The 126,260-nt window shown below is 39.0% G+C and overlaps 10 protein-coding genes, 1 long non-coding RNA gene and 1 pseudogene across 13 annotated transcripts; 5 read left to right on the top strand and 7 right to left on the bottom strand.

Annotated features, from left to right (window-relative positions):
- Nucleotides 1–5,051: 5,051 nt before the first annotated feature.
- Nucleotides 5,052–13,255, top strand: LOC146579156 (uncharacterized). The gene is made up of 15 exons (XM_085267930.1): nucleotides 5,052–5,063; nucleotides 5,105–5,150; nucleotides 5,364–5,468; nucleotides 5,644–5,729; nucleotides 7,632–7,739; nucleotides 7,823–7,891; nucleotides 8,059–8,157; nucleotides 8,576–8,674; nucleotides 8,766–8,858; nucleotides 9,178–9,300; nucleotides 9,685–9,798; nucleotides 11,007–11,093; nucleotides 11,983–12,099; nucleotides 12,215–12,309; nucleotides 13,008–13,255. The coding sequence occupies exons 1-14, from the start codon at nucleotides 5,052–5,054 to the stop codon at nucleotides 12,278–12,280; spliced, it is 1,224 nt and encodes a 407-aa protein (XP_085124056.1). The 3' UTR covers nucleotides 12,281–12,309; nucleotides 13,008–13,255.
- A 5,716-nt stretch (nucleotides 13,256–18,971) lies between these two features.
- Nucleotides 18,972–26,209, top strand: LOC146579155 (uncharacterized). Of its 3 annotated transcripts, XM_085261700.1 has the most exons (13): nucleotides 18,972–19,030; nucleotides 19,523–19,568; nucleotides 19,779–19,858; nucleotides 20,600–20,656; nucleotides 21,555–21,602; nucleotides 21,894–22,007; nucleotides 22,155–22,271; nucleotides 23,206–23,319; nucleotides 23,445–23,561; nucleotides 23,951–24,064; nucleotides 24,196–24,291; nucleotides 24,502–24,544; nucleotides 25,844–26,209. In XM_085261700.1, exons 2-11 carry the CDS (start codon nucleotides 19,529–19,531, stop codon nucleotides 24,232–24,234), a joined length of 840 nt encoding a protein of 279 aa, XP_085117826.1. In that variant the 5' UTR covers nucleotides 18,972–19,030; nucleotides 19,523–19,528; the 3' UTR covers nucleotides 24,235–24,291; nucleotides 24,502–24,544; nucleotides 25,844–26,209. The 3 variants fall into 3 exon arrangements, with proteins under 3 accessions (XP_085117826.1, XP_085117823.1, XP_085117820.1); XM_085261697.1 differs by lacking the exon at nucleotides 24,502–24,544; XM_085261694.1 differs by having other exon boundaries at nucleotides 24,502–26,209.
- Nucleotides 26,210–32,788: 6,579 nt separating this feature from the next.
- On the top strand, nucleotides 32,789–35,170 carry LOC146579154 (uncharacterized). Its single transcript, XR_014890414.1, has 2 exons — nucleotides 32,789–33,020; nucleotides 33,544–35,170. It is a non-coding gene; the product is annotated as an uncharacterized LOC146579154 (long non-coding RNA).
- LOC146579153 (uncharacterized) lies at nucleotides 34,822–37,411 on the bottom strand. Its single transcript, XM_085261553.1, has 2 exons — nucleotides 36,843–37,411; nucleotides 34,822–36,269 (listed from the first exon to the last, which is right to left on the bottom strand). Exons 1-2 carry the CDS (start codon nucleotides 37,275–37,277, stop codon nucleotides 35,154–35,156), a joined length of 1,551 nt encoding a protein of 516 aa, XP_085117679.1. The 5' UTR covers nucleotides 37,278–37,411; the 3' UTR covers nucleotides 34,822–35,153.
- An 18,125-nt stretch (nucleotides 37,412–55,536) lies between these two features.
- Nucleotides 55,537–66,714, bottom strand: LOC146579152 (sialoadhesin-like). The gene is made up of 10 exons (XM_085267929.1): nucleotides 66,684–66,714; nucleotides 66,006–66,269; nucleotides 64,938–65,192; nucleotides 64,479–64,589; nucleotides 64,134–64,199; nucleotides 60,539–60,592; nucleotides 58,903–58,953; nucleotides 57,167–57,430; nucleotides 56,167–56,415; nucleotides 55,537–55,646 (listed from the first exon to the last, which is right to left on the bottom strand). The coding sequence occupies exons 1-10, from the start codon at nucleotides 66,712–66,714 to the stop codon at nucleotides 55,537–55,539; spliced, it is 1,455 nt and encodes a 484-aa protein (XP_085124055.1).
- An 11,362-nt stretch (nucleotides 66,715–78,076) lies between these two features.
- On the top strand, nucleotides 78,077–83,359 carry LOC146579151 (histone H4-like). The gene is made up of 2 exons (XM_085262316.1): nucleotides 78,077–78,104; nucleotides 83,076–83,359. Exons 1-2 carry the CDS (start codon nucleotides 78,077–78,079, stop codon nucleotides 83,357–83,359), a joined length of 312 nt encoding a protein of 103 aa, XP_085118442.1.
- A 4,461-nt stretch (nucleotides 83,360–87,820) lies between these two features.
- LOC146579150 (histone H3) lies at nucleotides 87,821–88,263 on the bottom strand. Its single transcript, XM_085262275.1, has one exon. The coding sequence runs from the start codon at nucleotides 88,244–88,246 to the stop codon at nucleotides 87,836–87,838; it is 411 nt and encodes a 136-aa protein (XP_085118401.1). The 5' UTR covers nucleotides 88,247–88,263; the 3' UTR covers nucleotides 87,821–87,835.
- Nucleotides 88,264–88,570: 307 nt separating this feature from the next.
- Nucleotides 88,571–89,036, top strand: LOC146579149 (histone H2A-like). Its single transcript, XM_085262282.1, has one exon. The coding sequence runs from the start codon at nucleotides 88,571–88,573 to the stop codon at nucleotides 88,955–88,957; it is 387 nt and encodes a 128-aa protein (XP_085118408.1). The 3' UTR covers nucleotides 88,958–89,036.
- Nucleotides 89,037–90,626: 1,590 nt separating this feature from the next.
- LOC146579148 (histone H1 pseudogene) lies at nucleotides 90,627–91,534 on the bottom strand (annotated as a pseudogene).
- Nucleotides 91,535–93,443: 1,909 nt separating this feature from the next.
- On the bottom strand, nucleotides 93,444–96,086 carry LOC146579147 (histone H4-like). The gene is made up of 3 exons (XM_085262165.1): nucleotides 95,661–96,086; nucleotides 93,875–94,513; nucleotides 93,444–93,743 (listed from the first exon to the last, which is right to left on the bottom strand). Exons 1-2 carry the CDS (start codon nucleotides 95,966–95,968, stop codon nucleotides 94,303–94,305), a joined length of 519 nt encoding a protein of 172 aa, XP_085118291.1. The 5' UTR covers nucleotides 95,969–96,086; the 3' UTR covers nucleotides 93,444–93,743; nucleotides 93,875–94,302.
- A 690-nt stretch (nucleotides 96,087–96,776) lies between these two features.
- On the bottom strand, nucleotides 96,777–97,961 carry LOC146579146 (histone H2B 1/2). Its single transcript, XM_085262293.1, has one exon. The coding sequence runs from the start codon at nucleotides 97,953–97,955 to the stop codon at nucleotides 97,581–97,583; it is 375 nt and encodes a 124-aa protein (XP_085118419.1). The 5' UTR covers nucleotides 97,956–97,961; the 3' UTR covers nucleotides 96,777–97,580.
- A 6,150-nt stretch (nucleotides 97,962–104,111) lies between these two features.
- LOC146579145 (ladderlectin-like) lies at nucleotides 104,112–107,965 on the bottom strand. Its single transcript, XM_085262190.1, has 5 exons — nucleotides 107,764–107,965; nucleotides 106,370–106,479; nucleotides 104,788–104,922; nucleotides 104,492–104,603; nucleotides 104,112–104,418 (listed from the first exon to the last, which is right to left on the bottom strand). Exons 1-5 carry the CDS (start codon nucleotides 107,825–107,827, stop codon nucleotides 104,351–104,353), a joined length of 489 nt encoding a protein of 162 aa, XP_085118316.1. The 5' UTR covers nucleotides 107,828–107,965; the 3' UTR covers nucleotides 104,112–104,350.
- Nucleotides 107,966–126,260: the final 18,295 nt, after the last annotated feature.

The following is a 126,260-nucleotide window of genomic DNA, read 5'->3' as shown; positions in this document are numbered from 1 at the left end:
GTCATAATAAAACCAGGGAAAATGAAACCTGCTCCTGTTAAATATTCTTAAGTCTTTTGCTGTATAAATAGCAGTATTTTTTCAAAAGATACAGTAAATAAAGTAATGTTAGTAGTGGGTGATATCATGTAAACACTCATGATTTTGTGTGAACATTTTGTCATTTGTAAACTATAAATGACATGGATTTTACATTGTACCTGATGTGATGTTCTATAAAGTGGTTTCAATAAAAACAAAAGAGGCAAAAATTAGTTTGTTTCTTTATTCAACTTTTGAACAGCGGGACTCAGTCAGTACATATTCAGTAAATGCAAATTATTTACACAGCAGTGCACTACAGGCATAAATCTAGACCCCTAGATAAAACATCATGGCATTATAGCAGTGACAACTCCTCCACACTAGCAGGTGGGATTTTTCTTTTTTGAGGACGGCTCCTTTTACCTGTCACTACAGATGGTCTGTCTATGTTTTGATCAAGAGCCGTTTTTGGGCAGCTGAAGAGAAGTCGTCTATCTTATGGCCAACCTCTGGCTGTATCTTGGTCACATTACCCAGCAAAACCCAGTATGCAGGTTCATCTGTAACAGTCCTTGTGCCACGGATCAACACTGTTGCTTCTACATTAAACAGAAGAGCAGCGACGTGGGTGCAGGTCTCTGCGACTCCGGCCTTACAGGTGCAGCGGGCGGCTTCAACCTTCCCTGTGATGCTCACAGTGACCCATGGCTGCAATGCTGGTTCATTCAGTCTTAGAGTGCAGCACCTGAAACACACACAGACAAAGTTCATTTAAAGACAAGAACTATGAGCCAAGGCCGACACAAATGTGTTTAATCTACTTTATCATAAATGTAACAAAGTGTCAAGAAAGTTAGCACATACATGTAATTTTTCATTTCTTTATGTGTCCATCTATAGAACGCTGCATGTTATAGTCTAAATCTGCCTGTTCTGTCAGAAACCTGCCAGCAGAAAATGAACCTAAAGTATGTAATGCAAGGATGTCATCACTTTAGAGATGGAGAAAGCATAAAGTGACAATTATGAATCACTTAATATGATAAGGAGATTCTGCAGGTCATTAATCAAAGTATAAAACTAAAATAAAATGTATTTTTAGTGATACAGGATACAAATATGGAAGCAAGATGTATGATTAGAATTATTTATAATAAACATTAATAAATCATTGCAATTTCTTTAACCATAAAGAATAACTAAATCCTTCAGGACAATGTCACATCAATGCACTGAACTCACTATGTTATCCCTCTAACAGCCTCCACATGTTCTCACTGTAATTTCCCCTCATGAATGAATTTATGCTGCACTAATGTGAATGTTTGCAGGGAAATCAAACACATTTCACACGCTGTACTCGAGCTGACTTACCTTTGTTTGAATGACGACTTGTACGCGCTGATTCCACAGATAAGGTATGAAATATATCAGGCTACGTCAATAGCGGTTGGTCTTCAGGGTTTCTACTCCACGGCCGTATTTCATACGGGTCCACATTTCCAATGCACGCTATTTTCTGCAAGTACCGCCGCTTCGCCTCTGGACGCAATCGGTCTCTATACAGTCCATTCTCTTTTAAGCTGCTTTTAAGCATCTTGTAATCGTCGTTCCAACACAGTGTGTTTGATTTGATTCGTAGACCCCGAAAATGGTGCCGCGCTCCCACAATGCATTGCGGCGTGACGTCAACTCCAAAGCCCTATTGGAATGTGGATGTTTATATGTGTGTGTGTGTGTGTGTGTGTGTGTGTGTGTGTGTGTATGTGTGTAGGTGTCGAGTCAGAGTATGACCCCATAACCGACTTCCCTAAATCTGCTGGTCTGGAAGTCCAACAGTTCATCTAAGCACTTTGGAATGCACACAAAGCCTTTGCAGACTATTAAGGATCGCACATCCTATCACTACCATATGCAAACTTATAATATTAAAAGATTATACTGACTACTAAGTATCATTTTGTATTGACAATTCTGTTTTCATGGATGCCTGGGTGTTAAACTTCATCGTTACACCTGGTAAAGCAGCAACACTGATCATTTTATTAAAGATGGAAGAATTTAGAATGCTTTTAACTCTCAGTGATGCTGCAGTGTTCATTTGACTTTGGGACTGTCATGGCTCTGTGCAGGCAGGCAGGGAGAGAGGACCCAAAATCCAGGACTCACAGAGGCAAACATAACTCAAAACACTTTGCTTTATTGCTGGATAGCAACCGAACAGAAAACTAACCAAACTGAGACTATAAAAACAAACTAAACAGGCAGGCAGGGTAGCAAAGACAACACACGGTGAAAGTGAGGGGATGACGCGACAACAAGCAGTGGAAGACGCAGACACTAAATACAAGAGGTGAACAGGACTAAGAGGAAACAGGAGGACACGGCTGACGCTGATTACGCTGATGAGACAGGAAGAGCACAAACAGAACACACTGATAAAATACACTGACCTTCAAACTAAAACAGGAAATGCACAGACTGGACTCAGAGATGCGGTACAGACAGAACAGAGGAAGCACAAAACCAAACCTCTAAGAACCAAAGGGTGTAAACCCAAACACACAATCAGCATAAACTAGAACAAAGAATAATAATAACAACAACAAAATAATAATAATGAAAATAAACACAAAACACTATTTCAAATGACCCAAGGGGCCTGAAGCGGACGGAGTTTTGGACCCAGATTAGTCCGCAAGCTTCCTGACTATGGCAGCCGTAATGCTTCGACAATCCATCAAGCAGTGCGGCTTCGTAGCTTACCAAAGTCGTAAAAGATTTTTTGACAGATTTTTGAGCGCCGTGCACCACATAACATTGGTTAGAGGTCAGTGAGCACAACCAGAATTCATACATAAGGCGCACCGTCGATTTTTTAAAGAAAATTAAAGGACTTTAAGTGCCCCTTATAGCGTGGGAAATACAGTATTTTATTCATGTTTTTTTGATGCCCTGTGTTGGATTATTGACCCCATGTGTATTGGGGTATGGGTGGTTTGTTTAGTGTTGAGCACACCTTCATTGTTTCAACTGATAATTATTAACTCAAAACAACATTGAGGACATTGCTTTACCAGCTACTGTAGTTACTCTAAATACGATTTCTTGTGGTATTTTTGTATGTCACAGTCTCTGGAAAATTCTGGATCCCTGCATCATTTGTGGCTCGGCTTCAGGGATGACAGAGTTGTTCTGTGCCTGCTCGTCAGTCTTTGATCCAGATAAGTGCATGTCAAAGACCATTTGAAGGAATGAAGTCAACCTTTATTGATCCCAGAGAGCTTGAATCGTCCCAATTGTCCTCTTGCTTCATGGTTTAAAGTCAGCCAGTGGATAAAATGCAAAGGATATTTATTTATTTATTTCTCCACTAACATCATGAGGTTTAAATTTCAAAGTGCATTTCAATACTTAATGACCAAATCTCATCAAAACAAATTGTAATGCCCTATTTAACAAGTGTTATCACTGTGAGATCTTAAACCAAGATACTAAACATAAACATCAACATCTCAGTATTGTCATCATTCACATGTTGTTATACTAACGTTACCTGTGAGGTGTATTGCCACAGCCACTAACGATAATGTCCAAAAAGATTGGACTTGAGAAGACATGGGACCCATGGACACTTGTCCCATTTAATCTGTGAGTTGTAACAAGACACCACAGTCTAAAGCAGTGTTGTTCCAGTGAAACAGGAAACTGATCAGATCTTGAGATAAAGAAGTGAAGCAGCTGTTATGACAAGTAATCCACTGAATATTTGTGGTGACCTCATGCTTTCATTGTCCAAACTTAGTCATAAACCTGTTTGTGTTTGTGTTTCCCTTGATTTGTTTTCTTTTGTCTTAGATTATATCAGTAAATGTTATCAACTAAAGCTGATTTCAATAAAGGCAAAAAACTAAAAGGAGCATTTATTTGATTTCCTGAAATAGTAATACATGAACAACTGATACTAGTGAAGCAACATACAAACAGCTTTAAATTCTGTTTATAAAGACTGATTCCAGATATTTGCTTTTGGCTGCAATTACTCTGAGTTTAGTTTGAGACAATACTCAGAACTTACTTTTTATGTACACTTTATGTCCAGATTTCCTTTTCCTTCTTTAGATCACATGTCAGGGTTACACGCTCAAACGATAATGAGAGCTCAGATATGATGTCATCAATTTCCAGAGAAGCAGGAAACTGATCAAATGTTAAGATTTAAGATTTGTTGATTTGTCAGTTTGTGTCTGTCCTGGAAACATGTTTGTGTGCACAACCGAAACAAGGTTTGGACACACTCAAGAAAACATTTCATCATAGCAAGGTCAAAGGTCAAAGGTAAGGTTTGCAACAGCTGCTTAACCAGATCACATCACGCTGGCATTACAAGCATTTAATGAAGTTTCATTTTAACATGTGGACACTCGCAAGAACCGATTGTTTGCAACACACACATTCTTTTCCTCCTCAGACTTCTGAAGAAACCACGCCTCCTGTTACTGCAGGTGAGTGTTTCCTTTAACCAGTGCTCAAGGACAAATGCTGCACAGCCTCACTCACTGCAGGGAAGCAGATGCATCAGTGTAATTTATGAGGTAAATACTTTATGTTTGGTTGTTTGTATAATTTACTGTATAATAGAAACATAAAGTGTGTCTCTGTGGTTCAAACTGACAACTTGTTGCCTCAAACATGTAAAACTTTAGTTCTCAGATGCAGATTTGGTTGTGATTTAAGGTGTATTTGTTTATTTGTGAGGCAATTTACAACAAGCTATATTGTAATAGTTATTATCCCTCTATGCTGTACATTACACAGTGTGAAGGCCATCTACAGAGAAGAAAAAGTTAAAGCATAATTATGTTAAATAATTATAATCATTTACATGAACTCTAACCTTTTTTGATTCAAAATAAATAAAATTAAATAAAATTAAGTGTTGATAGATCATCACATAGTGGCATACATCACAGTTGAATTAGGATGTTGTTTTTAAACCACACGATTTTTTCTTTTTTAATTTCAACATGAATGCAGAGGTATATCTCTTTATTGTGACTATTTCCTTCTTGTTTTCCAGAACAAAATGAGCCTAAAAAGCTGGTTTGGTTTCCTGGTCAGCCCAGGTAACCTGACACAAGTATTTTCAAATCTAAAGCTCAGTACTTGTTTATATGTGTATAAAAATTCTTCAGAAAACTCTGCTTTTCTTCACTTACTAATTTTTACTGGTTGTTAGAAGATTATGAAGAAACCTTTTTGTGTTTGACATTGAAGATTATTATTATTATTATTACAGTTATTTTATTTTCATGATTTTCTTTCATTTTTCACTTCAGAGAATTTGACTCCTGCGGTGCTCAACTGCATCATTATTATTGTTGTCTTGGTGCCCATTCTTCTTGTTGTTACTGTCACATACAAGTGTAAGCAAAAGAAAAACAGTAAGTTACAAATTCCTTCTTCAGTTTGCTACAAGTTTAATGAGCTATATGAATATTTTTCCCCTTATAATGGTATTTTAAAAGATGTTGGATAATGAGAGATACAACCCAAGTTACTTAAGACTTTATAAGAATCAAACAAAACACTAATCTACCATGTTTTGTGTTTCTGCAGGAGGGAGCAAAAATGAAAATAAGACAGCTGAGAGGAATTCAAGTGAAGCTTTGAACTCAGGGGAAACAGAAAATGACAACAAGCATGTAAGTAAACAATGGACATTACTTTTATCTAATTCCGATGAAAAAAGAAGCAGAATTGCGTGTCAGAGGGAAGTCTAACCTGAACAACAAAGTTCAGTCAGAGATGAATCAGAAGCACAAAGATAAGATAGCAACTCAGGAAAAAAACAGGGGGAGGAGAGAGAAATGAACCAGCTGCACTTAAAACAAATTACAGATGGTGTAAAAATGAATGACTGTCATGTCTGTGAATAAAGGCATGATAGTGGGGCAAACTTAGATAAATGACAAATAGACTCAAGGACAGCTTTTACAACAGGGCAACGGCCCTAATCAGTGCAAACAGTTGACCTGATTGGTTACCTCCCAGGACTTCTTTTGGGGGGTAACAAAAATAACAATAATAATATTTTTGTATTTTTATAAAAAAAAAAGGTGCAATAATATTTAATGTGAAATAGTAACAGTATGCAACACTTAGTCGTCATTTTTATTAGTGGTGTGCGGATCGATACTGAAATATCGATTCTTCCGATACCAGCAATTTATGTTCTAGAATCGATTCTCATATTATAATATCGATATTTTAGTACTCTGGGGTAAATTTGTAGTTTTTCCATTAAAATGAATGCAGTGGAAAGAAACTATACCATTCGGATCGTCTAATTTGGAAGGAACTACTTCCTCTTACGCCTTTCATAGTCATATGCTGAATACGGCTGTATAAATGTGTCGCAGCCCCTGGCATGCACACTCACAACAATGGCTGAGCGCAAACAGAGTCCTGTGTGGACACGTTGTTGTGGCAACACCACTGACCTCGTCAAACACCTCGGAGTAAATCACATCACAAAATATGATAAGTTTATGTTGAGGCGAACAGAAGAGGAGGACAGGGACAGGTGCTGCTACGGCGAGACAGACGCCTCTCGCAGAGTCCTTTAGTGCTGCAGGCAGGCAACATGCTCAAATAGCGCACAACGTCAGTTTTTTTTTATTTCTATATGATTATTCTGCATTATTAAGCAATGAAAACAAGTTGTCTGATGTCCTCTAATCATTATGAAGCAATATGGTTATGTTTTTATTACAATTACATAATACAATTATATATTGTATTATGAAATGCAATGAAACATTAAGTTTAAGAGTATCGGTATCGGATCAGTATCGCTGATACCACCTTGAATTTTACTTGGTATCGGATCGGAAAGGAAATCAGTGGTATCGCACATCACTAATTTTTATTAGTTAAGTTACCGTGTTGTGTTGTGATGTGTGGTATCGTGTCATGTTGTGTTGTATCTAGTGCTGACGTTGGACAGTTTTCCAATTTCATTTTACTATTGTACTATGTATGACTGTGCAATGACAGTAAAGCGTTATCTTACCTTATCTTAGTGAGACTCCATTGTAAAGCAAACATGAGTTTTTAGAGTTGCTGCTTTGTTGACTTTTGACAGCTTGTTTCAGTCTTTATTAGCCCCACTGATGAAACAATATTTTATAGCAAGTACAACTACAGTGAACAAGTACACCACCTTCACAGAATCTGTGTGGCCAATAATTATACAATCTCTAAATTCAGCAAAGTCATTAAAATAAATAATCCATTAGATTTGAGGGACCACAGCCATATTTGATCAGTAACTCATCTTCCTCTTATTTAAAAAAAAATGATGAAATGTTCCGGCTTTAAGTGTTTTTCTATGATCTATATAGAATCTTGTCCTCCATCAGAAGGATGCATTGCAGTGTGTCCATGATATAATGCTGGCAGTTTTATTGTGTTAAGCTAAATGACTGTAAATAGTCTGAAATCTCACTTTTAGAGCATTTCCTTCACACACACACAATATTCTTTATGTCTGATGATCGCTCCAAAACGTGCTTCTTTTTCATAATGTTCTACTTTTCTCCAAGTTAAAAGAAAAAGAAGCTGCAGCCCTGAAGCTCAGTGATGAACACCAGACTGAGGAAGGAGATGAGAAGAACCTGCAGACACTGGAGAATAATTCACCAAACCATGTTGTGGGTAACATTTTTGCAAATTAAATCTTCCAAAACTTAGAACATTTATTTTAAAAGCTGTAAATTTTTTTCTCTAATCTCAGGTGGATGAGGAAGTAGCTGTGGCACAGCAGCAGCTGCAGGGTGAGGAGCAGCACAGGGGGCATGATGAGGTGAGGATGCAGACTCTGAAGAAAAGGCTGGAGAGCATGAATGAAGTGGTCTAAATGCATGAAACCAGCTCAGATGTTTCCCCAGTTGTCATCTAGTCCATGCTTAGCTGTATGCTAACCTAAATGAATGAATAATTGATCCTCTCAGCTGTGCTTCTGTTTGTTAGTTGGATAAAACTGAGGTGATGACACCTGACACACTTAAAGAAAAGCAGGAGGCCTCTTCACAGCTGGACCTCGGCCTTGCTGTCACCACGAGGAACAAAGTAAGCAACATCACCTCTTACAGCACACATGACCTTATATTACACTAACTCAGGACAACCATGTTATGGTACTTTTTAAAGAATCTTCTTTGATTAAAAATACTTTTGTTTTTTTTTTTCATTCAGAAGACACAGTTATCAGTTTTTCAGTGGCAAAAATCAGCCGATGGAAAATGAGCTGCAATGGCCATCGATGCTGATGACCACTGTACCAAACCTGTTTTTTAGAGAATTAAAAAGAACTTCTAGGATTAAAATGTAGACAGCTTTTGATCTAGATCACTTAAAATCATATTTGTTTTGCAACCTGATTACACTTTTCACCAATTCAAGAATATGTGTATTTTGTTAACAATGCTAAGAAAATGTACATTTAATATACTAATTTCTTATGTTGTTTTTTTCTCTGTGATCTCAGGTGAATGAGGAAGTAGCTACAGCACAGCAGCAGCTGCAGCGTGAGGAGCAGAGGGAGGTGGATGTTAAAGTGAAGAAAAGGCTGGAGAGCAAGAAGAAGGTGGCTTGTCTTGTATGATGTTCATTCCTTCTGTATTGAGTTGGAGAAATGCAGATTTTTTTGATTACCCTTCACTTCACTCTTCTCCTAGTTTAACGACATAGTGGCCAGGTTTGAGCAGAAGGTCCAGGGTGCACAGCAACAGAGTAGGAAGAACGCTGAGGAAGATCTTCTGGACAGAAAAGTGATTACATTTATTTTAATTTTTAATGTATCTATAGATATTTTTATATATTTTTTCAACTAATAAGGAATTAATACGGACAGCAGTTATATATTGCAACAAAATTGAAATGTTTTTACGTTCTTAAACCGTCCTACTTTTGTAACTATAAATAATTATGAGTGATGATATAAAACTTAGGCCCTGTTAGGCCCTACATATATTAAACATTTACATAACTGTGATTGCAAACCACTTACAGTGGAAAATGCTGCTTTGATAAGATTTATTTGAACACAGGTTTCATCCTGATTTGTGTCTCTTGGTTTGTCTGTCTTAGTCTCCTCTCTCCCGTGACCCTGATGATTCACTGAAAGTCATTGAAAAGATGGATGCAGAGTTGAAAGTGAAAGATAATGATATGCAGATGCTGAAGAAAGAGCTGGAAACCAATAAAAAACAGGTTATTTCCTTTAGTTTCATTCCATGAGTTCATCTCATATTTGTCTCTTTCATGTTTGATATCATATCTAGTCAGACTTTCAGCTGCTGCTATGAAGCTCAGTGCCTCTAATCAGGACAGAAGTTATCATTGGTGTTTATTTTCATTATCTTTGTTGCAGTAATTGTTCTTATTTATTATCATTTGTCCCTGCAGTTTTGTCTCATATCTCAAAAGACATCAACAGTTTTACTCTGTTACTGTAAATCTGAATGAAAGATTCATGAATGTGATTAATTGGCACAATGGGTTAAAAAATGATTTGCTACTCTGTGTCTCATTTTATATTTACAAAAATATGAGGTGTCTTAGTTTAAAAATCACATTTGTTTGACTGATTTATAGATCCATCAGCCGTCAGCTGATCATGAGGACACAAGTCAGACTATTGATGAGCTGAAACAAACCCAAAATCTGTTGGAGGAGAAGAATGCAGAGATCAGGGAGATCAGGAAAAAGGTATAGAGATTGACAGACCACGTGACTTTCGCACATTGCATGCCGGGAACTCGTGGCAAAACAATCCAAGTACCGCATCAAATGCAAGCATTTGCAGCACCTCAAAAGGTTCATTCTTCGGTTCCAATAAATTCTTGCTTTTTCTTTGCCCCCCAAAAACGTATGTACAAAACGAAGGAGAACAATGCCGGTCCGTACAAAGACAGACTTGATGAAAAGTCAAAGAAAAGATACGAGGAAAAATCAAAGGAGTGAAAGGGTCAGACCCTTACGAGTGCACAGAGTGGACAAAAGATGTCAGTGTGCTGCCCAACTTTCACCACGCTCAGATTTATAATTATATGGTTCTTGCAGTGAGTGCATACACTCATGAAGTTTAGTAACTTCAGGTCACTGCAACAAGGCCAGGTACAGTTTACCGACGGATGGGTACAGGACCTTGAAATGCACCGTGTAGAACGAAAGACCATCGTACGTACAAAGGTAAGTTTACCAGTCTCACAAATCGTCTTCATAAATACACATTCGTTAATCGTTTATTAATAGGACCTTGTTTTTGTCAATGTACCATGGTAATAACAGAAGCGAAACGCAATATTGTGTCAGGACAATTCACTATTTATGCACAATAAACAAAGGAGCATAGCGCGACAATTTCTGTTCAGCGCCAGACTTGCTTGTAACCTATATCACCAATTATGTTAAGAAAAATGACGTATTAACTACAACAGCAGACTGACCTCTGTGGAAATGCTTGGAGCAGACTAACCTGTGAGCTGGAGTGTTCTAGGACGTTATATTTTGTCTTTGAATGGCTGCAATCCAGTTGCCTCTTTGTTACTTCGGAAACATGGCTCAAACAATTTCTCTTCAACGATGTAATGCGATAAAAAAAAAAAAAGATCTCTTTACCCGTCGGCTTTCCGTGGCTGTCATGCGACCGGCTATTGCAGTTAATAATACAACAGCTTCTTGCCATTTTTTGTGTTTCTTTTTATCGCTGTATAACTGAGTTCAATTGAAAGCCTGTGTGCGCTAGTACCTCTTGCCACGAGTTCCCAGAATTCTTTGCGGTTTTACCCCTGAATGACGTCACATTTTCAATCTCTATACAGAAAACCACCTTCTTAGCCTGGTGACCCGTTTTAAGACCAGAGACTGGGGATGTCTGATCTTTTGGTTTCATTTTGATCATCCTTTTCTTCTAGTTTGAGAATGAACTCAATAAAGAGAAGCGGAGACATAAGGAAGACCTGAATTGCCTGAAGGAGGAGCTTGAGGTCCAAATCAAGAAGGTTAATTCCTTGATTTTAATGTATTTATTATTCATATGATTTTAGCTAAAACACAGATATAAAAACTACCTAAGAAATGAACTTGAATTTTTGGGGGGGTTAAATTGTGACTGATTTACAAAAGTGTTTAGTGGGGTTAGACATCAAGGCAGCCAATATTTGTCCTCATATTTCCACACATAATCTACAAGAGAAACCCACTGCTCATTAACTATAAATATACTTCCTTTTTACTTTCAGCTTTGTGTCACGTTGGTCACAGTGCATTTGACAAACTATATATTTTTGGGGCATAGTAAAGGTTGTCATTACATAGATACTGTAAGTCACTCGAACGTTTTATTCATTTCTGCGTTCAGTTTGTCAGATTTACATAAATCTTCGATTGCTAGCATTGTGACTCTGAAGTTGATTTCATTCTATAATATTGGACTTATATTTGTAGGAAGGTTTGAACTTTGAGAGTGTTTAAATGAGAGAGAGAAATGATAATGCTCGTGCTTGTCTGAGAAAAGTGTATAAAATGTGTAGTGAGGGGTTTTACAGCCTTAAAACATATAAGAATATTATATATATTATATATATACAATAATTGTAAAAAAGTAAAGCTGACTACTTTGCGGATTTTGCCTATTGAGGGATATTTTTAGAAAGTCACTCCCGTGATTAACAAGGAATTGTAAATTGTAAATTGTACTACATTTGAACACGAGGATGCTGAAGGTGCTGCTGTAGCAATAAAGTGTAGATACATTATTTATATGATGCAATACTGGTATTTCAGCATTATATGTTTTTTTTTCAAATCGTAAAAACAATAAACCAGCTAACACTTTTAATGGTAAAAAAAAAAAAAAAATCAATGTAAACTTCCTTACATTCCTGCCAGCTTAAAGACCAGGTAAGTGAAGTCCAGCAGCAGCTGAAGGATGAACAGCAGAGCAGAGAGGAAGCTGAGAAGAATGTGCAGACTCTGATGAATGAATTGGAGAATAAGAACAAAGAGGTGCGTATTCATTAAATTAAGATCAACATATGCACCATATCCGTGTGTTTTTCAAGGCTTTACTATTTGTTCAAAATCCTTTGTCACACTTTTTGGGTGTTTTTTTTTTTTTTAGCTACAAGAGTCCCAGTGTCAGTTTGAGTCTCTCAAAGAGCAAACCAGAAGTCTGACAAACTGTTGAGTGAACTGAAAGAAAGACACAAGGAGAAGGTCAGTGATTTTATAACCTACCCATCAATTCTGTATCAGTATTCACCTTTAAATGTTTTTTGTATAATCTAAAATTGTAAAATCTGAGATTTTTTTAAGATGACTAGATTCTACTTTTCTATATAAATCTCTCTCTATATATATCTATGTATCTATGTATCTATCTATCTATCTATCTATCTATCTATCTATCTATCTATCTATCTATCTATCTATCTATCTATCTATCTATCTATATATCTATATATATATATATAGTCAGATTGTAGCTGACTGTTAAAAAAAAAGAAAATGAAATCTTTCCTTTGTCTTGTTTTCTTCAGCCTATAGTATATATTTGTATTGCAAGAGCAGTGCAGAATAATAACTGAGGCATGTGGAATATTTACATTATGCGTTGTGGGCTATATTCGCAAAAGTGTTTCCAATAATTTCACTACTGCATCTCTGTGGTCCCCAAAGGTAAGCTCCTACTATTATGTCTAATAACTAGAGCTACAACAACATGAGTGTGGCCGCTAAAAAACAAAGGATAGAGTCATTAGTGGAATTAATGAGCAGAGTAAGCTCACTGTAAGATACGACTTTTCAAATTCATACCAAAAAATGAAACACCACACTGATCATTTTCTGAGGGTTGCACTACAAAGATAACTCTGGTTCTTATTGTGTGTATTTTTTCTTTGCATCATCTGCAGAAAACCAAAGAAGAAGCTGAGGAGGCCATAAGAATGTGACATTGCTGGAGAATAACATTTGGTCCCAACAAAGCCAGGCCAAGCACTGGACAATCTCTAAAGTACTGAAACAAATAATGATGTCATGGGCCAATAAAGTTCCCCTGAATTGTATTTAACCCTTTAATGCCTAGTGCATCATATTTCATGCACAGCCTACAGTTTTTTTGCCAGTTTTTGGGACTTCAACATCATCAGTGTGATTTCTTCCCCCTAAAAAAAACATAAATAAATGGTACAATACATTTTTATGTAATTAAAAACACAGATAAGCAAATATGATACAAATTAACTGTCATATATGGAAAATGAAATGTGATTTATTGAAACAATTACAAAAAAATTAGAAAATTTAAAAAAAAAAACTATTTAAAAAAAAATGTGTTAGCTTGGTGTCCTCTCTACAGGAAAGGGCAGAGAAGTTAAGGACACCAGAAACAAAATTGTAGACCTTCTCCAGGCTGGGAAGACTGAATCTGCAATAGATACGCAGCTTGGTTTGAAGAATCTGCTCGACTGTTTCTGTACAGTGTGAGGTTACTGGGGAAAGGAGCTTTGTTTCCTAATGCTTGTGTACAACAACAAAGGGGCTTAAGACATGATGGTTTTTAAAAACATGCAAAAAGAAAGACAAAATTAAAAAAATAAAAATAACATAAACAAAAGCCATGTTATTGGATGTAGTGCTGTCCTCACTTGTTTCCTGCTTTTTCTTCAGCTGCAGTGCTCTGAAATTTCCTGGTCACCTGAGTAAAACAGGTTTATGTTTCTAAATAAACAATCAAACCAACAAGTAGGCCTATGATGCTTGATCTTAAAGCCTGAGATATGACCTCTGAGATATTTCCAGGTATTTCCAAACCTAAACCTTGGCCTAAACAGTGCCAGATAACAGGTTTAACAAACTCCACTCAAAACAGATTAAATGTTTGCTTTGACTTTACTTTTAAAGCTTAGCAAACAAACAAAAAAGATACAAAAGATACACTGTCACAGATAAATATAGTTGATTACTTGTAAAACCTAAATCAGTTTTTGAACTACACCTCTGGAGTCTTTACATTATGTACATTTGTAATATAATGTTGTAGATTGTAGGTCAGTTGAAACACTGGAGCTCCTGCACTAAAGTGATCTGGTGTCCCACTTTATGTGGCATTTATAATTCCTTGTTCCCATCATCCCACAAACTGGGAGAATATCCACATTGTATTGGCTCTAGTGAATTCAGCACATGAGTCTAGATCAGGGGTCGGCAACCTTTCTGATGATGAGTGCAATCTAAAATTTCCTAAGAAGTCAATATGTCATATGATTGCATTAGCAATAAAGTTAACAACGCTATATATCAACAGTTACACACTATATAGAGCAACTTTCTAGAATTATATCTGTTTGCAGATGTTGGCAGCTATTAGCAAATAGTTATCAGCTATTTAAAAAAAAGACACTTTTTATCCATAACAAGAACTCCATAACAGCAAATGAACTACACAACAGAAAAAGCAAATGCTATTTAAGAAAATAAACTGGGCCAATGTGGCATGTTTTTTAATACAGAGATACACATGTTAATGGGATCTCCGGTCTCCCACTCAGAGACACAGGTCTCCGAGTGTCCAGCATTCAGACGACTACCTGAGGACACTCACATGAGAGAAAATCTGCTCACACAGATATGTAGAGCCAAATACTGTCAATAAGGCCTCTGCAATGTTCTGAAGACAGTTAACCTTATCAGGTAGTGATGTCCAGACGGTGAAAATGCAGCTCCATGAACACGCACAGCTATGGATTCCAACTGCATCTGTAGTTCTGCAAACTTTGACCCCGACAGAGTTGAGGTTTTCAGTTCAATCAGCTGCATTTCGATGTCCTCTGTGTCCAGCCAGTTAAAGAGAGAAAAAATCCAGCTGCTCATTAAAACTTTCTGACAGGAAAAGAAAAGAAAACTGGTCCATACACCTGAAAGTCCCGAAAACACACTGTGAATTCTGTCTACGGATGTATCCATGTACAGTGGCTTGCAAAAGTATTCGCCTCCTTCAACTTTTGCACATTTTGTCACATTACAGCCACAAACATGAATCAATTTTATTGGAATTCCACGTAAAGACCAACACAAAGTGGTGCACACGTGAGAAGTGGAACAAAAATCATACATGATTCCAAATATTTTTTACAAATAAATAACTGCAAAGTGCGGTGTGCGTAATTATTCAGCCTCCTTTGGTCTGAGTGCAGTCATTTGCCCATAGACATTGCCTGATGAGTGCTAATGACTAAATAGAGTGCACCTGTGTGTAATCTAATGTCAGCACAAATACAGCTGCTCTGTGATGGCCTGAGAGGTTGTCTAAGAGAATATTGGGAGCAACAACACCATGAAGTCCAAAGAACACACCAGACAGGTCAGGGATAAAGTTATTGAGAAATTTAAAGCAGGCTTAGGCTGCAAGAAGATTTCCCAAGCCTTGAACATCCCACGGAGCACTGTTCAAGCGATCATTCAGAAATGGAAGGAGTACGGCACAACTGTAAACCTACCAAGACAAGGCCGTCCACCTAAACTCACAGGCCGAACAAGGAGAGCACTGATCAGAAATGCAGCCAAGAGGCCCATGGTGACTCTGGACGAGCTGCAGAGATCTACAGCTCAGGTGGGGGAATCTGTCCATAGGACAACTATTAGCCGTGCACTGCACAAAGTTGGCCTTTATGGAAGAGTGGCAAGAAGAAAGCCATTGTTAACAGAAAACCATAAGAAGTCCCGTTTGCAGTTTGCCACAACCCATGTGGGGGACACAGCAAACATGTGGAAGAAGGTGCTCTGGTCAGATGAGACCAAAATTGAACTTTTTGTCCGAAATACAAAACGCTATGTGTGGTGGAAAACTAACACTGCACATCACTCTGAACACACCATCCCCACTGTCAAGTATGGTGGTGGCAGCATCATGCTCTGGGGGTGCTTCTCTTCACCAGGGACAGGGAAGCTGGTCAGAGTTGATGGGAAGATGGATGGAGCCAAATACAGGGCAATCTTGGAAGAAAACCTCTTGGAGTCTGCAAAAGACTTGAGACTGGGGCGGAGGTTCACCTTCCAGCAGGACAATGACCCTAAACATGAAGCCAGGGCAACAATGGAATGGTTTAAAACAAAACATATCCATGTGTTAGAATGGCCCAGTCAAAGTCCAGATGTAAATCCAATCGAGAATCTGTGGCAAGATCTGAAAACTGCTGTTCACAAACGCTGTCCATCTAATCTGACTGTTTTGCAAAGAAGAATGGGCAAGGATTTCAGTCGGTAGATGTGCAAAGCTGGTAGAGACAAACCCTAAAAGACTGGCAGCTGTAATTGCAGCAAAAGGTGGTTCTACAAAGTATTGACTCAGGAGGGTGAATAATTATGCACACCCCACTTTTCAGTTATTTATTTGTAAAAAATGTTTTTGTTGATGATTTTCGTTTCACTTCTCACGTGTGCACCACTTTGTGTTGGTCTTTCACGTGGAATTCCAATAAAATTGATTCATATTTGTGGCTGTAATGTGACAAAATGTGGAAAAGTTCAAGGGGGCCTCAATACTTTTGCAAGCCACGGTATTTCCACAGTGCTGATGCTGCACTGAGCTCACAGCTCCTGAAGCATTTGAAGTGTTGGAATGTGGAAATTTCAACATCGCTTGAAAAAACTGCCAGCTAGCAACGTCCCTCTCACCAGTAAGCTAAGTTATTGTTAGCGAATTACAAATTAAATCTAGTAGTTGGAGTTGTTAGCTAAGATACCGTCATTAAGAAATGGCACAACTGATGTGAGCTAATTTGCGATGTGCACCACTGGCCCGGCCATTTAATTTTTAATGCATCCTCTCAGATTAATTCACTGCGTGTCATGCACAGGGCTGGGCTGGGACAAAAAATCAGCCCGGGCATTTTGACTAGAGACCGGCCCACCAGGTATTACAGGAAAAGCCATAAAGCCTTTTATGGAAAGCCTTTGGAAAAAAAACAACAAACGCTGTTGTGACAGTGATGTACACTGTTTTGTTGGTATATGTATGATTTCTATACATTTTACATCAGACAAAAATTTTGGTTGTAAGATTCAGATAATTATTTGTTAAAAGCTAGACATTTTAAATGAGAATAACAAAGTATTTCCTTGTGCCCCCCTTTCCCTTTTAATGCCCTACCTGGCCCCCTGGCAACACTTTGCTAGATCCGCCCCTGCACAGTTACCAGCTGTCAGCTACATAAAAAAGGATCCTGGTGTTATTTGTCTCTCAGAAACAGTTCAAAACTTCCCTTCAACTCATTCATGTCACCTAAAAGGTAAACCTGTTTCTCCATCACCTGTTCAGCTCTGATGATTCAGTAAGGACATCTCCTGGTTTCATCTTCATGTTTCCCTCTCACCATATATCCAAATCGATATCATGACCAGCAGCTTTACAGCTGTGGCGCCAACAAACATCAGCTGATACTAGAAATTAATATTAAATCAATTCTAACAACAGCTGATCAAGCTTAAACGTGCTGCTGTTGTTTAGCGTGACATCTGCTGGTTTCCTCTTTCTGGTGCAAAGTGGGCGATAAACAAACAAGAGAGACGGGACTTGCGTCAGAAAAGCCGATCAGCTGATCATTGATCAGTTTCATGATTGAAGTAGCAACAGGAGAGGGAGGGGGAGAGAATGAGAGAAGAGGCAGCTGTGCAGCAAAGTCACAGAATAACTCCAGCTTTTTCCATTCTATCTGAAGTCTGGGACAAACTGTTCCTTTTCACCTAAATACGAAACGCGTAATATTTTCTCTGACGGGTCGAATCCATTTTTACGGGACTACTAACTAAGCTTATGAATAAAATAAAGTTCATTATCAGTAACATCATAGCACCCACCCAGCAGTTTAGAAACTCCGTCCTGCTAGCTAGTACGCACTACGAGTTATTGTAACTGACTGTAAAAAGTCAGCATAACGAAAATAAACTCCACCTAAACTTGGTATAGATCTGACCCAGATAGACTGCAGGTCATAACTTCTTACCTGAAGTTCAGTTCACCTGACACTCGGACCGCCTCAGGTCTCTCCTCCTCCACCAAAAAACTGAGTTATTTTTCACACCGGCCAGCACCACCTTTCATTGTTTACACCGTTACTAGAAAAAAAAGAAAACATTCATAAAAATGAAAAATCGCCATCGGCCCACTGGACAAATGGTCGGTATGCCTAATGGCCAGTCCAGCTATGGTCGGACCATAGCTGGACTGGGCATCGCGAAGGGGTCGGCAACCCTGGGCACGCGTGCTGTTGCTGACCCCTGGTCTAGAAGCATGTGGTTAACAAAGAGAGAAAACATGAAGCACAGATGAAGCAGCTGGAATAACAATAATGGGAAAATAGAACACCAGAAAGGTACAAAGGCTAACGCACAATAAAACAGTTCAGTTATCATTTATGCTTATTGAATTATTAGTATTCATCATTCAATGCCAGAGGAGCATAGTTTGTCTGTTCATTTATTTATTTATTTATTTAGTTAGTTAGTTATTATTATCAAAAACTAATTTAAATCAGTAGTAACATTTTTGCCACATATTAACTTTGTTTTGTTAGTTTTTGTTTGTCCTGGAGACATGTTTGTGTGCACAAACAAAACAAAGTATGGATACACAAGAAAACATTTCATTATAGCAAGGTCAAAGGTCAAAGGTCAAGGCCTTAAGTTTGTAATAGTTGCTCAACCAGATCATATCACTGACATTACAAGCATTTAATGAAGTTTCCTTTTAACATGCGCACACTCAGATGAACTGATTGTTTGTCTGACAGGCACACATTCTTTTCTCATCAGACTTCTGAAGAAACCACGCCTCCTGTTACTGCAGGTGAGTGTTTCCTTTAACCAGTGCTGAAGGAGTCATGCTGCACAGCCTCACTCACTGCAAAGAAGCAGATGCATTGGTGTAATTTATGAGGTAAATACTTTATGTTTGGTTGTTTGTATAATTTACTGTATAATAGAAACATAATGTGTGTCTCTGTGGTTCTAACTGACAGCTTTAAACTGTTAAACTTTTAGCCTCAAAAATGTAAAACTTTAGTTCTCATTTGCAAATTTTGTGGTGATTTAAGGTGTATTTGTTTATTTGTGAGGCAATTTACAACAAGCTTCATTGTAATAGTTATTATCTCTCTATTCTGTACATTACACAGTGTGTGTGCAATGAAGGCCATCTACAGAGAAGAAACAGTTTAAGCATAACAAATCATTACGACCTAATTAACATGAACTCTTACCCTTTGTTTTGAGTCAAAATAGATAAAATCATTTATTCTGAATATAGTTAAGTGTTGATAGATCATCAAGTTGAGATAGGATGCTGTTTTTAAACATCTACATTTTTTGAGCACAACATGAATGCAGAAGTATATCTCTTTAATGTGACGATTTCCTTCTTGTTCTACAGAACAAAATGAGCCTGAAAAGCTGGTTTGGATTCCTGGTCAGCCCAGGTAACCTGACACAACTGTATTCAAATGTAAAGCTCAGTACTTGTTTATATGTGTATAAAAATACTTCAGAAAACTCTGCTTTTCTTCACTTACTAATTTTTACTGGCAGTTAGAAGATTATGAAGAAACCTTTTTGTGTTTGACATTGAAGATTATTATTATTATCAGAGTTATTTTATTTTCAGTATTTTCTTTAATTTTTCACTTCAGAGAATTTGACTTCTCCGGTCATCTGCATCGGTGTTGTTGGTACTGTTGTCTCGGGGGCCGTTCTTCTTGTCAAATACAAGGTAAACAAAAGAAAAACAGTAAATCACAAATTCCTTTTTCACTTTTCCACAAACTAAACACTAATTGACGATTACCAATTTAGGTGTTGTTTTTTGAGAGAGCAAAAATGAAAATAAGACAGCTGACAGAAATTCAACTGAGGCTTTGAGCTGAAGAAAAACACAAAATGAAACCAAACATATAAGTAAACAATGGACATTTCTTCTGTCTACGTCAGATGAAGAAAGAAACAAAGAGAATTGCGTGTTAGAAGGAAGTCTAACCTGACCAACAAGGTTCAGTCAGAGATGAATCAGAAGCACAAAGCCAAGAGAGCAACTCAGGAAAAAAACAGGGGGAGGAGAAAGAAATTGACCTAATACACTAAAAACGAATTATAAATGGTGTAAATATGAATGACAGTCATGGCTGTGAGTAAAGGCATGATAGTAGGACAAACTTGCAGAAATAGATACCACAATAAAATTACCAACCATCACATTGAGACTCTGTTGTAAGGCAAACACAAGTTTTTGCTTTGTTGACTTTTGACAGCTTGTTTCACTCTCTCTTTAGTGCCACTGGTGCCACATTTGTGTGTACAAATCTAAACAAAAGTAAAGGTGCACTGATGAAAACATTTTAAATAGTATGTACACTAAAAGCAAACCATTAAAAAAGCATAAAAAAAATCCACTTGCATAAACTGAAACAACTTCCTCAACATGTATGTACTGAGCTCCTGATCTTTTTAAACACAGAAGACACAAGCTGAATTCAAGAGGAAGGATGAGGAGATTGAGGTGCTCAAAAATGAGGTAACTCTATATAACAAATTAAAGCATTGTTCTAGTCTGGAGGGAGTGCCCAGGGCAGATCCAGGACACAGTGGAAAGACTACATGTCTCTACCAGCTTGGGAGCTGCTTGATGTTTCCCAGAGCTGAAGCAGGGAGCTGGGAAGATGGAGTTCTTGGCTTTCTTGCTTACACTGCTGGCCCCATTCTACAAGCCTGGATGAGCAGATGAAGATGGATGGATGTGATAATATGTCACTCCTCTCTTCATTTTTGACCCGAGACAGATTGGCAACTCTTCCCCCATTTATATGTAGCTATTAAGCTAAGCTCTGGGATAACCAGTATGACTGATGTAACATTGATCCTCCCCACTTTTGTTAGCTGGAGAGACTTCAGTGGCTGAGAAATGACACACTTAAGGGGTAGGGGTCACAACGGAAGTTCACCAAGATTACCTCTGCTATCAAAAGGATGGAGAAAGTAAATCTCAAATACATACACAAACCTTCTTGTACAATGTCACCACTGTTCCATTAAGTTTGTGTCAGATCACAACAGAAGTCATCTCAAGGGACTTATATGATTGGGAAGCAAAACCACTTATGGAATGAAGCCTTTGTTAAAAGCAGAGTGAGGATACACAGCAATGTTTACTGTCTCTTCAGTTGAAAGGCAAAGTAAACAAATCTCTACATAAATTAATAAACATTTTATACATTTCTAGAACCAAATCATGTAATCTGAAGGTGCGTTGTAGGGAAAGGTCAAGATTTTTAGGTGACCCTGGTATTAGAGACACAGCAGAAATACATTTAAACTTAATACAACAACATGGTTATTCATTTATTTTTCAGTTGGAGGAAAATGTAGACTTAGATAGGGTCCAATCACTCTTTTCTAAGAATGAATCGTTGCAGAAAGACCTGCAGACCCTGAAGACAGAGCTCGAGGACAGCCAATCAGAGGTTATTGTCTTTTATTTCCTTTACCTCTGTACATTCAGTTAGATATCAAGTTATATCTCAATGCACTGAATATTTCTATATGACCCCATCAACCTCCTTCTAAAGGAGGACTAGAATGAACAACATTTAGCTATTCTCTAGTGCTAAGATTGTTGCCAGTTGCTATAGCATCAACATGAATGCTTGTTCACCAACCAACTGGCTTTCTGAGAGCTTTCTTCACTTCAGTTAACCGTCAACTCAACTGTAAAGTGATTTGTCATTTTGAAATAATGTTTCCCTTTGACCAAGTTAAAAGACAAAGCAGATGAAGTCATGAAGCTCCGTGCTGAGAAAAATAGGAGCACAGAAAATGAAAAGGAACTGCAAACCATGAAGCTGAGGATTGAGGACAAGAATAAAGAGGTGCATGATTTTGAGGTTACTTAGAATCATTCAAAGTGAGTACTCTTACTCACAGGACACACACAGCAGATAGTGGTTAAAACATTTATTTCAAAACATTAAACAACCTGAAACCACCACAGCATAAATCTTTTTCTCCTTACTCAGCTGAATGAGGAAGTATCAACACTACAATGTCTACTTAATAAAGAGGAGCAGAAGAGGAGGGATATTGAGATGGACGTGCAATCCCTGAAAACAAAGGTGGAGACCAACGATAAAGAGGTAACTTCATTTTCATTTTTCTTTTTATTATTACATTAACCTTTTACCTTATATCTTTTATTTTATACATTCAGGTTTGAATTTTACTTCAAATACCAACATTTTTGAAGATAATATATTTTAGCTGCAGTTTCTGTCATGGTCCTGGGTCGTGTGACCCAGTGTGTTATGTTTAGCCTATTTTGATGTTTATTGTTTGTTTAGGTTCTCTAAGGTAGTCCAGCCATTTGTATATATTACCCTTGCATTAAGTCTCCCTTGCCCTTCGTGTGTTTATGTCTGTGTGTCTTGTACTGTCAAGTTCATGCTGTCAGTTATGTCATCTCCCCTGTACTAAGTTTCCCTGGGTCATGAGTCCTGTCTGCGTGGTTATGTTTAGTTCTTGTCGTGTCTAATTTCCATGTTTCCTGTTTTACTTTGTAAGTCTGTATTCATTGTCAGTGTATTCAGTTGCACCCTCCTGTCCTGTCGTTAGGTTCATGTGTGTCAGCTGTGATCCCATGTGTGGCCACTTCCCCTGATCATCCCTCATGTGTATTTAGTCTCTGTGTTTCATGTAGTCTGCGTCGCGTCGTCTGTGTTATCTCCCCTACCCCTTGTCATAGTTTCCCAGCCTTAACTAGTCCTAGTTTGTACCTTGTTTAGCCATAGCTTTCCCAGTCTATGTTCAGGTTTTCCCCTCAGTTGCTTTGCTGCCTTGTTCCTTAAGTTTTCGGCCCTAAATAAAGGCTCGCCTTCTGTTAAGTCCGGTTTTGTGTCCTCACCTCTGTTTGCTCTTGGGTCCTCCACTCACTCCACACGGTCTGCCCCGGCGGCCCGTGACAGTTTCCCTCTATTCAATGTCCTTTTTTGAAGATAATTACTGATGTTTAAAATAATTACATAAACTAAAATAATCAGGTTAAATGTGTTCATTGTTTCTCTTTCCCCTGAGTTAAAAGAAAAAGAGGCTGAACTCTCGAAGCTCCGTGCCGAGAAAAATAGAAGAGAACGAGATGAGAAGGAGCTGCAGACCATAAATAGGAAGGTTGAAGCCGAGAAGAAAGAGGTTCATATTTTGTTACTTAGACTTAATGTCTAATATTCGAATGCACAATAAAAAGTTGACATGCATTTTCTTCTGTAATTATGTTGTATGCAAATGTATCTCTACCATTTTCCCTCTCCTCCCAGCTGAATGATGAACTAGCTGAAGTTCGAAATCAGCTCAGGGAACAGCAGCAGAAGAAGAAGAATGCTGAGATAACTGTAGAGACACTGAAGAAAGGGCTGGAAACCAACAGTACAAAGGTTTTTTACTTCAGTTTTTTCAGTTTTAAGTATTATTTCATTAGCCCATTACACCATATATTCTGTTATATTGATTCTGTGTTAACTCATGCTTTATTAATCTGTTATAATTTCTCTCTGGAACCAATGATCTCTGTTCGCCACATATTTTGTTTTTAAAATTAATGTTGATATTTTTAATGTTGACATTGTCCTTTATTGTTATTATTTTCTTGATGGCCACTGCAATTTTGTCTAAAATCTGAACGCAATAACAGCTTTATTCCATCATTTTGGTTGGTAAATATTTTCCTTATCATAGTTGAACTGAACAAATAGATAACCTACGCAGTACCTAACAGAAGCTTTTCTCTTTTATTAAGAATGACTCTGTTTTCCTTTTCTTCAAGGTCAAAGAGCTAGAGGCTGAACTTTTGGAGGTCCGTGCTGAAAAAAATAGAAGAGAGCAAGATGTGAAGGAGCTGCAGACCATAAATATGAAGCTCGAAGCTCAGAAGAAAGAGGTTCATATTTTGTTCCTTAGACTTAATGTCTAATATTTCTATAAATAAATAAAAAGTTGACACGCGTTTTTTCTCATCACAGTATGTAATCATGTTGTATGCAAATGTACCATTTTACCTTCCCCTCCCAGTTAAATGAAGAAGTAGCTAAATTAAAGCGTGGGAAATAGAAGCAGATGTCCTGATGTCCTTCCTGAATGAAGGAGCTTGAGACCAAAGACATAAAGGTTTGTATCTTTCATTTAGATGCATTCACCAAGGTCTTCATTACTGATTTTTCACTGAAAGACAAATGTATTCAAATAACAAAAAATTCAAATAAGGAGTTCATCAAACTATCTTTAATGTGATTTTAGTTATTCTCTGTTTAAGTGCATGGAAATATATTGGTTTTATATTTGTACATTTTTTTAAAATTTTGTTTCTCTTTTTTTCAGCCTCTCAGTCATTTGTACACATAGTAGGTCCCACCCCACTTATGTATGTTCAATTCATAATTATTAACTACTTTTATATTTTTACATCACTTTTTATATTATACTACTTAGACATAGACAGTAGGGTTGTGGGTCAGAATGGCCTTTTAATCATGCCAGCTTGCATACTATAAAAAGTGCCTGCGTGTAGCTGTTAGGATGCCTGGGTCATTGACTCAGGGTTTTTGAGTTTATTATTTATTATTTCTAGTGTTTGGTTTCTTTGAGTTCTGTCTTATGGTTTATGTCTCTGTCTTCTCTAGTTGCTCTGTCTCCCCTGTCAGCTGTATCCCTTTGTCTAGTTCGCGTCTCTGTGTATCCTTAGTTGCTATATCCCCGTGTCCAGTCAGTGTCTGTGTCTGCCCTGGTCCCATGTCTTTGTTCCCTTTGTTGCAGTGCCTGCATGTGAGTCTGTGTCTTTTGTTCAGTCTGTGTTATGGGTTTCCTGTTTTACTTTGAAAGTCCACGTCTGATGTTAATGTGTCTGGTTTTGCTTCCCCTTGTCTCGTTAGGCCTGATTTGCCCCAGCTGTGTTTCCCTCCTGTTACCCATTCCCTGATTGCTCCCTCTGTGTATTTGAGCCCTGTGTTTCTTTGTGTCTGTGTCAGGATCTACCGTTTACCTAGCTGTGTGTTCTGTCAGGCCTCTGGTTTAAGTTTATTTTGATTTTTTTCCAGTTATGTTATATTTTGAGTTTAACATTAAAGCTGTTTTGAGTTCACGACTGTCTCTGGAATCTGCACCTTGGGTCCTATTCCTGTCTGCACACAGCCACTCATAACAGTAGCAGGAGATCTAGCTCATTTTTTTTATTTCCTTCTAATTTTTTTGTTTGTTCTATTTTGTTTTAGTTATTTGTCTGTCATAGTAAATACCATTATCATACACGTATTGAGAGTGATCTAAAAGTTATATAGTTATACTCTGAGTTTATTCATTTATTTTGAATTGATAGTGTCATGAAACCATCGTAGAATTGACCATGAGAACGATAAAATTACCTGTTTATCTCTGTATTGTTTTATTGTACAGTCCAGTATTACACTGCAGTTTTTCATCTTTGAATCTTACAGTCAAGTTAAATGTTATACATCTTGTAATCATATGCATCATAACATGGATTTATAACAAATTATGTTCTGGGTGTGAAAAGTGAAGCCAATTAAGCAAAGTTTGTTCAACTTATATTAAATATAATGACCAGCAGGGGGAGACTACTGTGCAAATAAATGTACTCAGCTGTAACTTATGTAGTCATTCATTACAGATTAACCTCTCTTCTTATATTTCCTTCTCTCTCAAGTTTGAAGATAAAATAACGGAAATCCAGCAGCAGGAAACAGATGAACAGCAGAGAGAGGAAGCTGAGCAACAAGGGGAGGTCCTAAAACAGGAGTTGGGAATGGGATTTACTTAACATGTGTATATTTGTAAAATAGATGCATTATTAATTTAGGAATTAACAACACATTTTTATTTTGAACATTCATAATAAGCAAAAGGTTTTTTTGTTAAAAAGAAGAAAAATATAGTTAAAAAGTATAGTTTATACATGAAGCTGAAAACCATTCTCCGGGGCTGTTCATCCACAAACTGGCAGCAGGGTCCCTGCACAGTTTAATTAATATAACACCGTGCATTGTTTGCACAAAAACAAACACATATGATAAATGTTAGTAACAAAATAGATAAATAAAATTTTTACAAAAGACTTTTTGTCATTGTCCTCCAGTCCTCTTGTGCTCACTCACTGTGGATGTGCATCCGTATGTACATAGTGCTACATGGCAGTATGTACAGATGTTTTTTTTTTCTCCAGACCTAGATGGACAATTTACTTTCTACTCATTCTTGGTAAGGGAGATTTATTTATGTACATTTTTTTTTGTTTTTTTGTATCTATCTACCTGTTTTGCCAAGATAAATGTTTTGTTTATTTTTGAACATGAGGTCAAAGTAGTCAGAAAATCACCTCAAATTTGAAAAAAATGAAATAAAATAAAACACAAAACTAAACCCAACAACAACCCACAATACCTCATAAACTGACGATCCTATTTTATTGGTAGCTTTCGCTTCACTCCACAGCCATGCTGAGGCCTTCTACTAAAGGTAGCATAGCCTGTTATGTATAGGTCAGACATGAGTGAGAGAGATAACTAAAGCCATACTGGCTTGGATGTCACCTCAGGTCCCTGTCAGGTGTTGGGGAACCAGGACTCAATGTTGAGAAGTGGACTACTGGACTAAGAAAGTATAGACAGGGACAAGGGATTAGAACAGGCCTAATGATCCCACTACTGGGCAAAATAAAGGCAGTGTGTAGAGAATTTTTATAACTATTGGCAGCAGGCTGTCCATAAGTGAGGGCTTGGAGACTGCCAAGCAAAGACTCTCAGAGATTTGGGAGTCTTTGCACATTTGGGAGTCTTAGCTTGAGAGTCAAGGCAGGAGAATGAACCAGCTGTACTCTGAGTTGCAGGGGAACAGGATTCCTGATCCAACCCCACCAAGGCTGGAGATGGAGGGATACTGAAAAGGGATATGAGAGAAGGACAGAACACATAACAACAATTTTTATTGGCTAGTGGATCACTGAACATCAAACTGATAGACAGTGATAAACACAGAGACCTGAACTGATTCATGCCTATTGGCTAAAGAAGCTGACTGCACTCCAAGAGCATCTGGCAGCACAAATGAACCTATTAGCCTATAAATGAACTGCTATTAGACCATGCCAGACAGTCCTGATCTCCAAGAATACCCAGAAGAGACCACTGCCATCCAACTACCAGCCAATAACCTGATTCAGTATCACATGGAAGCTTCTGTCAGCCATCATATCAGTTAAGATGAACAAGCATACTGCATGGTTCAATACACGAGTGGAGCACAGAAAGGAAGTGGCAGGGGTAAAACAACAGAGCAGTTAGCTGAGACTGCAAGACCAGACCTACAAACCCACACACATGGATCCTGGGATGTTTAGAAATGTATGGACAACATTTTAATTTTTTTATCTTGCAGATTTTCAAGTCAGAATTTCAAATGCACTGTGGTGCCAAGCACATATTGTTTGCCAAGAACAACTCGGTAAAATCTCTATAGGCTCGTTTTATTCACGTGAATCTCTTAAGTATTATTATTATTCTTTTCTACTTCTTATTTCAGTTATTACATTATGTGACATTGTCTAAGGCAGGAAAGGCTGGAGGAAGAAAGGGGCACATTTAATCAACATCATTTCAATGATGTTGAAATTATCATTGTTTGGCAAGTTTCCGTGTTAGCACGAACAATGACCTGATCCAACAGATCTGTATTGCTGTGTAATGGTACATGTAATGCAAGACTCTTCAATTCTGCTTTTTAAAGTTTTATCTGCATTTTAGTTCACACACTTTATTTGTCTTTGTGATGAATGACATCTACATCTACAAATACATTTATCTTTGTATCACACATTACTCCTTGCATACAGGTGAAGAAGGGCACTGATGCTCTTCTGCTTGAAATTTCTATGACTTGTAACATTGCATTTAGTTAATAGAACTGTTTCCTTGTACGGTGTTTAGAAGAGAGATGGATTAGATGGATTTTAGCAGTTTTACCCAGTTTTAGCTTACAGGCATGAAACATCACACTCATACAGCCAGGAGAGCTCTGAAATCAGAGTTGTGCTCCCACTCCTTTATGCACTCCAAGGAGAAAGGCAGGAAGTCACAAATTGATCATACCACATATCACAAGGCTCGCTATGTAACCTAATGGAACAATGGGCATGCTGTTTTGTGCCCTTGGCGTTATCAGCAAGTGCAAAGGGAGTTGTCGTCTCCATCAACTGAGGCTGAAATAAGTTCATCTAGCTTTAGAAACTATTTCACTGTTACAGTGCCACAACAAAGCATATGTATAAGCACTTAAACTCTTTAAATGAGAATTGTAGAAATTTTCCATTACGCTTCACTATATTATTTTTATATAAATGTTTAATTTAGTAAATTGTGTTCACCATTTTAATAAGATGTCAGTAGTAATATACCTATACTTTTTTGCCCCCCACACCCCCACTTCCCCTTCCCCCCTGCACGTACATGTGTGTGTGTGTGTACGCGTGCGTGTCCCCCTGTAGTAGCCACTTTTGCACGTGCATGCGAGTTCAGGGGTCATATGAGTTCACATGTGTTTAATAGCGTTTTATTTAATGAAACCATTATGTGTTTTAATTAAACTCTTTTTAAAGGATTGTATAGGTCTCAGAGCTCTGTTATTTAGACATAGATGATTTAATTTAACTAGTTTAGGGGTATTTTAACTAGTTAGGATCATTTTGCTTTTTCTTTAGTGCTCTGAAACACACAGAGGCTAATAGTTTATTAGTTTATTAATACATATACAATAAATGTGATTCTGATTCTGAAATAAAACCTTTGTTAAGTTCAGTCCTGCCTGCGTGTCTGCAACTCTACCAGTCACACAGAGTGCTGCCTGACAGGGACCTCAATTAACCTAAAAAGTTAAATGTCAGAGTGAGCAATAACGTTTGTGAAATTATGTCTCAACTTCAATTTTAAATGATATCCACAAAGCTCCAACTTCCTCAAAATTTCACCAGTGCTGTTGCTTAACGGTTTATATGATAATTAGTTTATCCACAAGTCACAGGCGTTGGCATGCTTTTCTTGGTTATCTCTAGTTTGCATGGTAAAATGAATAAGGGAAAAAGTGTAAGAAGAAAAACTACCAGAATATGTCATACGTTTAGTAAATCTTTGGAGAAATGTTCTGAGATGTTTCTGTCATGACATATTTTTTTCTTCACGTGTTTTCAGTTTTTGTGTAGTTGTCATATTTTTGTTTTGATATAATTTGCTCAAGATTAATTTTTAGTCCTCATAATTTGACATTGTGTGCTTAGCGCACCTGAGTTTCCTATCTTAGCTTCTAGTCATCTTTCTAGTTGTGTAATATTTGTTATCTTTTTTCAGTGCTATCTTTTATTTATTTTTTTTATTTCCTTTGTATTATCGGGTATATTCTTATCTGCTCTGGTCCCCAGTTTCTGTCTTCGCTCTTTCCTTGAAATCTGCCATGTCTCCAGTTTGTTTCTTTGTTGTAATCTTTCTCTTAGTATCATTAATTTCTTGTTTTACTTCTGTGTGTGTTCTTCCTTTATTTGGCGTCCAGTTTTAGTTCCTCCATAGGCATTTTGTTAGTTATCCCCATCTGTGTTCTCACCTCTTGCCTTCTCTCTCCTTATCCTCTGTGTATATATTGTCTCAGGCCTGGCCTTTGCCGCATTCTCCATCTTGCTGTGTATTGATTTTTTTTTCTTATTTGTTCCTTGTAGTTTCCAAGTTTCCTCATTCCTTAGTTTGTAGGTTCTACTTCGCCTAAGGTTTTGATTATGAAATTCATATACTTTAGTTCAGCAATAAAACAGTGCATTTTTCATTTTTCAACAATTTGACATGTTTTTTATTCTTCTTAGAGACTTGCAACACAGATTCTGTTCTAGGGTTCGGAAAAATACTTCAAAAACACTCATACTTTTCTAGTTGGTTCACTCTTCCGTTATGGTGTTCAATATGAATCACTGCTATTATACAGTAGCTAGCTTCTTCAGATTTAACTTTGTTGCAGTCAAGAAAGTCTATGTCATTGAGTCTGTCTCCATGATTCTGTCCCTGAGTAATTAATTTAAAAAAATGTCTGCAAAATGTGACAGTACAATCTGACCACGATATGGACCCAGCACACTCCGAGATGTACGAGCATCGGGAGGCAGCCTTCACCCAGCTGGAGGAAGAGCTCCACTGGAAGCCGTGGTGCGTCCCTGACTATGAGCACATCTTCCGTGTAATTCAGCCGGCTTTTGGACGTCCCCGGAGCTGCTGAAAACCCTCACTGTACTGTCACTGACTGGGACAGAAAATGGACAGAATAATAAGGGCTGTTTGTGAAGTGATTTTTGATTGCAGATTTGTTTCTCCCATTTTTGATTTGAAATAAATGCAGTACTGTTATCACTTACTGTGTTTGACCATCTCCAACAGCAGAATGATTTTTTTTCTCCATGAGCATAAGTGTTTAAAAACATCCAAATCAATTACAAAATGGTAAAAATTACAAATAGTTCTATGGTCACAAAAGTACCTGAAAATAAATCCATGTTCAAAACCACAACACTTTTGTGTGCATGAAACAGCGCCATGGTCTATGGAAGGATATTAGTGAAATTCAACTTAAAACCAGTCTATTTGTCCTAGAAGAAAACTGGAATGGGTTAGCAGGGGAGTCATGCGTTCAACTGATTTTTGAAACAAAGGGCAGAACTCATCCACTTTGACTGCAACAGTATATTTTCAGAATCAGAATCAGAATACTTTATTGTTCCCTAGGGGAAAATATTTTTCATTACAGTGCTCCATTATAAACAAACATTAACAAAGACAGAAAATACACTAAGTAAGAATAGCACAATATATACAGGCATGTATATAAAAGCCACTTATTAATAAATAGCTGAAAAAGAACATGTGCAAGAAGGGTGTAGCTGTTGCAGTAAACAGTGGATGCATTGTACAGGGAGATGGCCACAGGGAGGAAAGATTCTTAACAAATCCTACCATGTGAATTCATGGATTTTTTTTTCACATTCTGTCTCTCACAGTTGAAGTGTACCTCTGGTGCAAATTACTGACCTCTGTCATCATTTTAAGTGGGGGAACTTGCACAATCGGTGGCTGACTAAATACTTTTTTGCCCCACTGTAAATCTAACTTTGCTTGCATCTGAACTGCGTGAACACAGAGGTCATCCCACATATGGTCCACCCGTTAAAGGGGGACAGAAGGCCTCAGGACCAAGGAGACGTGGACATTGCAACACTAGAGTGTATGTTGTAAGTGATCTCTTTGAGAAAAGAGATCAAAGAGGGAATTGTGAGATTATTCTGTTATCATATGTTACCTTATATATATAATCAAAGTAGTTGAATTATGATACTGCTGTAGATCATATTATACCCTTTAACATAGAGTGTGTGATCAGTATGTAGTTTTAGTTTGCATTATACTTCTGACTTAAAAGAGGGTGAAAATCATTAGATCTATTAGATTGACCTGTATTACTTGACATGGTTGAATGTGTTACACTGTTTCTTGACATGCTTTACTGCTGAATCATAAAAAGAAAGGTTGTATGCAGGAGACTCTGTGTCTAAGACAGGGGAGATAGACCACATTCCATACCCCCACCTTCTGTAGAGCAGAGAAACAAGGAGCCGAGGTCATAACTTAGGTGCCGTAAGAGAGAAAGAATGTTTAGGCTTTTACGACTAGGTGGGGGCCACTAGAGGCTATAAGAAGCTGAGTAACCCGTCACCATTTTGAGACATGCTGTGACCCTCTGCAGGCATCTCTCCCGTCCGGACGTTCTTATGCTCTTAAGTGTTGAATTGTATGGAAATAAATGATTGTTGATTGAGCATTTATACACCGAGTACTGTCCTTCCTTCAGCCCAAAGATTAAAAGAATTGGGAGATTTTCAACAGTGTTCATACTAGAGTGCAAAATTAAAACCAATGGAAGATGGACAAGAAAAGTTTGAAGCCATCAGGTGCTCGGTTTAGAAAAAAAAGAAAAGAAGAGGAGGAGAAATGAGCAAAAGATGCAGGTAAGCTGATGTGTCATTGGATAATGGCAGGTCATCCTGAAACAACCAGAATCAGAATACTTTATTAATCCCTAAGGAAATTATGTGGATTACAGTTGCTCCAAGAAGAAATGGTAAAAATAGTAACAGTAACAGACAGATGTAACCCACCTAAAATTTGCCTCATGAAAATGAACTGCTGTTCCCAAAGCATGTCAGTAGGTGGCACTATGAGATTGTTTAGTGCTTGTGAACTTGAGTTGAGAACTATCCACAGGTTTCTGTAAGAGCGTACGTAGGCTGCCATGACAGACCACTACTTCCGTTGTCCGGTTTTATACTTCCGGTTACTCAAAGCGAGACCCAGCGTTCAGTCGTTGCTAACAACAAAATCAGTTACTTTGTGCGGTAATAAGTGGCTTTACCTGTTCGAAGATGAGCTCGGGTTCAACGTGTGCTGTCGTCGGCTGCCACAATAATTCAAGAAAACTGAAAAACGCATTAGAAACATTTTGCCTTGAGCATCAACAACTTAGAAAGGCCTGTCCGTGCCCACTGCCCTACGCACTGCACTCTATGCCGCGGAAGGAGGATCGGAAACTGGCGTGGCTGGCAGCTTTAAGACTCAAACACCCTCCAAAGAGAGTTTATGTTTGCTCCTTTCATTTTATCGATAAAAAGCCCACAGAGCTACACCCCGACCCGGAGCTTTATCTGGGCTATGACCGACCCCCACCGAAGAAAAGAAGAAGGCTCACTCGGACCACTTTGAGTGTGACAGCTTCCAGTAATACGAACAAAAACACAGAATCTGTACCCGGTAAGTGAAAGTGTAAATGTGGTTTGCCACCGTTTCGCATTTTAAACACGCAATTCTTTACTTTTACTAAATAATAGCCTATGGTGAATGGCGTTAGTATCAGCACTAGCTGGTTATTAGCAGCAAAGTCTAAATTTTAACGAAAGTTTATAATAATAATAATAATGCCAAAAGATTAGCTCCAAGGGCTGTAAAAGTCTTAGGTTTGTGTTTATAAAGAACATGTTTTTTCAAGTCGAGAAAACTCAAGTAAAAAAGTTAAAGGCAACCTTTGCAAAAATACCAACAGTTGTGACTTTTTTTAGAATGTAAAATAAAATCTAATCACATTAATTGAATAAAATTGTGACAAATTTTTAGGGGACTTAGGAACATTTTATGTTGACATTTATGATTTTGCATTTGTGTGAAAGAATGTAGAATGAGAAATTTCACTCAAATATAATAAGCTAAGTGACACTTTACAGTTTCTCTTATGCTAACAGTTTGACTGTACATCTGATCATATTTTTGTCTTATTCAGACTCCACAGTGTTACGTTCAGTGGAATTAGACCAGGCCAGCATCTCCACACAACCCCCTGAGCCACATCTGCACTCAGTCCACACACAGTGGGAGGATCCTTCGCAACAAGACCATCAATACTGCAACAGGTCTCGCAGAAAAGATGTGCAGGATAAGATGACTCAGTGTGATGAAGTTGCATATTTCATTCTTCAAAATGATGCAGACGCTTTGCTGTACACTGGGATAGCCTTAGAAACATTTAACACACTTGTGTCGACACTGGAAGGATATGACAACAATGAATTTACCATGCCTGTCCGAGATCAAGTCCTCATGACACTTATGAAATTAAAGAGTAACCGTGTAATAGGTGACCTAAGCCGCCAGTTTCATATATCACAAAGCATGGCCAGCAAGATCATCTCACACTGGTTAGACAAGCTGGAGGAAGTTCTCCGACCATTAATTCCATGGCTGCCAAAAGAAACTATTCAAGCAACTATGCCTGAAGCCTTCAAGAAGAACTTTCCAAATAGTACATGCATTATAGACTGCAGTGAGACCCTTTTACAGAAACCCAGAAATCTGGGCTCAAGAGGGGAATCATACAGCCATTATTATTCACACAACACAGTCAAATATTTGGTTGCTGTTGCACCATGTGGACTAATCATGTTTGTGTCTGCGGCATATGGCGGCCGATGTAGTGACAAATTTATCACAATGGACTCTGGAATATTAACATACCTAAAACCTGGTGATGAAGTCATGGCAGATAGAGGTTTTACAATTAAAGACTTACTCTTTGAGAGAAAAGTTAGATTAGTAATACCCGCTTTCACAAAAAAACGTAGACAGCTAACTGAGGAACAGGTAACATACACACGTCGGATTGCAAATGTAAGAATCCATGTTGAAAGAGCAATCAGACGCTTGAAAGTCTACAAAATACTTTCACAAATTGTTCCTATAAGCATGGCTCCTAAAGTAGACAAGATACTGAGAATATGTGCTGCTCTAGTGAACTTAAGAGAGGATCTCATTCGTGATACACAATAATTGTGTATGTTATGAACAATTGTGGACTCGGGGATATTAAGATGGTTACTCAGGACATAAAGTTGCGTAGTGTAATGTAATTATTTTAAAATTTGATGTACATATATGTAGAGAGTAAATAATTCCAGGTCTCACTTTTTTATCTTGTGTTCTAGATGAAAGGTTATGTGATACAGTGTGTGTGTGCGTATGTATGTATGTATGTATGTGTATATATAAAACAATTGCAATCAATCAATTGAACAATTATTACTTTTTTATTCAACCACAATGTGATAAATTTCTTAAATGAAAAAAAAAATGTTTTTCTCAAATCTACAATAATTAGTTGTGCATTCTTGACATTTTTTTGTGTTGGAAGATTACAGAAATACAGAACTATTCACAACATTTAATGTTGTCAGTTTGTCATTCATTTCCCACCATATGTTACAACTACGTACATTTTAGTTGTATTGAAATATTTAACAGATTTCATATTGAATGTCTCCTTTCATTCACAAGACAGAGACCAAACTCTGCAGACATGTTGGTGTCTGACTGTCCCATTTATAGTTGTAACATGTATTAAAGCTTGCCCATTATCTTCAAGTATCTCTCATTTAACTGAAACCGTCCTGCTGCATACTCCTCTACAAGTCGAGGTAAGAAATATGAGAAGTAAAACCCTCTCAAGCGTTTTACTTGTTCCTTTACAAATGCTTCATCATATTGCACTGTAAATGAAACATGCTCAGTAGGTGTCCAGATCACAAGTGTGGCAGTCTTGAGCCCTGTGCAAAACATTGTAAGTTGCACTTGCATGTAATAGCCTCTGCTGCCAGTTTTCTGCAGCTGCAGTTCTCCATCTACCAGTTTGATATCGCTGCATTTCTGGGTAAGCTGCTCCGTGAGTGAAGGATAAGTCTGCACAGGACATTTTATTTCTAGAAGCACATCTGAGTCAATGACCCCGTCAGGACTCGCAGAGAGCCATGGCTCCTGGATGCTGATAACACTACCCATGTGAAGGATGTTCATACCCTGTTCTTTCAGCTGATGACAAGCTTTAACTTCATTTTCTTTACCATAGTTTGTTTCATAATTCCCACGAAAGGAAGGGTACATGTGCTCAGATAAAAATTTGTCATTTTTTGTGGTGGCACGTACTGGAACTTTTTTAGCAGAGCTTGCTGTAAGTCTGATTTTCCTGCAGTTGTGCCACAAATCAGATGCACTTTGCTCTTTTGTTTCTTCTTGTAATTGTTCTGCTTGCTCTTCAGAAACTTGAATGTATGCCTGGTAGAATGCCCTGCATGGATTACAGCTTAGTTTGTAACTGTGTGCTTGGTGTGGCTGAAAAAATTGCTCATCAACTTTACTGTTGCGGTGAGGACCTGCAGATGGCGAGGCATTGTAACACTTTCCAATTAATGTGTTCTTGAGGAGGAAAAGTGGCTTCACTGGTGCTTTGCTAACACTGTCAATAAAGTCTTGATGTGTAAGGTGATATGGTGTGTTAGGGAGAGATTGTGTCACTGCAGTCCGGGAGTTCACATCGTACTGCTGCTCTGCCCTGTGATGTCTGAAGTTTATCTGGCTTAGACGTTTAGGTTCAAGGTTCTTTGCTGTCCCTGCATTCCACCTGCGCTGCTCGTCTGTACACGCAAGCCCTGTCTTTCCACTGATCGCAGCATTCTGCACCTGTAACAAACATTAATAGTTTTTTCTCACTGTCAATACTCAAGATTTAACATAACGAGGAAGTTTACACTAACAAAAGCAGTACACGGTTGGTATCCTGCATGTTATAGATATGACCCTGGGTCAATACACCTGAATCATATCCAAAACAGATATAAACACTGGCAAAGTCACCCATATTATCCATTTCATATTAATAGTCAGTTACTTTTTGATGCAGAAATATGCATCCACAGTCTAATTTTTTTCAAAGTAGTGTGTGTGTACAAATATACATATATATAAACAAACATGTATTATACTACTCTGTGTCACTTCTTATAACTATAGTTTTTCTTGTCTTGTAAATTTGACCTTAATGTTCAGTCTTTTATTTTTTTTATATTTTATCTTCTTGTGATTGTACAGCATACAGCCCACACAAAGTTAACGAGTGGCTTTCACATGTAAACAGTGCTCCACGTAATACTTGGCTAGATGGCAGTAGCGTGACTCCTTAATCACAGCCTTTGACCAGTCCAGTGTTTCTGTTTCAGTGATTTAAACATTGTGATATCCAGATAAGTGATATACCTTCCACAGAATAGCAGCCGCATGGCTACATGATCTCCCTAATCCGGCGATACAGGAACAGCCGACTGTCTCCACTACTCCACTTTCTCTTAGCATTGCCCATGCTAAGTGTTTCGCTTGATTAATACTCTGGCTCGGCTCTACAGCTGCTTTAAGAAAAATAAAGTCGCCTTGTTTGTTGAGCAGTACTTTATCAATTTTGTTGCTGTGCAGGTAATTATACGCCTCGGTGCTCTTGTAATTACGTAATTCCTCGCCATCAACGCCTTCGGAAAATACAAGGTAATTAATAATGTCGATGTAGCTAACATCGGGCCATAGTTTCATGTCATCTACCCACTCCGTGAGAAGTGACGGGTGAGGCACTGCAACTGAACTGTCCTCGCTGCTTTTTAAAACATCTTTACTGTGTATCCACCTTCGATGTGTTGCCATTTACTCCAGGTAAAACAAACTGCAGTGAGAGAAATCTTTATCAACAGTGAAGGTGTAACCCCGCAACTGTCAACAACAGCGCAAGCGGAAGTAAAAAACCGGCTTCCGCTATGAATCGGGGTAATGGCGCGAAATCAGAAATACTGTGGATAGAGAAGGAGAATAGCGCTAAGGCTACGTATGCTGGTCGGAGCTACTCACCGAGTTTTTCTTTAATCCTTGTTCAAGAAAAAGGTTATGTGTGAAGACACAAATTGGATTTTACTCTTCCGCTTGTTGGGAAGCGCGGACACTTTTTGTTGATGCTGATGTACCTGTTTTTGTGTTTTTTGTTCATTTCCGGTGAGTTGACTAACTGCGCTAGCATAGCAAGCTAATCGTTAGCTAATCATTAGCTTAGTATAATGTAAATTTCATGTGTTCCTTTTAAGTGCTGTATTATCTTTTTATTTCTTCACTTGTGAATGTTTTAAACCAATCGGAAATATTTCTTTGGAAGCTAGTAGGTAAGTTTTATTTATTGTAATGAGATGATAAATATGAGCAGTCTTTGGCTAAATAGTACTGCGACCACGTTTTGCACTTTCCTCGTGCATCAGTAATGTACATTCTCTCAATTCATTGGATTGATGTGACTGCTGTTCACAAAATATGAGATGTGGAAATTGTTTTAAGGTTCTTTGATTAATTTTATTATTGATTGCATTAAGTTGTTATATACAAAGAGTGAGAGACATTTGATCACTAGTATTGATTAAGTTGTTATATGATATTCATGTAAAATATGTTCACTGCCCTGTGCAGGTTGGTTTTTTTGTTGGAGTCTAAAGTTGCGAGCCAGGATTTCGGATCCCCAGCTGCCATGCAGGAAAGATTTCCAGCCTATTTAGAAGTGACTTCTTGACAGATAAGCTTATGAGATCTCAGAACAATACACTACCCGGGTAGTACTATTAACATTAACATTATACACACACACTCACACACCTGAACTGAAAAGAACTCTGAACTCTAAAACTGAATACACAGACTGACAAATATGGACAATTGGAACTGTTGTGAACTGTTGAATGACTGTTTTTGGTTTTGTTTTGAATAAATGTTGACTGTTCTTTTAGCTGTGTGTCATTCGCTCCTTAGTCGATTCCTAGAGACCATAAGCCTAAGATCCTAACTTTCTCTACATTCAGTAGTGGTAAAGTATCGTGTGTTACAAATACATTATGTTACAGAATTTAATATTAATTAGTCATTGTCAATTGTTGATTTGTCCTGTTCTCGTTGTATGACGAATTATGATGGCTGTTTGGTAGCCGTTTGTATACTATGCATACTCTCTCTCTCTTCATATGTGTGTGTGTGTTGGGGGGGGGGTGGCGGCGGCAGAAGGAGTGTTCACCCAGGGCGCCAAACAGGCTAGGACCACCACTGGCAATAAAGCAAGAGATTAATCAGTAAGAAACCTGACAGCTCAGTAGGGATGGGTACCGGTGTCCGGTGCCATGTTCTGACATAAACGGTAGTAACCAGACCGAAAAGCAGCGCACATTTCGGTGCTTTATTTCGGTGCTTTTTTTTTCCTGAGCTGTGATACACTTTAGATTCTAGCCAATCATTTTACGTTTCCCAGGATAGTAGGCGGGGCCAGGTACGTACGTTCAGTTAGAGCAGAGCTACAGATTAAAAATGCCCAAGGCGAAGTGGTCAAAAGTCTGGCTGTACTTCACAGCAAAATATGCAAACTCAGCAGCCTGCAACAAGTGCTTTAAGGTGATACTGTGATACTGTGCAAAGGAGGTAACACCTCGAATCCGATGAAACACCTGGCGACGCATAGCGGGTTTTTTTTAAAGCCGAGAAATGCGCCGTATTTGATGGCAGCAGCAGCCGTTCTTCTCTGTTGTTCGCGTGTAATTTACATTGAGTAGGCTAACCACGTTATTACATTAATGCATGTAAGGTGAACTAGCAAACATCATCATAGCTACATGCAGCTGTCTTCTTGTTTGATAGCAGATGCTCCCTTCACCCTGGCCAAAAAGGCTAAAATGACCAAAGAAAAAGAGGGAAACAGCTAAACATGAGAGGTTTTTGGATAAAGTTTGTATTTTTTCCATTGGTTAAGCACTGCTTCCAGCTAAGAGTGATACCATATATGCCCCATAGCTGCAGAAAAGGCTAACATTGTTATCTTTTTACATAAAACCAGCTGAATATGAGAGGTTTTTGGACCAATTTTGTGTTCTCCATTCTTTAAGCACCAGTTTGAGCGCCGTTTGAGCACCGGCACCGTTTCAAAAGTACCGATTTGGCACCGGTATCGGATAAAACCTAAACGATACCCATCCCTACAGCTCAGCATCAAAAACCACCAGATTTCTGTCTGACTGAATAATATTTCATGATTAATGAACAGATTAGTGTGTTGGGGTTGTTGGATATAAAGAGGGCATACCGCAGTTTGTCAGATCCATGTCACTGGTGAATGATACATGTCACTGGTCCTAATATTGAAAGACACCTGGCCTAGAGAAGAGGTCTGCAGGTATTTGGTTCACTAGACAAAGAAATGAATAAAGGTTGCTCTGTTGACTGAACTCTGCTTTGTGTCTCTCATGAGTGCCCTTTGCAACCCTAAGAAAAAATTATCCACAAATGTTTGCTCGGTCTATGTTTAATTCATTGCTTACCTGTCTTGTGAAGGTGTCCTTTGATCAGTGTGACAGCATGCAGCAACACTGACAGTTATTAGTATGTTTAGCTTTACGCACTAATTGGTAAAACAATGGTGCAACATTGTTTTAGGAATCCTGAGTCTTAGTTTGAATTTGGTAAAGAAATGTCCATGGTACTCATTCACACTGTCATATGAACAGACACATTATGTGGTTTAAAAACACGAGGACTTACACATGAGCTTTAAATGAGCAGTTCTTACCTTTAAATCTAACCTCTCCTCTTCCTCTCCTGTCCTCTTTCTTATTTACTCAGCTTTGATCAATGGTCATGAGAATTTGCATATTAATAATCAAGGAACTGACCTCCCAGCCCATTGTTCCTTCAGTGGTGCTAGTTTCAGTCATTATGCAAACGTACTGCAATGCAAATGTTTATCAGGTTGTGGAAACCTGCAGTCAGCTGAGACTGAAGAAGTCACTTGGATGAGTGACGAAACATTTCTCCCAATGAAAATGCTGCATCCAGATGAACAGAATCAACTTTTGGGGATTTACTAACTAACTAACTGGATGACTGAGCATGAATCAAGACAAAACAACATTAACCTAATGATATTAACTATACACACCACCTTTATAAAGCATCTGTCAAAAAAGAAAAAGTGAAGATGTGGGTAACCGTTCTGTCAGATTAATTATTTTATATCTGTAATTCAGCAGGTTTGTGTATGTCTTGTATGTATGTGGCATCAGCTGTTACCTGTGTTTTCCTTAGCAGTAGGGTTCTCAGATCTCTTAGTCACTAGTATAAATCAATGCTTCCAAAATAAGCATTTTTTAAAAATGTATTTACTTTTGTTGTGCTTCAATCCTAACATACATGGTGAGTGCATTTCTTATGTCAACTTTTACCTAGATCTTTTTAGCATGTTTAAAAAACTTTGGCCTACAGAACAGGCTGAACCTGTTAACACTACCAGGTGATGAGTAGATGTCAGCTGGGCTAGAGTTTCAGCTTTCATTCAGCCACATGATAAATAAGCACAGTTTCGTGAACTTGAAGACCTTTCAATCAAGTCTCTTACATGCATTTTAATTTGCTGTTCTTCTGGATTGTTTCCATCACAATTATAATGTGTCTGTGTGCTTCCATTGGTGAATATGTGCTATGATAATTTTATGAGGTGTTTTGATCTAAATTTTGTTTGTTTAAATTGTTGATTTCTGTACATTTCTGTGTACAAATCTAAACAAAAGTAAAGGTGCGCTCATAGAAACATTTTTTCACAGCAAGGTCTAACATAGTGTAGCTTTTAATGTGCAGCAGGTGAATATAAAACACTGCCATCTAGTGTACTTTCATTCTGATGTACACTAAAAGGAAACCAGCATTTAAAAAAACCAAACCAAAACGACTTCCTTGACACAGAGCACAGAGCTGTTAGCAGTGTATAAAGGAGAAGTTACAGAGTCATACTCACCTTAAGGACCACATTCAGCTTTTGACCATTGAGGTGAATATTGACTGTGTGGTTATTTGGTATTTTAGACTGCAAACATATTTCGTCTATTTATGCATCTGTTAAGTTATAATTATGCTAAAATGAAGCAAATTATTGTTCACATATCGCTTTCTTTATTTTGACACCTAAACTATTCAAAATGAACTGAAAGAGAATAATGAGGTATAGATTATTCATTTTAATGTAATTGTTCTCTCCATGTAAATATGAAGGCCATTTTTAAATGTCACATTTTTCCTTTCAGAAAAATTTCCCTTCATTTGACCTTGTGCATTTGTGACTTTGTTGTCCTTACTCTAAGTGGAAACAAAAAGAAAACCAGTTAGTAAAAAAAGTTCTAATGTGACACAGGTTTCTTAAGCAAAATTAATAAAGATTGAATGTATTTTCTTAATATTTATTGTATTTTCGAGTTGCTACAAATTCCAAGACTGCCTGGATAAATGAAGGCTTTTTGCAGAAAAAACAAAATACTAATGTACAATTACCAATATGAATATTATGTTTTTGAAAAAGAAGGAAGCTAAATAGAAAAGTATTTCAACATTTTTAACTTTCAGCTGAGAGGAAGTCAGCAAATATTTGAGTTCAGGTGAACCAGTTCTGAGCTCAGATAAAATAATTATTGTGGGTGATTTTAACATCCATGTAGATGCTAAAAATGACAGCCTCAACATGGCATTTAATCTGTTATTAGACTCAATTGGTTTCTCTCAAAATGTAAAAGAACCCACCCACCACTTTAATCACACTCTAGATCTTGTTTTAACATATGGCATAGAAACTGAACATTTAACAGTGTTTCCTGAAAACCCTCTCCTGTCTGATCATTTCCTGATAACATTTACATTTACAATAATTGATTACACAGCGGTGAAGAGTAGACTTTATCAAAGTAGATGTCTTTCTGAAAGCACTGTAACTAAGTTTAAGAATATAATCCACCCACTGTTATCATCTCCAATGCCCTGTACCAACACAGAGCAAAGCAGCTATCTGAACGCTACCCCAACAGAGGTCGATTATCTTGTTAATAATTTCACCTCCTCACTACGTACGACTCTGGATACTGTAGCTCCTGTGAAAACTAAGGCCTCAAATCAGAAGTACCTGACTCCGTGGTATAATTCTGAAACACGTACCCTAAAGCAGATGACTCGTAATCTGGAGAGGAAATGGCGTGTCACAAATCTAGAGGATCATCATTTAGCCTGGAGAAATAGTTTGCTGCTTTATAAGAAAGCCCTCCGCAAAGCCAGAACATCTTACTATTCATCACTGATTGAAGAAAATAAGAACAACCCTAGGTTTCTCTTCAGCACTGTAGCCAGGCTGACAAAAAGTCAGAGCTCTTTTGAGCCAACCATCCCTTTAACGTTAACTAGTAATGACTTCATGAACTTCTTCACAAATAAAATTTTTATCATTAGAGAAAAAATTACCAATAATCATCCCACAGATGTAATATTATCTACAGCTACTCTTAGTACCATTGATATTAAGTTAGACTCTTTTTCTCCAATTGATCTTTCTGAGTTAACTTCAATAATTACTTCCTCCAAACCATCAACGTGTCTTTTAGACCCCATTCCTACAAAACTGCTCAAAGAAGTCCTGCCATTAATTAATTCTTCGATCTTAAATATGATCAACCTATCTCTAATAATCGGCTATGTACCACAGGCCTTCAAGCTGGCTGTAGTTAAACCTTTACTCAAAAAGCCATCTCTAGACCCAGCAGTCTTAGCTAATTATAGGCCAATCTCCAACCTTCCTTTCATATCAAAAATCCTTGAAAGAGTAGTTGTCAAACAGCTAACAGATCATCTGCAGAGGAATGGTTTATTTGAAGAGTTTCAGTCAGGTTTCAGAGCTCAGCACAGCACAGAAACAGCTTTAGTGAAGGTTACAAATGATCTTCTTATGGCCTCTGACAGTGGACTCATCTCTGTGCTTGTCCTGCTAGACCTCAGTGCAGCGTTCGATACTGTTGATCATAATATCCTATTAGAGCGATTAGAACATGCTGTAGGTATTACAGGTACTGCGCTGCAGTGGTTTGTATCATATCTATCTAATAGACTCCAATTCGTGCATGTAAATGGAGAGTCCTCTTCACACACTGAGGTTAATTATGGAGTTCCACAGGGTTCAGTGCTAGGACCAATTCTGTTTACATTATACATGCTTCCCTTAGGCAGCATCATTAGAAGACATAGCATACATTTTCACTGCTATGCAGATGACACCCAGCTCTATCTGTCCATGAAGCCAGATAACACACACCAATTAGTTAAACTGCAGGAATGTCTTAAAGACATAAAGACCTGGATGGCCGCTAACTTTCTGCTTCTTAATTCAGATAAAACTGAGGTTATTGTACTCGGCCCTGAAAATCTTAGAAATATGGTATCTAATCAGATTCTTACTCTGGATGGCATTACCTTGGCCTCCAGTAACGCGGTGAGGAACCTTGGAGTCATTTTTGACCAGGACATGTCCTTCAACGCACATATTAAACAAATATGTAAGACTGCTTTCTTCCATTTGCGCAACATCTCTAAAATTAGAAATATCCTGTCTCAGAGTGACGCTGAAAAACTAGTTCATGCATTTATTACTTCCAGGCTGGACTACTGTAATTCATTATTATCAGGATGTCCAAAAAACTCACTGAAAAGCCTTCAGCTAATCCAAAATGCTGCAGCAAGAGTCCTGACAGGGACTAGAAAGAGAGAGCATATTTCTCCTGTTTTGGCTTCCCTTCATTGGCTTCCTGTTAAATCCAGAATTGAATTCAAAATCCTGCTCCTCACATACAAGGTCTTAAATAATCAGGCCCCATCTTATCTTAATGACCTTGTAGTACCATATCACCCTATTAGAGCGCTCCGCTCTCGCTCTGCAGGCCTACTTGTTGTTCCTAGAGTATTTAAAAGTAGAATGGGAGGGAGAGCCTTCAGTTTTCAGGCCCCTCTTCTGTGGAACCAGCTTCCAGTTTGGATTCGGGAGACAGACACTATCTCTACTTTCAAGATTAGGCTTAAAACTTTCCTTTTTGCTAAAGCATATAGTTAGGGCTGGACCAGGTGACCCTGAATCCTCCCTTTGTTATGCTGCAATAGATGTAGGCTGCCGGGGGATTCCCATGATGCATTGAGTTTTTCCTTTCCAGTCACCTTTCTCACTCACTATGTATTAATAGACCTCTCTGCATTGAATCATATCTGTTATTAACCTCTGTCTCTCTTCCACAGCATGTCTTTATCCTGTCTTCCTTCTCTCACCCCAACCGGTCGCAGCAGATGGCCGCCCCTCCCTGAGCCTGGTTCTGCCGGAGGTTTCTTCCTGTTAAAAGGGAGTTTTTCCTTCCCACTGTCGCCAAAGTGCTTGCTCATAGGGGGTCATATGATTGTTGGGTTTTTCTCTGTATCTATGAAGCGCCTTGAGGCGACTTTTGTTGTGATTTGGCGCTATATAAATAAAATTGAATTGAATTGAACCAGAAAATGAGACCAAACCAGTAAGTAAACAAACATTGTTCTTATCTGCTTCCAAGGAAACAGTGAGATGCTTGGTTCAGAAGTAATGTCTAATCTGAATAACAAAGATGTTCAGTCAGACATAAATCAGAAACACAAAGCTGAGAAAGGGTAATTTAATAGATTGAGAAGGAGATGAAGATATAGAAAAATTTCAAACAAATTTCTACTGAATGTTTCTCTGAACACAGGAATGAACTTGCGGTAAAGACTTTCGGGACTTTATTTACACAGTTACTTGCAGAAGGGAAAATAAGGTTAATAGGGTGAATGGTTGATCCAATTGCTTGTCAGGACAGAGGCAGAGACCAGCGTCTTTCTGGTGTGACTTCTGATTTTGAGAGGGACATCAGAAACAGAAAGTATTAAAATAGCTTGGTGCTTAACGGAGCCAGACACCACAGCTCTCCTAGTTAGGGCAAGGGAGCACAAAGCTTAGGGGCAAAAATTTGGAAACAGAGGGGAAATGTCCAGGAAAAACTGAGAGGAAGCACCTGAATTCACACCTATGGCAATAGAACAAAATATCAGAGCTCTAGCAGATGGAGACTGATTGAGCTAATCTAACAGATTCCCCCATTCCACCCCATAGCTCAGTAAGACCTCACTCACAAAGCCTTAGACAAAGCCTGGGCGGAATGCAGTTTTTCTCTGGAAATTGCTGTTTCTGTTCAATGTCTTTTTATGTTTACATTAATTACATAAACTAAAATAATCAGGTTAAATATTTAATATTTGATTTGTTCAGTTAAATGTGTTCAATGTTTCTCTTTCCCCTGAGTTAAAAGAAAAAGAGGCTGAACTCTTGGAGCTCCGTGCTGAGAAAAATAGAAGAGAACAAGATGAGAAGGAGCTGCAGACCATAAATAGGAAGCTTGAAGCCGAGAAGAAAGAGGTTCATATTTTGCTCCTTAGATTTATTTTCACAATATAAAAAAAGTTGACATGCATTTTTTTTTCTCATTACAACTTTATTGTATGTAGAACTCTTATAAATGTACCTTTACCTTTTTCCCTCCCCTCCCAGTTGAATGAGGAAGTAGCTAAACTACAGCAGAGGCTTGGGAAAGGGAAGCAGAGGAGGCAGGATGCTGAGATGGCCCTGAAGTCCTGAATGAAGGAGCTTGAGACCAAAGACATAAAGGTTCATATCTTTAATTTAACTGCATTTATCAAGGTCTTCATTACTGATTTTTCATTAGACGACAAATTTATTGAAATGGCCTAAACTTTACATTGGAAGTTCATCAAACTATCTATAATATGATTTTAATCCCTTTCTGTTAAATTGCATTACAATATATCAGTTTCATATTTGTTAATACCCAGCATATAGATACATACTCTAATCTGACTTTAATAGAAGTTACTTTTGGTGATTAATTCATCCTCAGTAAGTCATTGTTGATTCTGCCCCCCATTTATGCACATAGTAAGTCCCACCTCATTTACATGTGTTCAGTTCAGTTTATTACTAACCTATACTACTACTAAAAGTAGCTGCGTGTAGCAGGAGATGCAGCTAAGTTTGGCAAATTGCATTTGACACATTGTGTGTGTGTGTTTTGTCCAGAATTACACTGCACTTTTCATCTTTAAATCTTACAATCAAGATAAATGTTATAAATCTTGTAATCATATGCATCATCAACAAATTATGGTCTGGGTGTGAAAAGTGAAGACAATGGAGCAAAGTTTGTTCAACCTCTATGACCAGCAGGGGGAGACTGCTCTGCAAATAAATGTACTCTGCTTTAACTTATGTAGGCGTTCATTGCAGATTAGCCTCCTTCCTTATATTCCCTTCTCTCTCTTCCAAGTTTGAAGATAAAGTGACTGAAGTCCAGCAGCAGGTAAAAGATGAACAGAGGAGGGAGGAAGCTGAGTGAGAAGTGGAGCTCTTCAAAGGGGGGTTGGAAATGGTATAGTCCTGAGTCTGTATGAGTCGAGTACATAATTACAATGTCATTGGCTGTGGATATGGTTCATGTAGTCTGGGTCTAAAGCACTCAGATTGTTTCCTCTTCGTTCCTAAACCTCTGTTTGTCTTCTTTTCTCTGTATTTGTCATATTATCACAGCACTAAAGTAGAAGAACTGATAATGGTTTTTTTTTAGATTCACACTAAAATCTGAAAAATAAAGCAAATGATTTACAGATCATTATATTGGTAAAAATGAAAGTGTAATGTGGTTTTTGTGTGTATATCATCTTTTATTCAGCCAAAGACAGCAGCAGTGAAATCTTTGACAGCATCTCACATTTTTGGAGGAAACTGTGATTAACCCTTGTGTGGTGTTCATATTTTTGTTACTCAGCCAGTGTTCATGGGTCTGGTGGACCTGCTAGAGTTTTGGCTTTCCAAATTAACACTATCAAACAATTTTATGTTAAATTACTCAACAGATGTTTACTTCATCCCAATTACAAGCCATATGAACAGCAAACATGGTTATTTTTTTCCCTTTACCTTTGTTAGATCACATTTATGAATCAATGTGCTTCTCGTTTTTTGGGGGTTTTTTTCATAAAATGTTATAAAAAAAAAAAATCAGTTATAATCAAGTGGAGTGAGTGGAAAGACACAACACATTTACACGTGAAGCAATATGTTTCACAACTAAATGGCATCAGCTGCTCATCAATGGGGACATTAGGCCCAGGGTTGTAAAACAGGGGGAGGTGGTGCACACACTTATCCCACACTGTCCTGATGGCAACTAGCTTGTCTCTCTGCCGTCGAGCTAGTGTGTCGTCTCGGTTATCAAAACGGATAATCCTGGAAATTTTGTGGAAGTTTTTTAGAGACATTGATGCACGGAAAGGTTCTTGCCAGTTTCTGCATCCCACAGGGATTCTGTGGATTCCCCTTTGGACCTGAAAACTCCTGCAAGGATAAGAACCCCAAAGTAGGCCTTTGGGGTTCTTAGATGGATTTGGTCCATCTCCTTCCACCTCTCTCCAAAAATAAACCTTCCTTCTAGATTACTGCAATCCAGAATAATTTTCTGGATGGAATCTGGGATGAAAAGCTCCAATGAAGACTTGATGTCCTGCACATGAGTAACTGTCAGCCGTGTTGGCCCTGGCTTATCACAGTAACAGCTCTGCAGGGTGGCTCATTTCTTGGGCAAGAAGACCATTCAATTTCACCAGTTATTGACATCCATATTTCTTCACCTGCTGTCTGGTGGGCTTGTTCTGGTCCTGGAGCTGGCTGCAGATGGGGTACTCGTCTTCGTTTTGTTACTAAATGGTGCTCAACCTCATCCTCTTCTTCAAAGTCACTGTCAGACTCTGAATTTTCAGAAATGTGAAATATTCTGAAACCTCTTTGTCAACATCATCATCCGAAGCTCCTCTCTGTTCCAAAATCAATTGGATGGCCCTCGCAGCAGATAATCTTTTGCCATCTTGATCAGTTGTGATAAAGAACCACACTGGCAAAGTCTTATTTATAGTATTATGCCCCTAATTTGCAGGTGGGACAGGGCAGAGGCGGAGCCAGACATTTGAAACACCCGGGGCTTAGCCCTAAAGGGGGATTTTTTTTTTTTGGGGGGGGGGGGGGGGGGGGGTTAGAAATGACTGAAAGATTAATAGGCTCTGTTTTGAGTTTTGTTCAAAAAAGAATGACTTCATATAGGGAAAAATATATATCACATGTGCAGGACACCTTAAACTAGTTTTTTAATTAAGCAGCAAGGCAGAATAAAGTCGGGGCTGTATCAAGACACGAGGACTAAACCCCAATTCAACCAGACCCAAAACTGATCCGGAATTAAAACAGGGCTACAACAGTTCAAAATCAGGACTACTTAGGATTTAACAAAGACAGAGCCACAATCAGAACTAGATGATAGTAGCACTAAAAATCATCATAGACCTGCACTACACTTATTTTTTTAATTCTACCAAAGTCCACTATTTAGATTGAGAAAAGTTTATATAATTATTTAGCCTTGTTGTGCAAACAAGCCTGCATAACTTAATAAATATAGAATTTGAAAAATAACAAACCTAAAAAGAAACACTAGGTATGAGATACATGAGGACCTATGATACGCTGATACTTTTGGTAAACAACCATTTGACTAACATGTGTGTCTCACCTGCTCTTGTTCATCTCTGTTCTGTCCTCATTCTCCATCTCCCTCTCTGTTCCTCTCTCTCCCTCTCTCTCCCTCTTTGTGCTGACAATCATCAAATATACAGTTGAAACCAGATATTTACATACTCTTCAGATCAAAACACAAACACTTTTTTAATTGTAAGATCAAATCAGACTAAATGTTTATTTTTTTAGATTGATAAATATAAAAAACATGTTTGTTAACTTTAAGAGTAAAGAGAGAAACTATCTGTATTTCTTAATTGCAAATGGCACCAAATTGTATTCAAACTTGAGCCACACTTATGGAGCTCCACAGTTCTTTTTCTGGTGTTTTGGTTGACATCTCTTGATTTTCCCATGTCAAAGAAACAGGCTCTGTGTTTTGCCTTATATGCATCCACAGCTGTGCCACCAATTTACTCACATGGACTCTACTAACCTATCAGAAGCTTCTTCAGCTCAGAATGGAATCGTCTGGAGTTTTCTTATTAATTAACAAACTTAGTGTATATGTACTCCTAAATTTGATCAAAGTGATAAAAAATAGACAGCTCTGTCTCTCTTTATTCTGACATTTAACTAATTCAAAAGATATTTCAATATTTATCTAAAACAAAAGTTTACTCTAAATTGATGTTGTACAGTAAAAATGTTTTATGTTTTCTCCCTAAAGTGTATGTAAATATCTGGTTACAAATGTGAATATCCTGCTATGTACTGAAATCCCTCTTGTTTTGCATAGAAATATACTGAACAACATACAAAGCATAATATATAAAATAACATTTACCTGAGTTTTTTCTTTGAAAGAACCCTCTAATGTCCATTCTTATATTTCAGTACATAACTGAAACCGATTTAGTCGGGGAGGGTAAGAACTGAAAATATGAAATAAACACATGTAAGCTAAGACTCTCTAAAAAAATAGCATTTGTTCGGCTTTTCATTTCGCCATTTGTTGATTCACTTGAAGAGCAAGTAACGTAATATTGGTCAAGTGATCAGTTTGATATCAATCTTTCGTGATACACCGTCATATTTACATTATTTGTACGGTACGAATGATTTGCTTTGGTACCTGCTCAAACTTAAGCTCTCCTTAGTATGGCTGGCTCCGTTTCTCCAACAGCGCACACACAGGCGGCAGCTGCCCCGCCCCCTCGCTCAGTCTCTTAGTGCCTGAGCTCGGATCATACCAATATCAGGGGGGATTCACGCACAGTCGTAAATTCCCACAGTGTGCACTATGTGCTTCGAATATTGTGTGTACTTTTTCTTTTATACAGTTGTCAGCCAGGCATCTAACTATGAAAAAATTACACTCCAAAAGACCCCGGGCTTCTGACAAAACAACCCGGGCTTAAGCCCAGTAAGCCACCCCCATGCTCCGCCCCTGAGACAGGGTATGAGAAAATAAAATTTGGATCCCTCAAGAAAGAGGGTAAAATGTGTGGGAATGTCAGAGCAGATGGTGTCGATAGTTGGATTTTCAACAATGTTGCAACTTTGTGCGCCAGCAGGAGGGGAAGAAAACACTATCAGCAGCACCAGAAAGGAGGAAGACAGAGTGTGGGAACACAGGACCTACACTTTCAACACTTTTATTAGACCTGGGTCCAGTGGACCCGAACACCTTGTATGTAATGTAAATGCGTGGGGGGAGGTACAGTATGAGGTCATTGAAAATTAGTTCAGATTTATGTTCTTCACAGAAAATAAGCCAAAGCCAATGAATTTCAGGTTGAAAAAATAATTCATTGTTTAATTTTTCTTTTGAAAAAAACTGAAAACGGGTCTCACAGACCCGAACACCATACAAGGGTTAAAAGAGATATTTTATCTGGGTTGCAGGGCGGCTGGAGCATAACCCAGAATTGATAGAAGGCGGGTTAACCTTGGACAGGTCGCCAGCCCATCGCAGGGCTAACACAAAGAGACAGAGATCCATTTAGCTCTCATTCACACATATAGGTAATTTGGAAGTGTAATTAATCTAGGTCTATTAATTGCATGATTTTTAACTGTGGAAGGAAACCAAAGTAGCCAGAGAGATCCCACTTGAAACTACACTGATTGTGAATTTGAACCCAGGACCTTCTTGCTGTGAGGCAACCGCACTAACCACCACACCATTGAGCTCTCAAGCTAGGCTTAAAAAAAGTAGGAAAGCTAAGATTACAGTGATTTTACTGACATTTCAAATCTCATGTGATCTTGTGAATTTCGTGAGTCCAGGCAACTAAGCACTCTCACTAGATTTTAACATGTCATCTCAACAAGAACAAATTAAGTTGTTGAATTTCATGCAGATGCTACATGATTTAATTAGGTTCACCATAGAAACATGAAATTATTTTGTTCAATATAAAAACAAAGTAATTTCCATTTTTTTAGTGTATAAACCAATGACTGTATAAAAGATGGACAATGCGGTATAGGTGATAAACCCCGCCTCCCCCACGTTAGCGGAGGGGAGGCGGGTCAGACTAAATAAATTTATTCTCCTCAGATAATTTTTTTCCAAAGATTCTTTCTTTTGTTATCAATAGTTCTCATCACGCTGATTGATGTCCAAGGGCTCTCCTCTCCCATAAGTTTGATTCTAATTCCTACCGCGGTGATGTTAAATTGGGGTGAAACGTCATCATAGCAGCTTTGACTGGCAGCTGCAGTCACGGAGAAACTTGCGTATCTCTGTTCGGGAATAGCAGATAGAGCGTAGGCTCTGAGAGGACGCCCAGCGTTTACGCTACGAAAACACGACCGAGTGTTTTAACCTGACAGCCTGAGGTGTTCTTCAGTAAACTGGACTAACCGACAGAAGGACCCGAGGCCCCGCTGCACTGTTTCGGTAAGTTAAACGTGTTTGTCAGCTAATCCGTAACTACCGTCCTTAGCTCGGTCCTGAGACCTAGCTAGCTAAGATGAGAACTCGGCTGTCAGGGTTCGTTTAGCTAATCTGTGCAGGTGAATGAATTTACACCGACTAAAGAAATCAAGAGAAACGCTCCGGGCTACTCAGTCACTAATTACTGTTACTGTACTTTTATTACAAGTATTATACTGTAAAAACAACAGGCTGCACCCTGCTTCAGCTCCTGTGCAGAGCTGATTATTAAATATGTGCCAACAACAGCATGTTTTCAGTCTCTTGCCACATCTGTAAAGACAATAACTTTAAAAAAAAAGCTTGTACCTTGTAGCTCCTCATTAATCAGGAACTATGGATTAAAGTACTGTAGTGTACTGTAATACTGAAAAAATGTAAGAGAACAACTTCAGATCCTGAGTGTGTGAGGACAGAAGAATCAGCTTTATTTCAGACTGGAGAGATAAACTTTATATTTCAGTTTGTGATGGTTCTGTTCTCTTTGTGATTACAGGAGCTGCCCTCAGATTCAGACCTCAGCACCACCCAGTGACAGCAGACAGATCATCCAACATGTTCACATGTTAACTGCAAAATGATCTGATGAAAACAATACAAAGGTTAAAGTACCACATGTGCTGTAGTGAAAGCTGCAGCTGTTTTATTGATAAAGTTAAAGACAAAAAGTCAAAAGGATTAATCACTCATGTAACTGTGTCACTATATATCAGCATTACCAGGACCTCAGTTTTTATCTCAGACCTGCACAGCTTCCGTTTTAAACACTTGAGGTACTCAGCTGCATGAAGAGCATATGAGATTTTCTCTGACACAATTAAATAAAACCTGATGAAGGTCAAAGGTCGTCACTTGTATGATGAACTACAAACTTGTCATCTGGAATTCTTTCACAGTTTTTTGCAGATAGTGTGTTATTTAGTTATTCATACCAGAGTAACCAGAGAGGATCACATATTTTTAAATATATAACTTTCTACAGGACTGAATATAATATCTTTATGTAAAAGTCCGGAGCCTCTGGGGAGTATCCAAGTATTTATAACATTACACAAGCCAAAGGTCTCCATCACAATGTTCATGAAATGCTGGGTTTATCCATCTTCTGGGGCGGGCCTACGGAGGAGTGCTGAAGATGTCCCTGTGAGGGAGCTGCTGGTGAAGATCATGAGTCCTGCTTGATCAATGCCATGCGCTTCAGTCTTCCTGGTGTTTTGTAAATGATGCCTCTTACAGTGGGTCAACAGAACTTATGGCACAGGACAGCTGTGATGAAAGAAAGGGAAGAAGTTTCTCCAAACCTCTGGACCCAGAAACCCAGCTTGGTCCTGATGGTCTCCCTCACTAGTTTCTCTCCAGGGTGAATGTAGCTGTTGATATAATATGGACTCTATTATTAAATGAAAAGAACAAATTACACTACACTACTGAAACGTTCTGCTGCTGTTTTAAAGGTTTCCATGTTACCAGGCTGTAGAGGGCTCTGAAGATTTAAACAGTTTTAGATCCATTACACTCACAGTCTTAAGGACAGCATTATATTTTTGATATTAACAGTAACTAAATCTAAACTCTTTAAACGTCAAAGTTGATCATTAGATTGTTTTATGACACAACAGTGGTGAGTGTTCCCACCTTCTGCTCTTTGTAACTTAATGCGATCTTTCCGTTTTCGAGTTTTGGACATGATTTTGGAGTATATCCGGTAGCGATTGACCACAAAGTAAAGCTACCGGAAATGTACAACCCTACATCCGGTCTCAAACCAGGAAGTTAGCATTTTCTCGTGCACAGGGTCTATTCCCAGTTTATGTTCACAAACAGAAAAGTTCATAAATATAATGATTTCATGGTTTTTAGTGATTTAATGTATTTGCATTATAAGGTTGATCGCTGTAGCAATTTTCCAAATGTGTAAGTCAGTTCTAACTATGCATTTATATTAATCGACAATGACGGCAATACTGTCGTGACTATGACAGCAGGAGAAGTTAAAGGTTTAACTAAGGTTTAAAAAAGAGTGCATATGAAAGCATTTAAATGCTGACGAATATAATGTACTTTTTTTGTATTCCATTTTTCTTTGTTAAAAATAAGAAAAATATAGTTTTATAAATGCAGCTGAAATACAGGTTAACAAACTCCAATGTATTTTTAGATCAGATGAGGGTGGCTGTACAAAACGGTATAGAAGTAGATATAAATGTATAAATAGTGTACAAATTCTCTACATGAAACATGTTGTGAGCATGCAGTGTGTGTCATTACATTTTGTGTGAAGGCAGAATCAGAATTGATCTTATCTTAAAGTTAACAGGGGACAGTCAATTTTCTGCACTTATGCACTCAAGGAAAAAAAAACACGTTTAGTACACAAACTAAAATGCAACACATAGAGTTCATTCATGACCACCATTATCAAAAATATATATATATTATTATTTTTATTTATTTATTTCTTAAATGGGTTTACTTAAAAAGAGGCCAGTGGGGATTTACAATTCTAGTGTATTTCTTTATTCCGTTCTTTCTTTTTAATATGTATATTTCTTTGCAGGTGCAGTGTGGAGCACAAAGTGGGTTAAAGTGCTTAAACATATCACCGTTATCTCTTCATCAGCTGTCAGCTTTATATGTCAGCACAGTGCACGACGTGTGTGTGCAAACGCATCTGTATGCAGCCTTAGATGATAACAACAAGGACCTCTTCCTCAGTCGTCGACCTAACAAAAAAAAGAAAAAAGTAAAGATGCAAATGACCAGACAGGAAATGAGCGTGCTTAGCACCAACATGTCGGGGGCATTTCACTCATATGAGTCATTTCTGGATTGTGGGACTCAATGTTTAAATTTGAATTGGTGCCATTATTATGATTATTATTATTATTATTATTATTATTTAGATTAATAACAAGGTCTCTGTATATGTGTGTTAACCTTTTCTCCTGCACTTTTGTGTGTAGATGACTTCAGTGTACAGCACGACCACAGGGTCAATTTTACCTGCAGCAAAAAAAAACAAACAAGCAAAGTGTTGCAGAGCATTTAAATGATAAAAGTTGGACACATGTTTATTTGTTTCATTTACAGTATTTTAGCGGAGTGAAACTGTAACAGTCTTCTGATTGTTACTCTTCATATCTCACAAGATAGTAATTTCTTCTGCATGCATACCTTTGCTGCTGACGCTGAGCAGAACAGCTGAGAACAATAAGAGGAAGATGCAAGCCACAGGAAACCGAAAGTGTGTCAGGCCAGGATGACGCAGTTCAGGATGTCCTGCTTCAAAGCACAAAAACCACAGGTTAGCATGATGATGGAAACAACTATGTCCACTGTGTACATGGCTCTTTATTATTCTTTATTTTCATCATCAGTGATTTAGGGCAGAACAGAACTGAGGATCCTTCGATTTGCCAACCAATTTATCAGGAACAGAAAAGAAAGTCCCCTGACGTCATTGCACTATTTCACCTCCTTAAATCTGTCAGCTGCACATGCATGACACATCCAGTTTACAGGATTTCACTGTTGTCACTGGAGAAGGCTGTGAAGTCTAAGCTTAACCACAACGCTCCTTCAATGTGTGAGACGTCACACTTTCTGAAGATGTCGAGGAATTCTGCTGTTTTGACAAATTAACATGCATAACCATTACTGCACAATGCCAGAACATATGTAATGACAGGTGATGAAACTGGATAACTTGCATGAGCATAATCATCTTACTCCTACTTCCTCTCTGTATCTAAGATGGTGAACATTGGCAGCAGGGAGTGGACCGCTTCACAATCAAACTTTTACTTTTATTACACCATCAAGTACCAGCAAAGTCTGTACTGGTACTTGTCAGGATACATTTTTTGACTTAAAATAGCACTTTTAAGTAAAAGATTAGATGAATTTATCTTTGTAAGCCAACAGTTACGTTGTTAAATGCGATTCACATAGTCATCAACAAAACTTTCAAAATACGACCATCCTGATATCATCACACTGCCAGGAGCAGTTTGATCAATTTAAAGCAGCTTAGATTCAGTAGGCGTAAGCCAGTATACATTTGTTCCTAATAAAATTCACTCTACAGTTAAACGAAGTAATAATAATAATAATAATAATAATAATAATAATAATAATAGTCTTACCTCTGACAGTCATCCAGCTGTCAGGTGATTCTCCTGCTCCAGAGATGTTGCACTTGTAGAGTCCCTCATCACATTTAGAGACTCTGTAGATAGTCATGTTTCCTGTTGAGCTGCGCCCAATAAGAAGCTCATTTTTGTAAAATTCACTTATGACATTATCATAGAGAGTGGCCATGTATTTACAGTTCAGAATTACAGTATCTCCCTCCATCACAGGATGAACGGGACTCTCCAGGATCACAGAACCAGCTGAAACACAAATATGCAAAAGGTCAACGTGATACTGGAGTCTACTCAGTTCTGGCTATTTTAATTGAAACAAACAAACAAACCAACAAAGAGCAAAACTTCTTCTTCTTGTCACGCTATAAATTTACAAAATCAAGAATCCATGCTGGTATAAAAAAATCTAAGTTAATTAAGTAATGAGAAAGTACATTAAGACATACATTATACTCAAACATGCATGTGCACTCTGTCAGGTTAATATTAATTATTGGACCGGGTATGTCAGCAGTGTCACCGGGAAAGCAGGAGGACGGCACAAATGCAAACATTGCGTTATTTAAGACTACTGAGCTGGGCAGAGGGTGGGAGAGTTATGTCTTCAAGCAGACTGTAAGCAAATGGACATGGAGGTGCTCAGGAGCTGGAAGTATTTTTTGTTTCTGTTATACGTAACAGCAAGCAAGGTTTATGTAAGTTTATGTAACTTTGCTTGTAAAGTTTCTTCTAGATGAATACCTCCCTACCACAGACAGTTTGCAGTATATTCCACAACTGCATTTCTTGAAGCCCTAAATCACAACTGAACTGCTTTTATCAGCTTGCCATTTTCACATGAGTTTGTTTTTCATCATCATTCATTTAGAGTCCTTAGAACAGGAATGCAAAATATTTTTAAAAAAGAAAGAATTTGAAACACATGACCTGACAATTAGATTCACATTTTAAGTCCATTGTTAACAGAAGAATGAAACATATCTTAGTGGAAACCTACCTGTTACTGTGATGGTGACAGCATCGAAGCACTCGCCTGCTGCAGACTCACACCAGTAAACTCCAGTGTCTGCTGGGTAAAGGTCACTGATGTTGCAGTGAGATTCATCTATTCCATTTGAGGATGAGGGACATGTTGTGTTTATGTATAAGGACGTGTTCCTCTTAATACGCCACACTGAGGAGTTGTCCTGCTGCCCACAGCTCATGGAGACAGACTCATACTGGAAGAACTGGGATTTGTTGGGAATGATTCTTAGAGAAGCTGCACAAAACAGATAAATGATGGAAAGCTCAGATTTTTAATTAAATGCACAAATATATTTAGGTTATTAGTGGAAACATTCTTATTGACTGACACAAAGGCATACTTTGCAGGAATGAAAATGTATGAGTATTTTCATACTATTGTCCATGTTTATGAAGTTGAAAATAAAGTGCCTAAACCATACATTAACCCTTTAAGACCTACCATAGAACCAAGTCCACCAGAGCTTATATTATATTTTTACCTGCTGTGGTGCCATTTTTGGGAGCATTTCAAGTTGCTATACATCAATACAACCATTATAGCCCAGGTTTTAATATTGTGTCTGCATCAAGTGCATAGTAATTACATAAATTGCAAAAAAGTGCAATAAACTACAAAAAAATTGAAAATGTTTTTTGCTTTTTTAACATATATTTCTAGTTAGAGAAATTCAATAGGCTTATCCCTCAAAACTGTAAATACAAAAAAGTTGCACAAACTAGTTTCCCACCACAGGAAATTTATTTTGAGTGTCTTCATAGTTTTATTTTTGAAATACACCAATTTTTATATACTGCAGGAAAAACGAAAATAAATATTGTAGTGCAAATTTGCAAAAAAGCAGCATAGGCATCAAAATAAACTATTTCCAGCAGTGCAATATGAGTCCTCAGCATCCCAGAAACGACACAGAAAGTCATGAAGTCAAACATAACTTTTAAAACCACCAGTATAGGCTCATGAGGCCTTGATGGTAAACAAACTACATTTCCACGACAATGACGTCACTTCCAGTTTTGGGCAGGTAATGGCGGAAATGCAAAAGTTCGCGCTGACGTCTATTCCAACATAGGAAGTGTTTTGAACAGCTGATCGGACCAGCAAAGCGTGTTTCTGGAATATTATGTTTTTGTTCCTGCAAGCGCTTTTTATGCAGTTTTTGCAAAGCTATATGTGGAAGGAAACCATGACCTAGGACAAGCTGATGGCATAAGATGTAAGTTCAACTCCTCCGGTTTCATATGCAAAAAAAATTATTGCGCTAGCTTATATGGTTGCAGTGCTACCGCGATCTAAAAATAGTTACGCAAAACAGAGCGTGCCATCTCTGACCGGTTTTAAAGGGTTAAATCAAAAGTTGCTACAATGAATAAAGTTGGTCTAATTTAGCCTTTAAGACTTTAAACATCCTTAAACTAAAGTTGAATATTTTCTCAACACACACCAGAAAAAAATTAATAAAAACTAGTAAACTTTAAACATCAAAATTCAAATATTTGCTACTTCTGCTAAATCGTGTCACATTGCCTCCAGTTGTGAGAGCAGATGTGGAAGTGAACTGTAAAAGAAACCACTTCCTCATCACAGCCCGGACTAAATTTTGATGTTATTTGAATGTTATTGTCTTTATGGAGCACAAATTAAACACATTAGCCAGCCGCTAAAGTGGATTTCAGACGGCACTCACATATAAATACAGTACTCACCAACAATAGCACAAAGTGTGATGACCTCCATGATACTTGGCTGCTGATATACTCACTGGCTCAATGGTGGCCTGAGAAGGTTAAGTCACACCTCTGTCACAGAGGCCACAGCTTCCTGCTGGTGTGGATACGTAAAGCATCACATCTCACAGTCAGGGGTTGTGGCTCCACCTTATTTACTTCAAATCAACCACCTTCACCTAAACAAGTACAAAAGCCTAACCCTCTGTGTGTATCGCATTAAATGTGTAACAATTAAGATGTAAAGACTTGTGCATTAATACTGTTCAAAATGTCACGATCCTGGCACGTCCTCCCACCCCAAAATGATCCTGTTTTTCACTGAGATTTATTGTTATCATTCATTTAGAGCTGAAAGATAGATTTTGGTTACATATTGTCATGACCCAGCTCCTAGTAACTAATTGGCAACCAATCGCCATAATCATTTATATATTTATGTTTATAGTGACCAACTGCCATTCTCATAAGTGAGAAAAAACAGCCTCTGAAAAACATAAAGATACCCATATGGAAAAGATATATATATATATATATATATATATATATATATATATATATATATATATATATATATATAAATCTATAAAGGTTTGTATCTGTCTTGTGTAAAACTTGTATGAAAAGCATACAAGAGTGAAAACAGATATAAGATCCCTTGAAAAATTATATAAATGGAACTTGTATGTTTTGGATACTTTGGATACTTACTTAAACAGTATATGAAAGTTTCCACTTTCATGAGTAAATCATATCATATAAGCCTTATATGATTCACTATATGAAGCAAGCTAAAGCTGATGCAAGTCTTTTTATACGTTTTTATTTTCCATATGGGTATGTAAAACAGAATTGTCAGGATTGCACGTGTGTGTGTGTGTACATAATATTCATTCCTGTCTCTCAAGAGACGTTAGGCAGGGTGTCACAAAGATATTATCTTGTGGGGAAGATTTTGTACTGAAGATGTTACTACAAAGAAGCTTATACAAAAAAGGACAATTTAACAAAACAAAAACAAGCCCCTATTTTGTCTTTAGTGTCATCTCATTGGCTGATTTACTGTGTAAAACTGTAATACTCACTGAAGACAAAAACAACTGAAATAACCTCCTGGTATATTTTAAATGGGAACTCAAATTCTGCATCTGGACTCCAGTTAAATGAACTGTATATAAAAAACAAGCTACAACATGTATAAAAGTATACGAAAAGAAGTCTGTAGTGGAAGCATGTTGAACACTGAAGAGAGTATTTTGATCCAAAACCATTGCTGTTATCAGTAAATCATGTGTAAAGGCAAAATTTAGGATGGATCCATGTTTTTAGGCATATGAATCATTTGTGGACATATTTGATATGAGAGCTAACCCAAAATTGATAAGAGGCTAAATTATGAGGGGTCTGTTTAATTTTTAGAGTTAATGGACCCAGAAAAGTTCATTTCCCATTTTTTCAGTTGTACAAAGAGTAACTATCACAATAAAAATGTATTTAATTTTTATTGTTTTATTTATGTAATTTGTATTTCAGTGATGTTTTTTCTTAAAAACACATTTTAAAAGTCTTTGCAGGCTTTGTGAGTCAGCTCATGGTGAGACATTTATTTACAGACGAGTCTTTGGAGCCTCAGAAGAGAATAAAGAGGATCTCTTCCTCAGTGGTTCCCCTGAAAAACAAAGAACATAATTCATGAAAAGCGTGAACCACACCTTACACTTACACGTTTATATACCACCTACATGAAGTCTCACAGTCTACACACACTGTGAGACTTCATGTATGCAGGCTTAATTCTTGTGATGTTTTAAAAATCGTATCTCCAAAAGTTGATACTGTTCATCTGGAAGTAGTGTTTTCAGCGGGAGAAACATTTCGTCACTCATCCAAGTGACTTCTTCAGCCCCAGCTGGCTGCAGGTTTCCCCAATCTTATAAACAGTGTCTATAAAGAGTGTCCTCAGCAGCCAGAAGAGAGAAGAATGTGACACTGAGGATGTGGACAAGTGGGCGAAGAATTTGTCTGACAGACCGCTCACCCAAACAGAGAAAAACATCCTTGCTAAAGGGTTTAATTTTCCTGTCACGCCGAGACAAATCCAGCTAGTGGAATTGATCACAGCCACAGAAACAGCAATTCGAAACAACAATATTGCTGAAGTGGAAGCAGAGCAACTATGGATGAAAGTTTCAGCCTGTCTCAACAATCAGCATCACCATGGAGAAGAAGAAGGCACTCGCATCACTTAGTAATGACAACAACATTATCATCCTTCCGGCAGACAAGAATGGTCAATGGTAACTTTATTGTCCCCATTGGGAAATAGTTTTGCAGTATACCCATATATATATATATATATATATATATATATATATATATATATATATATATATATATATATATATAACACAAACAAACAAACACAACACATACACCCCCAAAAATAAACCCAGAGAAAAATAACAAAATTTTATCATCAACAAAAGTGTGCAATGGCAACAACACATATGGTTTAGTGTTATTAACCATGATAATAGCAGTAGGTATAAAAGACAATCTACGTCTCTTTGTCTTCACTGCAGGTACTTTATAACGACGACCTGATGGAAGCAGTTAAAAATCATTAAAGAGAGGATGATCTGAACACAACAAGACAGAGGTTGCCTTCCTCCTGTTATAAAAGTCCACAAGCTGGACCTGAGACCTCCCTGAAATCTGACCAGCCACTTTAACCAGGTTGCTAAGTCTGGTCTTATTATTCAAGGACATATACCATACCAAGCAATGATACAGAAGGTTAAAACAGATTCAATAAAACTTTTATAAAAAAGAGTCATCATTTCAGATGAAACATTAAAACCTCTCAACCTCCTTAAAAAGTACAGTCTTTGTTGAACCTTTTTCACTGTAGCAGCAAGATGAGACTCAAAGGACAGAGCCTTATCAAGAACAACCCCCAAATAGTAGATAGACTATCATGAGAAAATTTTATCACTGCTCAGTGATGAAAATACTTATGAGCCCCTGAAGAAGAGGGTGATAGATTGTCTGAATCAGTTAGAACAAGACAATTTTATTGACTGGACATCATACCACAGGCTATACCCAGGGGAATCTACACCAAGTCTGTTTGGTTTACCGAAGACCTATAACATCTCCAAGTTTCTGGCTTCGATCCTCAACTCGCTGGTAGGCAGCTCTGAACACCACATCCAGAACACCCTGGATTTTGTTGAGAAGGTGAGAGATCGACCGGGGAAGCAGAAGAACAGCACATCAAAAAGGCCCTGAGTAAATGTGGTTATCCCAGCTGGACTTTTGTCAAAGCTGGGAAGGCGCCAAAAGAAAGCTCCAGCTGATCCAGGAGAGAAGGACAACCGCTGCCCAAGCGAAAACCTGTAGTGATCCTGTATGTGTCAGGAGTATCGGAGCAGTTGAGATGCATTTTTTCAAAACACCGGGTCTCTGTGGCTTTTAAACCCCAAAACACGCTCCAACAAAAACTGGTCCACCCCAAGGATCGGGTCCCCCGACACAAACAGAGTAAAATAGTGTATGCCATGGCTATTCAACTACGAAGTTAGTTGGGCCAGATTTTCAAACCGAGGAATTTATCTGGGCCAGATATTTTTTTTGAAGCCAGTAAGCAGCAGATCATGATCAATTTCAAACCCACACAACTGTACTGAAAAACAAGTATTTTTTTTATTCCTATTCCTATAAATCTGGTGACCTCTCACAAATGCACACCAAAAGGTCCATTAAAAAAAAAAAGGGAGCTATAACTAAACTATTTTTTGCACATTTGAAATAATAATAAAAACAAAAAACATTTTGATAATTCCTTTTCAAATTAAAATAAATATTTCGCTGACCACTCACTTTTCCTGCCATGGATGGAGCCCCATCCGTCACAAGTATGCAGACACGCTTCATATCCAGACCATTTTCCTCAAAAAGAGCTGAAATCTTCTCAAACATTATTTCGCCAGCTGTGTGTCCCTCTAACGGTAGTAAGCCGAGCAATTTCCCATCCAAAAAACGGACATATACGCACAACTGTGCATTATCAGTTCTGTCTGTGACCTCCTGCTATAGACATTACATCAGTTTTCTTCAGGTCATCTAACAGCATTTCAAACTTGTCTGACGCCAGAACTTCAACTCTACGAATATTTGAACTGTCTGACAGGGGTACGTTTTTAATAGCAGATGTCACACTTACTTTAATTAAAACAGCAGGGCATATAATCGTCTTTTTAAAAGTTATCTTTGACTTTATGACTTTCTGTGTCGTTTCTGGGATGCTTAGGACTCATATTGCACTGCTGGAAATAGTTTATTTTGATGCATATGCTGCTTTTTTGCAAATTTGCAGTATAATATTTATTTTCATTTTTCCTGCAGTGTATAAAAATTGGTGTATTTCAAAAATAAAACTATGAAGACACTCAAAATAAATTTCCTGTGGTGGGAAACTATTTTGTGCAACTTTTTTGTATTTACAGTTTTGAGGGATAAGCCTCTTAAATTTATCTAACTAGAAATATATGTTAAAAAAGCAAAAACGATTTTCAATTTTTTTGTAGTTTATTGCACTTTTTTGCAATTTATGTAATTACTATGCACTTAATGAATACATATTATTAAAATCTGGGCTATAATGGTTGTATTGATGTATAGCAACTTGAAATGCTCCCAAAAATGGCTCCACAGCAGGTAAACATATAATATAAGCTCTGGTGGACTTGGTTCTTTGGTAGGTCTTAAAGGGTTAAGGAACTAACCTCCCAGCCCATTGTTCCTTCAGTGGGCTGGTTTCAGTCATTATGGAAATGTACTGTTTATAAGATCGGGGAAACCTGCAGTCAGCTGAGACTGAAGAAGTCACTTGGATGAGTGACGAAACGTTTCTCCCACAAAACGCTACGTCAAGATGAACAGAATTAACTTTTGGAGATTTACTTACCTGGATGATTGAGCATGCACCAAGACGTTTCAAAATTGTACCACTCTCCATTTTATTTTTATTTATTTAATAATAAACGAAACACTAGAGTGTGCTGTTTTCTAATGAAATCATTATTTTGTGACACAAATTCCACAAAGTTTCTTTTGATTTACATTCAAAATGTGAGAAATTTGCAAAAATGAACCTACTGATTAATTGTTGCCATCATTAATACTGAGATGTGTGTCAGTGTGTTTACCTTTTCTGTTGTAGTTTAGTTTGGTGGCGACTTCAGTGTAGAGCACAACTGAAGGGTTGATTTTACCTGCAGCAAAAAAAACAAATCAGAGAGCATTACAATCCTGAAATCCTGAGATTTTTTTAAGGTGGATATGATGAAGTAAACTGAAAGCACAGCTGTGTTTAAAGTTAATTGTGAACCTTTTGTATGGTAAACATGGGCACTGAAACTGTGACAAACATTTGAAACATTACTATACAAAACATTATTTCATTAACTTCTTTAAAAGCTAAAAAAAAGAAAAAAAAGAAAGTAAAATAGTTTTTTCATTTACAGGGCAGTTCTATTTTTCCATGTGCTGACCTTTGTTGGTTTTATAGAGACTGAGCAGCATTACTGAAACCATTGAGAGGTAGATGCATACCACAGGAAGGAGAATGTGTGTCAGGCCAGAGTGAGCCAGCTCACGGGGCACTGCTTCAAAGCAGAAACACTCCAGGTTATCATCAGTGGGGAAAAAACAAGGCTTACTTTACTCATGTTATATTTATGTGTCTCTCATTTACAGTAAATCATGCAATGAACAAAGTGGAGGATGCATTTTTAATAGCCAAAAACTTTATTGGGAACACGAAACAAAAACAGCTCCCATGACTGCCTCACATATTTTATCCACATAAAATACAACTACACATAAATGGCATATTCCAGAGCAACCAGAGAGCATTGCTTTTGTCAGAGCTGTTCAGAGTAAAGTTGAAGTTACATAAAAAATAACGTCCCAATATAAGTAAAGAGGGAAAAAAAATTATGCCCCCTCACCCCCGAGACTGACAGTCAGCAGGCTGTCTGGTGATTGTCCAACTCCAGAGATGTTACACTTGTAGAGTCCTTCATCTGATTTGGAAACCCTTTGGATGGTCAGGTTTCCTGTAGAGCTGCTCCCAATGAGATCATCATTTTTATAGAATGTAGCAGTGAAATTGGAGGAGGAGTCTGCATTGTGTTTACAGTGTAGGGTCACAGTGTCTCCCTCCACCACAGGATGGGCAGGACTTTCCAGGATCACAGAACCAGCTGAATGACACAGATGTCAGAGAACAAAATGAGTAAATCAGCATATTGGAGTCTACTCTATTAGTTCAATCAGTTTTGAAACAAAGAGCAAGGGTTCTCTAAATTCTCCCCAATTACACCAACAAGTGTTGCTCACAGTTTTGCTGCAGCATTAAAATTAGTACCAAATATCCTTGGGAAAGATAGTAACCACAAGTTGGAATGTGATGAATTTCAGATAGAAAGCATTTAAGGGTGAATGAGGCATGTTATATAAAGCCATTTGAGAGCTCCAGGAGAGGAGAAAGGTGCTATATAAAAATCAGTTTGTTTACCAGATCTTTTGAGGAGTTCATGATGAGAATAATTTTTGATAATGTGGGCAAAAGCTTGTTAGGAGGCTAAAATCCAATGTGGACGTCTGTAGTATGCAAGCATTTATGTCCTTAGGATCGAAGAAGTCTTTAACTGTACTGGGCGTGTCGACACTGTTACCAAGAAAAAAAGGAGGCTTGAGATGAATTTCTTAGGAAGGACATTAACAAACTGTCAGATTGTGTAAGACTACAAAACCAGGCAGAGAAGGAGTACTTAGTAAATTTATGAAATTTGATTAGATTAACTAAAAAGACAAAATAGCAAATTAAACTTTGTCTTCCCCAATGTTTCTGTGGTTGCTACTGAAAAAAGGGCAAAAAAGGGGCAATTAAGATTTGCAACAGATGTCTCACTAGTTATATTACATTTTTTGCGTTTATGGTTGAATGATGAGTAACTGTTGTGTATCGCATAAAAAAAAGAAAGAAAATCTGAACCTTATTTGTTTAAACCCACCTGCCACAGTGATGGTGACAGCATCAAAGCACTCGCCTGCTGCAGACTCACACCAGTAAACTCCAGTGTCTGCTGGGTAAAGGTCACTGATGGAGCAGTGAGATTCATCTATTCCATTTGAGGGTGAGGGACATGTGGTGTTTGTGTATAAGGACGTGCTCCTCTTAACTCTCCACTCTGAAGAGTTTTCCTGCCCCCCACAGCTAATGGAGACGGACTCATACTGGAAGAACTGGAATCTGTCGGGAACAATTCTCAGAGAAGCTGCACAAAAGAAAAAAAAGGTGGAAAGGTGAGATTTTTCTTTTGCCATCAACCAGCCATTTAGTCATATGATGATTTCAGAAAACCAATCAAAGTAATTCAAGCTTCTGGCTGAAATATGTGTTTCATTACTGTTAGAAACAGTTCAGAGATATAAACATAGATTTGTGTTCCAGTAACACTGCAGCACCTGACTCCTGCAGCTCTAGTAAACAACATTAATCGATACCACAGCAGAAACTGTTGGTTTAGGACATGATAAGCAACCTTATAAGAAACCACTTCCTCATTACAGACTGAGCTAAAAACGGAGGTTACTGGAATGTTATCGACAGCATGGAGCACAAATCAATCTCATTATTTAGTGACTGAAGTGGATTTCAGACAGTACACAGGTATAAATACAGTACTCACCAACAACAGCACAAAGTGCAGCAACTTCCATGATGCGTGGCTGCTGATGTACTGACTGGCTCAATGGCAGCTGAACAGTGTTAAGTCACATAAGATGTAAGTACAACTCCTCCAGTTTCATATGCAGTCAGAGGCCACAGCTTCCTGCTGGTGTGGAAACATAATGTGTCACAGCTCATCACCTCACTTCCTGACTCCACTCTAATTAAAACCTTTTTTTTTTGTTTATTTGTATTTACCCACAATAAACTGCTAATAGCTTAAAATGTCTCAGTAACTCTAACTCCTTCTTTCACACTTAAACAGGTAGCATTAGGTTGAATGTGTGTCACAAAATATTTTATCTCTACCATATCTTAGACTGATTTCTGTGGAAGTCTTTTAGCATATTTTGAGAAAAGTTGACTCAAGACTTATAACAAATATAAAGACATATAAAGCGTGCGTCTGTTTCTCTGTGTTAGCCCTGCGACAGACCCATCGAGGGTGCACCCCACCTGACAGGCAGCCCCCTTGACCTTGAATAATCAATGAAAAAAGGGGATGAAGTTGATGAACCCCAAAGGTGACAGAAAATTCACACAATATTAATCATAAGTGCTCGTATTAAAATGCACAAAAAAAACCCCACATTTAAAATACACTTTTCAATGTGACACTAGTATCAACACTTTTATTATCAATGTGAAATTTCAAAGGTTTTGATTAGTGACCACAGATGGCCAACCAACCCTTAGAAAATTATACAAAGTCATCTAATGAGGCTGATTATAGTTTCTATACGGGAAACATTGTTTCTTCACCTGGTTCACTTTTCCAAAAAAAATAAAAAAGACCTGTGGCACTACACTGTGGCATTATTCGCATAATATACATGTTTTTTATGTTTCTGTGTGTGTATACTTAACTTCACCCTCTGTTTAGAAAACAACTGCAGGGCAAACTTGGTGAATAGAATTAAATCCTGAGATTTTTGGTGTAGTTCCAATGAAACTATCTTCAGTTGAAGCGGGCGCAGTCAGGCACAAACACAAATCTTTGTTACCAGCGCCAATCACTGCAACTTTTTTCATATAGACAGAAAGGCTACGTTCACACTGCAGGCGAAAGCGCATCAAATCCGATTTTTTTGACCCTATGTGACCCATAACCGATCATGGTGTGACAGTGTGAACAACACAAATCCGATATTTTCAAATCCAACCTGGGTCACTTTCGTATGTGGTACTGAATCCGATACATATCCGATGTTTTAGAAAGCGACTGCTGTTTGAACGGTCATGTCACATAAAATCCGTCTTTTACGTCACTGACACAAGACAGACGCCAATTATCAGCGCCGGAGAAGACGAACGCTTCCTGGCCCTCCAGTGTAGATGTCAGTGAAACTGTTGGGAAGACAACGTGAACATTTTATTCGTGCTGTATAATCCGCAGGTTCTGACAGAAATCTGCAGCTGTCCTTTGAAGCACCGCTTCTCTAAAACAGCAATAAGGATAATAATTAGGTTATCTACATTATTATGTAAATAACAAAATAACTTAAAGCAAAAATTCTCTCAGCCCATCCAGCGGGTTAAACTGTGCTCTGGAGGCTCAGGAGAACATAGGCCACCACCTTCTTCACGTTTGCTACAAACACCTTTTCAGCCAGAAGCTCAGTTAGCTGCCGGGTGGTCCCCAGTTCAGTCTCCTCCTGTTCTCCAGTCAGTTCAGTCTCCTGTTCAGTCCTCGAGTTCAGTGCACTCTCTTGTATTGCCAGCACCTCAGCCATTAGCACTGCCTGCTTCTCAGCCACCATCTCCACCCACTCATTTTCAGGAGGAGCATAGCCCCACACCAACTTTTGTTGCTTTTACTCTCTCCAGGGCCTCCCCAGAGGTTAGATATCAGCATTCAGTTAACTCTGGCCCCCTGGACGTAAAGAAGCCAGCGCTACCTGTTTTGTCCCTGGCAGAGACCCGTGTGCCTGCTGGTTCAGTCCTGTGTGTGCCAGGGGCCCCGGTGCCCACTGGTTCTGAGACTGTTTTCGCTGGGGGGCCCAAGGAGCCCGTCCAGCCTCCGAGTCTTCATCCTCGCCAGCTGCAGCCTCCGAGTCTTCATCCTCGCCTGGTCCAGCCTCAGTTTCAGCTGCCTCATCCTTGTCTGGTCCAGCGTACGCTTCAGCGTCGCCTGGCGCAGCCTCCGCTTCGGCCTCTGCCTCGCCTGGTGCTGCGGGGGCCAAGCCGTCTTCAGGTCCCAAACCGCCTCCTCAACATCACCGGCCACTTTCCAGGCCACCGGCTGGGTGTCATCGCCGTCGGGGACGACCTCCTGAACGCCGCCGCTGCTTTCCACGTGGCCGGCCTCCGGATCTGCTCTGTCGCCGCCGCTGCCTTCCGCGTGGCCGGCCCCCTGAACTTTTTAGGGACTCGTGATAGATTTGGTTTAGTTCTGCCGGTTTTCCTGGGCTTTTGCTCCTTGTCTTTTGGTTGTTTCTGTCCCTCCTTCCTGGACCCCCTCTGCCCTCCCTGGTCTGGTTTTGTGGGTCTGTTGGTTTGTTTTGGGCTGTCACCGTCACCCAGCTTTCTGTTCTTCATGCTTTTTTTTTCACGTGTTTTTCTAAATTATGATTTATTGATGATACTGTTTTGATTATGATTATTATTTAGTAGGCTTTGGTCAGTGTCAAGTCTGTCTCTCCCTGTCTAGTCCGTGTCTTAGTAAAGTGTGTTTTGTGAACAATTAGATTCAAGATTTTTTTTCTTTTTTGTCACATGCATAGTTATACAAATACGCAGTGAAATGTATCAAAGAAGTGGACGAGAGCACGAGCGCTTTAGGTGAGTAAAAAATATATTCCACAGTACCCGTGTGTTAATGTGCAGGTACACATGCTTCAAATATCAATAATGCGCATTAATTCTGTCACTACCCTGCTTTTGCGCACCACTTTCTTATATGCGTTTTTCTTGTTAACACACAGAGTACACACTGCTGTGCACAGCGCGCGCACACGCAAAGTCAGCTGATCTCATCTGATGCAGATTTGCTCCTTGATCAAGTGACATTTGTCCGGATTTTTGCCACGAGTGGCGATCAGCACCGCAGCTGGATGGCCTGATTTACAAACCCAGCGCAGCTGATACTCACCAGAATAATTTACTAAAATTATGCACTCCTGTTATTAAGTCCAGTTCAATCTGTTAATGTTGATAATCATTTCAAACGAACGTTAATAGGTGTGTTGCTAAGCCTAATAACTTAAACAACAAGCTTGAAATTTACCCGTCCCATTTTCCCCTTTATTGTTTTTTCTCTGTACTTTAAATCTTCTGTCTAAGAAGAAATCTGAGGCTGCTGTTCTGAGAATGAGCTACCAAAGCTATTTCTGAATAAATCAATAAAGATCCATTTATGGAAAGCTGTGGTGAAGGCAGTTTTGTCTTTAATTATATTCAACAATATAACATATTCGACCACTTTTAAGTGATTTTTCTAAAGTTAAGGCTATATACGAAATTTCTAGTAAGTGGCCCAGCCCCTCCTATATTTTTATGTATGTGGCCCTCAGTGAAAAAAGTTTGGAAACCCCTGGTTTACGTATATACTCTGTGGCTTTCCGTCAGAGACTACTTCTACTACCGGGGAAGGGGTCATTCAACCGCAGCTGTTTAAAAAATGATCTTGAAGGGAAAAATAAAATCTAATTTGGTTTTGGTACTTGCCTTTATATTTAATTTGTTTGTATTGCAGTCTGGCCGTCAAAGAGAAAATACTTTTGAATACTTTTGGAAAAAAAGTGTGTTTGTGTGTCTTTTTTTCTGTCTTTTTTTTAGACATAAAGACCTTTATATTTTTTAAAAAAGGTACACATAACATTATACAACATGATAGTGACACACAACACCACTTTTTTCAGCCTTTATTGCAGAACAACACGCTCAGAATCTGAAATTTTGGCCGAAATTCCTTCATTGCTTGAAATATGAAAAAATGGCGCCACCTGGTGAACAAATGGAAAAAATAACATTTTAAGGCCCGGACTCCAAAGTGTCACCCTAACTAAAAGCATTGCATTGACCCTAGTTAAAATGATCGTGCAATGAAAATTAGCGTTTATAATGGTGTTCAATGGGGCAAAAATCAACCACGAGGTCCCTTAGAGGATGTGTGTCTGTAATTTTGCCATTTAAACTAATTTAAGGAAGTCAGACTGATATTTAAAATAAAATTAAATATATATTGGAAAATTTGGCTATTATCCATTCAGCACAGTGAAAATGGCTTGAAATTAAAAAATGCAAAGGCCACAAAATGGTCCCAAGTCCTTTCAGAATTTGATGATATTTTCTCATGAAAGAATCTCTAGCATCATCCAAGTTGCTCTAAAACTAATGACACTGACATCACTATCAGACTGAAATTGTGCTAAATGTCTATAATTGTTCATTTTCTACTATTGCTAAATTCAGACACAAAATTGAAGGAACAATTTCTTTCTTTAATTTTCTATTGACAGTTCAATTCACTTCCTTCAAAGTACTCTCATTTCTTCTAAGCATTAACCTTTGGAGCTTCTTGAGAGGTAGAGCAGAACAGCTGAAAATAGTAAGATGTAAATCAAAGTACAGGAAGTATGTGTGTCGAACCAAAGTGAGGCAGCTCAGGAAATCCTGCTTTAAAACACACACACATGAGGATAGCATCAATGCAAATAAAAATAGTCTGTGTCTAGATGACTGAGTTTATATTCATTATAAACGATAGTATTATTATAAATTATAGTACAATGTAATGATGTCATCAGTGAGCGCAAGTTGGAACATGAGTGAGTGAGGGCTAACATAAACAACGTGGGAAGAGAGAGGATGGCTTAGCAATGGCAAGCTTCATGTAAACAGCAAAACTGGAAAATAAAGTTTCCAAAAAGAGAATTGAGTGATATGATATTATGTCACAGGTCTTACAGCATGTTGTCATGTCACAAAATGAGATGTTGTTAGGAAACTGGAAGAACTGAAGAGATTTATGATGGAACATACAGACAGTAGTATGTCTGAACAACTACAAGACAGAATCTTTGTATGTATGTTTGTTATTAATAATATGAGATTATTATCTAATAATCTCATATTATTAGATTCCCCCCACAGCCATTCATGTTATACCAAAGTAGTAAGTAACAGATAAACAATTAAATGACAGTAAATTTCCTGTTTACACTTTCTAGTACAGAAATTTCTTCTAAAGTAAAAGAAAAATTTCATCAACGAACAAAAACTTTATTCTTTTAAATACAGGACAGTCTGGGAGCAGACAGATCTTTTTTCTGTAATTTTGCATCTTTATCATGTAGAAAAACTGAGATGTGCTGTTGAAGTTGCATTTATTTATCTTATATTAAAATTTCTCAGGGATTAAATGTGTAGTTAAACATCTTTACAGTGACAGAAAGTGCAGTTTCATTCATTCATTCAGCCCACTTGAGATCAAAGTGGGCTGTATGTAGCCCTTGATGTAAAATGAGTGTGACCACCAACACATCCCTGCTTCAAATGTTAGAAATATTCCAGTGTTAGAAAATCAGCACTGCTCAGTGTTAGCCATTGTTAATCTTCAAAACTGACTAGGTTACTTTTAAACATATAACACTGTCAAAAGTGTTAATTTAACACTCAACAGTGTTGTATTTAACACTCAGGGGTGTGGACCCATATAGACACTCTCTAGTGTTAATTTAACACTGGAGATTTTGCTGTGTACAGCACGGGAAGTATAATGAATGTTGAACGGTGAGTAGCTGAGGAAGTTCCGCTTCGAAGCACAAACACATCAGGATAGCATCAATGCAAATAAAAATAGTCTTTGTCTAGATGACACAGTTTGATTTATCATTCTCTCACTTAAAATAAATTATAGTCCAATGCAGTGACGTCATCAGTGAGCCAGGTGGGAACGCGAGTGAGTGGAGACTGGCATAAACAGTGTGAGAAGAGAGAGCATAGGTTAGCAATGGCATGCTTCATTTAAACTGCAAAACTGGACTGCAGGAAATAAAGCTGACTTACATATACAAAGACATGAGTAAGAGATAGACAATGTATCAGCAGTGTCATCTCAAACTACAGAATGGACAGTGGGTGGTTTGGTTTAAGGTTTGCAGTGAAATGGAAGTTACAGAAAATCCTCAGTGGGGGTTTGCATTCAATAAAGTGGTGACTTTGTGAGGACATGCCAATCAATGCTCATAAGCGTTAGAAAGGTGCTAACAATGACACCAGTTAAGTGAAACAATTCCCTCAGATTCTGCAGGCGTAACATAAGAAGAGAAGCCTTACGGTCTTTATTTAACAGTTCACAATTAACCATATGGATCATACATATAACAATGTGGAGCTATATGAACCATGTTGAGGTTTCTTATAATAGAAAAAAGAAAAAAAAAAGTGAAAATAACCATTACTGAGCACTATACATGCTAACTAACAACATAATAGTCAACAACAAGTTGAATAAAAATGAGTATAGAGAGGAGCACATAGAAGCTGGTGACAGTAGACCTAATCCACAGTATCCAGAGGAGCAGTCAAAAAGCTGTTGTTACTGAGTATTTTAATGCAAGCAATCAGTCCAACACAATATTTGGTAAACTAAATGAAGGATTTCACAATAAAAGCCACAATCATTACAAAAGTCGATAACTGTAGTGCAAAAAATTCCAAAAGTTGTTCAAACAATCGCAACATCTTGTTAAGCTTGCGTCACGACTTGTAGTGATAGCTGTGTACACAAAAACACACAAGAAAATGTCAGTATCATCCAAAATAACATGCATTTTAGTTACTTATTTATCATTCACGATAATAAATGATATTATCATTATCATGAGGATAACAAATTGTAAATTTGGGTTTGAGAAAATCTTCACGTTTACCTGGCCGCTGCTGGTTAGTTGTTCCTTTCAAAGCAAAGACAAAAAACTGCTGCCGTTACCAGATATTCTCATTTAAACAACCAAGACATGCATTCAAATGCCCACAGCAAGTTTGCAAGTTTTAGTTATTCATAAAAACCTCCACAATATTCACAAAAGTCAGTAAAAACTGGTTTGAAACATATGCAAACACTGTTCAAACACTTGTAACATCTTGTTAAGCCTGTTTCCTGAAGTGCTGTGATAGCTTTGCATACAAACACAAACAAGTACACAGACTTGTGAAAGTGTTTTAATTATTTATCATTCAGGATTATCATTCATATTTTTTTAAATAGTTTCTAATATTATTGATAATAGTAAATGTGAAGTGTTATCCTTGAGTATTAGAGTTTCAAATGTAAATTTAGTTTTGAGAAAATGTTCACATTTACCCGTCTGCTGCTCAGCCATTCCTATCAAGGCAAAGACAATCACAGCCACAATGACAACAGCAGTGATGATGCCAATGTCAAGGTAAATGTCTGCCTGCAGTGCTGAAAGAATAAGAAAACTGGCAGTTGGAACAAAAAGTCCACAAATAATTATATAAATAATGATAATTATATGCATTCAAAGTTCAAAACGATAAAAAAAGGAAAGAAATATATCAAAGTTTAAAATTAATGTTATTGAAGGAAATATTTTCATAAATAAATTAGATTTTTCTAAGTGGTTGAAGATAAACCTGTTATAATCCCGTCACTCATTTGTGCTTAATGAACGTGTACTTAAAGTACAGTCTTAAAGAAATATCAGCAAATGTTATTTTATCATTTTTGTTTCACCAAAATGATTTATCATATTGAAAAACACATGGAAAACAATAATAATAATAATACATATATAGAGCAGTTAATTTAAATAAAAATATAATAATAAGAATTTTAGGTTGTTTCTTACGTGAATCCTCTGTCAGTGTTGAACCACTCTCTGTTGGAGCTGTTGGGCAAAATGATTGCGATAAATGTAAGAACACTCAATCAGTCCTATTTTGATTAATTATTCTTATTTTGCAGTACTTTATCTGTTTTACATACCAGACAATTACTTGGTTGTTCAAACTGGAATAAACTTTGTTGGTATTATTCAGCTAGTGCCATATCTGTTGTACTATATAGTAAGAATATGTAACATATCTGTTGAGGCTGCATATGTAAGAAACAAAATGATGAATCCCACTGATGACTTCATTGTGCTCAGTGAAATCAGTGAGCTGACAAATGACAAAGACTAGAATTACTGTACTACTGTTTTAGAAACACTGGTGCCAATTTATAGTCTGTCTGTGGAAAGGGACCGGTTTGACCAGGTAAGCTACAACAGGAAGTCCACTTTGGAAAAATTAGTTCCTCCCTTAAAAGTGGCTCAACATTTGTTTGGTGCAAAAGTTAAATTAAATTAAATTAAATTAACTGTGCAGTAAATACAGCCAATGTGAGCAAGCCTAACTTTAGTCTAGGTTTATACCCACACCCTTTTTCTGTGAAAGGATGAAAGCAGATTGTTAGGGATTTTTAAAAATGAAATATATACCTGTATACACTGCACATATACATATATACTATATATGCATGTAATTCTTGTATTTTTGCCAATCATATTATGGAGTCATGTGACCACCAGGGAGCCTCAAGAGGGATTTGTGTGGATGTTCGTGTGAAACAATTTCACATCAGCATCTGATTCATCAATGGAAACATTTATTGTGCAAACTGGAACAACACAAAGATAAACACAACAGAGCATTTAAATATAAAAACATTTCAAGCCGAAATATCCTGGCTTCAAATATGTGATGTGTGTGTGTGTTTGAGAGAAACACATAATTAGATTGAGAGAGGATATGGCTTTTAGTTCATTTCTAGCAGCAGGAGAGCAGGTCCTGCAGCATGTGACCAGGTGCTCTCTACAAATGCAGCTGCTACACTTGATGCAGGTGGAAGAAGAGCTCGTTTCAGACCTGTGCAACACAAAGGTGTTGAAAGGGTGCAAAATTTAGGGAGGGCACAAGGGTTCGTTTTGTTTTTAAATACTGATCAACAGTTTAACTGCTTTTTTTTTTTTTTGATACTGCATGAAAAGAACTTTGTCACAGACCTGGTTCCAGGGACTCGGGGTCTGTGAGCAGTGTGGACTACTATTGCTGTTGTTATTTTCATTATTATTATTATTATTACTATGGTCGTGTCTTCTGCACTGCTGCTGTCCTGTGTTCCATGTTTGTGTACTGTCGGGTGTTTATGGGTGTGTACGTGTGTGAGGGTGCGGTCGTGGAGGGCACTTTCAGGCCTGGTGGGTGTGGCCCTACCAGCTGACCATCACACCCATGAATCTCCACACGCACCTGGCGCCGATCAAGCCTCATCAGAGGAGCTTCAAAACAGTGTGGCTGAGAGCTCCTCGACGCTGGATCGTTGAGTGACTTCCCGTCAGTCTCAGTTTAATGTGCAAGGTTAGTGCAAGTCTGCCATTAGGTTTTGTACTCACGACTGCCTTTTGTATGCGTGTTTCCACAGGAGGAATTGTGGTGTCCAGGAGGCAGCACACGGATAGTACACAGGGAATGGAGACAGAGCACGGGATAAGTGAGAAGACACGGAACGGGAGTCGGGATTGCACTGGGGATTTATTATTGTTTGGATTTACACCACTGTAAATAAACGCATTGCCTTCATCATCAGGTCCTGCATTTTGGGTCCTCATTCCTCACATCCCTACGGTCTGCCATGCAGCCCATGACAAACTTTCCTGATTAAGTATTTTCCTGTTTCATATTGTGGCGGGTCAGAACAAGTACCAATACATAGTACAAATACTCCAAGTTGCTCTCTGATGCATCCATTGGAGTATAAATGTGTGAATTATAATCGGATGAGTTTTTGGCCGTGGAATCCCTAAAGGGGTAAACAAGGGGGTGAGAGGACTTGTATGACAGCAGGTCATCAAGAGGCACAAGCTATCTTGTAGTACACTCGCCAAAGTCACCACAAATGAATCACCATATCTGACTGGAAAAAAAGTCGGGTTGCTCAAAAGAATCCAGCGCAGGGTAAGAGAGTACAACCCTGAGCAGGTCGTAATGTGTTTACACTGCATAATCCACCAGGAAGCACTGTGCAAATCTGTATTGCAGCTTGATCATGTAGTGAAGACAGTTGTAAAATGCATTAACTTTATTAAAGCGAGGGGACTCCAGCATCATCAGTTTATTAAGTTTTGTAGAATATTTAGCTGATGTAGAGTTTAGAAATGTTTTATCATAGAATGTAGAATTATTGCAGAGACACTGTCTGTAGCAGTCATTAGATTAATAAAATGCTTTGGCACAAAACTAGTAGCAACATTCATGTTGCAGCTTTTCATTGCATGGTCGTGTCTGTATAGTTTTGGTCGTCTGTATTCGTCTTGTTGCAGTTTTCGGTTTCTGCTGTGAGGTCCCACCTCCATGCACTTATACAATTAATCGCTAGACGGGTTTTTTTTTTATAAATATTATATTAGGGAAATTTTCCTATACATATCTTTGACCTGGGGGCAGAATTGATCGTGAAATGGACAGAAAAAATGCGTATGAACTTACAAATTTACAGCATGATGCATTTAAGGTAATCCCTTTTCCATTTTTATTTAAGAGGATTTGTTCCACTATGCGAAGAGTGCAGAAAAACTGGTAGAGATGCAGTTACAGTGTACCTGGGCCCCACCAACTATCAGCTAAAGAGAAGAAATAAATTCAATTGCTGCACATTTTCTAGACCCGTCTGTGGTCCTGTCTGTTATATGCAGCACCATGCTCTTGCTTCACTGTCAAAAGTTAGCAACTACATTTTAAAATATTCTATTAAACACATAATACATTTATAGATGCATATTATTATTAAAATATATAATATTGTTTTATTTTTATTTTTTTTTAAAGCCTACACTGGCTGTTGTAGTGGAAGTAAACTCTACTTTACAACCTTACCAGACTAAATCTAGGCCAGTGGAATTGACATTCAGTAATTTCAAGGACACATTTTATTCCAAGCTGAGCGCGTACTGCTATTTATTTTTTACCATGTATTTATTTCATTACTCGTTTCATAACCATTTTGATTCATGTTCATATGGAGTTCTGTAGTGTTAAGGCCCTCCCAGCTGGAGGAGAAGAGTCAGTGGCTGCCCTGTGTCCCCCTCCTCAGTAGTTTTCCACTAAAGCTGAGGATGAAAGTTGCGATTTGGTGTGAGCCTCCCTTCGGTTAGACATAATTTGTCAGTAACAAAAGACAACATTTCCACATTTAGAGAATAGAAGAGTGGGCGGGGCCACTGAGCTTCGAGCAGTCCAGCGATCAGTCTGTTTTCTTTTACGTCCGCCGAGCACAGATAATAACACGGCTCCGTGGGGTTGAGATTCATTCGACTTTGTTCGTTCAGAGAAGAAACAATAACCATGAGTGGACGAGGCAAGGGCGGCAAGGGTTATTAGTATTGTAACCATGCCCCCGTATGCCCCATTACCTTTTGCTTCAAACTTCAGCAATTTATGGGTGAGACTTAAATTCATCGGAGACGGGGACCCCCCGACCCGTGATTATGTTGCTGAAGAGCTGTTATTACAAACATCTTGGCTGAATGTGCAGGACATATACTCTTTCATTGCTCTGCCCAATAAACGGGACTTTGAGCTGTGTTTCACCCAAGAGGCGCCCTTACGTCGCTTCTTGGAGATCTCTTTTTCCAACGCTTCACATCCGAAATGGAAAGACTGGCAAGTGGAGTCTTCTGTCCAGGTCGAGGTAGTGACTCTTGTTGTTAAATTCTGGACTGGAAGGATTCCAGACCAAGATATCGAGCTATATCTTAAAAGGTATTGCGAGATTCTTCAACCCCCAGTCAAGCCAGTAGATAAATTCGGATTCTGGTATGGAGTCCGAAAATACAAAGTTCGGATGCGTAGAGATGAAGTTGGACATATAATCTCCATCCCTAATTCCATCTCGTTGGGCCCCTACAATGGCAGGATTATTTATCCTGGCCAATCGGCAAGGTGCTTTATCTGCCAAGGTCCAGACCATCAGGCGAGAGAATGCCCCACTATCAGATGTTGGAAATGTGGTGAGTTGGGCCACAAGGCTAACATTTGCCAAAACGAAAGTGAGTGCTCACTCTGTGGTGCGAAAGGACACACTTTCTTTAAATGTCCCAAATCCTTTGCAAATATGACTAAAGCTTCCCAGCAGCCCTCCACGAGTGCTTTTCGCACGAACTTTCCAACCACCTCAGCGCTGTCAGTGGCTTCAAATCCAGCCCCGCTACAGGAAAGGCCCACACATGGAAATGTGTCCTTGATAAATCCATTGGCTGTCTCAGATGCTGCCTCAGGACAAGAACCAGGCAGTCGTAACACAACAAATCTTCCGGGAGTAACGGAGCCGCAGACACACAATAACAACATAAAAGAGGATTTGACGCTTTCAAGACAACCCGAAGAAATGGCAGTTGGAGGTGGAGAGGAACCGGGAGACCAATCCTTCTCACAAACCTCTGATGTGGAATGTGAGAGCGATGACGAGCGAAGGGAAAGCGAGGAAGAAAATTCATCTGAAAGCTATCTAAGTGCAAGTGATAGTGAAGAATCACCCATTTCGACTCCTGTGGAGACTTCTCCTACAGATGATCCTGCAGGACAAGATGATGTGGATCCACAAATAGGGATCTTTCTTAACAAACAGCATCCTGCGATGGAGGAATTGGTCAATGAAACAACGACAGGAGGAAGGAAAAGAAGTGTCTCGATGGCGTCTTATGGCAGAGATAAGAGAAAAGACGATCGATCCAGCCCTCCGCAAGGTAATGTTGAATCTACAATGTTCCCTCCCTTTACTGAATAACCCTTCTACTACATAAATATGAGTATTCTTAAAATAATAACATGGAATGTTAGAGGGTTACAATCAGAAAGACTAAGAAAAAGGAAAGTTGAAAATTTATCAAAACTAAATTATGATATTCTCTGTCTACAAGAGATGAGACTGAAAAGTGACAATGATATATCTGCACTAACTCAAATGTGGTGTCCGGGGCACTCAATAATTTCAATCGGGGAGGATAGTGCAGATGGAGTTGGTATCTTTTTTAAAGACTCAAATGTGAATATAATAAAACGAAGAGACATTATCCCTGGAAGACTTCTTTTAGTTGACTGTTTTTATCATGGACAGAAGATGCGGATCATCAATGTTTACACTGCACCTGAAAGGACAAAGAAAATGAGGCTGTTAAAAAAAATGAAGCAGCTCTTGGAAGTGGGTTTTGATTTAATAATGTGTGGCGATTTTAATATTGTAACGGAGGAAAGTGAAAGAGTTGCTACAACGCCTTTTAAGGTCAATCGTGAAGGTAAATTTTTAGCGCAGGTTTGCGCAGATGCTTCCCTTAGAGATCTCTATAGAATATTACATCCCACAAAGATTCATTTTACTAGATTTGACACAAATGTCAAAACTAGAATAGATAGGATTTATATTTCTTCTTCAATACACGCCCTTAACTATGACTGATCTATCTGATCACATGATTGTTAAAGCCACAATGCAGTGTGGTCTTGACTATCCTAAAAGATATTGGAAATTAAATACAACGTGTTTGAGGAATTTGGCGCTAATACAAGAACTAAAATGTGAAATTAAAAAAATATTGCAATTAAGAGTTCTGGTAAGTTCTGAGATAGAACTGTGGGATTTGCTTAAAAGCCGATTGAAAGATTTCTTCAAATTTAAATGTCGGGAGTTAAATCATGCCAAGAATATGAAATATAATGAAGATGTAAAAGCATATATAAGTCTAAAGTATAAAAAAAGAAACGAAGAAGAGGAACATCAGATGGATGAGTTGAAAAAAGAAATATAATTGATAAATACTGAATTATTACTTAATATGCAGATAACAGCAGGGTGTGATGAAAACGGAAACACTGACTTTGCGATTGTCTCTGGTCAGAAGAGACGTGGTAGCAACTTTATCCCCTCTATTAGAGATGGAAGTGGAAAATTAACCGCCAATGAGAGTGAGAAAAGATACGTTGTCAGAGAACAATGCCTTTCCATGTTTTCTACATTACCTTCAGACAGTAATGCTTTACGATCATTGTTAAGAGTTATTGAACCTTTTGAACCTTCTGTTTTTGATTCACTCCTTGGGGCGATAAGAAAAGAAGAGGTTGCAGCTGCTATCGAGCAACTGAATAATAATAAAACTCCAGGATTAGATGGTCTCCCAGCTGAGTTCTACAAGCTGGGCATAGCAGAAGTAAATGAACTTTTAACCTCAACTTTGAATTCAGGGCTTGAAAAAGGAGTATTATGTGAGTCTTTCTATTTTGGCCTGATGTGTTTATTATATAAAAAAGGTGATAAAAGTGATATAAATAATTATAGACAACTAACAATAATGAATGTTGATTATAAAATATTAGCTAAAATAATAATGAATAGACTAGAAGATATATTAGATAAAATTATTGTGAGGGAACAGACATGTGCTATAAAAGGTCGCCAGATGTGGGATAATCTGTGCACCCTAAGAGAGGTAATATACTCCAGAAGAGACTCTGACTTTTTTATTCTTAGCTTAGATCAAAAGAAAGCATTTGATTATCTTTCTCATTCGTATATATGGGCAGTTATGAAAGCCTATGGGATGCCGGACGGTTTCATCGCCATGGTAAAATTGTTATATAAAAAATCCATCATACAAGTCAAGGTAAATGGAAGTTTGACCGAACAATTCCATGCTTCCTGTGGAGTGAAACAGGGATGCCCACTAAGCGCTGCTTTGTATGTTTTAGCCATCAATCCCTTATTGAAACTAATTAATAAAGACACTAATATTAAAGGTTACTGTTTTAATGATGGCTATAGAGTGACAGCTATGGCTTATGCCGACGATGTTACAGTTATTATTAGGAACCAGGATGAGTTGGACAGGTTATTTTTTCACCTCAAACAATATGAATTGGCATCAGGGGCAAAATTAAACCCAGAAAAAACAGAAGGCGTGTGGTTTGGTTCCTCATTGCAAAAGCCGAAAATAAACATACAAGTAAATGACGAAATGAAAGTCTTGGGAATTTGGATCAACAAAGGAGACCCCTGTTTGTCAAATTGGTCTAAAAAGGAATGTGAAATTAAAGAAGAAGTTGCTAAGTGGGAAAATAAAAATACTAACTATAAAGCACGAGTAAATATAGTTAAAACCCATATAGTATCTAAACTTCTCTTCCTTGCCACAGTTTTTCCTCCTCCTCACAAATCACTTTTACTTTTAAACAAACTGTGTGTTAAATTAATATGGGGAACAAACCGTGAGGTTACGAAACGAACTTTAATGTATAAAGGCAAAGAGTGTGGTGGATTGGGTGCGCCAGATCTCCGTATCACTTTGAGGATTCCTTTTATTAAAAATGTGTTTAGCGCTCTTAATAGGAGAACCCCATGGATTAGAGGTAACGAAGTACAATGGGGAAAACTAAAAGGTAGGGCTAGATCCAATATGCCGTATTATAAACTCCTCTTTGGCGACACTACGGAACAGTGGAAAGACCTTAATATTAACTGGACACAAGTATCCACTAAACAAGTATACAATATAATTAACAGTAAAAATAATGAAGGACAGATAAAATATAAGGGCGTGGGCGTAGAAGAATGCCCGCTAGTAGTTAAAAATATCTACGACAAATTAATCTCTGAAAATATGAGAGACACTGTGTGGTTGATATCTGTTGGACGCCTCCCTGTTAGAGCGGTGGTGCAGTGGAGCTGTTATGTTACCACCAAAGAATGTCCAATGCCACGGTGTGTCGAGGATGAAACCCTTGAACATTTACTGTTATCCTGTTATAGAACAGTAGAAATCAGACAACAGATGACTAAAATGGGTTTTGAAATTGACAACAATATACAAGCTATAAAATATGGTCTGTTTAAAGAAAAAATGTATGACAGTAAAAGACGCCTCTTTTGGCTTATTATGTGTGTCATTAACACCCACATTTGGAAAACCAGAGCCAAGGTGGTCATTGAGCAAAAAATGATAGATAGCGTTGCTGTGTGCAAAAATATCCTTACAGACCTGAGAAGGAGGAAGACTTTAGAACAAAAAAAGAATAACCTTTTGAAGATATAATTAATGTTAATATGTTTGATTAATTTAACTTTTGTATTATTTAACTTTTGTATTAATGTATCTATTGTAAATTATTAAGAGATAGCAAGGGTGGTTAGGAAAAGACCTGCCGTGGGAGCTTTTATTATTGTAATATGTAAAATAAGATGTGAATAATTTGTGCATGGTGCTTGTATTATGTGTATTTGTAATTGTGAATTTTGATATTTAAATAAAGTGATTTTTAAATTAAAAAAAAAAAAAAAAAAGCAAGGGCGGCAAAGGACTCGGAAAAGGAGGCGCCAAGCGTCACCGTAAAGTTCTCCATGATAACATCCAGGGCATCACCAAACCGGCCATCCGCCGTCTGGCTCGCCGCGGCGGAGTGAAGCGTATCTCCGGTCTGATCTACGAGGAGACCCGCGGTGTGCTCAAGGTGTTTCTGGAGAACGTCATCCGTGACGCCGTCACCTACACTGAGCACGCTAAGAGGAAGACTGTGACCGCCATGGATGTGGTGTACGCTCTGAAGAGGCAGGGCCGCACTCTGTACGGCTTCGGCGGGTAAACTCATTCTCTCCAATCCATCAAACGGCTCTTTTAAGAGCCACCCACTTTCACTTTCAGAGCTTTGTTCTGCCATCTTGTTGGTTTTTGTCATGTAGAGGGAAGTCATGAAAAAGTAGACCAATCTGCCAGTATCCCCAGCAACTTCTGAAGTACTACGTTATAACTTAACAATTACCAACTGAGATTCCAAACATTAACTTTTCGCTTTTCTTGAGTCTGGAATATTAACCCGTTTGTCATGTGTGCTTTCCTTTCTCCTTAACTGACAGAGCCACAAACTGAACTTAAAGTTACAGACCTATTCAATACCACTGTTTCATTAAACTCAACTATAGCAGGAGTGTAGACCAAACGAAAGAACTGAAAGATTTCACTGATTAACCAGTTTATTTGTAAATGCCGTCCTGCCACAAATCCGCTTACAGCAGAAGTACTTATTAGTGATGGGATTTCTGGCTCTGCTAACTAAAAAGAGCCAGCTCTTCAGGTTGTTTTGTTGCTTTAATTTATGAACAATAAAAGAAAATTATTCACAAAAGGAAATACCAATGCAAAATAAAGTGTTTTTATTTATACATGTTTATATATAAATGTATGCGGTGGCCCCTGGAGACAAAGCATGTACAAATTCCAAAGCATATTCCTAGCGTTAACTGAACTTCCAAAACAGAACTACCTAGATCACTTAATTACAGAAATGAAAGCATATGTGTATTGTTTGTGTATTTATACACAAGCACTCATATATATTCAAATAATTTTTAAAAAAATGTTCATTTACCTGTTACTACCACACACTAAATCTGGTCGTTAGTACTTCCTGGCTTGTGTAGCCACTAGGTAACAAAAGCTCAACACCGCGCCGAGCATCCTGGAGCACTTCTGTTGTGTTTTCTACATGTTTTGGAGTTCGTATGTGCTTCGGGGTTTGTACGTGCTTTGTCTCTAGGGTCCACCGTAAATATACTTTTATTTATTCACTCCACATAAAATGAAATAAATCATATATTACAAAAATCAACTATTCACAGTTCAGCTTTTAACTATTTACATTTTCAGCTTTTTCCTTTTAAACAAATTTAAAGTGAAACACAAAACACTGCAAACCACAACACAATTAAATATAAATTAAAATATGAAAACAAAAAGAAGCTGCATATTCTCTGTCATGTGGGCCTGCATGAATAAACTTTCTGAATCATTATCATCTGCAACCGGAAATAGTTGTGGATGATTACTACACCTTTCTAATGTGACGTTGTTGTCCCTGGCTCTCTTTCCCCCTCTCTTCCTCCTGCTCTGTTCCTGTGAGTGTACTGAGAGTGTAACTACCCCCCCCCCCCCCTTCCCAGCGCAAAGCACAACCCACAATCATAAGAAAAGAGAGAGAAAGAGAGAGAGAAAAAAAACAACCCACGGCTTGCAAAAAGGAGCCGGCTCGCATCGTTCACGTCAAAGATCCGGCTCTAAGAGCCATTTCGTTCGCGACTGACACATCACTAGTGCTTATGTAGTAGGTCTTTTTTTTTTTTAAGATAACCAACCCACCTTTGATCTAGTACAGCAGGGGTCCCCAATCCCAGTCCACGAGGTCCACGAGTGTCCCTGCAGGTTTTAGATCTCACCCTGGATCAACACACCTGAATCACATGATTAGTTCATTACCAGGCGTCTGGAGAACTTCAAGACATGTTGAGAAGGTAATTTATCCATTTAAATCAGCTGTGATGGCCGGCCCACGTCAACTGGGATTGGGGACCGCTGTAGTAGAGGGTGGACATGAGTGGATGAAGCCCTATGAAGCTTTCGAAGCCTCTTCCTGATGTGTGCCTGAAATTTTATTTTCACCAACATGCAACATGTCTGTTTAAACTGCAAACAAAGTATCAAAGGCAACTGTTAATGCTCTGTGATGAAATGACCCACATCACAAACAAGAAGTTTTGCCAGATTGTCTACGTTGACGTGCTTCCAGGTAAAAAATAAATAAATAAATAAAGCTCCTTTGAGGGAGCAGATCAGAATTACAGAAAATACACCACACACAAAGTGTGTTTGCATGTAGCTCACAGCTGTGGTTCGCTGTTGGTCTAAATGAATCTTAGACCTAAATGAGAGTTTGTAGTGATTTAAAATTATAAATCTGAACCTCTTTAATCTACTCAGCTGTCTTTTTTTTTTTAGTTTTAGTTTACTACACAGATTTGTTTCTACAGGAAATTTATGAAAAGAAAAGTCTGGGTAATAACTTTACAATTTTACTGCATGCAGTAAAACAATTAAATGTGTTGCACATACTGATAGACTAACAGGCCCACTTCAGTTCTAGTGTGAACATGAGTTTGACACCTATGGATTAAATATTTAGTTTCATTACTTTAATCAAGTGTACTCTCAGAGGTTGTGAGTGGCTCTTACAAGAGCCGTTAGTCGGTTGAGGAAAGTTGCTGGATTTTATTTAGCTTTCTCATTCTTCTTGGCCTGGATGTTGGGCAGCACACCACCCTGAGCGATCGTCACTCAGCCCAGCAGCTTGTTCAGCTCTTCGTCGTTGTGGACGGCCAGCTGCAGGTGGTGGGGGATGATCCTGACAAGGGCGTAGATTTGTTTTTGGCATTGGTGGGGACGGACGATTCAACCACCGAACCCTGCCCTGCTTTTTGTCTTTGTTTCTTGATAAAAAAAATAAATAAAAAAGGAGAAATATACTTTCCTACATTTGCTATTCTACATGCTTTTAAACAATTTAAAATTACAATTCATAGTTTGAATTACTTAATGTTACTATTACTATTGAACAAATGACAGACTAAGAATTTTAGACTTTAGTTTACTTCAGTCATATTCCATATAAATCAGGTATCATACAAAAAAAAAAAAGCTTGAAATACAATCATGACAATAAAAGAATATGACTTTAAGGACTTAACAACATTACTTCAGTTATAGGACACTGTGTTGGTTCTTCTGTCACCTGACAATTGGACATAGATGACAACAAGAATACAATGGGTAGCTGCTTCAGTGTTTCTGCCGATCTTGATATTTGTCTCAAAAATGAACCCTATGAATATGTGAGTACCATTAGGATGAAATTGTGTCACCAACATGTTAACGTTAGATAACATTTTAACAGCCTCTGCAAACTAATATTAACATGTTTGCCTTACTGTCATGTCTATAGTATTCTATATGTCTGTGAAGGTTCTCAGTCATCCAGTATAATACTATAGTATTCTATAGCACATTTCAACTATCCGGTTGTTCAGTGATGACGCGACGAATCCTACTTCCGGGTCTAAAGTAGTCTGCGTCTAATATGGCTTTTGTGTTGTTAACATGTTTAATGTTTTGTATTTTCTTCTATTTGATCTCAAATGTTGACCTCCCTCGGCTTTTATTACCGCTAATCATTTATTTAAGCTCAGTTTTTAAAACCTTAGGATGTAACTGCAGCCCAGCCCATGCAGCAGTATATGAATGACTAACCTCGTATTGTGGATGGATTATCTCAGTTGTTCTCCTGGCTGAAGTTTGGTCCTTTTACAGCATCCTGCCATGCGATTACATTTGTTCCTGACCACCGAGAACGCTCACGTTAACTTTTATCGAGTGGAAAAAAAGTTAGCTTGTTTATATTATGCTAACATAGCTGTGTCGCTAGCGGTCACGTAGCACATCATTATATACCAGCTAGCCCAACTTCAGTAACCCTACAAACGTCACTGCTGTTTAGTTTTCTGTCTTCATTTATGCTGGAAGTGATAACAGAGCTGTACGTTTTAATTTGTTTCCAAAACCCCGGAGTCAGGACATGCTATATTGTATTTAGAAGCTAGCGAGTTAACTCCCTGCTAACTTCTAACTATCGAATAGGAGTCTATGCTTTGTACTTCAGAGCACTTGGCCTATCATATTGTCTAGTACAAAGCACTGAAATGTGATGAGCTTTGGAAAATAATACGTGAGTGTTAGAACAAAAGATGATAAGTAGTGATGTGGTGAGTAAACATATCATTACAGACCTGCGGAGAAGACGAACAGTGGACCTGAAACTTGGGAAAGTTTTCCCCTGGAACGAATTAAAACTGTAAGTCTTGTGAGCGTTGTGTGGACTCAGATGCTAGATTTTCCTCCTTGTTTCTCCCTTTTGTATGTGCTCATGGTTTTGTATATGTATGTGTATGTGCATTTTATATGTAAACTTGTTTACTTTAAATAAAGTTGGAAAAAAAAAAAAGAAAATAATACGTGAACAATTAAAGGAGAGAGCCATTACAACAGCATACAACAATTAATGCTTAAAAAAAAAAGTTTTGTAATGGAAGTTAATGAATTGCCAACTGTAGTTTCTAGAATAGAAAGAGCATGAAGATATAAGTGCGAGTATGAGCTGCTACTACTACTGGACCGAGCTCTTGGTGTGAGTGAGGTGGCTCTGAAAAGAGCCGTTGTTGGTAGGAGAGCGTGCAGCTTAAGCTCTCTCTCCGCGGATGCGGCGAGCCAGCTGGATGTCTTTGGGCATGATGGTGACCCTTTTGGCGTGGATGGCGCACAGGTTGGTGTCCTCGAAGAGTCCGACCAGGTAAGCCTCGCTGGCCTCCTGCAGAGCCATGACAGCAGAGCTCTGGAAGCGCAGGTCGGTCTTGAAGTCCTGAGCGATCTCACGGACCAGGCGCTGGAAGGGCAGCTTGCGGATCAGCAGTTCGGTGGATTTCTGATAACGGCGGATCTCGCGCAGAGCCACGGTACCAGGCCTATAACGGTGGGGCTTCTTGACGCCTCCGGTGGCCGGGGCGCTCTTACGAGCAGCCTTGGTGGCTAGCTGCTTCCTGGGGGCTTTGCCGCCAGTAGACTTGCGAGCAGTCTGCTTTGTTCTTGCCATTCTTCCTCACTTTTCTTTCCCTGTGATACGAGCAGAAAATGTAGCGAACAGAGGAGACTCGCTGCTCTTATACTGTGTGACTGGCTGTGACGCGGTGCCGCTCCGGCTCGTGATTGGTGACGGGCTCCACGTGGAGCACCGCCCGCCTCGGTGTGTGCTGCTCATTGGAGAAAAGTGCATTGATGTTGCGCGCTGCCGCAAGTCTCTCTGCGATTGGTGCGTGACGAAGCTGCGCGCGCTCTGCGGAAATATAAGCGAGGCTTTGAGCTGATCGGGCCACATTTTCTCTTAGTCTCGATACTACGAAGAAAAGAATCTGTCAAAATGAGTGGACGCGGCAAGACCGGAGGCAAAGCCCGAGCTAAGGCCAAGACCCGCTCATCCCGTGCCGGGCTTCAGTTCCCCGTGGGTCGTGTCCACAGACTGCTGCGCAAAGGCAACTATGCCGAGCGTGTAGGAGCCGGCGCCCCCGTTTACCTGGCGGCTGTGCTCGAGTACCTGACCGCTGAGATCCTGGAGCTGGCTGGCAACGCAGCCCGCGACAACAAGAAGACTCGTATCATCCCACGTCACCTGCAGCTGGCTGTGCGCAACGACGAGGAGCTCAACAAGCTCCTGGGGGGAGTCACCATCGCTCAGGGTGGTGTGCTGCCCAACATCCAGGCTGTGCTGCTGCCCAAGAAGACCGAGAAGCCCGCCAAGGCCAAGTAAACGCAAAACGCTCGGCTTCACCAACAACAAAGGCTCTTTTAAGAGCCAAACACTTCTCTCTGAGCAAACATCCTTCTTGCTGTTATGGTGTTTGTAACATTTTGTGTATTGGGAAATGTAGATTATGCATCTTGATTTATTTTATAATTTATATTTATACATGTCATCAGACAGAATCAGGGACTGAAATCCACCTTCAAATAAGAACTACTTTCATTAACTCCAAAGCTCTGTGAGTTTCATTCACAAAAGAATAGACTAAACAAACTTTAGGTCTTGATATAAAACTGAAGCAAAAAGCTCTGTCTCCTGCGTTGTGGTGTGGGGTCGTGTTCAACCTCATTGCTCATCTTACTGATTAAGAATACATTGGATGTCACTAATTATTAGCTTAACTGACTGGACACTCATCATGGTTCACGCTCTTTATAATTAAAACAGTTTCTAAGCTCATGGAAACAGACAACACGCAGTTCAAACCTTGTTAAACACAATGGGGAAATATAACAACGTGAGGTGGAGAGGGACAGGTGGACTTCTTTGCTACAGGTGGAGGAAAATGTGCAGCTGTTTGCGACGTGTTCAGCGCTGCTGCTGAATTTGGGACATTTTGCAAAGTCACATCTACGCTTAGGGTTTTGTGTCTATTGTGAGTAGAATAAAACAATTCAAAGAATAGAATGTGTTTGGGTTTACTTGGATAATAGGGGGCAGCTGGTGATCAGAAGAACAGGAAATGATTCCTAAGTGTGGGTTTTGTTAGAATGACTTTGTCAACCTGTTTTAAGGACAATAGTGGATTTTTGTTCTCAAAGCTTTTCATGCGACCTTAAAGCTCTCAAGAATGACACTAAGTTGCTGAACCCTGACCTCTGACGTGCCAAATCAGCTTTTTTCAGCGATAAACTTTGGTGTGTAACTGTATAGTATGCAAAAGTGACAGTGGGGGTCTGCCTGTTATAAAGTGAGTGAAAGCTGCCTCAGCCAAGAACAAGAAGCCACAGTTACTAGTCTGGTTAGAGGACAGCCCCCCCAGACTGAACAATAGAATTAGTGGAAAACTACTGTGGAGGGGGACACAGGGCAGCCCCGGACTCTTTTTCAGCTTCAAAGAATCGGTGAGGTCAAGAAGTAAACCTCAAGACTATATTTTGAAATAATTTAATTCCCCTCATCCTTCACGCTACAGAGCTCCATGGTAAAATAAATAGCAGTACGGGCTCAGCTTGGAGTAAAATGTGTCCTTGAAATCACACAATATCAATTCAACTGGACTAGATTTAGTCAGGTGAGGTTGTAGATTAGAGCTTTTCAAGTGGATTATATTAGCTGGGTATCATTAAAATATACAGTGTACTTCCAGTACAACAGCCAGTGTAGGCTTTTAAAAAACTCAATATTTCATACGTGAATAATAACATGCATCTATGAATGTATTATGTGTTGTTTAATAGAATATTTTAAAATGTAGTTGCTGACCTTTAACAGTTTATTTCTTGTATGATGTTTCACAGTAAAAGAAGCGGTGTGATGGCTTGTATTACGAAGGTGTGATTGTAAATATTGAGTTGTTAATATTTGTATTCTTATAGTTGTAGACTTGCTTAGACAGCACTAATGTGCACCATGATAGTAATCCAAGTTGTAATTGTAATGAGGACAATGGAGGGGGAAAAAAAGCGCTTTAATAATAGGACATTATTGTGAATGACAGAGTGGTGAGTGAGTGAGAGGAAGGAGCTCTTGTGTGTTGCTGTGGTGGCTCTGAGAAGAGCCGTTGTTGAGTGTGAGAGCGGTGTCAGCTCACTTCTTCTTGGCTGCTGTGGCCGCCTTCTTGACTTTGGGCTTGGCGGCCTTCTTGGCGGGGGATTTCTTTGTTGCGGGAGCCTTCTTGAGCACCTTCTTGGGGCTCTTTGCTGCTTTCTTGGTGCTTTTGGGCGCTTTCTTGGCCGCCGCTGCGGGCTTCTTGGCCTTCTTTGGCGACTTCTTAGCGGCTGCGGGCTTCTTAGCTGCTGCCTTCTTGGGCGACTTCTTAGCAGCTGCTGCCGGTTTCTTGGCTTTGGCCGCGGCGGGCTTCTTGGCTTTAGGAGCGGCTTTCTTTGCGGGCTTCTTGGCTTTGCTCTCAGTAACCTTCTTGTTCATCTTGAAGGATCCGGAGGCCCCGGTGCCCTTGGTCTGCACCAGAGTGCCCTTCGCCACCAGGCTCTTGATGGCAGTCTTGACGCGGGCCTTGTTCTTGTCCACATCGTAGCCTCCGGCAGCCAGAGCCTTCTTGAGCGCGGCTGCGGACACACCGCTGCGCTCCTTGGACGCGGCCACGGTTTTCACAATCAGCTCGCCCACGCTGGGGCCGACCTTCTTGGGCTTGGAAGCCGTCGTCTTCTTCTTCTTGGCCGCCTTGGCCGGGACGGCAGCAGGTGCGGGAGCTTCCTCGGACATTTTCCTCTTTCGCGTCTGATCAAGATTCACGGTACAGTGATGGCAAGTCGGAAGCGCCACGCTGCACTTAAACGCATCATGAGAACCGTGGAGAGTGAAGGCAGCGCGCGCAGCTCTCGCGTGCCTCGCAATGCTTCATTTTGTGTTTCGTGTCTCGGGATCAAAGAGCTTAAAGTGAGTGTGAGAGCAGCACTGCAGGTCGACAGTGGAGCCGTCCACAGCGGGCTTGTGTCTCGTCGTGCAGGCCTCGTGTCGGGCTCTCGTGCTCTCTGCTCTCGGTTCGTGGAGCTCCCAAAGCTCGGCGACTCGGTGCGGAGGTCAGCGCTGCTCGGCGGCTTCTTGGACTCTTTTCTCTGCTAAAACCGGTGGAGCCGCAGCAGAGCTCCGTAAAAAGCCTTTTCTAGCTGATACACATGTTTGTTCACGCACTCCGAGTTAAAAGCAGCATCTGGTGAGCGCAGCTGTGGGACAAAGTGACGCTGCGAGCTCCCAGCAAACACACCGATGCTGCTGCAGGCCCACGGAGCAGCGAGACCTGTGTGACAGCTGCTCACTTCTAACCAAAGCACAGTTTCACTCACATTGTTGTACAGAAGCTTCATTAGTGACCTTACAGCAGCTCGCTTCCACACTTTGGCTCTGATCTTAGTCTGCATCCACAAACTGATCACTGAGTATCTCAATGTGTAATACTCAATACCTGCTAAAAACACACAGCCATCTCACTGTTAATCACTCTCTTTCGCTATTAGTCAAAAATTATTTTATCCTTGTATCTATTCTATTTATTATTATCGTAATAAGGTTGTTGTTATTATTTGTTATTTATTTTATCCTGCTCTGCCCATGTGGGTGCATTTCCCAGCTCTGGCACTAATAAAGCTCATGCCCAGTATATCTCTGCTCCTCTTTCTGGAGGATTCTGTTATTATCCCACCTACTGAAAAATATGTGACCACAATTTTTTTTTGTGCATAAGTCAAATCCTGAACAATACCCCTGACCCACACCATCATGTGCTGACCAGTCACCGGAGTGTGTTTAGTGAGAGTCTGAGATGACCAAAAATCCCCTCTGAACACCACAGGAAATCATTCCTACCTACCTCCTGTACAACTCCTCCATCTTATGCACAGCACTTACTACAATAGTTGCATTATATAAAGGCAGATAAAAAGGTGGCTATGGAGCCATCAAGTTAGGAGTTAGATTGAAGAAAGCTTTGATGGAAATTCCTCTGGGAATTGCTAGGAAAGCTGGATGTGAAGGACACAGCAGGGCCTGCCTGTGGCATAGGCAGTATAGGCAAATGCTAACAGTGTCATCCATCCAGGGGCACCACAAGTGAGGAAAAAATACAAAAAAAATGATGATACCAATTCATATCTTTCTTAGTATACACTTTGACATCTAATTAGCCATTTTTTGCCCTCTAATAGTCCAACAAACTAGCCCTTTGTATCCTGGTTAGTCTAGTTGTGTGTTAAAGTGCACATCAAGTTAGGTGGGTTTGTCATTTCAACCATGTGCAGTGCAGTACACAGTGAAGTAGTGATGGCTCGCTTGAAGCATGTGTCAAAAAAATCAACACACTGCTTCAGAAGCACTGTGTCGAAGCTTGATTCGTTTGACCAGAATCACGTGATCAGTGACGTCCGAAGCTTCATTTGGAGTCTAACGGCTTCGGTGTCTGATTCAATGGTTTATAAGCAGGTGACTCATTCATTTGTGGAGTTTTTTGAGGAGGAGGAGAGGAGGTTCTGTTGTGTGGCAGTATTTTCTAGTGATGGGCAGATGAAGCTTCATGAAGCACTGAAGCTTTTCATCCAATTGGTTCACCCCAGCGCGAAGCTTCTTGAAGCTTTATTTGCTCTAGCAGGACACCTACTGGACGTAAAAATATTAGTTGGCATGAATTTGAAGAGTGTGGCCTTTTGCACACAGCCTGTAAATGTCAACAACAAAAGGAGTGTGTAAAACATGTATATTGTAGTGATGCAGTATACTGTGTATATTTATACTGGCAGTATGGGAAATGATCATTTGGAAATGCTTAAAATGGAAATGATCATTTACTGTGAGGTGAGGTGTGGTTGGGGTGTGGACAGTAGTTGTGCTTTTGTAACGTTGAGGTATGGACAGCTACACACTGAGCCTCAGTCCTGCCCATATTTTATTGTGTAAAAACTAAATTTTCACTGCTTTTATGACCTTTTAGTGGGGAGAACATAGCTAAGATTTAATGATTTAACGAATCTTTTGAATCCTTTGTCCTCCACAATGCTAAATGGCTGGGAGTCCTCAATCACCATGCTAACCAGGTCTTCATCTATTTGAGATTGTTCTCCTGAGGAAAGACAATAAAGACAAAGCACAAATATAAATATCACACACGTAACTTATAACAGTTGTATAATATTGTTATATCATTTAGTAACATTACAGCATGCTATATTATCATTGCATTTGATGGCTCACCTGGTCTTGCTCCACAATCGGTGTTCCCCTTATTCTCATGCAAAGCTCTGTAGTGCCTAAGCATGGATGAGGTGTTGTTGTTATATCCCAGCTCCCTGGCACAGAGCAAACACTTCACCTTGTACAAAAGTAAAGACAGCTTAACATAAATTGTATTGCACCATCAGTATCATGAAAATACATCTTCTGTAGAAATTTACATACCTTTGTTGGGAGGAATAAGATCAAAATGTTCCCACACAGGGGAGGACATCCTCCTCTTCTTAGCTGGCTCCATTCTCTCCTGACTTTCTCTCCTCACTCTCATAAACCTCCAAACTGTCTCCAAACTCTCACTAACCGCAACTCTCCATCAAACACCCACATTTTTGAATGAAGTCTGAGGGGTTTATATCGCTGTCATATCTCGCGGCAAAGTTCGAACCACTTCATGAACCAGTCACGTGGTACAGCCGGGCAGCGAGGCTTCGGACGTCATCATTTTCAGCTCCTCCCATAAATGAAGCAAGCCTCGATACGCGCATCGCGGAAACGCCCCCTCCATTACTCGACACACGCTCCGAAGCCTCGATACAGAACGTCCCATCACTAGTATTTTGAGTTGATTTTGGTCGATCGGGTGGGTTTTCTATGGAGCGCCTGCAGGGGACATGGGAGAAAGAAAAATTAAGACGGATTAAGATTAATTTAAGCTAACGGGAGGTCGAGAGCTACTACAGCCGGGAGGAACACCGCTTTCCCGGCACATCGTGCCTCGACCTCCCGGTCGGCTTCGAGCCGGCGTCCGAAGAATGCGGCTAAAAGTTTTGCGAGATCTCGCAAAAGTCAGTCTTAATTTTTTTTTCTCCCATGCCCCCTGCGGGGCTCCGTAGTTTTCCAGCTTTGTGTTCTGGCTGTTTGCTTGTGTTTTGTGTGTGTTTATTTTAACTGGAAACGGGAAAAACTTAAAATGTCAAAAATCTGCTTTTCATAATATAAATATCATTAAACTTTAGAAAGACTTCCATTTGATTCGCAACATTTAATGTTACAAAAAGATATTTTATTTTTGAAATAATCTCAAAATTTTAGTCTAGAAAATGTGCAGCAATTTTATTTATTTCTTCTCTTTAGCTGATAGTTGGTGGGGCCCAGGTAGACTGTAACGTAGACTGTAACTGCATCTCTACCAGTTTTTCTGCACTCTTCGCATAGTGGAACAAATCCTCTTAAATAAAAATGGAAAAGGGTTACCTTAAATGCATCATGTTGTAAATTTGTAAGTTCATACGCATTTTTTCTTTCCATTTCACGATCAATTCTGCCCCCAGGTCAAAGATATGTATAGGGAAATGTCCCTAATATAATATTTAAAAAAAAAAAAAAACCGTCTAGCGATTAATTGTATAAGTGCATGGAGGATAACCTCACAGCAGAAGCCGAAAACTGCAACAAGACGAATACAGACGACCAAAACTATACAGACACGACCATGCAATGAAAAGCTGCAACATGAATGTTGCTACTAGTTTTGTGCCAAAGCATTTTAATCTTATGATTAGCGCAACTTTGCATATAAGAAAAAAAAAGTATACTTTGAACTAAAACCAGGAGATAACTAAAAAGTCGCATTAATTCTGTTTGTACTAAGTATGTCTTTTGACAAAGTAAAAAGCAGGAACACATTTCTGTTGACTAGGGTTCAATACAGCGGATTAATATCACAAGATGGCAGAACAAAGCTCTGAAAGTGAAAGTGGGTGGCTCTTAAAAGAGCCGTTTGATGGATTGGAGAGAATGAGTTTACCCGCCGAAGCCGTACAGAGTGCGGCCCTGCCTCTTCAGAGCGTACACCACATCCATGGCGGTCACAGTCTTCCTCTTAGCGTGCTCAGTGTAGGTGACGGCGTCGCGGATGACGTTCTCCAGAAACACCTTGAGCACACCGCGGGTCTCCTCGTAGATCAGACCGGAGATACGCTTCACTCCGCCGCGGCGAGCCAGACGGCGGATGGCTGGTTTGGTGATGCCCTGGATGTTATCACGGAGAACTTTACGGTGACGCTTGGCGCCTCCTTTGCCGAGTCCTTTGCCGCCCTTGCCTCGTCCACTCATGGTTAAAGTTTCTTCTCTGAACGAACAAAGTCGAATGAATCTCAACCCCACGGAGCCGTGTTATTATCTGTGCTCGGCGGACGTAAAGGAAAACAGACGGTTCGCTGGACCGCTCGAAGCTCAGTGGCCCCGCCCACTCTTCTATTCTCTAAATGTGGAAATGTTGTCTTTTGTTAATGACAAATTAAGTCTAACGGAAGGGAGGCTCACACCAAATCGCAACTTTCAACCTCAGCTTTAGTGGAAAACTACTGAGGAGGGGGACACAGGGCAGCCACTGACTCTTCTCCTCCAGCTGGGAGGGCCTTAACACTACAGAACTCCATTATGTTCAAATGTACATGAATCAAAATGGTTATGAAACGAGTAATGAAATAAATACATGGTAAAATAAATAGCAGTACGCGCTCAGCTTGGAATAAAATGTGTCCTTGAAATGACTGAATGTCAATTCCACTGGCCTAGATTTAGTCTGGTAAGGTTGTAAAGTAGAGTTTACTTCCACTACAACAGCCAGTGTAGGCTTTAAAAAAAAATAAAAATAGAACAATATTTCATACATTAATAATAATATGCATCTATAAATGTATTATGTGTTGTTTAATAGAATATTTTAAAATGTAGTTGCTAACTTTTAACAGTGAAACAAGAGCATGGTGCTGCATATAACAGACAGGACCACAGACGGGTCTAGAAAATGTGCAGCAATTTAATTTATTTCTTCTCTTTAGCTGATAGTTGGTGGGGCCCAGGTACACTGTAACTGCATCTCTACCAGTTTTTCTGCACTCTTTGCATAGTGGAACAAATCCTAAGTAAAAGTAAAATTTATTTATATAGCACATTTCACAGATAAAAATCACAAAGTGCTTTACAATAAGATCAGACATACAAGTTAAAATTAATTAAAAGCCCGTTTGTATAAAATGTCTTCAGCTGCTTTTTAAAGGAGTCAGTAGAGTCTAGACAGCGTAAAGACAACGGCAGAGAGTTCCACAGCCTACGTGCCAGTGCCTGAAAAGCCCGATCCCCACGTGTTTTAAACCTAGTACGTGGGACCACCAGTAGCCTCTGACTTGAAGACCTAAGTGCTCGGGATGAAGCATGAGGTTTCAGCACGTCAGAGATGTACTGGGGAGCTTCACCGTGCAGAGCTCTAAAAGTTAAAACTAAAATTTTAAAATGAACCCTAAAATTCACAGGCAACCAATGAAGAGAAGCCAAAACTGGAGTAATGTGTGACCTCGTGTTTGTACCAGTTAAAAGTCTTGCCGCTGCATTCTGTACACACTGCAGAAGAAAAAAAAAAAGTATTCTTTGAACTAATACCAAGTGTTTAATTAAAAAAAAAAAAAAAAAAAAAAAAAAAAAAAACCTCATTAGCTGTGTCTGTAGAAAGACAAAGTGACTACAAAGTAAAAACCGGAACACATTTCTGTAGACTAGGGTCAGTAAAGCGGATTGATACCACCCAGTGACACAAAAGTGGACATACGCGATTATAGTAGTTGTAACATAGTGAGCTGCATGTTTAACGGCAGGAATTCTGCTCGTCAGTTTAGTGTGTGGCTCTGAAAAGAGCCGTTGTGTTGACGTCTGAGTTGCAGTCAGCTTACTTTGAGCTCGTGTACTTGGTGACGGCCTTTGTGCCCTCAGACACGGCGTGCTTGGCCAGCTCACCGGGGAGAAGGAGTCGCACTGCGGTCTGGATCTCCCTGGAAGTGATAGTGGAGCGTTTGTTGTAGTGAGCCAGGCGAGATGCCTCGGCAGCGATGCGCTCGAAGATGTCGTTGACAAACGAGTTCATGATGCTCATGGCTTTGGAGGAGATCCCGGTGTCGGGGTGGACCTGCTTCAGCACCTTGTACACGTAGATGGCGTAGCTCTCCTTCCTGGTCTTTCTCTTCTTCTTGCCGCCCTTGCCGGCGGTCTTGGTCACGGCTTTCTTGGAGCCCTTCTTGGGCGCTGACTTGGCGGGTTCAGGCATTTTCGTTCCTCGATACTCTGCAGTAACGAATGAGCTGTTTGACCGAGAGCGGCGCTTTTTATACAGGCTGTATGCTAATACCACTGCGCGGGCCCTCGGATCTCATTGGTGGAGCCGCACAGTGGGCCGGACATTGTGTTGGAGGGAGTTTGTGAACTTTGCTGAAACAGGCGCGCATCTAACAAAGACAGTGGGCTGTGTGATTGTGTCCTCGTTTGCTGACAGTCATTTGTTCTAAATGAGCAGTACATGTGGAGCTCTGTGTGGCAGATATGGATGTGTTAGTAGCAGTATTGTCTTCGGACAACAATGAAACAATTCTGCCTGGTTTCGTGTCTCTGTGTTCCATGTCTCTGTGTTACATCCATATCCAAAAATTGTACTCAAATAAGAGTAGCATTACTTTAAAATATTATTACTCAAGTAAAAGTGAAAAGTAGATGTCAAAAAAGTTATTCAAGTAAGAGTAAAAAAGTACTTGGCGAAAAGACTACTCAAGTAGTGAGTAACTGTTTGAAATATCCGATTTATTTTTTAAATAAATTTTATCAGACAAACAAAAATTAATAAATATACAAATTTTACCATTTTCAAAAGGAATATATGTAAAAACATCAACAAAATAAGGCACAACAATTCTAATTTCCAGATTTCAGTTTTTCACAACATAAAGCTTTTTTCACCAATACCTACAGTAAATAATATAAATATATAAACATTGCAAACAATTACCAGTGACAAGATATGCTGTAAACCTTATATTCACTGAAGGCTCTCCCTCCCATTCTGCTTTTAAATACTCTAGGAACAACAAGTAGGCCTGCAGAGCGAGAGCGAGTGCTCTAATAGGGTGATATGGTACTACAAGGTCATTAAGATAAGATGGGGCCTGATTATTTAAGACCTTGTATGTGAGGAGCAGGATTTTGAATTCAATTCTGGATTTAACAGGAAGCCAAAACAGGAGAAATATGCTCTCTCTTTCTAGTCCCTGTCAGTACTCTTGCTGCAGCATTTTGGATTAGCTGAAGGCTTTTCAGCGAGTTTTTTGGACATCCTGATAATAATGAATTACAGTAGTCCAGCCTGGAAGTAATAAATGCATGAACTAGTTTTTCAGCATCACTCTGAGACAGGATATTGCTAACTTTAGAGATGTTGCGCAAATGGAAGAAAGCACTCTTACACATTTGTTTAATATGTGCGTTGAAGGACATGTCCTGGTCAAAAATGACATATTAAATGACAAAAACATACATATTAAAACCAAGTGACATCAGTAAAGGAAATTAAAAGACAATTCAAAGACAAAGACAAGGTGACATTTCTGGGAAGAATTGTGTCTAAAGGCTACTGCATGGATCACACTGAGTTAGCACCCGTTTAGGCACTGAAAACCTGCAAGTCTGAGATGGTAGGAGATTTGAGAAAAATGCTGGTTTTGCTTGTTCTACTACCGTCCATATATACCAAACTTCTCACCCACTCCCAGGCCACTTTACAGTCTGTTGTCTGCCCAAAAGACAAAGGGTCGAATGGAAGCATGCACAAGAAGAGACAGAAGAAATCAGACCAAATTCCCTCAAGCCAGCCAATCACATTGACAGACCAACATCAGGCAGTGCTCTACCATCTTACTGACAATCTGCTAAGTCCACCACTCTTGGGCTATCCTGATTTTGAAAAACCATTAGTTTTGCACTGTGATCCCTCCCAAAAAGAACTGAAGCGGTACTGAACCAGAGACAACAGGGTAAACTGGCTGTCATTTGTTATGATTCAAGAACACCCAGCTGCTCTTGAAACTAACAACCACATTGATTCACATTCACATTATTAGTATAATAGTTTATGTTAGTCAAACAGTGAGTACTAGAACCTAGACCATTTAAAAAGTTATATTTTTTACTGTAAAACCCACAAACATGCTTAACGAATCATTTTCATGACTTGAAATGCAAATAGAAATTGTACATTTCTAAAAATTATGCACATGTTTTGCAAACAACAAAGTTATATGGTACTATTTACCTAAAAATGCAGCCAAGGCCTCAGGCGTTTTTTATATAACCATTTAAATCTATTTACAGAACAATCAGGTGTGCTGCATCAAATAAGAAGGCACACAAATTATTTGTGCCAGTCCAAAAAATGTAGTTTGTGTTCAGTATAAGACAGAGGAGAACAGCACAGGCCTAAACCCTGCAGGTCTGACAGCAGGAGGTGCATCAGTCCAGTTTTCCATGTGGGAACAGAGTTTACACTGGAATCTGCCTTTGACGGCTTTTTTAGAGCAAATATGAATTCAGCAGTATAACTGACACACAATACAAAACAATAACTACACAACAAACTAACTACAGCCTCCAAACACGCTAAACGTCACTAATGTCTCACATATGAAAACTCGCTCTCTCTCTGTCTTTCGCTTTCCCTCTTTCCGTCGCGGGTGTCACTCCTAAAAACTTCCCCTCCTCCCTAAACAACCAAATGTCACATGTTGCCTTATCCTTTTTTGGCTGACACGGTAAACTCTAACACCAATAGGGAAGGGGTGTTTTTTCTTTTTCTTTTTTCACTCGCAAGCGGAGAGAGTTTGCTGTTTGTCTGTAGAAAACGCCGTTTTTACCGTCCTTCCCGCTGTAAACACCACTGTTTTGTTCAGAAAAAAACATCACGTGTATTTTTTATCATAACTCTGGTTTTACGTGGGCCATCGACACAATTCAAAAACTGGTATATAGTTTGAAGTCCCAAGTTGAAATGGAGACTCTGATGTGCTGCATCTTGTAGTTGTGTCGTCTTAAATTGGTCATGTGATTTTGACGCGCCGGCGTGTTCAGCGACCCCAGAGAGTTAAGCTGATACTGTGGAAGGGAAGTAACACCTCGAATCCGATGAAACACCTGGCGACGTATAGCATTTTGTTAAAAGCCGAGAAATGCGCCGTATTTGATAGCTTGCTGCGAGACCTCACACCGAGCACATCTACTGCGGGTGGGTTGCCTGTTATCGGACCCGGAGTTAGCAACATCCCCCAAAAACCCGAAGAGGAGAATCCTGGCCCGTAGCCCTGCCAGTGTAGCAGAAATGATGAGGATGATGATGGCAGCAGCAGCCGTTCTTCTCTGCGTGAGTACCTTAATGTTGTCCGTGTGTAATTTACGTTGAGTAGGCTAACCACGTTATTACATTAATGCATGTAAGGTGAACTAGCAAACATCATCATAGCTACATGCGGCTGTCTTCTTGTTTGATGGCAGATACTCCTGTCACCCTGGCCAAAAAGGCTAAAATGACCAAAGAAAAAGTGGAAAATAGTTTAACATTAGAGGTTTTTGGACAAAGTTGGTGTTGTTTTCCATTGTTTAAGTGCTGCTTCCAGCCAAGAGTGATACCATAAATCCACTATAGCTGCAGAAAAGGCTAACATTGTTATCTTTTTACAAAAAAACAGCTGAACATGAGAGGTTTTTGGACCAATTTTGAGTTCTTCATTCTTTAAGCACCGGTTCGAGCACCGTTTAAGTACCGGCACCATTTCAAAAGTACCGGTTTGGTAGTGGTATCGGATAAAACCTAAACAATACCCATCCCTAATCATGACCTAAAAACAATCCAAAATTTCCATCAATTATAAAAATATGTATATTAAATATATTTCTGCAATTTATCTTAACAGTGGTATATGTGGCAGATACATTCACCATATTGGGCTGATTTTGTTTTTTGAAAGTAAGCAATGATGTCATGATCCTGGGTCGTTGAGCCAGCAACCATGTGAACTGTTGTGCTATCAGTCCCCGAGCCGGCCCCCTGAACTATGTTTTGGACTCTGCTTGCTCCTGTGAGTGTATTATGGACGCTTTGTTTGGACTCCTGGGGGCTCTTGTTTTGTTCTGTTCCTGGCCCTCCGTCCTGAACCACCTGGATCTGGTGGTGTATTTTGAGGCTGTCGGGAGCCAGCCGGCGGGTGGTGGTGGTGGTACTGTCATGATCCTGGGTCGTTTACCCAGTGTTTTGTGTTTCATTTTGGATTCATCTTATGTTTTGTGTTAATTCTTATTTTGTATTAGTGCTTAGGGTTTGGTTCTTCTGTGTAGCGCTTTAATGTTCTCTCTCCTTTGCTCTGTTTGTGTCCCTGAGTTTGTCTTTGTGAATTTCCTGTTTTACTTTGAAGTTCTGTGTCTGTTATCACTGTGTCAGCTTGTGTCTTCCTGTCATCTTGTGAATTAGGATCAGCTGTGCTCCTCTCCTGTGTGCCATTACCTGATTACCTTGTGTGTGTATATATAGTGGATGTCAGTCAGTGTTCCTTGTCGGTTTGTCTGTGTCACTCTGTGTTATTTTGGTGTTTCTCTGCCCCTCGCCTCGTGTCCTCCCTTTGTGTTATGATTTCAGGTTTGGTTTTTAGTTTTCCCAGTTTAGGTTTTGCTTAGCTTGTTCCTCATTTCCTGTTTGTCACTTTGCAACACTGTAAATAAAACCTCACTCGCATCTCCATCGCTGTCTGCAACTTGGGTCCTCATTCACTCCATCACAAGACTGGTGCCCAGCCGTGACAAATAAAGTTGGAATTATTTTCTTAAAAATAAAACATATAATTATTGTTTTGTTGTTTTTAAATATTTTTTTTAAAATTACACACCAACACAAATTCTCCTGTGTGCAGAGCTTCTCACCTCAAAGCTCCCCTGGGTTTACTGAAGTACAACACTCGTCCTGAAAACGCCGGACTTGACCCTAGCTCATGTTTAAATAGATGGAATCTTCTTGGAATGTAACGATTTAGACAGACAAGCATTCTAATGTTTAGTTTCCCCAAACCAGTCCACCAGAAATACACACCCAGCAGGCTAAAATCGGATCTTTGAGCAACTTCAACCTTATCAGATTGGAAGTTTCCAACAGGAATGGTAAAATATCTTCTTGTAAGACAACAGAAGATCAGAGAATTGTGCCCCAAGGCCTAAACAGTATTCAAGGTTATTAGGAAGCTGAAAAACAGAAGAAACAACTATAGGAAAATAACACATAAGACCAAACAATTTAATGGAACTTGGAGCCTAATTCAATAAACACTACTTTGTTTCACTGAAATCTGACACAGCCCAAAATATCTAAACATACAAAGATATGTTTCTCTGATGTGTGTGTGGTCTAAAAAGTGAACTCAACCCGTTAGAAATGTTGCTAAAGTCATGAAAGTTCCTTCTCTCTTTTTCTTTTCCAAGATTGCTTGATAAATTTTCTATAGGCTCCTCTTGTTCAGGTTTTTCTTTTATCTGTTTATTTCTTCATTTCCATTCGTGTTCTTTTTGTGCTACTACATTATTTATAGTATACAGTTTGACATATCTGAGGCAGGACAGGCAGAAAAAAGAGAGGGGTGTAGGGGTATAAGATACAACATAAATAGAAATGCACTGTGTGTGTGTGTGTGTGTGTGTGTGTGTGTGTGTGTGTGTGTGTGTGTGTGTGTGTGAAAGAGAGAGAGAGAGAGCCAAGTGTGAGTTTGTATGTGTCTTTCCTAGGGTAGCATTGCATTGGTATCCTACATTGGCAATAGTAGGGTAGCACAGCTCTTGTTTATACAAGCACTTTCTTGCAGTAGTAATGACTTGAACAATAGCCATTTTGTTTCCTTTTCTTTGGCACATGCACTGAAATGTTCTGCAGAGAGAAAAGAGTATGATGCAACTACAGCCCAGCCCATACAGCAGTATATTAATGACTAACCTTATATTGCAGTTGTTCTCCTCACTGAATTTTGGTCCGATTACAGCATCCTCCCATGCAGTTACATTTGTTCCTAACCCTTTGGGAACCCTCATGTTAACTTTTATCGAATGGAAAAAAGTTAGCATTCATCCCCCAGCTTCACTGTGTTTATATTATGCTAACCATAGCTGTGTAGCTAGCCACCATATAGCACATCATTATATACCAGCTAGCCCAACTTCAGTAACCCTACAAACGCCACTTAAAAAAAGATTTCCAGATTTTCTATTATATTCCATGACTTTGTAGCTCCAGATGTTGCGAATATTAAACCACACAGTGATAGTTGCAGAACTGTACAGATTCTGAAGTACACATTGCAAAGCTTTAATGAATTTAAGACAGATTAATGACACCCCTTCATTCAATGCTCGTTCTTTATTGATTTAGAAGATGAGAGATAAGAGTTCAGTCTACATCTAAATGAAACTGTGCTAAAAGCATTCTTTCCACAACAAATTCATTTCTCTTGTATTAAGAGACAACCCAGCTCTTGTTTATGTTACTTGTCGCTTCATTCCTTGCGTAGCATTACAGCAATAAAGGAGATAAAAGATGTATAATGACACACAGATTCTTCAGGTGATATCTTGTGTGAAGTATTTGTGCTTTCATCAGTTTTTCTTGGCGCAGACAGATGGAATAACATATTCACAGCCACCGTCATCCCAGCACTTTTTGTCTGTAAGTACCAAAAACCTAGTTAGTGCTAAGTAAACACATGATTATTTTATCATGACCACACAGTGATTTACCTGACCAATTTACATATCCACAGTTCTGATTGCCCTGAAAGTTATCAGGCTGTCCAGTACACCAGTTTGTGTATTTGAGAGGGGTTCCATCACTCCAAAACCAAAACTTTTCCTGGGAAACACAAAACAATAAATTACACTTTCTAAAAAAAGGCACATTGATACATTGATAGTTTTCTTTCGTCTTTTGTCTATTTAGGCACCAAAAAACCCTTTTTGTTTTGTGCATGTGGAATTCTTTTTTATTCTTGTTTTTCTTAATTTCCTGGTAAATAACTTTGTGTATGTTAGCATACCTTTATTGCATCCGAAGCGCCAATCCAAGCAGGTCCATCCTGCTGAGTAGCATCATATATCAGCCTCTGAATCATCTGGTTCTGCTCAAGGCTTTGCACAGATGCAAGGTTTGCATTCATGGACTGACAGTTTATCTACAGCGAAGAAACAGCAGAATTGCCAAACAAAAAATAATTTTTCCTTTACATTGGTAAACACACGCACACACACACACACACACACACACACACACAAATATATATATATATATATATATATATATATATATATATATATATATATATATATATATATATATATATATATATATATATATTAGGGGTGCAACGATACACAAAATTCACAGTATCGGTTCGGTTCGATACTTTGGTGTCACGGTCACTAGCATCCTGGAGCACTTCTGTTGCGTTTTGTACGTGTTTTGAAGTTTGTTCCTGCTTTGTCTCTAGGGGCCACCATAAATATACTTTAATTTATTCACTCCACATAAAATGTAATAAATAAATCATATAATACAAAAACCAACTATTCACATTTAAACTTTTAACTATTTAAATTTTCAGCTTTTTCCTTTTAAACAAATGTAAAGTGAAACAACACTGCAAACCACAACACAATTAATTATAAATTATAATATGAAAACAAAAACAAGATGCATATTCTCTGTCATATGGGCCTGTATGAATAAACTTTCTGAATCCTTTATCATCCACAACTGAAAATAGTTGTGGATGATTACTATACCTTTCTAATGTTGTCTCTAATATTGTTGTTCCTGGCTCTTTACGCTCTCTTTCCCTCCCGCTCTGTTCCTGTGCTACTGCGAGTGTAACTACCGCCCCTCCCCCCCTCTTCCCAGTGCAAAGCCCAAGTCCTGTGCGGAGTGAAGCGAAAAAAAGTGCGAGAGAGAAAGAAAAAAACCCTCGGCTTGCGATAAGGAGCCGGTTCGAGTCGTTCACGTCAAAGATCCGGCTCTAAGAGCCATTTCGTTTGCAACCGACACATCACTACTGGCTATTGACCAAAAGAGTGAGACTGCAAGCAGCCAACATTAGTTTTCTCCAAATAGCATTTGTTTTCTCCCTTAATGTCCTTAATGGTGAAGAGTTCAGACATTCAAAAAGGAACGAGAGTATAGCTGCTCCTCATCCACATCAAAAGGAGCCAGATGATGTGGATATCTCTTGGGTACCTCCTGGGTCAGTTGTTCCAGGCATCTCCTAGGAGTCTCTGGGACAAACCCAGGACTTGATGGATCATGCAGATTACATCTCTTGGCTGGCCCAGGAATGTCACTGTTAATCTGGATGAGCTTGAAGATATGGTCGGGGAGAGGGACTTCTTAAACTTTTCTATTTAGTTTACTGTTCCCACCCACTACAGCAACAATAAGCAGCAGAAAATAAATCACTGGATGGATGGATGAATTGTTTTGTGTGCAAATGTCATCAGAATGTAAGTATTGTTGTTGTGAAACATCAATTTAAGAGCAGTCGTTGATCCTGAAGATGATACTTAATAACGTAAATATCAGAGAAAACATTTTCAGAATAACTCGTTGCTGATAATGACTGATATTACCTCAGCCTGAGCCCAGCTCATGGGCTTAGCAACATAGATGAAGCACTGGTCGTAGTACTCAGTCCAACCACAGGGACAAGATGGGGACTTCTTCACAAGATACCATTCTCCTATTGACAAACAACATGATTTTGAATTGAGTCATTGTATGTGATAAACTGGTTTCATTGACACTAGTACTGCGGGTGCAACGATACACAAAATTCACAGTTCGGTTCGGTTCGATACTTTGGTGTCACGGTTCGATATTTTTTCGATACAAAAAAATGTTCATGCCTTTTTAATTTGTCATTTATTAAAGTTATAAATATATATTTTAACTGAAAAGCACAGTTTTTAAATTTAATGTTGCTGAAACAACAAAATAATAAAAAATTAAATCTATCCGATCGAGAAATCACTCATCTTTGCAAAAGAGAGTTTATTACAGAGAAATGGGTCTTTCCAAAATAAAAGCTATACTATACGCTTCTTCTGGGGTATATTCTCAGCAGCATATTAAACATATCAGGTCCCCATAAGGAGAATCATGTGCTAACGGCTGTCTAAATGACTCGGGTAAAGTTTGTAGCATGCGTGCCTGTTGTTTTTGTCTGCTTCCACTTGTCTTTGCACTAGGACGATGTCGGCGTAAATGTGCAGTCATATTCATTGTGTTCCCACTAGTGCTGTCAGCGTTAATCTCGTTGAAATGACGTTAACGCCACTCCGTGTGTGGGGCTGGACGGCATCAACACGTTAACAAGCAAACTGCGCTAGTTAAACTGCGCTACTAGTTCCCACCAATTGAGCGTTGCGTGGCACATCTGAGATACTGTTTTACTTTTGTCCATTACCATTACCATCAGGGTCATACTTCACATGAAAACCAAAATAGTTCCAAACGACAGATCTGAACGAAGGTTTGATTTCAAAATCAATACGAGTATTGTTGCACCCCTACTGCTTACAATATTCATAATTAGAATCTGAATAAAAAAATAGAACAATTATTAGATATGTTTGGTTTAATTTGATCAAATAAGCCTTTAACATCATTGTATTTACCACAGACTTTGCAGATTAACATGAAAATATTATGTGGTGTTTAAACTATACATTTAAAATGTTCTTTATGAGCAAATATGTATTCCAACAACTGCCTCCAAGTAATTCTGTAAAAAGAAAAATAGACATTATATCATATTTAGGAAAGTTGTTTTTTATGGTTGCGGTTAAAGATAGAAACTCTAGAGGCTTTTATGGCAATTTAGAATTTCAATTTTCACTTCAGGTCAACCAGACATACTAAATATTATCTCAAAGTAATCAGAGCACTAAGAAGTCAAAATTATTGCATCTGTGTTGTTCCCTGCCTTTACAGTATGATAAAAGAAATATACAATAATATTCACCAGCAGCAGTGGTCAGGGTTGCCATTGCAAAGAGAAGTGCAGAAGCAGTCATCAGCTTCATCATGGTGATCTTTAGTATCTGCAGGAAACAGAAGACCCAAAGTGACCAGCAGTTAATATAAGGAAGGATGGAAGATGATCAGGAATCTTATGTCACAAATATTGTAGGATATCTTCTCTTCTTGTCAGCGTCAGACTATAACCTCAGTCTTACAGAGTGGATGTGCTAAATAAGTCTCAGTCCTGCACTTATATTCACTCTTAGATATACATCTCAAAACCACAAGCAAACACTTGGCATCTGTCTGTTGACTCAGAGCCAACAGACATTGTTCATGCACAGATCAACAAACGAAGTGTAAGTTTCTCTTTAAGGGCTTTGTCTCTGTAAAGGAAAGCAGTGTTCAGGGTAAAATGTAATGTGCTTTTTACGTTTCAGTTTTTGAATTCTAAAATACACTTTGCAGACAAAAACTATTGAGCTGACTAAAAATTAACCCTACATGAGATTTTATGACATCTCGTTCTGAACTGTTTCCTGTTGCAGGTATAACAGCTTCCACTTTTTAGTGGAGACTTTCTGTCTGACTTTAGTGTCAACCCAAATGTTGTTAGGACTTTAAATTGTCTTGAAAGAAATATAGCAACTCTATCACCACACACCTCTCCATGTGCTATCAACTCCCATAAAAAACATTGGGTTTACACCATCAGTCCTGCATGAAACTAAATCAGGATGTTTCTTCAGGGAAAGCTGGATGCTCAGTCAACATACTCAACAAATACCAGTGAAATTAAGTAGTTTTCTTAAACTTAATGTCTTTATAACTATTTCATGTTTTTGTAAATAAAAACAGGATGGTTATGTATCACCACATCGCTGATATGCATATTTACTAATTTGGATTAAATAGTTGTCTGCAGTATTAAATAATAACGATTATTCCATAAATAATGGATGTCAGAAAATACACTGGAAGAGTACAGGTGATGTCACTTTGTGATAGTTTTTAGTTTCAAATTTAAGGTAGGTTAAAATTTTTCAAATGGTCTGTTCCCTATAGCAATATGAGGCGTTGATAGTGCTGTCTCATCTGTGGGTAAGATGCATGGTTTCTATAACCAAACTGCAGTTACACAGGTCATAATGTGTATTGAGTGTGTTTATATTGTTTTAATTGTTCTCTTCATGAAGATGAATCTCTTCTTCCTCTTTACTGGGGCTTGATTAGACTGAGCTCCACCTTCCTACAGTGTTTCAACCAGGCTGTGCTGTCACATGGAGAGTAGCATGTGGCTCTTTTGTTTTTGCTGTTTTCACTATTTCAAGGCATTTTAAAGTGTTATGGCCTGTCTAGGGGTGGTCAGACCACAACATAAAGGTGATCCATCCTCGTCAGACCTCAAGGAGCCACAGCACACAGTTAGTACAATTTTACAATGATTAACACATAGAAGGAGCTGGATGCAACTTCAGGGTGGACCAAAGGAAACTATCTGAAATATTATAACTTACCTATCCAGTTTTTAAGTATGACGTCATTAGCCATGTCTGGGCCCAAACTCCACTGCAGGTCCCAAGGTCAAACGATCACTGCAGCATCACTGATAGTTGAAAAACTGTCTAAATTCTTTCATCTGTAATAAAATGATCAGTGTGGCTGCTCTACCAGGTGTAACAATTAAGTTTAACATCCAGGCATCCATGAAAATTGAATTTATGAAATTTAACTGAGTTAGAAGTTAGCAGGAAGTTAGCTCACTAGTTTCCACCTAAACATTATATAGAGAGATTTCTGAAACAAATTAAAAGGTACAACTCTGCTATCACTTCTGACAGAAATGAAGACAGAAAAGTAAACAGCAGTGACATTTGTAGGGTTACTGAAGTTTGGGTAGCTGGCATATAAAAATGTTCTACGTGATCACTAGCAACTCAGCTATGGTTAGCATAATATAAACAGTGAAGCTGGAGGATGAACGCGAACTTTTTTGCACTCGATAAAAGTTCACGTGAGGGTTCCCGAAGGTCAGGGACAAATGCAATCGCATGGCAGGATGCTGTAAACGGACCAAACTACAGCCAGGAGAACAACTGAGATAATCCATCCACAATACGAGGTTAGTTATTAATATACTGCTGCATGGGCTGAGCTGTAGTTACATTGTAAGGTTTTAAAAACTGAGCTTTAAAATGAATAGCGGTAATAAAACCTAAGAGAGGCTGACAGTGATCAATGACTGTTTATAGGGGCTTGTTGAGATTAAATAGAAACGGATACAAAGCATTAAAACAAAACACAACAGCCTTATTAAACACAGGGTAGTTTGGGACCAGAAGCAGGATTCATCACATCATCACTTAAAGACTGGATTCAAAATGAACCAGATGACAATAACTTACCTTCCTAACTAAGATAAATGGGAGGAAACTAGGATCAAATAAAAGGCAGTCTACTCCTACAAACCCCTTGATGTAGCAACTAACATTAAAGGTATTTACAGAGGTGCTTCACAGGTAATGGTGTGGCTGGTTGGGATGAGCAGAGGTTGAAGTGCTGGCAATCTGCGGCAGTGTCATCTTATATGTCATCTCCATTTGGGTAACCAATCCATATTTGTCCTTCCACACTTAGATTTAAAAACAGATTTTAAAAACAGCACCTTACAAAATTAAATGTAACAAAAGATACACGTTTTTATATTTTTGTCTTCTGTGTTAAGCACGTTAAGCTTACACCTAAGGAAATATAATATATGAATACAATTGCTATTGCTACGCAACCAATTGTCCTGAGATGTTTTACGATGTTCTTTAAATTTAATAGAATTAAAATTTTGTGAGAGACAGTCTGGATTAACAGTAATGAAAAAATCATGACCATGATTGAAACCAGAACAAAAGTATTTTAGGAAACCAGTATCTCTAAAGATTTCAGAATCAGAATACTTTATTGATCCCTGGGGGAAATTCTTTTTTGTTACAGTGCTCCATTTTAAACCAACATTAAGACAAGACAGACAATACACTAACTAAGAATAGTACAATATATACATATATATACACATACATACATAAGTCACTTATTAATAAATAGTTGGAAAATTTGAAGAGAAAAGGAAGTTAATGATATTCTGATCAGTGATTTATGTGAATTAAATATAATTTTCAGTTCAGTTTTATTTATGTCACGTCACTTCACAAGATGCTTGACGTGCATGAGACACACATGTTTACTCTGTTCTGTAATATGAGAATGTTCTTCCAACTCCCATTAAAGAAACATGTTTTTGGCACCATCAGTCTCACATGATATTGAATCAGGATGTTTCTTAGAAAAGGGTTGGGTGCTCAGTCAGCACACTGAATAAATACCAGAGAAATTAAACAATGGTTTGAAGCTTGTTATTATAGTTATTCACTTCATCAGTATTTTTAAGTCATTCTTTGATAATGATGGATCTTTGATTGAGTAATATTTTTGAACATGGAAAATGCAGCTACAGGTGAAATAATGTCTGACATTATTGTGCTGCAAGCTGTAAATTCTGTAACCTCAAAAAAGTGTTTCTGTTGTAAAGATCTTTGGGACGGCATGAGGCTGAGGGTGGAAGTGTACACTGTCAGGTTTCAAAGGTTGTTCACAGAGTAAACTGTGATGAATTTTAAAATCTACATCCTTCCTTCCCTTTAGACATTAAAACTATTGTGGGAGAATTGCAGTTAGTATATTTACTGTAATATGAGAATGTTTTCAGATCCACTGTATCAGCTAAAGTATCACATGTGTTACCAACTCTTGTTAAAGAAACAAACTGTGTTTGCATCATCAGCCACACATGAAACTGAATCAGGATGTTGCTCTAAGGTTATGTGCTCAACCAACAGCCTGAATAAATAAAACTAAAAACTGATATTAAAGAATAGTTTGAAGTCTGAAGTGTTGTCTTCATCATTTATTTCATGTGACACTGATGCCTAGATCCCTGATTTCTGTGTTTATGAAGATAAAGATCAGTTTTAACCCTTTAAGACCTACCATAGAACCAAGTCCACCAGAGCTTATATTATATTTTTACCTGCTGTGGAGCCATTTTTGGGAGCATTTCAAGTTGCTATACATCAATGCAACCATTATAGCCCAGATTTTAATAATATGTATTCATTAAGTGCATAGTAATTACATAAATTGCAAAAAAGTGCAATAAACTACAAAAAAATTGAAAATCGTTTTTGCTTTTTTAACATATATTTGTAGTTAGAGAAATTTAAGAGGCTTATCCCTCAAAACTGTAAATACAAAAAAGTTGCACAAAATAGTTTCCCACCACAGGAAATTTATCTTGAGTGTCTTCATAGTTTTATTTTTGAAATACACCAATTTTTATACACTGCAGGAAAAACAAAAATAAATATTATACTGCAAATTTGCAAAAAAGCAGCATATGCATCAAAATAAACTATTTCCAGCAGTGCAATATGAGTCCTAAGCATCCCAGAAACGACACAGAAAGTCATAAAGTCAAAGATAACTTTTAAAAAGAGCAGTATAGGCCCTGAGGCCCTGATAGTATAAAAGACTACATTTCCGCGAAAATGACGTCACTTCCGGTTTCGGGCAGGTAATGGCGGAAATGCAAAAGTTCGCGCTGACGTCTATTCCAACGTAGGAAGTGTTATGAACAGCTGATCGGATCGGCAAAGCGTGTTTCTGGAATATTATGTTTTTGTTCCTGCAAGCGCTTTTTATGCAGTTTTTGCAAAGCTTTATGTGGAAGGAAACCATGAGCTAGGACAAGCTGATGGCATAAGATGTAAGTACAACTCCTCCGGTTTCATATGCAAAAAAAATTTTGCGCTAGCTTACGTGGTTGCAGTGCTACTGGGATTTAAAAATAGTTACGCAAAACAGAGCGTGCCCGCTCCGATCGGCTGTAAAGGGTTAATACTTCTTTTGTAATTGTCTGCAGTGTTAAATAATAATTATGATCCCATAAGCAATGGATGCCATTAGTAGGGGAGACCGGGGATAGTTGTAACATTTTTGACATTTCTATCTGTAAATTGGAGCTCTTTTAAGGTAGTAGATTCAAAATGTAATGCAAAGTATTTACATGTCCCTACTATTAAATAGTGCAGCTATTTTCTCTGCAGCACACTTACCCATTGCATGGTATGGTCTCAAACACAAAGAGTGAAATGTTACAATTAACCCCATAGTCTGGGTTAGTTGTAACATATCCTGGGGTGAAATATAACACAATGAAATAAGGGTACTAACAAAACATTAACATGTAATCTTTGTTTATTCAACACATGAATGCACTTAGAGCCATTTATGTAGCTACGTGTGTGTGTGACAGAATGCAGAAATCTAGCTTTTGAACATATTCCAACCCCCTCAAAAAAGACAAATTGTGGAATTTTCTGCAACTGAATATTTCATTAATTTTGGTTGGTCTTCCTTGAGTTTGGCCTCATTGGCTTAGTGGGCATTATAACCTACAACTCTTGCACCAATTTTGAACATAACAATGAAGCTGAAAAATTGTAGTTGTGCACCAGCATCGCAATTCCATTACTTTTTATCATGGCTTACCTTGGTGTGGTTTGCAAAGTGCTTCAGAAAGATGAGGAAATCTGTTTCTTGCACCCATCCTGATTTATTTCCACTACCAGTACTTCCTACTGGTCCATCTCTGACACAGTGGTCTGCATAATGTATGTGTGGGAACACAAACAGTGAAGGAATTGTGTTGCCAGTGGCATTAACTGCATATACAAAAGCGACCAGTGAACCTCTCTCTGCTGATGTCGTTGCCCCAACTTGTTTAATATAAGTTAAAGTAATAGTGTGGTAAGTTGTAACATCTGCATTATTGTTACAACTGACCCAGACTGTTGCTGTTACAACTGACCCAGACTCCTATAGCCATGAACTAGCTAACATTACAGGCAACGGCTAAAACATTAGCACTAAAGACCTACACAGAATATATCCCCATAGACGTACAGATAACATAATTTAAGTTTGATGAGTTTAACTGCAAAGCAGATAATGCTATTAGAAATAAAGTAGAAAAACGTACTTTTTGGCATACAAATTACTTTTTTTCGTGTTAAATTGTCTGTGTTTGACAAAATGTGTTCGTAGTTGTAGTTTATTGCACTTTTTTGCAATTTATGTAATTACTATGCACTTAATGCATGCATATTATTAAAATTTGGGCTATAATGGTTGTATTGATGTATAGCAACTTGAAAAGCTCCCAAAAATGGCTCCACAGCATGTAAAAATATAATATAAGCTCTGGCGGACTTGGTTCTATGGTAGGTCTTAAAGGGTTAATACAGCTTTTTTTCTTTCTTTTTCTCTTTTTTTAAGCCAGTTTATTCATTTACCAGTTTATTCATTTACCAGTTGATTTATTTACGTGCAAACAGGACAGGAAGCCTGTGTTTAAACATTACTCATGGCACATTCTCTAAGAATAGTCATACATTAGAAGGGTTGATCAATGTGTCCTCAGATAATCCCCTCTGCCTGCCCTCCCATGGGTCTAACTGGATACAGCTTTGACCTCTCTGAGAGAGTCTGTTTGATCATCTTCCTGGGCTAAGCTGCCATCGCATCCTGACCACCGTTGATAGGCCCAGCTGATTACAGGAAGTGGTGAGCTTATAGACTGCACAGTCATGTATTGCGGAATAGTCTGCACTGCAGAAATATAATAATTGCAGTGCTGGGGTTTATGTACTATGATCTAATTTATCTTAGCTGTATTCCACCACTCTTCTGTTAGTGAGACATGACAAAACCCTGTTAGCACTCTGAGTATCCCCTGTGAGCACCCCCACCCCCCCCACCCCTTTGCTTTTTCATATCTGAAGATGAAACGAAATGTCGCTAACTGACTTAAACCACCTTAAGCAGCAAAAGGATCAAATTTGCAGAGCTATTTTTAGGATTTCTTTAAGAATTTATTTTGTGGTAAACTGATGACGGTATCGCTCAGGTTTCACAGAGCTTCATGTAAAGCAGACATTAATAAAAAAAAACCTTTGCTTCCTGTTTAACCACAAGGAAGCAAAGAAAAAGAAATGGTTGATTAGCACAAAAAGGTGAATTGCGTGCTTGGCGTTGCACATCATGTGAGGTATAACAGATTAGGTTGCTTCCCTGTTCCCATTTTGTACACATTAACAACATTTGTACACATACTATGTTCAAGGAAATAATAAATCTGTCAAACACCTGTACTGGCACTTTGTATTTAATCATTAGTTATGATTAATTTCTGATTCTCTCCCACAGTGTCTTCGTCCCATCTTCCTCCCCTCCCTGAGCCTTGCTCTGCCAGAGGTTTCTTCCTGTTAAAAGGGAGTTTTTCCTTCCCACCATTCCCAAATTGCTTGCTCATAGGCGGTCATATGATTGTTGGTTTTTTTTGTTTTTCTCTGTATCTTTACCTAACAATATAAAGTGCCTTGAAGCAACTGTTGTTGTGATTTGGGACTGTATAAATAAAATTTAATTTCATTAATTTATGCTCTGAACCACTTATTAGTCACAATTTTCTGCTTGTCTCTTAGTATAATCCTTTTTTTAAATCATTGTAAGGTAAATGGTTTTTATCTTGGGAATGTTAAATAAAAACAGTGCTTTTAAAGACTAAATAATTAAATACTAATTTAATAATAAGACAGCATTCAGCTGCAGCCCCACACTCAGGAGTTAACATTTTATTCCACACACACCCTTTAGCCTTTAACCCATCTTATCATTTTAGCTACTATACTGTAGGAAAGGTTTGTTTCTAGTATAGAATTGAATTGAGGAAATTCTGCAGTTTATTCTGTTCCATGATGGCATTCCCCCTTTTCACTAAAATAGATTGAATAACAGGCTGACAAACAGATGAAATAGGATGAAAAGTAGTCAGAAGTCATACACAAAGGGAAAGAATAAGGGTTTCCTGTTTTACCAGACTCATCATTTCCAAAAAAAGAACAGAAAGTCACATTTAATGTGACGCTGAATGTTTGGGTGTGTGTGTAATATGCTTTGGGTTGTTTTTGAACACTTGACAGTCATCCACATCACATTACTGCATTTCTTTTTTGCATTGACACAGATGGCTGAGCAAGCAAGAATGCTAAATAGGTTATTATTTTTGGTGGAATCAGGAGACTGCATGTTTGATGTGCATTTGAATATTAACTATTTCTGTTTTAGTGTTTTGGCCAGTATTTTATCCACAAGTAAAACTGTACTTGAAAACACTCATGTTAGCTGAAAACATTGTTTTCTCACTGTGTGTAGCATATAGTGACACTAAGTTGACTTCTGCTTATTTGCCGTAAACTACTGTGTGTGACACGTTAAAACTATAGTTGACACTGAGGTTGTGTATTTGTTGTTTCACTTTTGAATTTCAAAGAATCAGATTTTGCTTTCTGGAAATTCCAACCTTGGTAAATAATACACATATAATCTGAATAAAATCCAGCTGTGATGCTAATAAGTTACTAATGTTACTCAGCATTTCTCTCTTGAGGCCTTTGCACGGTCTGGTGAACATCTAACAGCAATTCACTGTTTAACATGTTAAATCTGGCATCCCTTTTTATGGGGTGACTGTAGCTCAGGCGGTAGAGCAGGTCATCTACTGATCGAAAGGTTGGTGGTTCGATTCCTGGCTTCCCCTAGTCTGCATGCCAAATATCCTTGGGCAAGATATTAACCCCAAATTCCACTTACACAACTTGTGTTAATGGGTGAATGCACAAGTTGTGTAAAGCGCTTTGAGTGCTCAGAAGAGTAGAAATGCGCTATATAAGAACTAGTCTATTTACCATTTTCCTGACTTCCACAGGAGGAATCTTACCAAGCTGTCTTTGATCTTCAGCCACATGCTGGCTGAGCTGAAGGCCATCTTCCCCAATGGTCTGTTTCAGGGTGAGGCAGATGCTGCAGAGTTTTGGAGATGCGCCTTCGGGGATAAGTAAGCACATTTGTGTGTGTATTATCATAGTGGTTCCCGGAAACTTAAAGAGTCACTTTTAAATTGTAAAAAGGAAATTCAATAGTGCAAATCAGTAAGAAGATATATGGTCATGTGAAAAGAGAATCTGTAGTTCTGTGAAGAACAAAGTGCTCCTTTCCACAGGAGTTGAGAGGATAAATAGCAGCCATTCAAATTAACTAGATTTATTGATTATCAGCAACTTTGATCAGCTCTACAAAAGCAAAGGTTTCAGCTATTTTCTGGTCTGGATGGTTCAGATTTGTGTTAACAAAATGCCACAATCTCATCGGTACATCAGTGGATATCAAATTCAGGAGAAAAAAAACCTCAAACGACTAAAGAGCTCTATCTCAGACTCAATCGTCCGGCTGTCAAGCACGGTGATGGAGGGGTGATAGTGGCCCAGTCAAATTCAAGACATCAGGTTGATTGAAATGCTGTGGTGGGACCTTAAGAGAGCTGTGGATTCATAAATACCCACAAACCTCAGTGTGCTCTGTCACGATCCTGGGTCTCTTGACCCAGTGTTTTGAGTTTTAGTTCTTTTGATGTTCATAGTGTATGTTTAAGCTTATTAGGTTTCCTATGTTCATTTGCTTATTAGCTCCCCCTTGTGTTTTCAACCCCTGTGAAGTCTCCCTTGCCCTTCGTGTGTTTCATGTCTGTTGTCTTATGTTGTCATGTCTGCCTCTCATGTTTCCTGTTTCATTTTGGAGAGATCTCGTGTTTTTATATTATGGATTATGTTTTGAGTCCTTTGTGGTACTGTTTCTTGTTTCCCTAGATCTCAGTTATGGTTATCTTAGATTTTGCTCTTTGGCTTTGTCATATGTGTTCCATGTTATGTCCACTGTGATGTTTTGTACCATGTTTCAGGTTCCTATGTTCTGTCTCCACTGTTGCTGTTAAGTTTGCATGTTTAGAATTCAGTCAGTGTTTTTCCTGTTTTACTTTGTAGGTCCATGCCTCATGTGAGTGTTTCTAGTTTTGCGTCCCTGTCTCGTCCAGCCTGATTACTCCCAGCTGTGCTCCCCTTCTGTGTCTCATTCCCTCGTTATCCCTCTGTGTATTTAAGCTCTGTGTTTCTCTTTGTCAGTGTCGTAGTCTCCCTCATAGCTGTGTGAGTTTTCCCTGTGGCTCCTTGTGCGTTAGTCTCCCCAGTTTAGTTTAGTACTGTTTTTTGTGTTTCACTTTATGCCAGCATTAAAGCTGTGTTTTTGAGTTTACGTTTTGTCTCCGTGAGTTTGCGTTTGGGTCCTCTCGTGCCTGCCACATAGCCGAACCATGACATGCTGAGGCAACGGAAAGAAGAGCAGGCCAATTCCTCTGCAACAATGTGAGAGAAAAAATAAGATTACTTATTGGTGCTAAAGGTGGTTCTACATGTTGTTCAATCATGGGGTATTTTCACTTTTTACAGGATTGCTGAGCACTGCTGAGGAAAAAGGTCTTTTTTTCTCTCACAAGACTCTGTGGAACATCTGAGAGCAAAAGGTTTTGCCTTCTTTCACAGAAATCAGACAATGAATATCTTCCCTGGGACAAATGTTGGTCCAGTGACTAAAGAACACTAATGTCTTTTTGTGGTTTATTCACATGCAACTATGGACACAACTAATGTTCTGTGCGCACATTTTGGTTAATCAGTCACTGCATACACAGACAAGTCAGATACAAGGGGATGTAATCATCCTAGGGAACAATCGCTAGTGTGTATGCGTAATTATTCCCTAAAAGAAAAGGGATTCATAAATATTGCAAAGTTCAGTATATTGAAAATGTTGGTCAAAGGACTGTCAAATTCCTCTTATTTGAATGTTTCGTTGCTGTCTCTTTAAAAGTTCACATCAGGTTTATGTTTATGTCCAGTACAAAGATGACTTGAATATAATAGCATTTCCTCTTTATCAGATGTTAATCACTGTGGGTTTTACACACAGGCTATTCATGACTGCATTTTGAGGTATGGGTTGCATGTTAGATGCAGACATACCAACCATAACTTCTAAAATGCTCTTGTGAAATGCTACATGCATTTCACAAGTTAAAACCAAAACTTTTATTGCACCTTTACCTTCATTGTGCAAGACAGCATGCTGGTAGCCTACATTTAAGAATCATTATTTATGAGCTTTGCATTTTTGATGCTTTATAACACTTTCTTTTTTGAAAAAGGCAAACAAAAGCAAACAGCCAGAACACAAAGTTGTAAAACCCACCTGATCGACCAAAAGTCAAAGTCAAGTCAAGTCAAAGTCAACTTTATTGTCAATTCTGCCACATGTACAGGACATACAGAGAATAGAAACTTCGTTACTCTCAATCCCTAGATAAAATAGCAAATGAACATTTAAATATAAGAGTGATTAAAAATGCAAGTAAAATAATTAAAGTAAAAATTTAAATAAATACAATTTTACATATAACAAGAAAGCTATACAATATACAATATAATGGGTAAATGACATTGAGTGCAAACCAGGCAGAGTAGTGCAAATAGGCAAATAGTGCAAATGGAGATTTAGTAGTGTACGGTAAGAGATAGTGTAACAACAAAGTCTTATGAGGTAACGGCAGTCCAATGCTCCACAAAGTGACTGGTAACTGGTGCAGGCCAGTAAGTGAGTCAGAGAGTGTGAGTGTGTGTGTGTGTGTGTGACAGAGTTCAGTGAGACCGTGGAGGGGAGAGGGGGCAGAATCGGGAGGGAGTTAAGCTTCCTGACGGATGAAGCTGTCCTTCAGTCTGCTGGTCCTGGCCCGGAGACTCCGCAGTCTCCTCCCTGACGGCAGCAGCTTGAAGAAGCTTTGCATTGGGTGCGTGGGATCAGCCGCTATGCAAAGGGCTTTTTTAGTGAGACGGGTGCTGTAAATGTCCTGGAGGGAGGGGAGAGAGACACCAATGATCCTTTCTGCAGCTCTCACTATGCGTTGGAGGGTTCTATGACCGGACGCATTGCAGGCTCCAAACCACACAATGATGCAGCTCGACAGGATGCTCTCGATGGTGCCTCTGTAGAAAGTGTGCATGATGGGGGCTGGTGCTCCTGCTCTTCTTAGTTTGCGGAGAAAGAAGAGACGCTGCTGTGATTTCTTGGCCAGTGCTGTGGTGTTGTACGTCCAGGAGAGATCCTCTGTGATGTGCACACCCAAGAACTTGGTGCTGCTCACTCTCTCCACAGACGCTCCGTCAATGGTCAGAGGAGCATGTTGGGTGTGCATTCTCCTGAAGTCCACAACAATCTCCTTCGTGTTCTCCACATTCAGAGAGAGATTGTTGTCAGCACACCACGTGGCCAGGCGTCTCACCTCACTTCTGTAGTCGGTCTCATCCCTGTTGCTAATGAGACCCACCACCGTTGTGTCGTCCGCAAACTTGATGAAGAGGTTGGAGCTGTATGATGGAGTGCAGTCATGGGTCAGCAGAGTGAAGAGGAGGGGGCTCAGCACACATCCCTGCGGGGCCCCCGTGTTTAAAATGATGGTGCTGGATGTATTACTGCCGACCCGTACTGTTTGAGGTCTTCCGGTGAGGAAATCCAACAGCCAGTTGCACAGTGAGGTGTTGAGCCCCAGCTGGACCAGTTTTTGAGTGAGCTGTTGGGGGATTATAGTGTTGAATGCTGAACTGAAATCTATGAACAGCATTCGAACATATGAGTCTTTTTTGTCCAGGTGTGTGAGTGCCGAGTGGAGTGCAGTGGAGATGGCATCATCGGTTGAGCGGTTGGGCCGATACGCAAACTGGAAGGGATCCAGGGAGGGGGGCAGGACAGTCTTGATGTGTTGCATGACTAGTCGTTCGAAGCACTTCATCAGGATGGGAGTAAGTGCAACAGGATGGTAGTCATTAAAGCAGGAGGGGGATGACTTTTTTGGAACCGGAATGATTCTGGTGGCTTTAAAACATGTGGGGACGACAGCCTGGATGAGTGATATGTTGAAGATGTCTGTGAAGACATCAGTGAGTTCCACTGCACAGTCTCTCAGTACACGACCAGGAATGTTGTCAGGACCCGGAGCTTTACGTGCATTGATCCTGCTGAGGGATCTCCTCACGCTGTCCGGGGACAGAGTCATCACCTGGTCACCAGGAGGGGGTGGGGTCTTCTGTGCAGTGGTGCTGTTTTGGACTTCAAAGCGAGCAAAGAAAGTGTTCAGCTCGTTCAGCAGGGGGATAGTGCTATCACAGGTCTGTGGTGGGGGCTTGTAATCTGTGATGGTCTGAATGCCCCGCCACAGGCTCCGTGAGTCTCTGCTGTCTTTGAAGTGATGCGATATTTTCCTGGAGTACTGTCTCTTAGCCTCTCTGATGCCACAAAATCAACTCAAAGTACTCCCAGCATTTTGGATTAGCTGAAGGCTTTTCAGTGAGTTTTTTGGACATCCTGATAATGATGACTTACAGTAGTCCAGCCTAGAAGTAATAAATGCATGAACTAGTTTTTCAGCATCACTCTGAGACAGGATATTTCTAATTTTAGAGATGTTGTGCAAATGGAAGAACACAGTCTTACACATTTGTTTAATATGTGCGTTGAAGGACATGTCCTGGTCAAAAATGACTCCAAGGTTCCCACAGCGTTACTGGAGGTAGCATAAAGGTAATGTAAAGGATCTCTTGTATAGAATTGAAAATGAACTGGAAATTTTGAAGATGTGGTTTGATATCAATAAATTGTCCCTTAATTTCAAGGAGACTGAATTCATGCTTTTTGTGAGTAAAAAGATTATGAATAAATATGAATAGTTCTACATAATTTACTTCAACTTCTGCTAGCAACACTACTGAGGTGACTATAGGTCAGGAGGTGGAGCAGGTCATCTACTCCATCTTAGCCTTCAGCTCCTGTCAAGTTAAACCGATTTTAAAACAAATGAAAATAGCCACCGGTGTATAAGGACCTCGGCCCAATAGCCAGAAATCCACCCAGGCAAAGCAGCAGTTCGGCAATCTCTAAATTAAAGCAGGACATCGCTTACACTGAACAGCTGACCTCAGCAGGAATATCCCTCCCACCCTGCTTCATATCTAGGGTTAGGGTCACACCCTAATAAGTAACGGCAAGTGATGGCTGGAGTCTACTACAAGCTTCTCCGCAGGAATAATGTACAGGACTCCAGCAAAATCAAGGCGATGGTATTTTCCGCTGTTTGGCATCTCAAATGCCTGGCTTGTTCACAAGAGGGACTGTGCCCTACTGAATGTGAAACCGCTCCCTGTCAAAAGGTTTTGTCTAGCAGTTTCCATCAAAGGTTGGTCGACCATCATCTTCTTCTCCACCTCAAATGTTGCCTCAGCAGAAACATTTCACCCCAAGACCTTCACATCCACAACAAGATGTGCGTTATGACAACTTGGGACACCTGCCACTTCACTCTGACAACCGAGGCCGGTGTAACCTCTGTCCAAAGGGAGTGTCAAGGTGAAATTGTCAGAAGTGCAAAGTGTTTCTGTGAAGAATGCCCACCAGCAGTGCTTTGTTGCATATCACCAGAAATAAAGGAAATCTAACGCCTCTAAATCTCAATGGCAGTGGGTTCTATAGCACTACAAATCTCTTTTATATGTCAAATCAAATCAAATCAAATCACTTTTTATTGTCACATCACATGTGCAGGCACACTGGCACAGCACATGCGAGTGAAATTCTTGTGTGCGAGCCCCACAAGCAACAGAGATGTGCAAACACAACAACACAAACGAGCAAAATACAAGAATGGCCAACCTGAAACTAATAAATATATGTACAATATATAATAGTGTATGCATTTCTGGATGTGTATACTAAATATTTTCCTACGTGTGTGTGTGTGTGTGTGTGTGTATACACATTTTTACAAATTAAATAGTAAAAAAATAAAATAAAATAATAATAATAATAAAATATATAAAATATACAGAGTTGAATATGTGCAAAACAAGTGGCATTTATATACAGTGTGGAGTGCATAATGTTGAAGTTCCAGTAGTGAAGCTGAGGTGTCTATGACGTGTTCAGCAGTCTGATGGCCTGATGGAAAAAGCTGTCTCTCAGTCTGCTGGTACGGGACCGGATGCTGCAGAACCTCCTTCCTGATGTTCAGTGTACTCTGCTGCGAAGTTGCAGAAGTTTATAAGTTTTATTAAACTTAAAAAAATTTTTTTTGTGTATTCTGAGTTTTGCCATGAATGAAAATCTCTACTGTTTGGTAGAGGACTATGTTTAAAAAACTATAGAGTTGGTTAAAAAAATATCTAAACTTTGTTGCTGTTGTTCTAAAGGAATAAACAATGCAAAGAATTATTTCTTAAATTGCAGTTTTCTTGGTGTGAACCTCAAAGGCTTAATGCTTGAAGTGGTTACTTTCTAAGGATGTAAGCTGTACGGAGTACTGCACATGTTAGCTTTGAATGATTCTTGATGAGGTATTGCTCATAGACTGTTTGTTTTTTTTACCTTAGTATTTAATAAAAACTCAGTAAAATAAATAAATAAATAAACAAACACACACAGAGTCAGTTGTCAGTTCTAAAATTATTGATCAGTGAAAACATTAAACATAACTTTGAACTTAAGCTGCCAAATGGCTGTAATCGGTTTCAGCATGTAAATACAGTTGTGGCAAGAGACAGAAAACATGCTGCTGTTTGCACATATTCAGTCCAGTTTACTGAAGAACACCTCAGGCTGTCAGGTTGAAACAGTCGGTCGTGGTTTTGTAACATAAACACTGGACCTCCTCTCAGCGTCCCCGCTCTATCTGCTATTCCCAAACAGAGAGGCTCAAGTTTCTCTGTGACTGCAGCTGCCAGTTAAAGCTGACGTCACAGCCCAATTTAACAGCATTATGCTAGTAATTAGAATCAAACATGTGATAAAGGAGCGCCTTTGAGGACAAATATGCATCATGGGAACTGCTGATAATGAATGAAAAAATCTTTAGGAAAATTTATCTGAGGAGAATTTTTTTTATTTTAGTCTGGCTCCAGTCCCATCTGCTATCATGAAGAAGGCGGGTGTTTAACCTATGCTGCAGCGAGACACCGGGTGGCGATATAGACTGGCTTCATTCTTTGGGAGCTATTAGGTCATCTACGGTTTTTTACAGTCACTGGTGCAAATGAAGAGAATTTCATCTGAGTCGGTTGTAGGGGAAAGCCAGACTGTAGCCGCCCTACAAAAAGAGCAAACCCTCACAAAAACATGATGACACTACACAACAAAGCAATAATAAAAAACAAAAAAAAATGTATGACAGGTGAAAAGCTAATAAAGTACTTCATTATAACAGTGACATGAAAAAAATGGCACAGAATACAAATTATGTGAATGACCATTTATGTTAAAAATGAGTGCTACACATTCCACTTGGCCAATCAGTGCCCTCTGGCTGCCTCCGAGGTCCCACAGGCTACCCCAACCCAATAGGAATTCTTCTACAGCCTGGTGGCTCCCTTCACCTCCGGTGTCCATGTGGTTCAGCAGTTACCACCACAAAAGGGCACCAACCATCTTACAGCCACAGCTCAATGCAGCTTCAGTGATGAAGGTGCTGAACATGATCCAGTCAGTTTCAATGTCCTCAGTGTCGTACAGACTCCTGTCAAAGCTCTGCCGTAGGTGAGAGTTGAAGATGCCTCTACTAAGTATTCCCAACACACCATCATTAAACATTTAGGTCTGTCCAGTGTCCTCCCACGCTGCCTGATTTATCTCACCCCAGGTGGGGATCTTTTGACAGCTTAGCACCTCTCATCACTCGAGTGTCCAGAACATACGGCTGGATATCTGATGATGTTTACAAAACCGATCAGCATGTGACCTAGGGTGTCCTGGTGCCACATGCACTTATGGTGACTCTTGTGTTTAAATATGTTCTTGTACCTTATCGTACCATAAGTAGTGCAGAGACAACCCCCCGACCCGCCCAGTTCCTTAGAGAAAGGGGGGGGGGCTTTCGGTCACGTCGGAAAGCTGAATCAGACAAACGGACTCAAATGCAGATCACACACGGAGGCACTGGTGAATGGGATTTACAAGTCTTTATTTACAAAAGAGTGTAATAGCGATGGCTTGACTGTCAACTGTGAATCATGGTGTGACGTGACCTGTGAGAGATGTGTGATTTACTTGAAAGCAAGTAGAAAACATGAACTGTAAAAAATAACATAAGGCACTCGAATAACTATGGACACAGGGATTCTGTGAGGTGAGGGAAAAGGGAGTTTTCAGGCCAGGGAACGAAACCAGAAGTTTCTGAATAACCTGCAATGAGAGGAGACAAAGTTCATAAGGTGTTTCTGTGAAGAACGGTTGTGAATGAATCATGAACTATAACTGTACTTATTGGCACAGGAGGGGTTAGTGGCCCGGGTGAGAGGATGAGGGTTCCAGCTAGTGATCATCTACAGGTTGCAGTGTTGCCAACTCCTCAGTAAGGAAAATCGCTATTGGCTGTCCGAAAAGTCGCTAAAAAAACCATCATGGCCTAACAGGAACACAGTGGAAAGAAACTGTAGCATTCGGATTGTCTACGTTCAAAGGAACTACTTCCTTTCATAGTTATGTGCGAAATGCGGCTGTATAAATGTCTTGCAGCCGCTGGCGTGCGCACTCACAACAATGGCTGAGCGTAGTTGGAGTCATGTGCGGATGTATTTTACCTCCACAAACAGCAGACGTTCGCTGCTCGTGTTAAACGTTATATATAAGTCACTTAGACAACCTAAAAATGTTATTGTTGGGCTTTTTTCAGTGTTTTGTTTGTTCGTGAGTAAATCGGTTTGGCTGAGATTAAAGTTATTAGATTAGATTAGATTAGATTAGATAAAATAAAACGTTATTAATCCCCCGAGTGGGTTCCTCCTTGGTTTTCACACAGCTGACTAAACGTCAAACAGAAAACTGATTAAACACAAGTGTGAGACAGTCGAGAATTTACGCCAGTGTCCTGTTATATTTTAGATAGCAAGGAGCAGACGGCTGAGTTTATTAAACTCCACCGAGACAGCGGTGACGCTAATCAGAAGGCTACACCGTCCAATTTCACGGCCGTTTACTTCCGGCCTACCCGACCTTCTGAGGACCCGGCCCACGTAGACCGCGAAGGCCGGGTCCCCATGAATTTGAACACGACCGTGGTTTGCGATACATGTGGCAAAAAAGTGAGGTGTTGTGGCCATACTTGCCAACCTTGAGACCTCAGAATTAGGGAGACATTCAAAAGGACTGTTGGGGGTGATAAATACACCCTTCTGAATGACATCCACCAAGTTTGAAGCAGAAACATTGTTTCAGTGACAAGATATAGGCCACAATCACTTTTTGGCAGGCTGAAAATGGCATATTATCAATGTTAATGTTTCTTTACAGGTTATCCAGCAGTTCTAAGGGACTGTTTGAGATGTAATATTTGACATATGACCCTTCTAGATGACATCCGCCAAGTTTGAAGCAGAATTATTGTTTCAGTGACAAGTTATAGTC

This window comes from Mchenga conophoros, linkage group LG3, assembly GCF_057382185.1.
Source record: "Mchenga conophoros isolate Kocher_MC1m ecotype Shallow Benthic linkage group LG3, M_conophoros_male_GT1.1, whole genome shotgun sequence".
Taxonomy (NCBI): Eukaryota; Metazoa; Chordata; class Actinopteri; order Cichliformes; family Cichlidae; genus Mchenga; species Mchenga conophoros.
The sequence above is the reverse complement of the archived record's forward strand: the minus strand, read 5'-3'. Positions and strand labels throughout refer to the sequence as shown.

Coding starts and splice junctions, on each gene's coding strand:
- LOC146579150 (XM_085262275.1), bottom strand. CDS start 88,246: ATGGCAAGAACAAAGCAGACTGCTCGCAAGTCTACTGGCGGCAAAGCC.
- LOC146579152 (XM_085267929.1), bottom strand. CDS start 66,714: ATGGAAGTTGCTGCACTTTGTGCTGTTGTTG. Junction 65,193..66,005: donor TGTCACCATCACTGTGGCAG/GTGGGTTTAAAC, acceptor TGTGTCATTCAG/CTGGTTCTGTGATCCTGGAA. Junction 64,200..64,478: donor TCTCTATAAAACCAACAAAG/GTCAGCACATGG, acceptor TTTTTGCTGCAG/GTAAAATCAACCCTTCAGTT.
- LOC146579153 (XM_085261553.1), bottom strand. CDS start 37,277: ATGGCAACACATCGAAGGTGGATACACAGTAAAGATGTTTTAAAAAGC. Junction 36,270..36,842: donor CGGCTGCTATTCTGTGGAAG/GTATATCACTTA, acceptor TGTTTGTTACAG/GTGCAGAATGCTGCGATCAG.
- LOC146579155 (XM_085261697.1), top strand. CDS start 19,529: ATGAGCCTGAAAAGCTGGTTTGGATTCCTGGTCAGCCCAG. Junction 19,569..19,778: donor TGGATTCCTGGTCAGCCCAG/GTAACCTGACAC, acceptor TTTTCACTTCAG/AGAATTTGACTTCTCCGGTC. Junction 20,657..21,554: donor TTGAGGTGCTCAAAAATGAG/GTAACTCTATAT, acceptor GAATCGTTGCAG/AAAGACCTGCAGACCCTGAA.
- LOC146579146 (XM_085262293.1), bottom strand. CDS start 97,955: ATGCCTGAACCCGCCAAGTCAGCGCCCAAGAAGGGCTCCAAGAAAGCC.
- LOC146579147 (XM_085262165.1), bottom strand. CDS start 95,968: ATGAGTGGACGAGGCAAGGGCGGCAAAGGACTCGGCAAAGGAGGCGCC. Junction 94,514..95,660: donor ACTCTGTACGGCTTCGGCGG/GTAAACTCATTC, acceptor TGTCCCCTGCAG/GCGCTCCATAGAAAACCCAC.
- LOC146579149 (XM_085262282.1), top strand. CDS start 88,571: ATGAGTGGACGCGGCAAGACCGGAGGCAAAGCCCGAGCTAAGGCCAAG.
- LOC146579156 (XM_085267930.1), top strand. Junction 9,301..9,684: donor TGGAAACCAATAAAAAACAG/GTTATTTCCTTT, acceptor ACTGATTTATAG/ATCCATCAGCCGTCAGCTGA. Junction 12,100..12,214: donor TGGAGAATAAGAACAAAGAG/GTGCGTATTCAT, acceptor TTTTTTTTTTAG/CTACAAGAGTCCCAGTGTCA.
- LOC146579151 (XM_085262316.1), top strand. CDS start 78,077: ATGAGTGGACGAGGCAAGGGCGGCAAGG. Junction 78,105..83,075: donor ACGAGGCAAGGGCGGCAAGG/GTTATTAGTATT, acceptor AGGGCGGCAAAG/GACTCGGAAAAGGAGGCGCC.
- LOC146579145 (XM_085262190.1), bottom strand. CDS start 107,827: ATGATGAAGCTGATGACTGCTTCTGCACTTCTCTTTGCAATGGCAACC. Junction 104,923..106,369: donor TGAGCTGGGCTCAGGCTGAG/GTAATATCAGTC, acceptor TCTTCGCTGTAG/ATAAACTGTCAGTCCATGAA. Junction 104,604..104,787: donor GCGCTTCGGATGCAATAAAG/GTATGCTAACAT, acceptor TGTGTTTCCCAG/GAAAAGTTTTGGTTTTGGAG.